General features: G+C 36.9%; 1 protein-coding gene across 14 annotated transcripts; it reads left to right on the top strand.

Moving 5' to 3' along the window:
• Window positions 1-23,883: 23,883 nt before the first annotated feature.
• ANKRD26 (ankyrin repeat domain containing 26) lies at window positions 23,884-112,483 on the top strand. Of its 14 annotated transcripts, XM_049881776.1 has the most exons (38): window positions 23,884-24,303; window positions 28,317-28,431; window positions 30,131-30,304; window positions 35,510-35,616; window positions 37,519-37,656; window positions 39,884-39,954; window positions 41,092-41,148; window positions 42,802-42,835; window positions 46,863-46,935; window positions 50,270-50,330; window positions 50,423-50,625; window positions 52,598-52,727; window positions 53,030-53,091; window positions 55,586-55,679; window positions 57,530-57,628; window positions 58,252-58,280; window positions 58,376-58,457; window positions 60,490-60,732; window positions 63,407-63,489; window positions 65,183-66,286; window positions 68,758-68,924; window positions 73,337-73,504; window positions 76,053-76,086; window positions 76,361-76,502; window positions 81,221-81,434; window positions 82,935-83,118; window positions 83,699-83,842; window positions 85,609-86,565; window positions 88,204-88,356; window positions 91,686-91,756; window positions 92,061-92,154; window positions 92,546-92,658; window positions 94,948-95,077; window positions 97,956-98,246; window positions 98,813-99,030; window positions 101,045-101,273; window positions 111,038-111,083; window positions 112,318-112,483. In XM_049881776.1, the coding sequence occupies exons 1-38, from the start codon at window positions 24,053-24,055 to the stop codon at window positions 112,452-112,454; spliced, it is 6,702 nt and encodes a 2,233-aa protein (XP_049737733.1). In that variant the 5' UTR covers window positions 23,884-24,052; the 3' UTR covers window positions 112,455-112,483. The 14 variants fall into 14 exon arrangements, with proteins under 14 accessions (XP_049737733.1, XP_049737720.1, XP_049737719.1 ...); XM_049881763.1 differs by lacking the exon at window positions 37,519-37,656 and having other exon boundaries at window positions 73,340-73,504; XM_049881762.1 differs by lacking the exon at window positions 37,519-37,656.
• Window positions 112,484-133,827: the final 21,344 nt, after the last annotated feature.

The following is a 133,827-nucleotide window of genomic DNA, read 5'->3' as shown; positions in this document are numbered from 1 at the left end:
ATTGTGTCTCTTTATTGAGATTCTTTATTCATTGACTCTTGTCATTATAGTTTTCTTTAAATATGATTTCCATTAGTTCTTTGAACATGTTTGTAATAGTTGCTTTGAAGTACTTGTTCTGCTATATCCAGCACCTGGGGACACTCAGAAATAGTTTCAATTGCATGCTTTACTTACTAAGGAAGGGTCACAATTTCTTGTATCTTTGCATGCCTGGTAATTTTTGTGTTGAATTTTAGATAATATAAGTAGCAACTACAGATTCTGATCTTTCCACCAGAGGCTCATTATTGTTTTTGTTTTTTTGGCACCTTGCCTGGACCGAATCCGTGATGACTGTCTCCATTGTATTGTGTAACCACTTGTATCTCTGCTCAGCTTTTGGGTTTCTTTGTTTTGTTTTCTTGTTTTTAAGTATGGCTTCCAAAGGGGTCACCGCTGAGTGTGCATAGCTTAGTGTTGAGCCAAAGATTGGTCAGAGGTTTTGCTCAAACCCTTCTAGTCAGTAAGGCCTCCACTGGTGGATCTCCTGACGGATCTGTGTATGAGTTGGCAAGCACATTCAAAGTTCAGGTTGTTTTTCAAGTCTGCTTTGGGTTTTTGGTTTCTGCTGGGCTTTATGGTTCTTCCTTGTGCACATGTACGAACTCTGTAAACTAGGGATGTGTGGGGGGCTTGGGCCATCTGCAGTTTCTGCTCTGCATGCACCAGGTCTCTTGTTGTTAGGTCTCGTCAGGTCAGTTCCGACTCATACCGACTCTGTGCACAACAGAACGAAACAATGCCCGGTCCTGTGCCATCTTCATAACTGCTGCTATGCTTGAGCCCATTGTTGCAGCCACCATGTCAGTCTTTCTCATTGAGGGCCTTCCTCTTTTTCGCTGACCCTCTACTTTACCAAGTGTGATGTCCTTCTCCAGGGACCGACCCCTTCTGTTAATGTGTTCAAAGTATGTGAGACAGACTGATGCAGTGCTGGAAGTGCTCGCTCGTCTATGCCAAGAAATTTGGAGGTCACGTGGCCAACCAACTGGAAGAAACCCATATTTATGCCTATTCCCAAGAAAGGTGATCCAACTGAATGCAGAAATTATCAAACTATTATCATTAATATCACATGCAAGCAAAATTTTGCTGAAGACCATTCAAAAGTGGCTGCAGCAGTATATTGATGGGGAACTGCCAGAAATTCAAGCCAGATTTAGACGAGGACGTGGAACCAGGCATATCATTGCTGATGTCAGATAGATCTCGGCTGAAAGTGGAGAATACCAGAAAGATGTTTACCTGTGTTTTATTGACTCTGCTAAGGCATTTGACTGCGGATCATAACAAATTATGGATAACATTATATAGAATGGGAATTCCAGAACACTTAATTGTGCTCATGAGGGATCTGTACGTGGATCAAGAGGCAGGTGTTCGAACAGGGGATACTGCATGGTTTAAAGTTAGGAAAGGTGTGTGTCAGGGTTGTATCCTTTCACTATCCATATGCAATCTGTGTGCTAAGCAAATAATCCAAGAAGCTGGACTGTATGAAGAAGATTGGAGCATCAGGATTGGAGGAGGACTCACTAACAACCTGTATTATGCAGATGACACAACCTTGCTTGCTGAAAGTGAAGAGGACTTGAAGCATTTACTGATGAAAATCAAAGACCACAGCCTTCAGTATGGATTTCACCTCAACATAAAGAAAACAAAAATCCTGACAACTGGATCAGTAAGCAACATCATGATAAATGGAAAGGAGGTTGAGGTTGTCAAGGATTTCATTTTACTTGGATCCATAATCAACACCCATGGAAGTAGCAGTCAAGAAATCAAAGCGTTGGAAAGCAAGGATGTCACCCTGAGGACTGAGGTACACTCGACCCAAGCCATGTTGTTTCCTGTCGACTCATATGCATGTGAAAGCTGGACAATGAATAAGGGAGACCAAAGAAGAATTGACGCCTTTGAATTGTGGTGTTCGCGAAGAATATCGAATATGCCATGGACTGCCAAAAGAGCAAACAAATCTGCCTTGGAAGAAGTACAACCAGAATGTTCATTGGAAGCAAGAATGCTGAGACTATGTCTCACATACCCAGCCTCTTGTGAACCCAAAATATGCGGAGTGCTATCAAGTCTCCTATGGTTGTCCCACCTTCCAGGTCTGCAACCTGGAGACTAGTGGACTCTCTGTGCTTATCACTAAGATCACTGCTTTAACTTACAGCGCATTAAACCAAGTGAGTCTCTTCTGGAAGTGGTAACAAAGCTGCTTGTTTTCATGGTGTTTCCTTTCCCTGGTTGACACTGCACTGACAGCTAGGTGAGATACTAGAGCATCCCCAGGCAAAAACAGAACATACTTAGTGCTTCTCACGAGTAAACCCAGACTTCAGTGGTTTTCATGAATCAACGCTTCTTAGTTTGTTGTATATCTTCGGTTGATTTCCAGAGTGCTGAAATTGTTGTTTTTGACATTTCAGTTCAGCTTTATGGTTGCTTTTTTAAAAAGTGAAAGGATTTGTCAATCTCCACTTCACTGAAAGTGAATTTATCTTGACTTACTTTTTAAAAATATTTTATTGGGTTTTAGTCAGGTTCCCTATCCTGGCTTACTTTTAAACCAAACTCCCAGCCAAAGCAGTTTAATAGAGAATGGTCTTAAAGTAGACTTTTAGACTTTATTTAAATACTGTGTTTGCATTCAAAGCTATCAAAATGTCAGTTTCACATGTAATATATACCTGTTAAGTTGATTACTTTCGGTAACTGATAACATGTTCTATTTTTAGATATTCTTTATATTTTCATATCCGTTTAAAAGTAAATACTTATTTTCATTCCAGCTAGTTATGAGTGTATTTCTTAATGCAAGTAAATAATATGTTAATAAAACATGTTGGAATATAAGCCTGATCTTGAAAAAAAATAACACCCAATAGTGGACTTGAAAATTTGGGTAATTGATGGATTTGAAATGAGAGTTTTATTTTTATACAAATTTTTCTCACCTTCCTCACAACAGAAACAGCCTATATGTAAGTCCTTTGTTGTTTTCTGAACAATCTCAGTCATTCATCAACGTGGTGATATAATGGGTAGCTAATCTGTTATGAATTTGTGAATAGTGGGAATCATTTCATGGAGGGAGAAAAAGAAAAATTTCAAAGCTGCCAAAGAGGGAAGGTAGGAGGGTACTTACTTCTCATATAAAACCTAGTTTGGAGAGCTTGATATGAGTCTCCTGTAGGTTTTGGAATCAGGTGATTGACTTATACCCAGGAAATCTGGAGCCTGATAGAGAAGTCCTGCTGAGGACAGGAGAAGAATTGCTGCTTTGTTGGGACCGGTGTGCACTTTGATCATTTGTTTTGGCAAAGAATGCTTGAATTAGTTTACAGAGGGCCAGATGATGTTGTTCAAGCACAAAAGGGTGAGTCAGCCATTGTTGGTAGGGCGGGCGGGGTGAGGGGAGGGCATCTATTTTAGATTCCATACAAAAGAGCCTCCTAGAGGAATGAATAGGCCCCAGAAGAGCATAATCCAATGTGGCTCTCTGGATTCTTTAGGAGCTAAGAACGCGACCACCAAAATGAAGTGCACTGACTCAGATCAAGGAAACTGCAGGTGAGAATAGCTATATGCACAGAAGTACTCATGAGAGAAAGCTGTAAAATACCTGTAGGTCCATATTGCTCAAAATTGTCTTACATTAGAGTCAGTCAGATAATGACTTGACCGCCTCTACCATTTTGACCTTGGCAGGATCAGAAACCATGATTAGCCAGCTGAGGGAGGACAGATAGAATTAGAGGCAGGAAAGAAAGAAAAGACCATGCCTGCCTGGGGCAGGAATATTTAAAAGAGATCGTGGGAGGTGATGTTACATTCTGATTACGTTCATAATTCCATTCATAAGTTTTTCAAAATCTGAAATATTTGATCCTGTAATTTCTGTCGTATTTGTATGTGTGTGAATGTCACCTTAATTATTTTAAACAAAAGTTCCATTATCTTGATCTGTATGTATTTTTGGCGTGATTTTTTATTGTACTGTATGGTTTAGTATCGGTCTTAGAAGAAATAAAACTGAAATGCTCCTTAAAAGTGAGGATGTTGAATCGTCATCTTGCTTACTTTGGACACGTCATTAGGAAAGAGCAATCTCTAGAAAAGGCAATCTTATTTGGTAAAGTAGATTAGCAAAAATGAATGAAACCTCAATGAGATGGACTGGCACAGTAGCCACAACAATGGACTCAAACATATCAAAGATCATGAAAATGGCTTCGGACCAGGCAATGTTTCATTCTGCAATATGCAGAAGGTCGCCATGAGCTGGAGCCAACTCAAGGGCAACTAACAGGATACCGTTTAGTAGTCTTTCCCTTAAAATTCTAGGCAGTATTGCCATTGTAATTTAGTTATTTTATTTTTCAATAATCATTATCAAAATTAATAGTGTTAACACTGAAGCTGTGGCACACGGACACTCTTTTAACAAAGTACTGCGGTTCATCTTTCAGCCAGAGATTAGACAGGCCCGTTAAACAAAACGAAACTAAATGGGCACACCAGCCCGGAGGCAAAGACGAGAAGACAGGAGGGGACATGAAAGCTGGTATTGGGGAACGCAAGGTTGAGAAGGGGAGAGTGTCGACATGGCGTGGGGTTGGCAATCAGTGTCACAAAAAAATATGTGTATTAATTCTTTAATGAGAAACTAATTTGCTTTGTAAATCTTCATCTAAAGTACAATAAAAAATTAATAATGTTAATACAAGGATTTAAAATTTTTGCATATTAATCAGCATGGTGTTATATACCCACTATACCAAAAAACCAAACTCACTGTCATTGAGTCAGTTCCAACTCATAGCGACCCTATAGGACAGAGTAAAACTGCCCCATAGGATTTCCAAGGAGCACCTACTCGATTCGAACTGCTGACCTTTTGGTTAGTAGCTGTAGTTCTTAACCACTACGACACCAAGGCTTCCTATACCACTATAGTTTAGGTGAAAATTAGGGAAAAAAACAGTAATTTCCATTTGTGATTTTGTTTCTTAACAGACTTTTTGTTAAACTAGTTACTAATTTTGCTCCATTTGCTAAGCACACATGCGTAGAATTTTAAAGTGCAAATAAGATCTGGAAGAGTGTGTAAGTGTAACACAGCTGTAAGCATTTTGGAATTGGAATCAGATGTGGTTACAGCTCAGATTTCAGATTACATCTCTCACTGGCCGTGGTTTTTTGTGTCAAGTGTAAACCCTGAGTGACTGAAATTTTCTTAGGAAATTACGGTAGGAAAAATTCCCTCACAAGGTTTTGTGAGAACTAAATGAGATTGTGTAAGGAAATTAAGTACCAGATCTGTGATCCATTGGCAGACAATTGGTTGATATCAGTTTGTTTAATTCCTATTGATATTTTTGGATTTACATTTTGTAATCCTATGTCATCTTTAATTACAATGATATCTGAATATTTAAAATCATTTTTCATCACTTCAAATGTGATTTTTCTTTAATGTTCTCTAAATATTCAAATCATAGACTACACAAGCGAGAAATGAGCAAAGAGATAGCCTAATTCAGCAGTCTTAACCTGGGTCTAAATTTGAATAGAAAATAATAACAGTAATAATATCTTCACCTTCACTAACCATTTAGAATTTCCTTCAAGTATGAATTATAGACAGCAAATCACAGTGGTATTAGCACTGCCTGTGATGACATCACCAATAGAAATCATAGATATTTTTATATGGTAAAATACATAGCAAATATCTTTAAATGTTGTTTACATTCATCACTACTTTGAAAATGTGATAATTATTAGAATCATCACTGCATCTTACTATCTATATTTAATACATTAATAAAGAACCATGTATATCACTGTCACAGATTTTTATTTGCAATATTTTGTTAACTTTCAACATAATGATTTACCCTAAAACTCCATGCATTTTATTGTATGCCATTTAACATTCTGAGATGAGTAGATTGAATAAATTGTGGTATATCCACATACAAAATTCTGTATAGCAGTGAAAACAAATTCTATCACAATATACATCAACATGGATAAATCTCACAAGAACAATATTGTTATGGATTGAATTGTGTCCCCAAAAAATGTGTGTCAACTTGGCTGGGCCATGATTCCCAGCACTGCATGACTGGCCACTATTTTGTCATATGATGTGATTTTTCTGTGTGTTGTAAATCGTATCTCTATGATGTTGATGAGGCAAGATGAGAAGCAGTTATGTTAATGAGGCAGAATTCAGTCTACCAAATCAGGCCGTGTCTTGAGTCAGTCTTTATAAAAGAGAAGTGAGCAGAGAGACAGGGGGACCTCATGCCACCAAGAAACAGCCAGGAGAACAGCATGTCCTTTGGACCCAGGGTCACTGCACTGAGAAGCTCCTAGACCAGGGGAAGATTGATGAAAAGGACCTTCCCCTAGAGCCTACAGAGAAAGCCTTCCCCTTGAGTTGGTGCCCTGAATTCGAACTTCAAGTTTCCTAGACTGTAAGAGAATGAACTTCTCTTTGTTGAAGTCATCCACTTGTGGTATTTATATTATAGCAGCACTGGATAACTAAGACAGTGAAAGACCCCAAAGGCAAAAGTGTACACACTGATTCTATTTATAAAGGTACATAAATAGAAAACTAATATATACTTGTTAGAAGTCAGTAGAGTATTACTCCTGGGAGATGGAGTAGGGACAGGAAGACCACAAAGTGGGGAACTCGTAAGGTCTTTATTCTTAACCCGGGTGCTGGTTACAGAGGTGTGATAAATTCATGAAAATTCATCAAGCTGAACACTTATGTGCCCTTTTCTGCATGTATATTAAACATTTTTATATATTCATTTTATATTGATATTTCAAGATTTTAATAAAAGACATTTGGACTAGCTAGCTCACCTCTGATATTTTTCCAACACTCATTCTGTGTTTCAGTGATTACTAGGGTTTGATATGTGTAAAAATTGAGATATTATGGACTAAAGGAACAATGGAATAGGAAATACAAGGATTCTGGACCTATTTTTAGTTTGGGTTGGCAGGGCCTAGATATTGCAGACTTAACCTGTTGCCAACTTAACAATAAGCGATGCTGACATATAAATGTGAAAGTTTCCTTTGATGTTTGTGATTAATGTGGATAGCAGTGGAACTGATAGTTTTATAATAAGCTGGATCCTATACAGTGTTATTTCCCCTAACCTTTAAAAGACATCTAGATGAGTGTCTCACTTGGAAACAGATGTATCTGGTGTCCTCTCTGTGGAGTTCATGAAAGGAATCACCTCACATGTGTAAAGGATGTTCTCTGATAAATACACTTTATTTTGTTCATTCCTACTGGTTACTACTGGCACCTAGGAAATAATGAATGAATATTTGTTTAAAATAAATAAATAATGGATTAACTCCACTCATATTTGAGGTAAAATCCAAATTCTAGGTTAAAAAATAGTTATCTGAGGGAAAGGAAATTTAAGGGCTACCGGTGATGATGACGATGACGATGATGTTGTAAATAGCATTACAAACAAAAAGGAGTGAGGCTGGAATGGGAATAAAATTTCTTTTAATTTTTAAAAAATTATTAGAGATATGTATAATTAATGTTTTCAGAGTTCCAACTAGTAACTCATGGTTGAAATAATTCATTGAGAGAATTTTTGTGATTATGACTATAAGGAAAATTTCTCTAAGATCATTGACGATTGCTAGTAGAGTTGGATGTATTTTATCCTTGTTCTCCAACTGGCATCCTTTCAGACTGTGTTTAGGTACTTTCTTCCCTTCTTTGACATGTGTTTTCAGATTCTCGATCTGTTAAGGAATTTCAGTGGGATGAATCCATGGCTCGTTGGGAACACCAAACTGTCCTTGGATCAGAACTTGTAATAACATGGGTCACCCTAAGAGAGGAGTCTGTTGGGAGGCAACTTCTGCAAATCTAGCTAGAGCTTGGTTCAATATTATTATAATTTTAGAAACCTGGATTCCAGTCTGAATCTTCTATAACTACATATCCTCCTAAGTTTCAATTTCTTAATTGCTGGGGATTTTATAATGGTCAGGCAACTTTAAAATATGTTTAAAAAAATGCTTTAAAAGGTACATGCATTGTATTTTTAACTCTACTCAGATCTGCATGAGCATCATTCTCCCAGGAAACCAGAAGCCATTGAAAAGCTAATGAGGTGAACCAGTGCATCTAATACGTGGCTGAAGTAATTGCCTACAGAGCCTATGTTCCTTTTCTTTTCTGCATAAACCCCAAATGGAAAGCTTAAGATTTGAAGGCACATTAAGATTCCTGAGCCCGTGTCAAGTGGGGGTGTTACATGCCCTGAGAAAGTCTTTGCTTTTAGGCTACAGGTTTGATGACACATTCTTAGTTTCCAAGAATCAATATGGGCATTTTTATTAATGCAAACAGTAGATGAAAAAAGAATTGTAAAAAATGAAATAATCTAAGTATTTTTTCTTAGGATTCAAACTCGAATGCCATTTTCCTTTAAAAAATTTTTTTCTAAGAATTACAAGCAATAAAACCAAACCAAAAACATGTTGCCCTCGAGTCTATTCCAACTCACAGCGTTTAGTAACTATAGGACAGAGTGGAAACCCTGATGGCGTAGTGGTTAAGAGCTACGGCTGCTAATCAAAAGGCTGGCAGTTAAAATCCACCATGCGCTCCTTGGAAACAATATGGGGCAGTTCTACTCTGTCCTGTAGGGTCACTATGAGTCAGAATCGACTCGACAGCAAGGGGTTTGGTTTTGAGGGCTGTAGGGCAGAGTAGAACCTCCCCTATAGGGTTTCCAAGGAGCAGCTGGTGGATTCCAACTGCCGACCTTTTGTGCCACCAGGGCTCCACAAACAATACGTAGCATAAGATGGTAGTAGTAGTAGCGTCAGAACCTGGCTAACTTAAAGGGGAACAACGCGAATCAAGATCAGCCCAACGCTGATCCCTGTGAGGTGGAGGTCAGACATACCTCCACCCTCCAACCTTTTTACCAATTCCTACGCCAGCCACCCCTCCCATGACACTCTGTCCATATCTTCTGTGTTCAATAATCCATTGCAGAGCCACACAGAACTCACAGACCATACTTAGTTAAGTGGTTTATTAAAGAAGTAACAGGGTACAACTCGAGATCAGAATCAACAGGATACAACGTGGGATCAGGATAGTTAAGTATATAGACAAAGTCTCCCTTCAGTGCAGGCCTCCTCTCAGCCCCGTCAGGGTCCCTCACCACCAACTCTGCAGCAGAGCCTCTTCCAAGCCTGTTCCCACCAGCTCTGTCGCTGGGCACCTTCTGAAACTCTCCCTGTCTTCAGCGTTACAGCCCTCGACCTGTGTTAAGCTTTTAGGAGGTTCCTTGCCTCCCCTCTCCCTACTTCTTTCTTCCTCTGCTTCTCTTTCTGCTGCTTTCCATCTCAAAAACCACTGTGGGATTGGCTGCATGTATATACAACTCCTTGTTGTCACGGATTGAATTATGTCCCCCCAAAAATGTATCAGCTTGGTTAGGCCATGTGTGGTTGTCTTCCATTTTGTAATTTTCCTATGTGTTGTAAGTCATAATCTTTGCCTGTGGTTAAAAGGATTAGGGTGGGATTGTAACACCATCCTTACCCAGTTCACCTCCCTGATCCAACATACAGGGAGTTTCCCTGGGGCACAGCCTGCGCCACCTGTTATCTCTAAAGAGATGAAAGGGAAGCTAGCAGAGAATTGGGGACCTCATACCACCAAGAAAGCAGTGCCGGGAGCAGAGCGCGTCCTTTGGACCTGGGGTCCCTGTGCCTGAGAAGCTCCTTGACCAGGGGAAGATTGAGGACAAGGATCTTCCTCCAGAGCCGACAGAGAAAGAAAGCCTTCCCCTGGAGCCAACGCCCTGAATTTGGACTTGTAACCTACTAGACTGTTAGAAAATAAATTTCTCTTTGTTAAACCCATCAAATTGTGGTATTTCTGTTGTGGCAGCACTAGATGACTAAGACGCTTATCAATTTCATGGCATGGCCCTTGCCAGGATGGGCCACAAACTGACCAATCATCTCTAGGTAGGCTACAGACACTTCATGTGCATAGTATGCTATAGTTACCTCGTTTGCATAGACCATAGCCACTTCATTTGCTTAGTATATTGACCAATCCCCGCAAAGTGCGTACAAATCACAGGGCAGGCTGCAGCCCAGAACCAGACAAAAAGTATCAAACCAAGTTGTTGATAGTTTACTCAGGAAATGTAACAAACCTTATGGGGTAGAAAACTAGGGCACAGTTAACTCCTCAGAGCTTAGGGAAAAAAATCTCTCAAGCTGTTTTTCCAAAGAACTAAGGCAAAAGGCAACATAAAGGAACTCATTTCACCACACATGCTGATTATAATAATTTAAACAGAAGTATATAAAAAACTACTGACTTCTCCCTCCTTCAATCTTAGTCACCTAAGTTAACCAATGTTAGTCTGGTGTTACCACTTCCATAACTTCTTCAATGATCATAAAAACACGTGCACACATACCTTCATTTAGGGGCATCATATCTGTTAGGTAAGTGCAATAGATGAGGCTCTGGTTGGCCCTCTGATGATTCCTTATGCAGAACAAGTTTCTCCATAAAATGTAAGTAACAGGTCAAAATGGTATCCTTTCAGCTGAAGCCCTTTCTTCCTAGCTATTCGAACATGTTCCTTTTGTATTTTTTAGTAGGCACATAACTTCTACATTTCCTTCCTCTGAATGCATATCTTCTAATTGCTATTGACTGAGACAACTTAGAGTGTGTACATTATTTTCTGACTTTCGATGTAGTTCAGGGCATATACTCTAGGCCATTTTTTGAAATTAAGTAAAAATTTTATTTGTAAACATAACAATTTGCTATAAAATATAATTTATTAAATATGTTCTGATAATTATTAGAACCCATTCACTTGTTGTTGTTAGGTGCCGTCGAGTTGGTTCTGACTCACAGCGACCCTGTGCACAACAACGAAACACTGCCCGGTCGTGCGCCATCCTTAAAATCGTTGTTATGCTTGAACTCATTGTTGCGGCCACTGTGTCAATCCACCTTGTTGAGGGTCTTCCTCTTTTCCACTGACCCTGTACTCTGCCAAGCATGATGTCCTTCTCCAGGGACTGATCCCTCCTGACAACATGTCCAAAGTATGTAACACTCAGTCTCGCCATCCTTGCCTCTAAGGAGCATTCTGGCCCCACTTCTTCCAAGACAGATTTGTTGGTTCTTTTGGCAGTCCATGGTATATTCAATATTCTTCGCCAACACCACAATTCAAAGGCATCAACTCTTCGGTCTTCTTTATTCATTGTCCAGCTTTCACATGCATATGATGTGATTGAAAATACCATGGCTTGGGTCAGGTGCACCTTAGTCTTCAAGGTGACATCTTTGCTCTTCAACACTTTGAAGCGGTACTTTGCAGCAGATTTACCCAATGCAATGTGTCTTTGGATTTCTTGACTGCTGCTTCCATGGCTGTTGATTGTGGATCCAAGTAAAATGAAATCCTTGACAACTTCAATCTTTTCTCCATTTATCATGATGTTGCTCACTGGTCCAGGTGTGAGGATTTTTGTTTTCTTTATGTTGAGGTGTAATCCATACTGAAGGCTGTGGTCTTTGATCTTCATTGGTGAGTGCTTCAAGCCCTCTTCACTTTCAGCAAGCAAGGTTGTGTCATCTGCATAACGCAGGTTGTTAATGAGTCTTCCTCCAATCCTGATGCCCCGTTCTTCTTCATATAGTCCAGCTTCTCGTATTATTTGTTCAGCATACAGATTAAATAGGTATGGTGAAAGAATACAACCCTGCTGCGCACTTTTCCTGACTTTAAACCAATCAGTATCCCCTTGTTCTGTCTGAACAACTGCCTCTTGATCTATGTAAAGGTTCCTCATGAGCACAATTAAGCGTTCTGGAATTCCCATTCTTCACAGTGTTATCCATAGTTTGTTATGATCCACACAGTCGAATGCCTTTGCATAGTCAATAAAACACAGGTAAACATCCTTCTGATATTCTTTGCTTTCAGCCTGAATTTCTGGCAGTTCCTTGTTGATATACTGCTGCATCCGTTTTTGAATGATCTTTAGCAAAATTTTGCTTGCGTGTGATATTAATGATATTGTTCTAAACCCATTCACTAGAGCTTAGTTATTGTCAGTCCAGGAAGAACCCTTATTGCAAAATCGTCTGTCCTATAAAATAAAGCTTCCATATCTAAGATGCATCAATTGGTCTCAACCAATCTGGAGCAAAGGAGAATGAAGAACACCAAAGATATAAGGTAATTATGAGCCCAGGAGACAGAAAGGGCCTCATAAACCAGAGACTACATCAGCCTGAGACCAGAAGAACTAGATGGTGCCCAGCTACAACTGATGTCTGCCCTGACTGGGAACACAACAGAGAACCCCTGAGGGAGCAGGAGAGCCGTGGGATGCAGACCTCAAATTCTCCTAAAAAAACCCAGACTTAATGGTCTGACTGAGAGTAGAAGGACCCCAGAGGTCATGGTCCCCAGAACTTCTGTTAGCCCAAGACAGGAACCATTCCCAAAACCAACTCTTCAGACAGGGATTGGACTGGACTATGGGATAGAAAATGATACTGGTGAGGATTGAGCCTCTTGGGTCAATTAGACACATGAGACTATGTGGGCAGCTCCTGTCTGGATGGGAGATGAGAAGGCAGAGCGGGGCAGAAGCTGGCTGAATGGACATGGAAATACAGGGTGGAGAGAAGGAGTGTGCTGTCTCATTAGGGGGAGAGCAGCTAGGAGTATATAGCCAGGTGTGTATAAATTTTTGTATGAGAGACTGACTTGATCTGTAAACTTTCATTTAAAACACACAAAAAAAATTTAAAAATCTTCAGACAGTGCTATAATACATTATTTTCATTTAATTGTCAACCCTAAAATCAGTTGATCTTGAAGTGGGCAGAGGGTTATTGACCATCCCATAATAGTTGTTTTTCAGAAAAGTCTACTCTTGTTACATTTTTGTTACAACTTTTATAACACCTCACCATGATTGGTTGATTCACTGGGTTTCCTCTCTTCTCCTGGCAGGAGGCCCAGGTGCACACCAACTCCAAATTTACCCACTATATGACCTCTCTGGGGTGGCAGTAGCCAGCTGTAACCATTTTTTTAGGGCTGTGTGCAGTATTTTTAGAGCCCTGGGCAAAAACTCATTCACAAAAGTTATGTGGGCTGTGCACCATCACAGGACTGAAGAGCCTCCCCTCACTGTTCATGAATATGTATAAATAAATAATATGTATGTCACTGCCTAAATAAGGAGCAAATCTGTCTTAGTTTGGAGAGCTGGCAGCCTTAGGTCGGGAGACCCTGCCTGCCTCTCAGTTTGCAAGCTGTGAATAAACCGTTTTGTTCTTCCAACCCTGTGTCTGCCTGACTTCAATTCACTGGTCTGCTGGGCAAGAACCTATTAGTTGTCGGCTTCAGTCTTACCTTTTGAAATAATTATTCTCTTTGGAAGAGATGTTAAGTATTGGAATACACCTCACTGTTCACTTACATAGGAATGACCAATGAATATAGATTACACAATATTCACAATTATTGTGCTGTAGCTGTCAAGTATTTAAAGAGTCTTGAGAATTTCCCAGAGAGATAACTCAGCATTTTGCTTCATTTTTAAAATCTTATCTATTTCATTGTTGTTGCAAATATACACAGCAAAACATATACCAACCCAACAGCTTCTATATGTACAATTAAGTGACACTGACTACATTCCTCAAGCTGTGCAACCATTCTTTCTCTCCTTTTCTGAGTTGTTCCTCCTCCGTTATCATAAACTCACTGCCCTCTAAGGTTTCTATCTTTGACTTGCTGTTGTCCGATTGGTCCCATATACATAGATCTTGTAAGAGCACAACACTCAAGGCAGTCGTTCTTTACTAAACCCAGTGCCGTCGAGTCGATTCCGACTCATAGCGACCCTATGGGACAGAATAGAACTGCCCCAAAGAGTTTCCAAGGAGTGCCTGGTGGATTTGAACTGCTGACCTCTTGGTTAGCAGCGGTAGCACTTAACTACTACACCACCAGGGTTTCCCAGTCTTTACTAGTTAGGTTAAACTATTGGTTTTTTGTTTGTGTTTGTTTTTTAAAGAGGACTTCAGAGAATATTTTGGGCTCAAGATTTAAAGTCCATCTCAGAAGAATAGTGTCAGGGGTTCATCAAGCCTTCATGGCTCCAGAAAGTCCATGAAAATTTGAAATTCTGTTCTGCATTTCCCCGTGTCCAATCAGGATTCTTCTATAGAATCTCTAATCAAAATGTTCAGTAACGGCAGCCGGGCACCAGCCAGCTCTTCTAGGTCTCTTGACAAAGGAGGCAGTTGTTTGTGGAGGCAATCAGCCATGTATTCCACATCCTCCTCCTATGGCTGATTATCCTTCTTCTTCTGTTGCTCCAGGCAAATAGAAACCCATTGTTGTGCCTTGGATGGCCGCCTGCAAGTTTCCAAAACCCCAGGCACTATGCAAGGAACTAAGAGGTAGAACAGAAGCCCCAAACACAGTATGAGGCTAACCAACTGGGATGTTACATGAAAATATGACCCCAAACTTCCAAACCAAGGAATCAAAACTTAAGATAACTTAGCATTTTAGTTATAGAAAATAGTCCTGAGTAAGTTCTCAAAAAACACATCCATATTTTGCTCTACATAGCTTTTTATTGGACTTAAGTTCAAATAGGTCTTCTTAGCTGATAAAGTATTAACTCATAATTCAAGAAACAAAGAATTTAACATGATAGGAAATGAGACTATGAACCATATAGGCAGAGTTTTAAAGGCTCTTTCTTCAATACAAAGCTTACTTGGTCCTGAACCTAAAGCTTGGTTATTCAGAATTATGCAACAATCTAACTGGCACAATTGAAAGGGATCCTAAGACTAAGTGGCTCACAAGCCTTTCTCTTTTCTCACCTACCTTGCTTGAAATACAATATCATTAGAGTCACTTACTGGGAATTTAAACCATGAAAGTGGGGGGGGCGGGGGTGAGCATGTTCAAGAGTCTTCAGATTCAGAGAAGCTACATGTATAAAAGGCAAGGACAAAGATGCATATACAGAACAAGTTTCCTGCAGATTCAGATAAGGCATATAAAAGAATTTTTTTTTTAATTCTAATTAGAATTTACAGAGAAATCTAGAAGACGCTGTGTCTGTAATACAAGATAGACATAAATCTAACAAGTCGTAACATGTAAGTTGAGGTGAAATCAGTGACTCTAAGATTGCATAATAAAAAACAATCCAATTATATGCTGTTTACAAAAGCTATCCTTAAAATGAGAAAATGATTAAAAATAAAATGAAAGATAAAAGAAGGCAGTTACTAACAATGGTATTAGCTTGATACCAAAACCAGACAAGAGCATACATTCAATACTTAAGGCCAATCTCCATCATAATTACAGATACAAAATCCTATCTAAAAATTAGATATCAGAGAATTACAAGGATAACTTTTCATAGGTAAGTAGAATTTATTCCAAAATACAAAGATAGTTCATTATCAGGAAAGCTATTAGTGAAATTGATTTATTAATTGTATAACCTCAATTAATTAAAAAGTATATGGTAGATTTTATACTATTACTTTTTTTTTTTTTTTTAATAGCTTTAGTAAGCCAGGAACATAAAGATACATACTTAACTTGATGAAGATTTTCTCCCATGAGGAGCCCCAGTAACCCGAAGGTTAAGTGCTTGGCTGTAATTTTGTAGCTAAAAATCATGCTTAATATTTATTAGTAAAACATTAAAGCAGACCTACTAAGTCTGGCAAAGTAAAAGACACTGACTTTCACCATTGTTTTCCAGTATTATTCTCCAGGATTATCCAAATCAATGAAAAGAAATAAGTTCAATAACCTCTACAGTTTATTTATTTATTTATTTATTGTGCTTTAGGTGAAAGTTTACAAATCAAGTCAGACGCTCATACAAAAAGCCATACACACCCTGCTGTGCACTCCCATAACCTCTAAAATTTAAACAGTACATGTATTTAAACAGAAACAGACAACTGAGTTTCCCTCAAAGACCCATGTAATTTAAGAGTTATTATAGAACATTTGAAATATGTGAAGAAAGTATGGATTATTCAGTAAATCAGTCTGGTACAAACGATGCTTTATTTGAAAAAAAAATCTCACACCATACACAAAAATAAATGCCAGATTATTTAAAGATCTAAATATAAGAATCAAACTATACAAATATTATAAGATATAATAAAAGACAATTCTTTTAATCTTCAGGTGAAGAAGGGAAACCCCAGTGGTGTAGCGGTTAGCAGTTGGAATCCGCCAGGCATTCCTTGGAAACTCTATGGGGCAGTTCTACTCTGTCCTATAGGGTCGCTATGAGTCGGAATCGACTCGACGGCACTGGGTTTGGGTGAAGGTCTTTAAAAAAAATTTTATTGTGGTAAAAATATATTTTAAAAACCAGTTGCCTTCAAGTCAATTATAACTCATAGCAACCCTATAGGACAGAGTAGAATGGCCCCATAGGGTTTTCAAGGTTGTAATCTGTATGGAAACAGACCGCCACATCTTCTTTCCACAGAGCGGCGGGTGTGTTGAATCACCGACTTTGTGATTAGCAGCCAGGTGCTTAATCACTGCGCAGCCAGAGCTCCCAAAAATATATAGAATACGGTATTTTTTCCATGTATCACTCAGTGACACTGATTACATTAATTATGTTGTACATCATCACCAGTATGGGTTTCCAAGTTTTCCATCACCATAAACTGATAATCAGGGTTTCCTAAACAGTGACTCTCCTGTTGCCCCTGCCTCCGGCCCCTGGTTGTTGTTGTGTGCTGCCAAGTTGATTCTCTGCCCCTGGTAACCACTGATAAACTTTGGTTTCCATGCGTTTGCCTATTCTAGATATTTCATTTAAGTGAGATCATACAGTATTTGTCCTTTTGTGACTGACTTAGTTCACTCAGTATATATCTTCAAGTTTCATCCATGTTGTCGCATGTATCCGTACTTAATTTCTCTTTATGGCTGAGTGATATTCCATCATATGTATATACAGGTTGTTGTTGTTTTTCTGTTCCGTCCACTTGGTTCATCCCCGACTTATGACGTGGTTACCTTCCCAGGACTCCCTTGTAAGTTGATTCTGATGTATGTCGAATACTTCTTTTTTTGTTTTTAATTTTCATTTTTATTGCCTTTTATTGTCAGTGTCTTTATAAATCCAATCTTTGAACATCTGCAAGTGAATATCTGAGAATGATAACATCAGCAAATATTACTAATGATAAGATGTACAAAAAAAAGTCACAAATGCTGTTTGTTGCAACTCAAATGCAATGTAAGTTGGAGACAACCTGTACCACATTTTGTTTATCCATTCATCTGTTGATGGACATTTATGTTGTTTCAACCTTTTGGATATTGTGAAATGAACATTGGTGTACATCGTTTCTGTTCGTGTTGCTGCTTTCAAGTTCCTTGGGTACATACCTAGGAGCAGAATTGCTGGGAGATATGGTAGTTCTATGTGTAATGTTTTGAGGAACTGCCAAGCTGGTTTCCATAGCAACTGTACCATTTCGCTTTCCCACCAGCAGTAGATGAGGGTTCCAATATCGCCACATCCTTGTCAACATTTGCCTTTTTCTGTTTAGTTGTTTTTTTTTTTAATCTTGATCATCCTACTGGGGGTGAAGAGGAATGGACTCAACAGCAATGAGTTTGGGTTTAATGGCTAATGAAGTGCCCTAGTGGTGCAGTGGTTAAGCACTCAGCTGCAAACTGAAAGATTGGCGGATGGAACCCACCAGCTGCTCTGTGGGGGAAAGATGTGGCAGTCAACGTCCCTAAAGATTATAGCCCTAGAAACCCTATGGGGGCAGTTCTAGTCTGTCTTATAGGGTCACTGTGAGCCAGAACCTACGTGACAGCAAAAAACCTGCTTTGTTTTTGATTGTTTTTTTTTGTTTAATGGCTAGTGGAAGGAGCCCTGGTGGTGAAACAGTTAAGCATTCGGCTGCTAACTGAAAAGTCTGCGGTTCTAATACACCAGTGGCTTCATGGGAGGAAAGACCTGGTGATGTGCTCCAGTAAAGATTAAGAAAACCAAAAACCCATTGCCATCGAGTTGATTTTGACTCATAGCAACCCTGTGGGACAGAGTAGAACTTCCCGGTAGGGTTGCCCAGGCTATAAATCTTCACAGGAGCAAATTGCCTCATCTTCCTCCCACTGAGTGGCTGGTGGGTTCGAACCACTGAACTTTTGGTTAGCAGCCGAGGGCTTAAACGCTGTGCCACCAGAGCTCCTATGGGGCAGTTCTACTCTGTCACATATGGCCACCATAAGGGGGGATCGACTTGATGGCACAGAGCAACAATGGATAATGTAGTCCTTGGGAGGTACAAGTGGTTAAGCACTTTATTGGTAAGCAAAAGATTGGCAGTTTGAGTCTACCCAGGGGCACATTGGAAGAAAGGCCTAGAGATCTATTTTTCAAAACTCAGCCATTGAGAACCCTAAGAAGCACAGTTCTACTCCGACAGGCGTGAGGTTGCCATTGTTTCGAGTTGACAGCAACTGGTTTTTAACGGCTAATAACATCAAGCATCTTTTCATGTGCTTGTGGGCCGTCAGTATATTTTCTTTGGTGAAATGTCTATTCAAATCCTTTGCCCACTTTTTAATTGGATAGTTCGTTTTGTTTTTGTTAAGCTGTAGGTGTTCTTTATATACTTTGGATATTACACCTTTATCACATATATGTTGTTGTTGTTTGCCATCAAGTTGATTGCTATTCATAATAACCCTATATAACAAAGTAGAGCTGCCTCATAGGGTTTTCCAGGCTGTGTTGTTAGCAGCTGCATCTCTTAATCACTGTGCCACCAGAGCTCCCAAAAGTTGCTCCCAGTCTGTACATTTTCTCTTCCCTTTAATGGTAAAGTCCTTTGATGAGCAAAAGTTTTTAATTTTGACGAAGTCCAGTTTATCTATTTTGTATTCTGTAGCTCATGCTTTTGGTGCCATATCTAAGAATCCATTGCCAAAAATCAGGTTCTGAAGCATTACCCGTATGTTTCGTTCTAAGAGCTTTTTTGGCTTTAGGGAAGAAGGTCTTTTAAAGAAGACATAAAACCCAGACATATAAAAAAAATAGACAGATTTAGTTATATAATTTTTTTAAGTAAATCACATTTTATACGGTGAAAGTTGCCCTAAACAGAAAGCAGTGTACAAAAAGAAAGTATCTAATTACATAAATGACATAAGGTTATAATATTGATAGAGTCATGGATTGAATTGTGTCCCCCCAAAATATGTGTCAGCTTGGTTAGGCCATGATTCCCAGTATTGTGTGGTTGTCCATTTTCTGATTTTACTATGTGCTATTTGTTTTTTTTAAGAAATCATAATGTCTGTCTGTGGTTAGAGGATTAGGGTGGGATGTAATACTCTGGCTCAAGCCACATCCCTGATCCAATGTAAAGGGAGCTTCCCTGGGGTGTGGCCTGCACCACCTTTTATGTTACAAGAGATGAAAGGAAAGGGAAGCAAGCAGAAAGTTGGGGACCTCCTACCACCAAGAAAGCAGCACCAGGACCAGAACGTGTCCTTTGGACCTGGGGTCCCTGCACCTGAAGAGCTCCTTGACCGGAGGAAGGCTAATGACAAGGAATCTTCCTCCACAGCCGACAGAGACAGAAAGCCTTCCCCCGAAGGTGACACCCTATATTTAGACTGGTAACCTAATAGGCTGTGAGAAAATAAATTTCGCTTTGTTAAAGCCATCCACTTGTGGTATTTCTGTTATAGCAGCACTAGATAACTATGACATGAGGGCATATGACACTCTCATACATTGCGATAATAATGTAAATTACTTTAGCCTTTCCAGATGGCAACTGCAGGAGAACGATGTGGTAGTCAGCTTCCTTAAAAATTTACAGACTTTGAAACCCTATGATAGGGTCGTGAGTCAGAATCAGCTTGATAGCAGTGGATTTTGGGTTTTTGGGTTTGGAGAGCAACTTTGCAGCATCCTACAAAATTTGAAAGGTACATGACCTCTGCATTTCCACAACTAGGACTCTACTAAATTCTTAAACATATCCATAAAGGTAATTGTTAAAGATGGTTTCTGCAGCATTTTTTAAAAAACATTTTGTTGTGCTTTATGGGAAAGTTTACACGTCAAATTAGTTTTCCATTCAATAGTTCATACACAAATTGTTCCGTGACATTGGCTGCAATCCTCACACTGTGTCAGCACTTTTTCCATTTCCACCCTGGGTTCCCCATTTCTCTTCAATCCAGTTTCCCTGCCCCTCCTTGCCTTCTGTCTTTGCTTTTGGGCAAATGTTGCTATTTTGGTCTCATATAGTTGATTGTTCTATGGAGCACATTCCTCACAGTGTTACTGTTTACTTTACAGGCCAGTCTATTATTTGGCTGAAAGGTGGGCTCCGGGAGTGGCTTCAGTTACAAGTTTGAAGGGTGTCTCTGCACAATAGTCTCGGGGGTTCCTCCAGTCTCTATCACACCAGTAAGTTTGGTCTTTTTTATGAATTTTAATCTTGTTCTACATTTTTCACCCATTTGAACTGAGAACTTCTATTGTGTTCCTGATTAGAGTGGTCAGTAGTGGTAGCTGGGCACCATCTATTCCTTCTGGTCTTAGGCTAGAGGAGGCTGTGGTTCATGTCGGCCATTAGTTGTGTGGACTAATTGTTTTCTTGAGTGTTTGGTTTTCTTCACTCTCCTTTGCTCCAGATGGGAAGAGAACAACAGCTGTTTCTGAGACATCCATTTACAAGCTTTCAATACCCTAGACACTACTCACCAGGCTAGGGTGTAGAATATTATCTTTATGAACTATGTTATGCCACTTGACCTAGAAGTCCCCTGAAACTATGGTCCTCAGCCTTCATGCACAGTAGCTCAGCCCCACAAAGTGTTTGGGCATGTCCAAGAAGTTTCCGTACCTGTTCCCCTCGTGTACACTATTATATATATGGATACACATACAGCACATATAAATAGGTATGTAGAAACATCCACAACCATACCTATATATAACCCCATCGGGCAGTTCTACCCTGTCCTATAGGGTTGCTATGAGTTGGAATCGACTTGATGGTAGAAGGTTTGTTTTATACTTATCCATGCACCCTGGTGTGCTCCTGTACAACCTCCCACACCTATTTAGCACACATATCTACCTATGCATCTACTCAAAAATTATTGTTATTATTGTAGCTGCAGAATTGTATATGTTATAGTATTTACCATTGTTGTTGTCGTTAGGTACCATCCAGTGAGTTTCCACTCATAGCGAGCGACCCTTTGTACAACTGAATGCAACATTGCCTAGTCCTGCACCATCCTCACAATCACTGGTATGCTTGAGCCCATTGTTGCAGCCGCTGTGTAAATCCATCTCACTGAGTGTTTTCCTCTTTTTTGCTGCCCTCTACTTTCCAGCATGATGTCTTTCTCCAGGGACTGGTCCCTCCTGATAACATGTCCGAAATATGTGAGACAAAGTCTTGCCATCCTTGCTTCTAAGCTGCTTTCTGGTTGTACTTCTTCCAAAAAAGATTTGTCCATTCTTCTGGCAGTCCACTGTATATTCCATATTCTTCACCAACACCATAATTCAAAGGTGTCAGTTATTCTTAAGTCTTCCTCATTCATTGTCCGACTTTTAGGTGCACATGAGATGACTGAAAATACCATGGCTTGAGACAGGCACGCCTTAGTCCTCCAAGTGAGATCTTTGCTTTTTAATGCTTTAAAGAGGTCTTTTGCAGCAGATCTGCCCAACGCAATACATTGATTTCTTGACTGCTGCTTCCATGGGTGTTGATTGTGGATTCAAGTAAAATGAAATCCTTGACAACTTCAATCTTTTCTCTGTTTAACACGATGTTGCTTACTGGTCCAGGTGTGAGGCTTTTTTGTTTCTTTATGTTAAGGTGCAATCCATGCTGAAAGGTGTAGTCTTTGATTTTCATCAGTATGTGTTTCAAGTCCTCTTCACTTTTAGCAAGCAAAGTTAAGTCACCTGCATATCACAGGCTGTTAATCAGTCTTCCTGCAATCTTGATGCCTCATTTTTCTCATACAGTCCAGCTTCTTGGAGTATTTGCTTAGCGTACAGATTGAATTAGTGAAACAATACAACCCTGACGTACACCTTTCTTGACTTTAAACCACTCAGTATCCCCTTGTTCTGTTTGAATGACTTCCTCTTGGTCTATGTACAGGTTCCTCATGAGCACAATGGAGTGTTCTGGAATTCCTGTTCTTTGCAATGTTATCCATAATTTGTTATGGTCCACACAGTCGAATGCCTTTGCATAGTCAATAAAACACAGGTAAACATCTTTCTGGTATTCTCTGCTTTCAGCCAAGATCCACCTGACATCAGCAATGATATCCCTCATTCCAGATTTTCTTCTGATTCTGGCTTGAATCTTCGGCAGTTCCCTGTCGAAGTACTGGTGCAACTGCTTTTGAATAATCCTCAAAAAAATTTTACTTATGTGTGATATAACATCTGAGTTCTGTTGTATCACCTTTCTTTGGAATGGGCACAAATATGGATCTCTTCCAGTTGGTTGGCCAGGTAGCTCTCTTCCAAATTTCTTGCCAAAGACAAGTAAACACTTCCAGCACTGCATCTATTTGCTGAAACATCTTAGTTGTATCAGTGCAGCTTGGACCTCTTCCTTCAGTATCATCGGTTCTTGATCATATGCTACCTGCTGAAATGGTTGGACATGGACCATTTGTTTTTGATACAGACTCTATGTGTATTCCTTCCATCTTCTTTTGATGCTTCCTGTGTTGTTCAATATTTTGCCCATAGAATCCTTCAGAATTGCAATTTGAGGCTTGAATTTTTTTCTTCAGAGAAATTCTTGAAAATGCCAAGCACGACCTTTCCTTTTTGTTTTCTAACTCAGGTCTTTGCATATTTCATTATAATACTTTATCTTCTCAGACTGCCCTTTGAAATCTTCTGTACAGCTCTTTTACTTCATTATTTATTCCATGTGCTTTAGCTACTCTAAGTTCAAGCTAAAGGAGGTGAGAAATGCTAAGCTGCTTGGCAGAATGGACCTTTTTTTTTTTTCTTTTTAAACTACTTACACGTTAGGTAATTCTCCAACATAAATCCTTGAGTGTCTAAAGATTTAAGCAGTGAAAAGAAAAAAAGTAATCAAAACGTAAACGTAAATTTGCGCCGACAGGGAGGGGTAGAAGGCATGTCTTGGACATGAGTTTTCATCTGGAGAATGTGCATTGCTTTTTCCTCATAAATTTGCACCCAGTAACACATATTGCCACAATCTATGAAACCACGAAACCGCCTGCTGTTACTCCATCTGCTAAATTCCCTTGGAAACTCTAGCTGGGGCCCAGAACGACGTGAAAGAGGAATAAGATTTAGAGATTCTTAGTGGAGTTTTTTAGGGACGAGGTCTCCAGAATCCTAAAGCTCCACGCCACTGTAGCCCCAATGTGCAAAGACTGCTTTCCACAAGCACGAGTCTTCCTCTCACAGTTCTCTCCGAATATTCGAACAAATTCCATCGACGACTTGGAAGAGATCGCTACCAGAAGATCAACCAGACCTGAGACGCTTGACTTTGCGCATGCGCACTGGGCACCGTAGCCCGCCGGACCTCTAAGCGCATGCGTGCGGAACGCCGTCTTCCGAGGTGCGCACGCGCACTTGTGTTTAGCGGCATTGCTTGGCTACGGTTATCCTGGACTGCAAGATTCGAAACCGCCGAGTTTTCCTGTTGGGATGTTGTGGCGAGATCGGGTTGGGTTATCTTTAGTGCTGCTTTTGGGCTCAGTTGGCGACAAAAAGCCGAGGGTGAGGTGAAGCGTTTTTGAAACTTGTCGCCTTTGCGATGAAGAAGATTTTTGGCTTCGGGAGTAAGAAGGGCGAGTCGCCCTTGGGCTCCTCCATCAGCCCGAGGAGAGACAGCGCGGGCGTCCGGCAAGAGAATAGTAAAAGCGTTAACTCACAGCCCGGGTACCACATCCGAGACAAAGATCTCGGAAAGATCCACAAAGCTGCCAGCGTGGGTAACGTAGCGAAGGTGCAGCAGATTCTTTTGCTCGGGAAAAATGGCTTGAATGATAGAGATAAAACGAACAGGTAATAGGGACTGCGTGGCAGGCTGGCGATGGGGCCAGCGGGAGGACGCAGGGGGTTCTGCTGGAAGCGCCCACGTCCCGGCTCAGCCGACGGTGAACGCTCCTGTCACCCAAGGGTGCTCGGCTGTCTTCCCTCCTGGTGGCGCAGTGGTTAAGCGTACTGCTACCAACTGAAAGGTCACAGGTTGGAACCCACCAGCTGCTCCAGGGAGAAAGATGTGGCAGTCTGCTTCCTAAAGATTTACAGCCTTGGAAACTCTATGGGCAGCTGTGCTCTGTGCTATAGGGTTGCTGGGTCGGAATTGCACTGGAAGGCAGTGGGTGTTCAGTAAGGTTCCTCAGCACCTAGGGCATGGAAACTACGTGGGGTTTAGGGCCCAGGAGGTCTTTATGAGCAGCGAGAGCAAAAACAAAATTTTAGCTGTTTTCCAGTCTATTTATAATATCCCTTATAGAGCACTTTATTGAGTTTTAAAGTGATTTAACTGAATGTTAATAATAATGGAAAGAAATAAGATGTAGTATATACAAATTTTATTTTTGATGTGCACATTTAAAACCATAATGCTATACGTTATAGAAAGTGCATAATGAGAGACATAATTGCCGTAATATATCAATTTATGGGCTAAAAATTCTTTTGATAAAATCCAGTTTCCGTTTGGATATTATCATTATCTACCTGTGTAGCTATGTACTCTTTACCAAGGGACCTTAGAAGGAAACTTCGAGGTGGGACGATGGTTCATGCTCTTGAAGAAGAAGACTAGCTTTTCTCAGAATAGGAGCCCCTTCTATATTTATCAATTTTACGTAAACCAAATAAAAATATCAGGGTTTTAAAAAAATTGAATTACATATGATGTCTGTCTTTTACTGTTGTGATAATAAGGTTTTGTAAAGAGGTAAACAAAGACTGGCCCTTCTGCATATCAGATATGCTATATATTTTCACAAATTGTTTACTAGCAACCGAATAGACAGATAAATGAGTGCAACAGAATAGAAAAGCCAGAAACATTCAAATGTATGTAAGGAGTTAGGACTTGATACTGGTGATATTTCATATTAGTACGGAAAAGATAAATTATTCATAAATGGTGGATAAATGCCTGCTATTTGGAGAAAACAAGCAGTTCCAGATGGAATGTAGATTAAGATTTTTTAAATATGAAAAATGAGAGAAGTACCAGAAGGCAGATCGGGCCTATTTATACATTTTTATGGTAACGGAGAGCTTTCTTGTCACCTCAAAAGCAATTATTCTTTTTTTAAAATAACATGCTTTCAGTGAAAGTTTACACAGCAAATTAAGTTCCCATTTGACAGTTTCTACAGATAGGTCAGTGACATTAGGTACATTTTTCACAATGAGTCAACATTCTCTCTTATTGCATTCTGTCAGTTTCCACTGCTCTTAGTTAAAAGCAAGTATTTTGAAGGTTAATTGAGAAATGCAAATTTTTTCAAATCCACAAGAAAAAAGCTACCCTTTTAATTGAAATTAGGCAAAGTAGTTTTTGCAGAAAATCTACAAGTGACCAACATAGGAAAAAATACATAGTGTCCCTGGTAAGAGAAGAAATTGAAGTTATAAGAGAAATGAAATACAATTTTCTACCCACAAAGCTTGTGAGGATGAGGTGTAATGAAAATTTACACTGCTGGAAGTTTAATTTGCTTATGACTGTTCAAATAGGCTATTTGGTGATAAGTATCGCATCTTAAAAATGTTTATACCCTTCCAGCCATCAATTCTATTTATATTAAAATATCTTTAGAAAATAAATAGGGAAATGTAATATACACTATTTTTCAAAGGGCTGCTTAAAATAGCAATATATTAAGGGGAACCCATATAATCTAATAGACTTCATAAATAAATTGCAGTGTACCCATAGGACGGAACATTATGTGCTCATTGAAGGTGGCATAGATACAATGTATGTTGACCTACAAAAATGTATTTTGGTACATCCTTAAGTGAGAATAAAATCAGTCTGACAATACATATACATTGACTATGATCTTATGTTAGCCAAAAGTTCTTATTAAAAAAAACCAAACCTGTTTTTGTCGAGCCAAATCAGACTCAGCGACACTGTAGGACAGCGTAGAACTGCCTCATAGGGTTTCCAAGGAGCTGCTGGTGGTTTAGGTGGTGGATTAGAACTGCCGACCATTTGGTTAGCAGCCAAACGCTTAACTGCTGCACCACCAGGGCTCCAAAGTATGTCTAAGATGTGATAAAACTTATTATTTCCAGGTGTTTATAAGTGAGTTTTTCTTATCTGTAATTTCTACAATGAATATACTTGCATAAAATTTTTTTATTTAAAGTTTATTAAGAATGAAATCATCCTTGGGAAGTAGGAATATGAATCTTGCACAGGTGAAAATAATCTATCAATTTTTCTTTGAGGATTGGTATCTTCTGACAATGTTTAGCTTCTTCAAAAGGAAATCTTTTTATTACTCTGTGCTTATATATATTATTATGCATGTTTTTTATTATATACATATATTTTTATTATGTATGGGTTTGTGTATGTTATATATAAATGATTATAGGTTAATCATTTTATTACTCTGGGTACTAAAGTACATATTCATATAGGAACATAATGATAGAAAATGAGAATTGTATTTTATCAGTCTTCTTGAAAAATATTGAACCCCTCAACTGAAAATATCTGTTCCTTCAGTCATCCTTGAATCTATTTATTCATCAAACAACCTGAACACCTATTAGCAGACATATTCTACTATATCTTAGATTCTTTTCATCCTAAAAATGATATGTTTACCTGCTCAGTCTGAACAAGTTGAGAAGGTGAGAATTGAAGTATTAGGACTTAATGTCAGGTGAAGCTTTTCTTCTCTCCTTTCAAACAAAGGCATTTCTGAAGGCAGGAAATTGTAAAAGATGACTTTTAACTGCCCTTGAAAAATTTACAACAGTATTAAATACTAATATTATTCATTGGAAATATCTGATTTACATAGATTATATATTTCTAAATATTGAATAAAATGAGCCATACCTATGCATATAATTCCTGAGTGTCCTTTGGCTGTGTTAAAGTTTCTTGAAAATCAAAGTAAGAATTACTTTATCTTTCTAATTTCCTTTTTTTAAATTTCAGCCCTCTTTTCCCATAACGCTTTTAAGAAGAATTGATTTCAATGTCCACTGTATGATTAGAACTGCAATAGACCTACCTATTGTGTATACCATATTTCACTTAATGTGAGGCATCATGGATTGTAAGATGTCCTATTTTATGTATCAATAAGAAATTTTAAAAACTGCCACCAGTTATAATTGTAAGATCAGTTATAAGTAGCATTCCAGTGTCAAAGTTGTTAAAATGTGAGAAAATGAGCACCTTAGAATAATAGAAATATAGTATTAACTCTAATTCTTGATAAAAACCCAACCCACTGCCGTCTAGTCGATTCCAACTCATAGCAACCCTATAGGACAGAGTAGAACCGCCCAAATTCTTGATACATATCTATAAACTAGAAACAAAATGTTACTGAATTGAAATGTCTTTGTTTAGTATGTAATAATAATAAAAATATTATTAGTTAACAATTACTGAGCGATGTTTGTGCTAGGAATTGTTCTAAACACTTTGCATAGGTTCTTATTTATGCATCACAGTGATGTTCTGTGAGGTAGCTACTTTTTTAACCTTCAGTTTATTGATGAGGATATTGAGGAACACAAAAACTAACTGATAGCTAATAAGCGACAGTTAAGTAGGATTCAAACCTAAAGTGGGCTGAATCCAAAGATTATGCCCTTTCTTTTTAAATAGGCTGCAGTTTCATTAATGTAGTGAGTAATTAGAGCTAACAAATGTTTAACTTTCTATGGAAGAAAATCAAGCACTTGTTTTGAAGTTACAGGAATAACATGCTGTTGAATGTTCGCTATTACATGAATAATTGTGTATTCTGAGATAGTGTACTGTAATTTTCTAAAATGTCTTTTTACTTTCATAGGACTGCTCTACATTTGGCCTGTGCCAATGGCCATCCAGAAGTGGTAACTCTCCTAGTAGAGAGAAAATGCCAGCTTAACCTCTGTGACAGTGAAAACAGGACAGCTCTGATTAAGGTATGTAGTAGCCAGCTATTTCAGTATGAAATGGATTTGATTTAAATACTTAGAATGAAATGAATTTATCTCATTTAAATATAACTAATTGGTAAAGTATTTGAAATGTTTACTTTTAAAACATTTATTGTAAATTTATAATGGAATTTAAATAAAACTTGCAGTTTTTAAGTGTACATTTTAGAGGCATTAATTGTATTCACAATGCTGTACAACCATTGCCATTATCTTTTTTTTTTTTTAACCATTGCCATTACCTATATCCAAAACTTTCTGGTCACCCCAAAGAGAAATTCTGCACCCATTAAGCAATAATTCCCCATTCGCTTTCCCCTATCCCTTTCTAAACTCTAATCTACTTTCTGTATCTATGAATTTGCTTTTTCTAGGTATTTCATATAAGGTCCTTTTGTGTCTGACTTATTTCACATAGTAAAATGTTTTCAAGGTTCATCGATGTTACAGCATGTAGCAGAGCTTTATTTCACCTTTTTTTTAAATTAACTTTTGTTGTGCTTTAAGTGAAAATTTACAAATCAGGTCAGTCTCTCATAGAAAAATTTACATACACCTTGCTGTACACTCCTAATTGCTCTCCCTCTAATGAGATTTAGCACAGTTCTTCTCTCTACCCTCTTTCCTCATGTTCATTCGGGTAGCTTCTGGCCCTCCCTGCCCGCTCATCTCCCCTCCAGACAGGAGATGCCAACATAGTCTCATGTGTCTACTTGATCCAAGAAGCTTGTTCTTCACCAGTATCATTTACCATCCTGTATTCCAGTCCAATCCCTGTCTGAAGAGTTGGCTTTGGGAATGATTCCTGTCTTCGGCTAACAAAAGGTCTGGGGACTCTGGCCTCCGGGGTCCTTCTAGTCCCAGTCTGACCATTAAGTCTGGTCTTTTTACGAGAATTTGGGGTCTGCATCCCACTGCTCTCCTGCTTCCTCAGGGGTTCTTTGTTGTGTTCCCTGTCAGGGCAGTCATCGGTTGTGGCTGGGCACCATCTAATTCTTCTGGTCTTAGCCTGATGTAGTCTCTGGTTTATGTGGTCCTTTCTGTCTCTTAGGCTTGTGATTACTTTGTGTCTTTGGTGTTCTTCATTCTTCCTTGCGCCAGGAGGGTTGAGAGCAATTGATACATCTTAGATGGCTGCTTGCTAGTGTTTAAGACCCCAGACGCCACTCTCCAAAGTAGGATGCAGAATGTTTCCTTAACGGATTTTATTATGCCAGTTGACTTACATGTCCCCTGAAACCATGGTGCTCAAACCCCCGCCCTTTATTTCAGTTTATGGCTGAATAATATTCCATTGTATGGAATATTTTATTTATCCATCCATCTGTGGATAGTCACTTGGGTGGTTTCTACCTGGCAGCTATTGTGAATAATGCTGTAACGAACACTGGCGTACAAGTATCTATTTGAGTCCCTGCTTTCAAGTCTTTTGGGTATATACATATCTAAGAGTGGAATATCTGGGTCATATGTTTAACTTTTTGGGGAATCATTGAACTGTTTTCCAACAGTGGCTGCAGCATTTTACATTCCCACCAGCAGTGCACGAGGGTTCCAGTTTCTCTACATTCTTGCCAATACTTTTTCTTTTCTTTTTTTGATAATAGCTATTCTGTTGGGTGCATGGAATGTTTACTGCTAATTCCTAGAATTTATACTCAGTTTCTCCTTATAATACTGACAGGCTGTACAGTGCCAGGAAGAGGAATGTGCAACTATTCTGCTAGAACATGGTGCCGACCCAAATCTTACGGACGTCAGTGGCAACACTGCTCTCCACTATGCTGCCTGTGGTCAGAATATATCAATAGCAGCAAAACTGCTTTCACACGGTGCAAATATTGAAGCAAGAAACAAGGTATGGATTAAACAACTTTATTTACAAAATATTTGAAATATATATATTTTTTAACATCGATGTAAGTAGGGTCAGTTTTACATATTTGAAGTTCAAGCATTCTCTGAATGAAAATATTTTGGAATAGCTTAATTGTTTAAGACTTCACTTTAAATGATACTTTCTAAAGGAAACACTAGAGGGTATAGTCATCTTTTATGCATTTGTGGCAAATATTTGTGAGAACAGTGAATTTAATTGTTAAAGATAAAGCTTTTTTGAAGTATCTCTTTCTACCAAAGCTTTTTTTTTTCCTAATTAGTATAAAACAACATAGGAAAACAGAATTTACTTTGGAAATAGGTTTATTACAAATTAAAACATAAGCATTTTACAATAAATAGAATTAGTGCTGCTGCTAACGAGTTCCTATTTTATTAAAAATGTGATTTCATATAAAAGTGATTTATCTCAATGGCCAAAGCTTAAAAGGAAAAAAGAAAACTAAAAAGAAGAAAGCAGTCAACAATTTGTGGCCAGTTTTGAAATTTGATAATTAAAGCAAAAATAAACACTAAGATTTTTTTCCCCCCCATTTTATGTTTAGGCAAGGTACTCTTCAATTTGGGGGATAATAATTCTCATTTTGGGAAAGAGTGAGTAAGTTGTAAAGTTACCTAGAGATCAATTTAAGGAGGACTGAGGGAACCAGATTGTCAGTGAGCAGTGGTGATTAAGTGAGAAACAAGAGGGAAGAATGGATAATTAACTGACATATTGTCCTGTTCTGGCAGAAACAGCCACTTAGATAAGAGACTAAACTCTGTTCTTAAATCTAGAATATCTCTTTGGGAAGGTGGGAGGTAAGGAGCTTATGAATAATGAAATCAAGTTGTAGCTTGAATTTTCCTAGTCCGTTTGACCTCAGTTCAGCAAAATTAAATACAGTTCTCAGCAAGTGAGTCTATCTCTCTTCCCTTTTTCGGCCAAATTCCCAAATGATAAAGGGATTTCAGTTACAGATGAGATTGAAATGATTGTCTGCTATATTCGTTTTCAGCTAGATTTGTGCATCACAGCCACCTGGGGAATTTAAAAAAAATTTCAAGCCTAGGTTGTACCCCTGAAGATTTTGATTCAGTAAATGTAAATTTCAGTAAATACTTCCTAGAGATTCTGATGCAACTCCTGGTTAACAACCACTTAATAGATGAGTGTAATATATAAACTCCCAGATCTCAAAAGCTTAAGAAGTTCCTAGAAGATTTGGTATTAATAGGAGTTACTTCCTTCAATTCTTTCCTTTCCAATATTAGCCTGAGTTACTGTAATCTAGGTGGGAGTAATAGTGTCAGAACCTGTCTAACTTCAGGGTAGATAATGATGAAGACCAGCCCAAAGCTGATTCTCATGAGGTGGAGGTCAGACATACCTTCACCCTCTAACCTTTTTACCGATTCTGACACCAGCCGTCCCTCCCACGGCACTCTGTACTCTTCTGGGTTTGATAATCCATTGCAGTGGCCACGTAGAACTCACAGACCATGCTTACAGTTAGGTGGTTAATAAAGGAAGTAACAGGCTACAACTCAGGATCAGAATCAGAAAGCATGTGGGCAAAATTTCCCTTCTTCAGTGCAGGACAGGTCTCTCAGCTTCTCTCAGTCATGCAGGCCTCTTCTCAGTCCCCTGAAGACAGGGTCCTGTAGGCCTCCTCAGAACAGGCTTCTCTTGGCCCTGCTGTTTGTCACCACCAGCTCTCCCACAGGGCCCCTTCTGGGCCTGTTGCTGCATACTCTGCCACTGGGCCCCATCAGGGCCTGTCGCCGCCTTCAGTGTTACAGACCTTGACCTGTGTTAAAGCTTTTAGGAGGTTTCTTGTCTCCTCTCTGCTTCTTCTGCTGCTTCCCGTGGCTTCTTTCTGTCTTAAAAATCTCTGTGGGGTTGGCTGCATATATAAATAACTACTTGTCAATGTCAAGGCATGGCCCCTCCCACCAGGTCCACAAACTGACCATTCCCCTCTTGGTAGGCCGCAGATACTTCATTTACATAGTAGGCTATATCACCTCATTTGCATAGTTCATTGACTAATTCCTGCAAGGTGGATACCAGTCACAGGACAGGCTGCAGCCCAGGACCAGACAAAAAGTAACAAACCACAGGTTGTTTACAGCTTACCCAGGAAGTGTCAGTCAACCTGGACAATTGTAACAAATCCTCAAGGTTTAGGAGAAAAAAACTCTCAAATGGTTTTTCCAAAGAACCAAGGCAAAAGGCCACATAGAGGAACTCATTTCACCACACTTATCTTTTTCTACCTTGATGGCTGGGAAGTTAAAAGGAATAATATTGGCAATATCTATTGGCTTGTAGAATCACATCTTTTTTTCCTTCTCGTTGTTGAGGCACGCTTTAGAAATTTGCTTATTGATAATCTTTTAATAAGTAAGAGGCTGACCCTTTAAGAAGTTTTCATCTCTTTGTTATCACTCAGGTCAACAAATGCTTATTACTAATGGGGTTATCCCTATTAGAATAGTGGCAAATCGTGGACCTTTTTTTTTTTTTTAGTTGAAACAGTTTTATAGAATATCTCAGTATGTCTGCTAAATTCATAGAACCCTTGTATAATCAGGATGACAGTTTTAAACATTTAAAACCATAAATTTCATAAGAAATAACACAGAGGGGAATTTTTTTAATACTTTAGTTTTCAGCAGTTCTCCGAATTAATTATCCATTTGATTAACAATTTGGGAGAGTCAAATTCAAATAGGCTGTAAATTAGTAAGCGTTGGAAATGTTCTTGAAGGGGGTATTATGAGTCTTAATAGCAATTTTTATTACACTTTGGAGCCTGACTTTTTGGCAAAATGTCATTAAAGAAAGGAAGGATTTTACATCCAAATATTTGCTTTATATGCAACCATTTGGAAACACATCCACAGCAAAGATGAAAACATAAGTGGCCTGCAGACTAAATGTGGCCCATAGGTGATTTGCCTCCATAGACTAAGCCAACTTTTAAAATTTAGGAAACTCACGTAGAAATCTAGAGACTGCTCCCTTTATACAGGGTATGTGTTCTCCAGTTTGCTACTCTTACCATCCAGACACTTCACTTACTCAGATTACCTAGCCCATCTTAGTAAACATTCAAGTTTACAACTCCTGTTTTATAGGATACTTTGATAAAGGTTAAAGTTTTCAAGAGAGCTTATTTTAACTTATAATATATAGTTTATATTTTTCAAGTTAGAATTTTGAAGTTGATTTTTAAGACTCTATATACTATTAATAGTTATATTGTCATTGGAATGTCTGTGAGTGTTATTAGATTAATCATGGTTATAGTTGGATGGGTTGTGGATATTACGGACAATATCTTTCTCCTCAGCATTGCCCCCTAAAAATGCAGTGGCTTGCATTATGCTAAAAATGATCTGTGTAGATCATTATTGGAATTTTTATTGGTTAGCCATTATATTTTAAATTCTGATGTATATTTTGCCTAAAATAAAAAATAATATAAAGTAGCAATTAAAATGGAAAGCAAAATAAAAATGAACTTAAAAAGAAAGTAGAAAATGATGCGTTAGGACCCCAGGAACTTATTATAATAGAAGAAAAAAAATTTGCACTGAGCTTTCCAGCAGCTAAAATAAAAAATCTTCCATCTTGTAGTAGGAGAAAACCCATGAAACAGTAATAAGCAGTGTAAGTTTGTTAGGAGCCTGTCTCTTGATTCTGAGCTCATTTATTCAGTGACCTATTTGGAGCATAAGCGCCTGACGTTGGCGCCTGGGATCCTGACACTATTGACAGAAGAGACTCTAACAAGTTTGCATAACATGAAGCCTCTGATAACTATATCCTTGGAATTCTTAATTCCTGAAATATTAATAAGGTTATCACAGAAAGTATTATCAAATATGGATCAAGCAAAGTTCAACAGACGTCTTTAGTACTCAGATTATCAAACATAGATGACCGTGGAATCTGTTATTGAGCCATAGAACTTACCTTCTGGTAAAATAAGTGTTCTTTGGAATATAGTCTAAGAAACACTGCTCTAAAGATAACCATTTAGATCATTGATTCAATAAGAATACTTTAAACATTTACTACTACAGTAAAACCTGAAAGCCAGACCCCATGTGTCGTAGTCATCTAGTGCTGCTATAACAAATACCATAAGTGGATGGCTTTAACAAAGAGAAGTTTATTCTCTCTCAGTCCGGGAGGCTAGAAGTCAGAATTTAGGGTGCCAGCTCCAGGGGAAGGTTTTCTCTCTCTGTCAGCTCCGGAGGAAGGTCCTTGTCATCAGTCTTCTCTTAGTCAGGGAGCATCTCAGCACAGGAACCTCGGGTCCAAAGGACGCGGTCTGCTCCTGGCGCAGCTTTCTTGGTGGTATGGGGTTCCCATGTCTCTCTGCTCACTTCTCTCTTTTATATCTCAAAAGAGATTGCCTTAAGACACTATCTAATCTTGTAGATATCATCAATATAACAGCCACTAATTCATCTCATTACATCATAGTGATAGAATTTACAACACAGAGGGAAATCACATCAGATGACAAAACTGTAGACAATCATACAATACTGGGGAATCATGACCTCGCCAAGTTGATAGATATTTTGGGGGGACACAGTTCAATCCATGACGCTGTGTAAGATGGAAACCTGTCAGAGAAGGAAAATACAAATATTTTCCACTAATAGAGAGCAATAGAAAAATAAACTGTACCCTGTCAAAGGTAGAAACTTGTGGGACCTGGAAAAACAAGGCAGTCCCATTGAGTTCTAGCTCTCACAGGTTTCCCTGTATATTCTAGGGTTTGGGGATAAAGAGGTAAAAGATACAGTCCCTGCTTTCAAGAAGTTCTTGGTTGAGGTAGGGACTGATAAAATAATTACAATATTTGTGATGTAATTATTGTAATTACAAATGCTGTGATGGAAGCAGAGATTCTTGGAACCGGTAAATGTTTAAAGTGAGTTTTGGAGAATGAATGTGGAGTTAATCTGGTGAAGAGGTAAGGGTGAGGGGGGCATTTCAAAGAAAAGGAACAGCACATGGGAAAGAGGGGGGGTGAGAGGAAGGGACTACTTTATCTTCCCATATTATATGCTTTAGTTTATAGTATCTTGTTTAAGGTTTTAAACAAGTTGAGAAATATGTAAATTTTCTAAGTCATAAATTGTTTTTCCTATTTTGCAGAATGACCTCACCCCACTTTTACTTGCTGTAAGTGAAAACAAACAGCAAATGGTGGAATTTTTAGTAAAGAAAGAAGCAAATATACATGCAGTTGATAAGGCAAAAAGGTGCAGTAGTTTTTTTTTTTTTGGTAATTTTAAAATCTTAGTGTTCTGGGGTAACAATCGTCAAGTCAGAAAGATTAAATTATATGAAGAGGATTAATTTATAATTATTTGCCTATAGTGAAAATGTCAGCACTAATCACCAGTTAGGTAGAAAAGCAATTATTCTGACTGCATAACATGAAGAACAGGATATAGTGGAATTCCTGTTCCTTTATATTTACTGATTTTTTTTGTCTTATGATCTTATATTAGCTAAAAGGGTTTCATATTAGTTTCATAAAGGACAGACTCTCAATTTTAGTTTATGATGCAGTATTGAACTTCTTAACCCTTAGTAGTATTTTTTAACCTCTGCTTCTTATATACTTTTCCTTAAAAGATGCTATATTAAACATAAATAGGAGTTGAATATCAGTTTATCTTTTGGATGACTCTGCTTAAAATTGCTTACTTTGACTAATGTTGACATTACATTGTTCTTTTGTGACTATTACTGTTACCAGACACTGTGGACTTGTCAGTTTTTATCTTTTTCTATTTCTAGTATATTTTGATGTTTTTATTTTTAATTGAGCAGAGGAAAGAAAGATAACCTTTAATGAAGACAAGTTGTAGGTGGGTAATGAAAAGAGATGGGCTTTAGATTTACAGAAGTCTGGCTTAATTCCTAGCTTTCGCATTTGCTAGGTATGTGACTTTGGATATATAAAATGGCCAACTATGTTTCCTGATGTGAAAACCAAAAAAAAACCCATTGCCATTCAGTCGATTCTGACTCAGTGACCCTATAGGACAGAGTAGAGCTGCTCCATAGGATTTCCAAGGAGCAGCTGGTAGATTCAAACTGCCAACCTTTTGTTTAGTAGCTGTAGCACACCGTAGCTTTTAACCACTGTGCCACCAGGGCTCCCTAATATGAAAAAGAGAGTAATAATATATCCTGCAGGGGTGATTGGGTGTCACAGCCTCATCTACCCTGAGGCCAGAAGAACTAGATGGTGCCTGGCTACTACTACAGACTGTTTTGACCAGGGTCACAATAGATGGACCCTGATAGAATGGGAGAAGAATGTAGAACAGAACTCAAATACCAATAAAGTCCAGACTTTTTGGACCAGTTTTGACTGGAGGACTACCTGAGACTATTGCCCTGAGATACCCTTTAAACCTTGAGCCCAAACTATCCCCTGAGGTCACGTTTTAGTGAAATAACACATTGGCACACAAAATAAAAGATACTAGCCGTGAGTATGGTGCTCCAGTAAAAAACCATCTTTATGAGACCAAAAGGTCAACCATCGCTCTAAAGCAAAGATGTCAAGATATGGGGGCAGGGAAACTAGAGTATGCAATTAAAGAGAATGTTGACACGTTGTGAAAAAGGTAACTAATGCCACTGAATAATTTGTGTGGAAATCGTCAAATAGGAACCTCATTTGCTGTGTAAACTTTTACTGTGTAAACTTTGACTTCTCTGGCCCCTAGCTGACTTTGAATTACAATGTTACATCAGAGTAGGGAAGAAATAAAGAATTCTTCATTAAAATCTTTACCTACTTCAGATAAGTGACCTCAGCAGAGTTTGTTGTCCACCAAAGGATTTTAAATTAGCAGCTTCTGCTGTATAATACACCAGTGAGTGGGAGAGGAGGCTTTCTTTTTGTCCCTTCCTTTAAAAAAAAAAAAAAAAAAATTTTTTTTTTTTTTTTTTTTTTAGCCTTGTAGTAAATTATGAAGATAACACATAAGCATCCAAGGCACCCAAGATGCTTATGTCTCTTAGTACTTGTAAACAGTGAATTTTACACAGACAGGCAAGATATTAGCTAGGTAAAATATATCACTTTAGCTGTGTAAGTAACTGAAGTTCCTAAGGATGAAGTTATCTCTCTGTTATTTTAGAACAGCTCTCATGCTTGCTGTAAATTATGACTCAACAAATATAGTCAGGCTTCTTCTTCAACAAGGTATTGATGTCTTCTCTGAAGATGTCTATGGATGGACTGCAGAAGAATATGCTCTTATTAGTGGTTTTAATATGTAAGTGTTTACAATAAAATGGTAGTTATTACTAAACAGTGAGATTTAAAATTATAACTTATTTCTTATACAACAAATGCTGTAGATTCATAATTTGGTTCAGATAGTTTTAGAATGGCCATGAGTTATTCTCTATGAGTTATTCTACATCATCAGCCAGAAACCAAGCAAAAGGCAAAGTCCACTGTAAGGCTAGATTACTCAGAAGTAGCAATTAATGCAGGGTTCTTAACGGGAAGAAGTGGGTGTTAAGACTTTTGAGACCTTTAACCTTAGGAATGCTAACATCAGTTTCATTCGAAGTATTACCTGTATGCATGTGGTACAAAAGGGTCACATATTTGATTTTTCTAATGAATTGTTTGATTCTTGAACTGTACTTAGGAGAAAATCCTGTATTTTCCCTGGGGACTATCTCCTGCACCCTCCCAATTGAATTTTCCAAGAACCTCAGGGGCTTGTTAAGTCTAAAGGGGACAATCCTTTTCTACAAGTCAGATGGGGGTGATGAGGGGAAGGTATTTTAATCATTTTGTTGTTTTCTGAGCTTCTCTTGTTGTAACATTGCTATTGAAAACTGACCCTGACATCTAGTTGTGATTGACCTTTGCTTACAAGAATGCCCTTGCTGACCTAGATTTCTTACAGTCTTTAGCGCTAACCCATGCTTAGATGTCAGAGTTATGTTTTCTTTTTGTTTTTAGTTCACATATGCTTATATGTTCAGCCATTGTTCCCAAAGCACCAGCATCCTGCTCAGGCAGCTGGACCTACTAGCTTTTGCCACATACATAGTGAGCAAACTAATCTATTACCCCAAACTCAAAACCTTGTGTGGAGCCCACATTTTAGGCCAGACCTTCATGGTGAATTACCCTTTGAGGCACTTGTTTGTCTTTTTGCCAGCAGTTGTTAGTAGAGACCATTCCTAGCTGTCAAAGAGGTTCAAATAATGTTGTAGGAAAAGATCACAGTTTTCTTCTTTGCTACCAAATCTGTATGCCAAAGCCCCTTTATATTCTGTGGAATACCTTGTCTTTCCTCAGTAGGAAAGGTCTCACATTGTCTTTCTCCAGAGTAGTGGGTACCAACTTGCCTTAGATTTCATAATTAAGGTTGGCCCCTCAAGTGGTCTGTCCCCTACTACTGAAAATCTCCCAAGTGACCTATATCACCACCTCAGGTTTTCAGAGAGGCTGGCATAATTTTTAAATTCTGACTCACAAGACAGCCATTCAGTAGAATTCTTGGAGTCTAAATTACGTTAGTTGGACTTAGAAAAGCTAAGTCGCATTTATGGTTTATTGGTATTCATGTATAAAAATAGGGTTACATCTTCTAAGTCATTTGGAGATGAACATGGAGATTAAGCATCATTCTAATAAAGATCTGCTAGTTCAAAGTTAGAGTGGGCTATGAAAGAACAGTAGTCTGAGCTAGGTCTTGACCTCTATTAATTTTCTGCCTTTGGCATAATTAGCTGCAACAATAGTGGATAATTATATTATCTAATTACATGAGGTTAATTAATATATTTATATTGTAAATAAATTTAGTTACAAGTTATGTAGTTGCTGAGATGCCGTGAAATTACAAACACAGACAACAGCTAATAACCAAAATTAGGATTTAGTAATATTTTCTGAAAGATGCAGCAGTTAAATATAAAAAATATATATATAGAGAGCCTATAAAAAAATCTACATACACACATGGATTTTGTTTGGGATTCCAAAATAGTTTCAGCAATGAAGTTCAAGAACAAATTCTTATTCCCTATTCACTATTTCTCTGAGCATTTTAAAAAATAATATCTCATTAAATCTTCATAACAACCTTATGAAACAGGGCAGTAAGTTCACTGTTTTACAGAACAGGACATTGAGCCCTAGAGCAGTGATGTGTCCAAAAACAAATAGCAGTTTGTTACAGAGCTAGGACTGCTTTTGAGTTCAGGATACTTTCCATTATGTCACGCTAACTCTAGTTCATTTACTGAGCTGTACTGCCCTCAATTCAGGACTGTACTTTTTTTTTTTTCTTTAATTAAATACCTCATAAGAAGTTTGTAGAGATTGCAGCTTTGAAGTATATGGGATAAAGTTCTGAGTTAGTGCTGATATTGTATGAAGTACTCTAAAGTACTCTAAGATTATTTAATATACTTGGTAGATGTTCCTCGCATCAATATTAAAATAGTAATATTTATCTCATTCTTTATATGTAGCAATCGCAAACTAATTTCTGAGTATAAAGAAGAAAAGAGACCTAAAAATTCTTCTCAAAATAACAACCTAGGTAAGACTTCTGGTAGTGCTGTTACTTTGGTGCTCCTATTGTAGCTAAAGAAAGTAAGAGTAAGGAAGTTTTGATAATGAAACACCAGTTAAGAAAAATTAGTGTGTAAATTGCATGTATACTTTTTTTTTTAATAGTCTAGAATTTAGAATTATTGAAGAAGTTAATTGTAGGCAGTTTATATTCTGAAACTGTATTGTCTCAAATGAAATTCATTTATTTAGTCATGGCCCTGAAACCCCATATGATATCTTTGTGTTCGCTTAGCAAATAACTGTGTTAGGTACTAAGCATTTTTCTAATGTCGTAGAATACAAACATTTTAAAAACACAGGCACTGACCTCAGGTTCTTCTTGTTATCATTTGTCATATTTATTCTACTTTATTAAGTGCTTACTATGTGCCAGATGCCCTCTAGGAGTTTATAAGTATCATTATTATTTATTTATTATAATATATTTGCAATTTACATACGTAAGATATGGATTGAAGGAAACCAAGTCAAGAGACTGGTGGACAAAGGAGGCATTTGCAGTAGTCAAAAAACCATAGCTTCCTCAGCGCCAATCCTTGGACTAGTATCAGTCCACTGTGAAGTTTTCACATATCCATATCAAATGAGTAAAATTTGGATGCTCAATTTACTCATTTTAAAATATTGGTCTTTTTCTTGGTATTTTGTCTTTCTCATTTGTCTTGCTTAAAATCTTTATTATTATTTAAAAAATAATAACTTTTTTTCCTTTTCTTTTTGACTTGCTCTGTCAACAACTGCCTTTAATAGGTAAGCAATGTTTTTAGTTTTATAAGAAATAAACAAAAATATTAGAAACAAAAGGAACTCTATGATCAGTAGTACATTATTATATATGATGGTTGTATGTGTTTTCCTACAATTATTCCAGTTACCTGATTGATAATAACTGTTAGAAAAAGGATTTAAACCCTGCTTAGTTGGAGAAAATTGACTGTGTAAGTATTCCATTTTCTTTGTAGAAACTTTCGTACCGTAGAACATATTAGCAATTCGCAGGATTCTGTATTTTCATTTTGGTTAGAATAGGATTGTTGCTTGTTTTGCATAATTTTTGAACATCATTGTTTCATTTATTCCTTTTATGCCTTTGTTCAAATAGATATAGAAATACAGGAATCTCCAAGGCAGATATCAAGAAAAACAGACTCAGTGAAAGGTATCCTGTGAAATAACGTTCTGATTGTAACCACATGTAATATAACACATCAACGCAAGTAATAAAAATTTCATATAACACAGTTATGTCAGAGTTTCCCAAGACTGCCCCCGAGGTCAGTGATTGATTAGGGGGCTCACAGGGCTCAGAATATAGTTGTATTCATGGCTGTGCTTTTTACAGTGAAAGAATACAAAGCAAAAGAAGCAAAGGAAAAAGGTGCATGGGTAAAGTCTGGAGGAAACCAGACACAGACTTCCAAGAGTCCTCCTGTGGGGTCACACGTCTGGAGGAAACCAGACACAGACTTCCAGGAGTCCTCCTGTGGGGTCACACAAGATGTGCTTAATTTCTCCAGCGCCAGATTACGAAAATACACGTGCAGTGTTGTCTGCCGATACGAGAGTCTCACCAGACACTTGATGCCCAGGGCTTTGGCTGGAGGCTGGCTGCGTAGGCACCCTTTGCCAAAATTCCAGATTCTCACAAGGAAAGCATAAACCACATTGTACAAACAGTTTGGGCACAGTGAAATATTATCATCAATTTGGGAATGGCGGGAACCCTTCTCAAATGCAAGTTTCCAAATACCAGCCAAAGGCCAACCTGGCAAGCAAACCTTTCCCAGAATAGCAGTCTCAGGCCTGCTAGGTGATCATGTTTCTGCACAGCAGTTATAGCCCACACTTAAATTTTAATGTTGTCCTAAAATTTTGCTTCAATAGCAAATAATATGGTGATATAACCTAACATGGTAATGTTTCAGTTGTATCATCCATGTTGAATAGCAGTGTTGGTTACTTTTTTGACTTTTGGTGAATATTTAACAAGTGTTTGTAGATAAATTGCTATGACCATATTATATTAAATAATTATAATCTATCCTATTTGATTAATCTTTTGGTAAAATTCTTAGATAAAATAAGCATAATGATTTATGATTTAAAATGAGATTAAAAAGTATCTTTTAATTATATGGATGGTCCAGACTTGATTTATATTATGCTAAATCCATTTATATATATAAAGCAAGATAAGGCATTCAGTCATTTTTATCTTTCTTAAATATTCAATTGAAATTACTTGCTTTGTATATTTCCATATACTTTAGTTTTGGGGATGAAAACCATATTTTGTTACTTGACCTTTATCTTCAGTTTTCACGGTGGCTAAGGCTAGCTGTATTGTATGGTAATAGTAGGTTCATCTTCCTGATAATAGGATGTTTCATCCTAAATTGAATATCTTGACGGAAGAGCTGGAGAAGCTGTGTTATGTCACAACAAAATAGGTGTAGTCTCTTTTAACTGCCGCTAGTCGCAGCATCTAGAAAAATCATGCTGTTTAACACTGTCAGTTTTAAGATACTGATTCTGCTAATGACACCATTTTTTGTCAGTCTGATAGCAGTTGACTTGTAGGTATGAAATTTTGATAAGTTACATTCTCATTTCCCTGCATTTGATGGACACAAAGGACAACAAGAGTTCCGAATGCATCAGTTGGCTCCCAGCAGTATAATTCCTATTTAGTATAGGCTCTAGGAGTGCTCCCAAGGGAATACTTCGTATTGGAGCATCAGAATATTATACTTGCAATAGTCTGTATTTTTCTATTGTTGATTTAAAATTATTTTACTTTTTTCTTTAATAGTGGATGAGAGTTCTGACGAGGACTCCTTAAGCAGGTAGGATTTTACAGATTTTTAAATCATCTGTTGACTTGGGGAATGCAGAGAGAAGAAGCTGACATTTGTTGAGTATTTTACTCTGGGCCAGACACTATAGTATGTGCTTAACATTTGTTATTTCATATAGTTGGCCCAACAACTCTGCAAAGTAGCTGTGCTATTACTTTAACAAAAAATTTTTTTTTATTTCTGTAAAATGTACATGACATAAAACTTGCCCTTTTAACTATTTTTAAGTGTATAATTTAGTGACGTTAGTTATATAATTATATAATCATCACTGCTGTATATTTCCAAAACTTTCAGATCATCCCAAACAGAAACTCAGTACTCAGTAAGCAGTAGCTTCACTTAGCCCCTGGTAGCCACTAATCTACTTTGTTCTCTGTGCGTTTGCCTATTCTAGTTATTTCATATGAGTGGGATCATATAATATTTGTCCTTTGTGTATGGTTTATTTTACTTAGCAGAATGTTTGCAGGGTTCATTTCTGTCATGGCGTGTGTCAGAACATCATTTCTTTTTATAGAGGAATCATGTTTCATTGTATGGGTAATACCACATTTTGTTTATCCATTCATGTATTGAGGGACACTTGGGTTATTTCTACTTTTGGCTGCTGTGAATAATGCTGCAGTGAAATTTGGTATACAAGTATTTGATTACCTGCTTTCAGTTCTTTTGGGCATGTACCCAGGAGTGGAACTGCTGGGTCACATGGTAATTCTGTTTAACTTTTTGAGGAACCCCCGAAGTGTTTTGCATAGTGGCTGTACCATTTTATATTGTTACCTACTTTTTAATAACTAGATGGCTGTGGTTCAGAGAGGTTAATCATTTGGCCCAAATCACGTGGTTAACATGTAGCTGAACAATGGACTTTCAGTCTGCCTGGCTCCTAGATCAACTCTCTTGTCACTCAGCATAGGCTGGTTGATAGGTACCTGTGCAGCACTGTGATTAAGATACAAGGTCAAAATGGGAACAATTCGGAATGTAAAATTTAGTTATGTGTTAACTTTGATTTAGGGTTTTCCTAAAAAGCCTTGTTAGTCCCCAAGAGTTTGTGCTAATTTATTTTTGACAATTAAAGTGGTAATCAGTACCTTGTTTTTACAACCAAAGGTACAGGTCTAATTTAGCTATGACCACAGGACCATAGGTTTTACATAAGTAGTACTTTATTCTGGTAAGACTTCAGACAAGTCTTAAGTATAGTGGGATCTACTCCTCTAGAGATTAATTACTTTATACAGTGAAGAATGTATAAATATGAACCATATATATGAACCAGGTTAATCATTATCAGCATCTGTTTAGGGGATATTTATTTCTAATTGATTTCTCTAATTAGGGCCTTACTGACTTCCCTACCTGGTTTTCCTTTCAGCTTGTCCCTTGCCTAGTTTTGTGAAGTTTTTTTCTTTTTCCTAGAGTGTTTTTTTTTTTTTCTCCCGCGACTTTTCTTGATTTTTTTACTTCACTGCTTTTCTAGGTATTTCTTTTCTTTTGGTATTTTTTCCATTTCTGACAGCTAAGTATTATTCCCCATTTTTCTATAGACAAAATAATAGGCACATAGACTTTCAGGGCTTCAGGGACTCTTAGAGCTTAATTAATCAAAACACCCTTTAGTACTTTAGCCTCTGTTCAACAGCCTTGCCAAGTAGTTGTTTAGATGGAAAACCTGAAATTCAAAAGAGATAAAAGCGACTTATCTGAATCATTTAGTAAGTGGCAGAAATGAGATTTGAACTCAGTTTATTAGGTCTAAGCCCAGTGCTTTTCTTCTTTATCATCCTATAGGTAAGTGTTTTAATAATACAAAGATGGGGAGTGGATCTAGTGACACAAGAGAAGAGGAAAAGAATGGAGTTAGCAGGGGAGGGTGAATTTGAAGAGGAACAACACTGGGTTGGATAGGAATTAGAGTTTTAGAAAAGATATCAGAATATTGGGTTTATGACAGGTTTGATAAAGGTAAGTTATAGGAGTGAAAGACATAGGATGTTGGGAGTTACCTAGAAAGGCATATTAAAATAGGGGGCTCAAGGGAGTCCTGAATAGGTGCTGTTTGTTTTGTTTTGTTTTGCTTTTAATTGGAAGAGCTAACCAGCTTCAGAGTTTCTATTGAAAGATGTTAAAATAACTTGAGCCACTTTACAGTTGATAAGAATGTAGTATCTGTACAGCAGATAGGAATATGGTATCATTTACTACCATCCCAACGTACAGAGGGTGACTTAGATCTCCTAGAGTACTAGGAGCCTGAAGGTTGCTGGGCTACACAGGTCTGTGGCCCAGGGCAGTTGCCTCTCACCTTCATCTCTTTTCCCAATTTGCTGATGTCCTTCCCATATATTTGTAAGGGTAGGGAAGAGGTAAGTTTAGCTGTCAAGTCAGTCATGAAGCTTCAGTTTGTAGTTGGTAACATGCTAATGTTGGGGATGGATGACTGGGATTCCATTTAGCTTGTTTCTCAGGAGCAGGGAAGTAGAGCTCCTACTCTTGGTCATTTGAGCACATCCTTGTTCCAGGAATCTGTGCCTTCATAGTTTGAAGATATAAAGATTAGAGACTGCCACCGATTCCTGGGAAGAGGGATCTGGGAGCGGGAGTCCATAGGAAGGAGGATATCTAGACAGTACTTAGGAAATAGAGGTACAACTACGAGGGCCCTGTTTTAACAATAGTCTCTTTTCTTGGATATCTCAGTTCCTGTGAAGGTTTTTATGGGCTTGCTAGTTTACGTAGGCTTGAATAAGGCAGGACCTGTATAGGAAAAAAAATTGGATTTTATGCTTTTTAATGTTTTAGTCTTCCTGGGGATAGTATTCCCAGTAACAACATGTAGATTTGTTCTTTGGCTTTTGTACATTAGTTTTCAAGTATTTCATATGTTTTTTAGGGGCTACCTGTACTGTTTTCGAGTAAAGGGTAAAAATGGGAGCAGTGTTTTGGCTTTTATAATAAGTGGTTTTTATGTTGGAGAGCCAAGACTGCCATTTTGACGGACATAGATTACTGTTTGAACTACAGACAATAGACAAGGGACAGTGTATCTTCCTTGTTTTAGGCCATCAGTTTTGTTTCAATTTAGATAGCAAAACTTAAATCAGCCATCAGTTGTTGATTTTCAGTTCAGGACTTTTGGTGAAAACATTATATTCTCAGGCTCTGCCAATATATTGGTAGTCACTCTTTATTATGGGGACTAAGAGTGAGTTGTCATTGACTGTTTTATACATTGGGAGAGGTTTCAGTCAGAAGTAGATAACTTAGTGTTTTTTTTTTTATTAACTTTTATTGAACTTCAAGTGAACGTTTACAAATCAAGTCAGACTGTCACATATAAGTTTATATACACCTTACTCCGTTCTCCCACTTGCTCTCCCCCTAATGAGTCAGCCCTTCCAGTCTCTCCTTTCGTGACAACTTTGCCAGCTTCCAACTCTCTATCCTCCCATCCCCCCTCCAGACAGGAGATGCCAACACAGTCTCAAGTGTCCGCCTGATATCATTAGCTCACTCTTTGTCAGGATCTCTCTCCTACCCACTGTCCAGTCCCTTTCATGTCTGCTGAGTTGTCTTCGGGAATGGTTCCTGTCCTGGGCCGACAGAAGGTTTGGGGACCATGACCGCCGGGATTCTTCTAGTCTCAGTCAGACCATTAAGTATGGTCTTTTTTAGTGTTTTTTTAAAAGAGAAGTAAAATTTTGCCAAAAAAAGTCATTGAATGTATACGTGTATTTTTAGACAACCCTTTAGGTTCTACAATTTTTGCCAACACCCCTCACCAGGTATTTTCGTAAGCACACTGTGCTAATTCTTTTATATAGCAGCATGTAAAGAAATTAGCATAGTGTGCTTATGGAAATTCCTGGGGTAGGGGAGTGCGAGGTTGGCAAAAAGCACGTGCATTATTTGTGTAAAAATATGGTAGATAGCTGACATTTCACCATGAATTTTTTTTTAAGAAATGAACTCACTCATTTTTGTTATATATTTTTGTTTTGCTCTAAAGGCTTTCCAACAAACCTGGCATTGATGATTCATGGCCTACCTCAGATGATGACGACTTGGATTTGGGTATCAAGGTAAAGTGCTCTATCGTGAAATTAATTTTCCTGCTCTGAATTTAGTTTTGTGTGGTATATAGTTTTAGAATTTAGCAGTGGTCTGCCCATTATTTTATATTTTTAATGGAAGGTTGTTCACAGAAAACCATTTGGTAGAAACACGACTAGTTGAATTTTTTTTTCACTTTGGTAAAAACTGAGAAAGGGGAAGCGGGGGCTGAAAAAAGAATGGACAGGAAAATACATAGTGACAAGAAAATGATATTGAGAAAAACTTCTTCACAACGCAGGAAATATGAAAAATGGTCAAGGATAAGGATTCTTTCTGTGACTCTTAAGTCATCCTGATATGACTTTTATAATACTCATGCCTCACTTATTGTAATAAGCCTGAAATCTCCTTGGTGTCTTCCAGTTCCAAAGCTGTACAGCATATATCATAAATATATGTATATGATGGCACTGGTGGGTTTTTGTTACGTATATGTATATATATATTTTTTCACTTGGATGCTTTTTATTTGATAGCTCATATTTTTTAGGAGAGAGCTTTTTCTCTGTTTCCATCCTTGGTTCTTCACTTAGACTAATGCAATATTAGAACTTGTGGAAATTTAGAAATTTATATTTTTGTTATCAAAATTCCTATTAGAAGGGGATTCCATTGTGCATTCTAGATCATTCCATTAAGAGTGTATTTAAAAGTCTTAACCTGATTGCAGAATGCATGTTTTGCCTAAAATAATAATAATCTCTAAAAGCAGAGACCATATGCTAAAAGCTTCCAATTTCAGAAATTTTTTGTATTATGTTTTTTAAAATAGCTACTTAAGGCCCTAAATTTCCAAATTTCTAAAATTCCAAATTAAAGAAGTTGTTATAGTTACAATTTAATTAACATAGCAGTGAATTGAAATAACTCATTTTAAGGCCATGCACATCGCTGTAAGCTACTGGAGGTTAGGAAACATATTTATTTATATCTTGGAGCACCTAGAATAAGGTCTTAAGTGTAAGATGCATTTTAATATATTTTGAATGTGAATAAATGAACGAACAAATGGACTTCTACATACTGGAGCTTTATAAGTAATATAATATGAATAATATATCTAATAATTACATCTATTTGGATTTCTAAAAATATGGCTTAAATTAATGTTCCCTTTTAATGTTTGGGATGTGTAAGTTCAGTTGAGTTATATTAAGAAAATATGTCATAAATAAGAAAGAAATAAGAAATACATCATAAATAAGAAAGAAGATCACAGTATATATTGTGTTATTCTCTAATCGTGAGCTTAGATTAAGTTTAGATTGTGAGCTTAAATTTTTCAACCTGTTTTAAGCCCCAGCCCATGTTCTATTAAATGTATCTTTTCAAGCCGTACATTACTCCTTAGAAGTTCTGATGACTAAGTAAAAAGTGGAGAGTTGATGTGTTAGGAACGTTCCTTTTCCATTTTTTTCTCTAGTAATAATTTACAGCTTTCAGTTAGCGGTAGATGACCAGATTCAACTAATTGAATGACTTACTCTGTAGGGATAAAATTAGACTTTATTACAGTTGTAGTTATAAACTGTATAGTAGTACAAATCAATGTTATTAGAAACATACTGTGAACAAAAACTTATATATATAGCTCTGTGACACACACACACACGTATGTGTGTACATTTCTACAGTATCTTATTGTACTTATGTTTTTCCCTTTCTTCCTGAACTTAAACTCATACTTTGATTGGCTTGTCATGTCTCATTTTTTCCTTCCTTCCTCCCTTCCCCGACCTTTTAAAAAATTATTTACCCCAAACCTGATTTTTCCCTTGCAGAAAACATTTCTTCAGTATCTGTTCTCTCTGCCCATCTCTGTCTTCATTGTCACCATATTTATTTACAACTTTCTGTTCAGTAGCTCTGTGTGTGTGTGTGTTGGTGTGTGCTTGTACGATCTCATTTATCATCATTGCTCCAGAAGGTTTATTCTTTTTTGAAAGGAGCTGAGTTTATACAATCACTTGTCTTAGCTTTTGACAAACAGAAGCAACATACACTGTTTGCAATTCCAGTCCATCTAGATAAGATACTACTAACAATTGAACTCTCACATTTTCCCCCACAAAAGATAATTTGGATCACCATATAAACCATGCAAACATGAAGCTAAACACATCTCAAAATATAAAAAGTAATTAACTTAATTTCCTATTGCTAGTATTTTAAAATAATAGTCTAAGCTACTTGGGTAAATTTTATTTATGTATTTATTTTTAATTTATTGTGCTTTAGGTAAAAGTTTACAAATGAAGTCAGTCTCTCATACAAAAACTTCTACACGCCTTGCTATGTACTCTTAGCTGCTCTCCCCCTAAGGAGACAGCACATGCCTCCTCTCCACCCTGTATTTCCTGTGTCTATTCAGCCAGCTCCCTATCCCCCTCTGCCTTCTCATCTTGCCTCCAGACAGGAGCTTCCCACATAGTCTCATGCGTCTACTTGAGCCGAGATGCTCTTTCCTCACCAGTATCATTTTCTGTCTTAATAGTCCAGTCTAATCCCTGTCTGAAGAGTTGGCTTCGGGAATGGTTCCAGTCTTGGGCTAACAGAGTGTCTAGGACCATGACCTCTGGGGTCCCTCTAGCCTCAGTTAGATCATTAAATCTGGTCTTATGACGAGAATTTGAGGTCTGCATCCCACTATTCTCCTGCTCCCTCAAGGATTCTCTGTTGTGTTCCCTGTCGGGGCAGTCATCGGTGGTAGCCGGGCACCATCTAGTTCTTCTGATTTCAGGCTGATGTAGTCTCTGGTTTATGTGGCCATTTCTGTCTCCTGGGGTCATATTTACCTTGTGTCTTTGGTGTTCTTCGTTCTCCTTTGCTGCAGGTGGGTTGAGACCAATTGATGCATTTTAGATGGCCACTTGGCTAGCTTTTAAGACCCCAGATGCCACTGACCAAAGTGGGATGCGGAATGTTTTCTTAATACATTTTGTTATGCCAGTTAACCTAGATGTCCCCCAGAAACCATGGTCCCCAGACCCCGGGGTAAATTTTTGTTTTATGTTATTTTGATGAAGAAAATAATCTAATGGCTACCCTGGTATTTATATAATAAACTAGATGGAAGAGGAGTCACATTTTGGTGAAGCCCATGGTAGCTCTCATAATCCTTACCCCATGAGAAGATGTAGGTTTATAAAATGGCAGAAATGGGATTTGAGTCCACATCTGAATGACTCCAAAGCCTGTGTTCTTTGTGTTAGATCATATACTAATGATAATGGTGAATATTATAGTTATTTTATCAATTTTGATACCTGTTATTTTTTAAAACTTTTTTTTTCCCCCTAGAATGTCCCAAGGCCGAATTTAACAAAGCTAATCACTGCTTCTCAGCAATCCAGGAAGACTAGTAAGCTATTTGAAGATTTCTCATTCTTGCATTATTCATTGATTTGAAATTACAGCTATTTGCATGTACTCTTTACTTCTCTTTTACTGTAGTGGAAGAAAAACCTAACATTGTGAGACCAGAAAAGAGAACCTTGTTTGAGGACAGCAATTCTGACAGTGAAGTTGCGGATGTAGTGGAAACTCTCCCTAAGCCATCATTCAAAGTCCAGGGCTTTTCTCATCCTGCCTTTCCATCACCTGACCCTCCTTTAAAACCTTCCTTGAATTTTTCAGCAATCCCTGGTGTCACAAAGGTAAGTCGTTTTTTGTTTTTTACCATGCTTTTGCACATACAGTACTCCCATCCTCATAATTGTACATCAGCTTAAAGATGACAGGGACCCTAGAAAGAACGGGGAGTCCTGAAGATCATTAACAGAAAACAAGTGTAATAACTCGTGGAGATAAATTTATAGGATTGAGATTTATAAAAAAGTTGGTGGAACTAAACAATTCTTAGGTATGCCATTGTGGAAGGACAGAATTAGAAAGCAACCCGCCCCTCTCCTCCCAGGAAACAGCTAGATAAATATGACAAGGAGGTGAAGGGGAAGATTCATTCGAGAAGACCAAGATGAATGTGGAAGTTGAATAAGAGAATCAAGATGAGACAGATTAGTGTAAAACACAGAAGAAATAGTAGGGTTGAACGAGAGCAGGAACTCTATATATTATAAAATATAATAGAAATTCTTTTAAATGGAAACTAAGAAAACCAGGTAATGAAAAAATACTCAGATTCGTCTGAGTGGCTTACAGCGTGATTTTTATGAGCACTGAAAGAAAATTTAATTCTCACTTTTAAGTTTGGTAATGATTTCTTTTAATCTAGCAAAAGTTGTGTTCATAGATCAAGCAAAGTGAAATCTGTTTTAGGCCTTATCAGATTTATTATAAATTATGAATTTTTGACCATTTTGTTTATAATTTCTAACTTAATTATTGTTTGATATATCCTTGGTAGCTGTTTTAGATTTTTTTTTTAGAATAAAGAAATAAATGTTCGTAGTCTTCTCCCTAACGGTTCAAAAATAAAATTTCTAATTATATTGATGAGTTTCTAAATTTATATCAGTTAAATGAGAATTAGTGTTTTAGAATTAAATCTTTTCATTAAACTTAAGAATGCATGTTACCATGATATTCTAGAATTGAATATTTGCATAAACTCATAAAGGAGTGTATTTTATATCCTTGATCCAAATGTTGAACCCAAAACTGTAGAGTTAAAAAATTGCATCTCTCTCTTTTTTTTTTTTTTTAACATTGTGTTTTAGGTAATAGTTTACAGAGCAGATTAGTTTCCCATTCAACAATTTATACACAGCTTGTTCCATGACATAGGTTGCAGTCTCCTCCATGTGTCAGTACTCTCCCCACTTCTTACCTGGATTCCTGTTGCTACTCGTCCAGCTTTCCTGCCTTCTAAACTTTGCTTTTGGGCAAATACCGCCCTTTTGGCCTTGTATGGTTGATCGTTCTGGTTCTGGAGAGTACATTCCTCAAATTCACTTCATAGGCTCCCTGCTCTTGTTTTAATTTTCACAATTTCAGAGTTGTTTTTCGCTTTGCATTATTTAATTATATCAGTTTAGTATATTTTACAAATATTTATCTTCTTCCAGCATAGGCTTTTCCTGAGTAATTCCGTCTACTCGTGTTCCCAATATGTTTATCTAAATTTTCCTTCTAAATCCCCTGGGTGCCTCAAATTTGTTATGTCCCAAACTGAAGACATTGTCCCTTATTTTTATCTTTACATTGCTGCTAAAATGACCTTTCTGAAATATATTTGGGACAGTGTAACTCCTCTGCATAAAAACTTTCAGTAGCTTCCTGTTCAATAAAGGGGAAAGTTTACTCCTAATACCTGTGTTCCAGTTTTACCACATTACTGTGGTCATTTACGATGTTGTTTCGTGCCTCATGCCTTTGCCTAGAATGACCTTTCAAGCCCCCTCTGCGCTTCTGTTCCTCTTGCGAGATATAGCCCCATCTTTGCAGCATTTCCTGAGCTTTCCAGGTAGAATTGACTGTTGACTCGTTTGTGCCCTAACTATACTTTATTCACTTAATTTGTAGCGTTAGTGAATGATACTTTTCTGTCCTTATTTGTTTTTGGGTATCTTATTTATGTTTCAGTGTTTGTTGCCTTACTGATTGAGTGAGTGAGTGAACGAATATAATGGCTTTCTAAAGTTTTTTTTCCTTTTTTTCCAATTGTAGGAAGGAGCAACAAAGCCAGCAATTGGAAAAAGAGAAAATAGTATTGATATTATTGAAAGTGCTCCAAGAGACGAAACAAATAATGACAACCTGACTTACGTTGATGGAGCACACAAAAATAATAGAAGCGGTAAGTTAGTGAATATCTGAAAATTTTTCTGTGCTTAAATGCTGCTGTAAAGAGCTTAAGTGAAAGCGTGTTGATGCAGATATATCTATTTCATTTAAATATTTTTCTTCAGCTAGCTCTTTTCACAAGTATCCCAGCTATTAGCAACAACTTTTTCCTAAAACCGTTTCAACCTGCTGAAATGATTTTCCATCACTTTTATGTCAGTGAAATGTTGATGAATGGAGATAGATTTGTATATATAATTTAATATTCACAGCAATAAATGTTCTTACTAATGTGTCTATAACTACATTTTATAGATATGATGTCAGCGTTAGGATTAGGAGAAGAGGAAGGTGTGGAATCACCTTGGGATTCTGAGGTACTGTCTTACTTTTTTAAAAATTAAACATAGAGTGATGTTAAAAGATAAGAGGGGATGCTTTGACTTTACTTTATATGCCCATAAGAAATATTTCCTTGTAGTTTTCAACCTATAATTTATTAAGTTACGTGCTGGGTACAATAATACTGCTGCATAGTACAATTCTGCTAATTTGCAGGATTCACTTACTGAAACCAATGTAGTATAATACAAAGTAAATTAAAAAAACACGGCTTAGAAGCTACAAGGGACCAATTTGGGTTCTGGAGTTAAGTTTACCTAAAAATTAGAGAATTACTCCAGATCAGCCTGTAACCAATACATGCTTTTATGTGTAAAAGACGTAGTGAGATTCAGAGGAAAACAGCTTGTACTGTAGTTGTTTTTTTTTTTTTTTTTTTTTAAGCTGCCTGAAAAGGTAATGTTTCGGACTTGAAAGTATTATTATATTTGGATTGTCACGTAGATCTGCAAGGAACATTTCAGGAGAAGGAAAAACATGAGAATAGTAATAACTTGGACTGTAATAAAAATAATTAGGTTTGGTGGTATTTTAATAACTGTTTTGGGTAGTTAAAATAGAATGCATTGAGCGCCTATGGCAGCTATGCTCAGTAACATAAGTGTAGTGTAATGATTACCTATACTAAGGTGACTACTATGGAAGGAGATAGGAAGGGTCTGATCTCCTAGATATAGACAGATGCTATGTAGTGGTACAAGCATTATATTTGAAGTTAAAAGACATGTTATCATCCTGTCACTAGCCATGGGATCTTGGAAAAAAAATTATTTAACCTGTTTGAATGTCAGTCACCTTATTCATAAAAATGGTACTAATACCTACCTCTCAGGTATGTGCAATGAATAAATATGGTAACAAATGTGAAAACATTTTATAAATCATAAAGGATGCTATACAGATGTGAGACGCAACGATCATGGTGGTATTTACTGTACTGACTTATTAAATATTGAGGACACTTTAAAACCTGAGGGACAATAAAATGGCAGTACTGTTGAGAAAAGAATGGAGAAGTTAGAATGAGCATGTGGATTTATAAATTGGGGTGTGTTAACTTTCAGTAGACTACTACTGGAGATATCCTATAGGTATATAATGATTTGACACTTGAGGCCCTCCTGATGAGATTTGGAATGCTATGACCTTGGATAAGTTTCTGTTACTGAATATCAGCTACGTGCCAGGCAGTGAGACACTGAATATAGAGAGGAGAGCTTATGCTGCAGTAGTAGGAACAGAAATACAAGTAAACAACAAACAATTACATGTCACTATAAGTATTCATATAAAGAAAATGGAGAATGTTAGGTTGGGGTGGGGATGGCAGTGACAGTGGGATTTAGGTAGGTAGAGAAGATCTGAGTATAACAATTAAGCTGCTAACTAAAGGATAAGAAGGAGCCGGTCATGTGAAGGTTTGGGAGAAAGAATAGTGTGGGTAGAGAGAACAGTGGATCACACCTGTCATGTCTGTCGTGTTCACCATTTTACTCTAATATTTGGAATAACCAGGAAGCAGGAAGTGGGGTAACCATCATCATAACCACTCTTCTTGTTGTTGTGTATAGAAAAGAAACTGTGCGTACTTAGTGCCTGGCACATTTCATTATGCTTAATTAATGTTCTTATTCTCCCCTTCTTGGTGGCTTAGTGGTTAAGTGTTATGGCTGCTAACCAAAAGGTTGGCAGTTCAAATCCTACATGCGCTCCTTGGAAACTCTATGGAGCAATTCTATTCTGTCCTATAGGGTTGGTATGAGTTGGAATGGACTCGACGGCAACGGGTTTGGGTTTTTTTTGGTTATTCTCCCCTTCTTATGAACACTTACTGCTCTTTTTTCAAATGTTTCTTAATTTGGAAGGAGTTGCATATAATATCTAATATTTGTTTGCTGTTATTTAAATATAACCTGAAGAAAAAAATTTCTTTATTATTTTACTCAACAATTTTTTCTATCAGTAAAAATTCCATCAAAAATTTTGTCATGAAGTGTTAGCCCTTATTTGTTACAGAAAATAGGTTCCTACAGGCCCTTGTTTACCTAAATTAAGAAGCTTCTAAGATGTTCTGTTTACATCCAATGTGACACACTATAAAGTTCTTATCATCCCAGAAATCTTATTTTAAACAATTCTGTCATCTAGAAGTATTTTAAGTGTACTTATTAAAGAATTTGTTTAAATGTTTTTTTAAATGGCCTTTTATTTTTGGTGAGAAATGCAAAATATAGTTAGCTGTTTTGAAGTCAGTTCGTTGTTGAAATAGATACATCAGTATTTTGTGTATGTGCTTAGTTTACAGGGTCAATAGCTAAATGAAGACTTGATCTAGACAGCATAGATGAGGTTCTCCATTTAAATGTTTTCAATACATGCTTCTCTTATTTTTAAGTCTAATTGTTCTTAAAATAGGAACTCTGAGAAAGTTAGTATCGTGCAGCTCATTGTTGACATTAATTTTAACAGAGTGTCTCTGAGAGTCTTCCACAGAAGTATGTTAGTCATTTATCTGGAGCTACAGATGAAAAAGGAGAAAATATATTAAATGGACAAATAGAAGGTAAAACTGTATTTTATAGAAAGTCATTCGATGGAATGTATATTTAAACATGAGTACTCATGTATTCCAATAGCCAAAAGAAGGCTTATAGTAAGGTGAAAGAAAAGCAAAACGGAGATAAGTTGTAGAAGATTAGAGAGGTGCCACTAAAGGAGCTAAATTAGTAATTTCAAAACACATTATAACCAAAGGGAAGTCAGTAAATCAGGAAGAAAAAAGGAGTAAAAGTAGAGGGAATGAGGAATGAGACAGACAGCACAGGGAGAAAATGAAGGTGAAAGAAGCCAGGGGTACATAGTGGAAGGTGGTAAAATGATTCTTCAGAAAAAGACAGAATAGGATATTAGAAATGTGGAAAGAATATAAAGTGAAACTCCAGTTTTAAAACTTATCAGAGAAGTAGAGTAATAAGTTTCTACTCTTCCTATCTTCCTCTGGAGCCCTGGTGGTTCAGTGGTTAAGAGCCCAACTGCTAACCAAAAGGTTGGCAGTTGGAGTCCATCAGCTGCTCCTTGGAAGAGGCATTAAGGGTTGAGGCACTGATCATGTGGAGCTATCTACTGTGGAAAAATACAAGCATATGTGGTCAGCTATAAAAAAAAAATATGTATAATTCCGTATTAAATCTTGCTGCTTCATAGCACAGCATCATATAGGCCAAAAGAAGAGAATTGTAAGAAGAATGCAGGGTCCAGTTTTGGAGAGAGAAAGGAAGCTAAAGCCTGATTAAAATGCCCATTAGAAATTTTATGATGTTTAATGCACTTTTAGTTTTGGGGAAGTGATTGGGAGGAATCTTGAGGCTACATTTGAAAAGGATAAGTTAAGGTAAAGGAATGTGGATGCTGATTCAGTATAGACCAGAGCTTGTCAAACATTAATGAATCACCTGGGACCTTGTTAAAAATTTAGATCCTGATCCAGTAAGTCTGAAATTCTTTATGTCTAATGAACTCCAAGGTGATGCTGATGCTGCTGGTCCCCAGACCACACTTTGGGTAGCAAGGGTGTAGATGTCCCTCTAGAGAAATCTGGAAGTAGAGTCATGGGATAATAGTTCAAGACAACAGGATCAAGGAAAGGCTTTGTTTCTGAGCATGTTTATGGGCAGAAAGGAAGGAGCAAAAGGGGTAGAAGTTATATATGAAGGATACTATTGCTAAACAAAGATGAAAGAAGTGGTAGGGATAATTCATAACAAGAATGGAAAAAAGGAGGAATCAAGACCCCAGATCTAGAGAGTACTTTAGAAGAGCAAGAATAGTGAGTGGGGGGAGGGAGGAAGGAAAGAAAGAAGTTAGCTAGATATTTTGGAGTTAATGATAAAGAAAATTCAGAGAACTCATTTTAGATGACCAGTGGGTTCTCCCTGAAACAGAAGATTAGATCACTGCTGCTGGAGAGAATAGTGCAAGTGGGAGGGCGTGCTGCAATTGGAGTAAACTGCAGCCACGCATATCTTTTCCCCATAACTGTTGGGCTTCAGAGACATGTGTTGCATTGGTGTTAATTATTCAGATGAGATTAATTTGAATATTGAAGCATTGGCTGTTTTTTCTTTGGTAAGATAGCTGATTTTTTTTAAGATAGCTTTTTCATAAAAATTCTTTTAGAAACTGGTGTGATGTACCAAGCCAAACTGGTTTTGGGAACAAAACAAATGAATTCATTCCCTGAATATCACAATGGTAATTTTCAGTAAATGTTGCACTGATTTTGAAATGTAAATGATTATTAATACCTAATAATTCTGTACTTAAATTTCTTTTTTCTTTTTTGATAATTTCAATATTTGATAATTCAATTTTTGATATTTCAATATTAAAAGTTTATTATACATTATTTCTTAGATGTGTTTTACATACCTTCTTGCATGAGTGAATCAAGAAACGTTAAGATGGCTAAACTAGAGGATACAAGAAATGTAGACATACCAGTAGCCCACATGGGTATGGAAAAATAATGAATTTTTATTAACTATTATTCTACAAGTATATATCCAAGCCGATCAATTTAGAACATTTTATTTCTTGGATGAGAAATGAATTATACATTCAACTGAACTGCCATCACAAGCATGTGCTTCCTAAATTGCAGGACAGATTGAAGAACATGATAAATACTTGTAGGATAATGGCGTAAATGATTCTGATGTATTGCACTAAAGATACGCCATTGCATTCTACCATCAGCTTCGACTTCTATCCTCTCAGGGCCATGATTTGCTCCTCTGATTGAAGTTTACTTTTTTCCCCATCAGTCAGCATGTTCACATTGGTATATGCACACTTTTTATTTTACTTACAGTCACTGGAAACATAATCTCACTTTTGAAATCTTAACTGCATGCCTTGCAATACCTATATTCCTCTTGTTTCTTCAGTATTTTTAAATGCATTCATATTTCTTTCATGTTTCTGTAGTAATCATAGAAACAAAAAAACCCGTATAAACTAAACATTTCTGAAGCCAAGCATGGAGATTCAGCTCTGTACTAATTCTGCACGATTGTGTATGGTTGGCTTTTGTCATATTTATGTGCAATTGATTATATGTCCCTTTTGCTTTTTAGATTCTCCTGAGAAATATCCCCACTTGAAGGTAATAACTTCTATATAACTTCCACGTTTTTATCTTTAGTTATTAACCACAGATGGTATGAAATATACCTTATTTGTTAATCATCTTGTTCAAAGCCCATTCAGCCTACCACTGAAATGAGAGATTCTGCTCCTGATAAAGCAGCAGGAACGAAGGATGTGCAAACACCCAAATCAGGTAAATTCTGCAATACAAACTTAACTCTGGACAAAAGTACACTAAGCTATTTGAAATGGTCACAGTAGTTTTGTTTCTAATTCATTTCATTCTTTTGCAAATTTAGCTGAAGGATTTGGCATAAATAATGCAGATATCATTGTTGTTACCCATGTTTGAAAAATGAAATATTTAGAAGCATAAGAAAAAGATTCTAAATCTGTAAGCTTTAACTGAGATGTTTCCATTTTTTGTGCCTTGTATACCCTCAAGTTCCCAGTTTGGAATGCCTATACTCCTTAGGAATTCACACAGGTTAACAATGGGACTCTCTTAAGATTTTTTCTGATGTTTTAAAATGCTTATTAGAATTCTGACCTTTACCAAAAGCAGAGCCTCATTTGCTCATGGGTCAGTTGTGTTTTAACTTTAATTATTTCATCTTAGTGTTGTTACATTGATGATCTTAAGCCAATCAGATGTTTGATTAGCAGACTGTGTGTGTGTGTGGTGTCTGGTATGTTTATTAAAATGGGAAAATCGTTAGTCATTCCTTAATATTTAGTAGATACAATCTTTTAAAACAGTGATTCTGAACCTTTCCAGCCTTAGGATTCCTTTATGCTACTAAATGTTACTGAGGATTCTGGAGAGCTTTTGTTTGAGTTATATCTATTGGCATTTACCATATTAGAAATTAAAATTGAAAAATTTTAAATGTAAGCTTATACAATCACACATTCCATTAGCTACTAGAGTATGATATTGTCACATATGATGTTTCTGGAAAACTCCATAGTTCACTTTTAAGAGAATGAGAATGAAAATGACAAATAACAGCTTAGCACTGTTATGAAAATTGTTTTGATCTCTTAGACCCACTAATGGATCTTGGGACTCCAGAGATTGTCAGATCACATTTTAGAGTCACCTTTTAAAACCTAAAGATCCCCCCTCCCCCCTCCAAAAATAAGAAAATAAAACCTAAAGGTCCCGGGGTGGCACAAATGGTTTTGGCTTTTCTACTAACTGAAAGGTTCGTGGTTCGAATCTACCCGGTGACACAGAAGAATGGCCTGATGATCTAATTCCATGAGATCACAGCCACTGAAAACCCCGGAGCACAGCTCTACTCTGACACGTGGGGTCTCCATGAGTCGGAATCAACTCAAAGGCAACTGGTTTTGTTTTCGTAAACTATATGTAGGGTTCATGAATGTAAAGAGATAAAGGTGCCCTTGGAAACGGCCTTTAAAGTTTCCGTCCTACATTTCTTGTTTTTTCTTGCTTAAATCTGACAATTTGGTTTAAAAAAAAAAAAAGGAAAAAATATTTTTGTTATATAGTAATTTCATGGCACGCTGAACTCTTTGGGTTTAGTGTTGACCTGGACTTATCCTACGTTTACATGGAAATGTTTAGGTCACTTAAGGCTATCATTTCTTATATAAATTTATGGTGTTTATCCGAGGCTTAAAACATGGATTCTGAAGATATTGGTATATGGAAGAGAGAACATCTTGTTGTAATGACAGTAGTTTTTTATTTAAAGCAGAACATTTACTAAAAGTTTTTTTTAAAAACTCATGTTTCTAGAACACACGCAACATGCTGTCATATATATTTAAGATTAAAATGGGTTAGACATAAATTTTGTTGTTAATGAGAAAATGTTTATATTCCTGAAGAATCTTAAGTATTAATAAACAAAGTTCTCATGGGATACAAAATAAATAATAAGACATTGCTGGGTAGATTAAAGTAATACTAAAAAATAAAAAAAGTAGAAAAAAATGAAAGACAATTGTTAATTAAGCTTATCTAAGTTAATGGCAAGTATGTTGTTAGTTGCCATTGAGTTGATATGACTTATGGCAACCACACGGAATTGCCATGGCAAGTGCAGGACGTATAAAATACAATAAGCCGTAAAGGAGTAGTGTTTGCAGGGGAGAGGAGGACATGGGACTGCTTCTCTGAAGAAAGACTTTGTGCAAGTTAGCCAAATTTGTATTATTATTTACTTTCTAATAAATGAACACTTCATTTTCAGATTTTTCAGATTGGGATTCTACTAATTTGACCCACAGTCTTTCCGGGAATTTGAAAGTTGATGATAAATGTCCACTTGTATCCCAATCAATGACCAAAAGTCAGTCAGCATCCACAGAATTTGGACCGATGACCTTAATAGATAAAGAAAAGATTAATATTGGAGCTGTGTTTCTGTTAGGGAATTATCCTCTCCATGACCTGTGTGAATCACAGCTATCAGAAACCAAAGAGAGCAAAGAAGGTAAATAAGTAGTATAGAGAATTCAATCATAGAGTACTTCTGCATGTCTTCACTCTAGTTCTGACTTTCAAAAATCATTTTCTGCAAAATTTACTTTCTGTTCACTCCCCTTATGCAACCTACAACCAAATAGTACTTTTAGCAAGGCATTTGCTTTCTTCTTCTAACCAAAGCAGCAAATAAATAGCGAAGAGAATTTGGAGGAGGAGTAATTGCCTTTAGGCTAGTATTTAGCATATACTTGAGAGTGAGTAACAGGATTAATTGTGGCACTTTGGTACTAGGTGGGCAAACTCGGCAGAGATCCAGAGATTGCCCACTCAAACCCAATGTGGTTTTTTTAACTTTATTTTTATAGGTCTGAATTTCTAAGTACTGGTTATAAATAGAACTGTGTTCAAATGTAACTTAAACAGCACCTCCCAAAAACAAATACTAAATTATTTGCTATCATTTTATATATTTTAGAAGTATTTTTTCCAGCTTTGGAGCCCTGGTGGTGCAGTGGTTAAGAGCTCGGCTGGTAACCAAAAGGTTGGAGGTTCGAGTCCACCAGCTGCTTCTTGGAAACCCTATGGGACAGTTCTACTTTGTCCTGTAGGGCCACTATGAATCAGAATTGACTCAATGGCAACAAGTTTCCAAGCATTAATGGGAATCATTGAGAATTTGCTGTATAGCACCTCCTTCTCAGCTGTGCCCTCGTAGTTTATCACCTTGTTTTGTTATTGTGTCTAATGAATAAAGAAGCCCTGATGGTGCAAAGGTTAAAAGTGCTCAGCTCCTAACTGAAAGGTCGGCGGTTTGAACCCACCAGCCACTCCATGGGAGAAAAATTAAAGCTTTAGAAACTCTATGGAGCAGCTCTGCTCTGTCCTACAGGGTTGCTATGAGTCGAACTTGACTTGATGGCACATAATAGCAACAACAATGAATAAATAGTTCACAAGGATTATTAATTTTAAGGAGTGCTATGACATTTAAAAATGAAATATGGAAGATCAATTTTAATTCTACTAGTACATCTAGTTTATTGATTTACTGCATCAAATGTGTTTTACCTTACGTGAATTACCTTAATTTAACTACTCATACAGTTAAGTCTATAGTAATCATGCAATTTTTTCACCTCTGTAGTTTAATCATCTTTTCTTTCCTTAACTGTAGATTAGCATAGTATTTTACTGAAGACTGTCTCCTAGAGTAGTGGCTACATGCCATAAATCCAGTGATTTACCTATACAAGTGACTTATTTACTCTTATTTCTTTGTAAACTTATTAGAAACAAAAAGCAGGACTTTAAACCCAAAACGCCAAAATGGCCTCCTTTAGCACAGGGAGATGTGAAAGAGAAGCTGCCAACTAAACACATGCAACTTATAACAGTTCATGTAGATCAGGTCTTCAGTTCTCAGACTGATACCTTTTGTAAAGTAATGAGCACAGTCTAATTCTCCAGGGACCCGGAATTTGTACATTTATTCATTTAATAAAGATTTGTTCTATGCTGGCCACTAATAACGTTATATCCTAAATGTTTTTGGAAACATCCCTTCAGTTCAGTCCTGTATCATCTTTATTTTGGATTATTGCCTTCTAATTAGACTCCCTCCATTTATTCTTATGCCCTTCAAATTTACTCTTCCCTCAGCTTTTAGAGTGATCTCTGACGTTACTGAACTCCTGGTGATGCCCTCGTCACCTACCTGTACATTTTACACATGTACATGGCCTGTTTCATGTTTCTTTCCCTGAGTTGCTGCTGCCTTGCATGCTGTCACCCTTCCCTGCCCTCTACCCGTTATAATCTGGCTAACCTCACTGTCTCAGCTCAGGTATTATCTCTAGAAAAGCCACCGCTGACACCCTTCGCCCACATTTTCCACTAGGTGGTTCCTTATTCTTTCATAAACCCTGGTGCCTTGCACTTAGCAGGAACTCAGTAAATAATTACTGAGTGAAATAAATAAAGACCGTTTTATACAAAGATGATTTAAAAGATTGTCCCCTACAATCTAGGAGTAAAAGGGACAGACATGTAAAGAAATAATTACAGTTCAGGGAGGTAAAGATACGGTAGAAAAACCTGTAAAGTATTAACGCAGCACCAAGGAAAGGAACACTTAATTTACCTGGGGAAAGATAGCCATGGCCAAGAAGACTTCACATAGCTGACTGAGTATTAAAAGGTGAACAGAAATTTGTCAGACAGAATGGTAGAGGAAAACATTTCATATAAAAAGAACAGGGTGTACACTAATGAGGTGTAAAAAGTAATGGTAATTTTGGAAGTTATAAATAATGTTGCAGTTGAGGCTTAGTGTGTTAAAAAAGTTCTATTGTGAGGTAAAGGATAGTGTACAGTGTGGCTTTGTATGTTCTTACTGTATTTTTAATTTTGTTTTTCATTGTTTTGCTTATGTTGGGCGGATGAATTTGTGAATGAATCTTTGAGATGTTTGTGTCTCTTGACCCTGGTAGCATCTAGTGTCTCCCTAAAAGATTTGTTGAGGTTTTGGTTAATTATAGTTACCTCTTAAAGAATTAAACATTCAACTTAAGCTTAAGCTTAATTTAAATTCCCATGTGGTAAAATGTTATTTTTGATCTATTTTTATAAAGATTAAGCTTTTATCTAACCATTCTAAGTATATATTTTAACTAAATATATAGATTTGTCAGCAGAAGTAGACTTAAAAATGACATCAGAGGAAGAGCAAGAAAGGCTTGATGAAAGTGAGAATAACCAGTTACAGGTATGTAAAACTTTAAATTTCTGGTTTAATATTATTTTCTATGCTATAATACCTAGCATAGTCTAAATGAAATTACCTTTTGGACTAGCCTTTTGGAGTCTATAGATCATAAAATTTAATATTTAATTTTTAAAAACATTAAAAAAGCTTAATGCTATAAAACTTAAAATATTCTAGAATCTTTAGTAGCTTATAGCTTTACTTGAAGTTTATCCTTGTAAATGAGGCAAAAATAAAAAAATTTTCTTGAATATTGTTTGATTCATCTTTTATAACCTCCTTTAATGATAAAGAATGTAAGTTCAAATATTGAATCAGATGATGAAGAAGCTGAAATTATGAACACTATAGCAGTGATGGAGTTCTGGTGTCATAGTGGTTAAGAGCTCAGCTGCTAACCAAAAGGTCAGCAGTTCGAATCCACCAGCTGATCCTTGGAAACCCTGTAGGGCAGTTCTTCTCCGTCCTATAGAGTTGCTATGAGTTGGAATCGACTCGACGGCAATGGATTTTATAGCAGTGGTAGCCACTGAGTTGGATTTGTGTAGAAGGAGTAATTGGTCGTTATCGGTGGTTCAGATTTTACAGTTTCATATTGCCAGCCACTAATGCCAAGGCTAGAGAGTTAGTCTGCCCGTGTTTTCTATGTAATTGACTTAAAACTCTACGTTCAGAAAGAGAGTGGGATCATAAAATCAACTCAACTGCCTTTTAAGAGAATCGTATCTTTCAGAATGGGACATTTCATGTTAGGGTACAAACAATGACTTTCTAACTTATTCACCACAGTGCTTTCCTTAGATTTCATTTTAGTATATGAAATCAAAACAAACCAAAAAAACCAAACCTGCTGCCATGGAGCCATTTCTGACTCATGGTGACCCTATATAGGACAGAGTAGAACTGCTTCATCGGGTTTCCAAGGAACAGCTGGTGTACTTGAACTGGTAGCCCTGGTGGTGCAGTGGTTAAGAGTTTGGCTGCTAGGCAAAAGGTTGGCAGCTCGAATTCACCACCTGCTCCTCAGAAACCCTATGGGACAGTTCTACTCTGTCTGATAGGATTGCTATGCCTGAACGGCAGTGGGTTTGGTTTTTTATATGAATTCAGTGACTACTATTTAAAAAAAATTTATCTACTCTCATTAATGGATATTAGAATGTATTGGAACTGGCCTCAAGTAGATAATCTGTATAGGTACATAACACTATCTTAGTGTATGATTTGAGCCAAAATTTACGAATTTGCTTTTCTTCCTGATTGATGTTAATTGAATGTGGGTCTTAATAATTTAAATTATACCTACCCTCTAGTTAATCTGTAAAAAAAGAAAAAACCCTTTAATGCACGTAGGGGCTCACTGTTTAAGGTCTGATGAGGTCAAACCTTTTTAAGTGAGGAAGCCTTTGCAACATTAAAAATCATCTCCAAATTCATTTTTGGTACATTTACTATATAATGAATTAAGTTTAGTCCAAACAGTGACAAAATTAGGTTTGCTGGCTCATGGTTTTTCTCATATTTTAGTTTAAGGCAAGTTATTTTTCAGTTCTTAATTACAAATTGGAAACCCTGGTGGTGTAGTGGTTAAGTCAGCGGTTTTAGAGTAGCTAAACATAGATTAAAAAGTTTTTAACAGTTAAATTTTAATTATCTTCTTTAATTTTTCTTTGTCCATACTTGATTACTTAAGGATAGAGTTATTTTAAAAACATGCACCCCGGCAGAAAAGACATCTGAAAATCAAATCAAGCAGATTAATCTTCCACTTCCACTTTTGCATCTGCCAAAAATGCCTCCAGAACCAGAAATGAGTAAAGAGTGTGATAGAGAGGACGTGCCTGTGTATTCAGGACTTCCCTGTGTGCAAAAGTATGAGGAAATGTGGATCAGACAAGGCAAAGTAGAGTTGAAAAATAATTTAAAACTCATCACAAATGAGTTAAAGCAGAAGTTTGGTGAAATTTGTGCAAAATACAAAATTACTGCTTGTCCCGAGGAAGAGCCACCACACGACAACTCTAAAGAAGGAGCAAACTTAAAGGAAATACCCTCTCATCTGACAGATAATATACTTGATTATGAGGAAAAAGATGCGTTTGGAGTGTCTGTCTCTGTAGTATTCCAAGCATTTCCTGAACAAAGAGAACCTAGTCTTGAAAATGCCTTTTCATCTCATTTACACTCTGGGTCCCAAGAGCATGCTTGCCAGTCATCTTCTAAGCTTTATTTAAATAATAATAAATTAGACTTTGAAAATGATAATAAACCAGACACTGAACAGGTTTTTAACAAAAACAAGGAGAGTCTCTGTAATGATGCAGAAAGTGAAGTAGTTACAGTTGAAGTGAAAGAAGACCAAGAGTTTGACATGCAAATGACAAAAAATATGAACCAAAATGCTACTAAATGGAAATTAGACGTCAAACATATGCCTCAGCACAGTGACCCAGAAAGCCTTTTTGATTTGTGGCTTACTCGCTCCAATGAAATGAAGCATATGATTCAAATAAAAAGCCACAATCTTTCTGCTGTCACAAACACTCACGAGAAAACAAAACCAATACAAGACTTGCTCCAGAAGCCATTTTATGGTAATTGCAGTGCTAATAAGTATAAAAACATGGAACCTGAATTAGAAAATGTGAGTTCTACTGCACCATGTAGTGACAAAACATCAAAAGTATATCTAAGTGAAGAATTACAGCAAGATATGCAAAGGTTTAAGAATGATATAGGCATGTTACAAGTAGAATTCCTGGCTCTGGAAAAAGAGAAAGTTCAACTTCAAAAAGAGGTAGACATTCATTTGCTGCTACCCTTTGTTTTCTCTCTTTATCAATTATCTATCTGATCCATTCTGATTTTCCACTTATGAAGAGAGTTGTATAGAAAGCGGTGTTGGCTAAATATGTAATTGTGATAGATTATTTCTGCCACCTAAATAAAAGGGGTTCAGTAAAACATTCTCATAATTTGTTTCTTAATCAAACTAAGTCTGTCAGTCTTCCAAGTGGCGTATGAACAGGCAAACTAATTTAGCCATATACCATATGGCTTTCTGAACCAGAATAAGCATAAAGGAAATTGATAAAAAATGTAGAAACTTCTGGGTTTTTTTCCTATTGGCTTAAAGAAAATTGCATTTTCTTAAAAATAAAATGTGAAGCAAGCAATAACTGAGAGAAGGGATGTGTAAAAATGTATCTAAGCTTGAGAAGTAACATACATTCCCAGGTAAACTGTTATTTAGTGTTTGTTCAAGTTAATCTCCTTTACCCTAACCCTTGAAACTTAGGATTCCAAAATGATCACACTGACAAATTTTTGACAATGAACATGTATCCTTCCACATATATTTTTAATCGCCATTCTCAAATGTTTCTATTGAGTCACACCTTTACGTTATGTTGTTGAATAAAGTATGGTAAATTTTTGACATGTTTAATTTTATAGGTAACATAAACACTCAGCAAAAAGTTCAGTACGTAGCTCCAAAGTAGAAAGCTGAGCTCTAAGGCGCATTGACTTTTTTTTTTTTTATTAACTTTTATTGAGCTTCAAGTGAACGTTTACAATTCAAGTCAGTCTGTCACATATAAGTTTACATACATCTTACTCCGTACTCCCACTTGCTCTCCCCCTAATGAGTCAGCCCTTCCAGTCTCTCCTTTGGTGACAATTTTGCCAGCTTCCCACTCTCTCTATCCTCCCACCCCCCCTCCAGACAGGAGATGCCAACACAGTCTCAAGTGTCCACCTGATACAATTAGCTCACTCTTCATCAGTATCTCTCTCCCACCCACTGTCCAGTCCCTTTCATGTCTGATGAATTGTCTTCGGGGATGGTTCCCGTCCTGTGGCAACAGAAGGTTTGGGGACCATGGCCGCCGGGATTCCTCTAGTCTCAGTCAGACCATTAAGTATGGTCTTTTTATGAGAATTTGGGGTCTGCATCCCACTGATCTCCTGCTCCCTCTGGGGTTCTCTGTTGTGCTCCCTGTCAGGGCAGTCATCGATTGTGGCCGGGCACCAACTAGTTCTTCTGGTCTCAGGATGATGTAGGTCTCTGGTTCATGGGGCCTTTTCTGTCTCTTGGGCTCTTAGTTGTCGTGTGACCTTGGTGTTCTTCATTTTCCTTTGTTCCAGGTGGGTTGAGACCAATTGATTCATCTTAGATGGCCGCTTGTTAGCATTTAAGACCCCAGATGCCACATTTCAAAGTGGGATGCAGAATGTTTTCATAATAGAATTATTTTGCCAATTGGCTTAGAAGTCCCCTTAAGTCATGGTCCCCAAACCCCTGGCGCATTGACGTTTAAAGCTAGAAGAAAACTTAGAACCATTCTCTTTTAAAATAAAAGGAAGATGAGGCTCCCATTAAGGCATTAAATTACTTTGCCAAAGTCATACTTTAAATTAATCAGATTCATTAATTTGATGAATTTATCAGATAATTTATCTGACTGATTTATCTAAGTCAGCATTATAGAATTGTATCCTCTGTTTTGGTGCCATAAAATGGTAGATAATGGCACTTTAGGCACATTGGACGGATCATTGAAGCTTTCTGGGTATTACTCCCATTATTAGTAGATAGTGGAAGTAGATTATTACTTTTACACCCCCAGCTACAAAGTTTTATGGTTATTGAATGTGAAACTTGGGAACCATTACTCATTTTCCAGAATTCTTCACTAACAATTCCATAGTTTCACACTCTGCTCCTCGTGGTAAACTTTGGTTCGTATGTTTCAGTGAGCATGTTCACTTTTTTAATATTCCCAGGATCCAAATGAAAAAAAGAATTGTGAAAAGGCTTTGAGGGGAAAGAATAGCTTAGTGCAGAAGGGGAAAGCTTCATTTCTGTAACTGAAACTCATGTCACACCTTCTGGATCAAGCTTCTTAATGTTTAAGTGGTAAAGGCAGAAGCGGACAAAGTTTCTGTCTTTGTCTTTTTCATTTTTTTATCTCTGCCAGGCAGATGGGGGTGAAAACGTTAGGTGATAAAGATTGTATCTGAATAAAAGCACAAAATTAAGAAAGTTCTTTTTGAAATTTTGGGAAATTCTGCTTTTTCAATTCAAACTAAAATGAAGAATTTACAGAAATTTCAATGGCCTGTAATGATAAAGTAAGCGCAAAAATATTTTTATTGACTAAAATCATGACAGTTAAACTAAGGATAACATTAATGAAAACATAAAAGTTCTTTTTATTGAATAGAGTAATGACAATTATCCTCAGTATCAAATTTTCATTAAAGGTTGAAGAAGAAAGGAAGAAGTTCAGAAGTAATGAATTGGAAGTCTCAGAAAACTTGGATGATACGGCTGCTGCTGCTAATGGTGCCGATGGATTAATTCAACAAGAGAAGAGTGGAGAGACTGGTCATCAGCAATTTTCTGTTAAGGAGAATGAAGATTCTGATAGGTAAGCCTGTGGAAATATTTAACAGTAAATACTGGTATTTTCCTATAAAACATTCTAATTTGGGTTAATATTTATGATAAATAAATTTCTACGTTTACTGGAGATGCTCAGCCTTGTTAGGGTTCTGCTTGACTGGAGATGTTCAGGAAAATGTAAAATAACATAACAGTGAAATGTTTTTTGCAATCATTTTATTAAAGTAATAAGTGATTAATAACCTCACATTGGCAAATGTGAGGAAAAAAACATTCTCTTATACTGTTGGTATATTGGTAAGTCTTTTTTGGCAGATAACGTAGTAGTAAATAAAAAATTTAAGTGTGACATTTCTTTAGGCCAACAGCTTTACTCCTGGGACTAGATCCTACAGAAAAATATGCACTCGTATAAACATGTATGTGTATAAACACACATAAGCATATATGTTAGGGCTATTTATTGTATATACAATATATAAGGAGCCGTGGCAGTACAGCCATTAAGCACGCAGCTGCTAACTGAAAGGCTGGCAGTTCAAACCTACCAGCTGCTCCTTGGAAGCTCTATGGGGCAATTCTTCTCTGTCCTATAGGGCTGCTATGAGTCAGAATTGACTCAGTGGCAACAGATTTTTAATTATGTTCACAGTGTCATGTAACCCATATTTGCTTCTAAAACTTTTTCGTCACCCAAAAGAAAAAACTCTGTTCCCATTCTGCACTAACTCTCCCCTGGTAACCACTAATCTATTTTCTATTATTAGGCCTTTGCCTATTCTAAGTAATTCATAAAGTGGGATCATACAGTGTTTATCCTTTTGTGTCTAGTGCATTTCACTCGGCATATCTTCAAGGCCCATTTCATAGTGTGTGTTAGAACCTCATTCCTTCTAATCACTGAATACATTTCATTGTATGGATATAACACATGTTGTTTATTCATTTTTCTGTTGCTGGACTTGTAGGTTGTTTCCACCTTTTGGCTATTGTGAATAATGCTGCAGTGAACATTGATGTACAAGTATCTGTCTCTGCTTTCTGGGGAATTGTGGAATAATTCTGTTTATTTCTGAGGAACCACCAAACAGTTTGCTGCAGCGACTGCACTGTTTTACCTTCCACTAGCAATTCACAGTTTCCAGGTTTTCCACATCCTCGTCAACACTTGTTATTTTCCATTTTTCTGATAATAGCCTAGTAGGTGTGAAGTAGTATCTCATTGTGGTTTTGAAATGCATTTCTCTGATAATGACTTTGAGCATCTTTTTATGTGCTTATTGGCCATTTGTATATCTTGAGAAATGTCTGTACAAGTGCTTTGCCCATTTTTTGACCAGGCTATTTTTGTGTTACTGAGTTGTAGGAGTTCTTTATATCTTCTGGATATTAAACACTTATAAATGGTTTACAGATATTTTTACTATATAATTTGTCTTGTTACTTTCTTGATAATCTCCTTTTTATTTTGATGAAGCCAGGTGTATCTATTTTTCCTTTTGCTCGTGGTTCTGAAGTCATGGCTAAGAATCCATTGCAGAATACAAGGCTCTGAAGCTTTACCCCAATGTTTTTTTCTAGGAGTTTTATGATTTTAGTTGTTACATTTAGGTCATTAACCATTTTTAGTTAATTTTCATATATGGTGTGAAGTAGGGGTCCAGCTTCATTCTTCTCTGCATGTGGAAATCCAGTTGTCCCAGCGCCATTGTTGAAAAGACTATTCTTTGATCATAATATGTATTTGGCACCCTTGTCGAAAATTAATTGGCCATGGACATGTGGGTTTATTTCTGGACGCTGTATTCTATTTGCCGTGTATCTGGCTTTATACTGGTACTACACTATTTTGGACACTGTAGTTTTATAGTGGAGTCTCTGGATGAAAGGTTGGAGGCACCTTGGAAGAAAGACTTGGCAATCTATTTCCAAAAAATCAGCCATTAAAAACCCTGTGAAGCACATTTGTACTCTGAAACACATGGAGTGAATCCTACTTGTTTCTTCTTTTTCAAGATTATTTTTGACTATTTGGGACTCCTTGAAATTCCCTTTAAGTTTATGGATCAGCTTTTCCATTTCTGCAAAACAGGCTGTTGGAATTTTGATAGCAATTGCGCTGATTGCTTTGAGTAATACTGTTGCCTTTACAATATTAAGTCTAACAATATATGAACACAGGGTATCCTTTTCATTTATTTTGGTTTCCTTTAATTTCTTTCAGCAATGTTTTATAGTTTTCAGTGTACAAGCATTTTACCTCCTTGGTTAAATTTGTACCTAGATATTTTATTGTTTTAGATGCTATCGTAAATGGAATTGTTTTCTTAATTTTGTTTTCATACTATTCATTGTTGGTGTATAGAAACATAGATGATTTTTGCATGTTGCGAATTTGCAGCTTTGCTGAATTCATTTATTAGCACTGGTAGCTTTCTTGTGGAATCTTTGAGCTATTCTGTACATAGGATCATATCATCTGCAAATGGAAATAGTTTTACTTCTGTTTTGATTTGGGTGTTTTTTTAGTTTCGTTTTCTTGCGTCATTGCTTTGGTTAGGATTTTCAGTACAATGTTGAATAGCAGTGGTGAAATTGGAAAGCGGTTGTCTTAGGGGGAAAACTTTTAGTCATTCACCATTGAGTGTGATGTTCGCTGTGGCTATTCTTTTACTGGTGTTTATGATAATTTTAATTATGGTAAAATGCATCAGAGGAATAGCAAACTTTGTATTTTATTAAGAAAAATAAAATACAATGGTAGTAAATTATCTTAGGACTTGCCATAATTTTTGCCAAAGGATAACTACCCCTCAGTATCTGAAATAAACAAGGTTAAATTCATCGATTAGGAGCAGAGAACAGTGCTAGTCAGGAACAGTCTCTTCTAACAGAGTGGACTGCTGATCTTATGTGTGGTTTTGGGAAGAGTGGAGTTCAAGGATTGGCAGATTTTCAGAGGCATAAGTAGGTTGACATCCTAGGTAACTGCACGGTTATTCGTGGTTACTCGAATGAGATTGATGTTGATTCCTGGGGACTCCAGGTCATGTTTGTTGGAGTGAGTTTGTCCCTGATTGTCTGTCTTTGAGAATCAAAGGGCTGACATTGATTGGTTGGTGAGGCCAGTGGTTGTTGATTGATAGAAGAGATTTAAAACTGGTCCTGGTGGCTACTTGTTACCATGGCTACAGAACAGTCAGTCTTCCTAAATGGAGATGAATTTTTAACTCTCATAACCAGATGTTTTCTGATTAAGATTCTTCAACTGGTTAAGATTCTTCTGAAGAACCATCAGCTATGTTCAAAATGAAAACTATTTCTAAGTCTATACTTGTGAACTTATTTTTGAAATTTGGATGAAGAGGAATTGTTTAATAATTTCTTTCAGAAGATCCCTTCCTGTTTTAGATGCTTAAACTAGTAGAATTGTCTACATAACTTGTTTTTTTATGATTGTTGGATTTTTTTTTGTTTTGCCTTTCCTTTTTTGGTATTATGGGCTTATGTTCAACTCCTAAAATTATTATCTCCCGTGAGAATTTTCAGTTTTCTTTTTAAATTTATGTAGGTATATGATAATATTCTTATGCATGCATTTACCCAGTAAAAAAGTGATTACAATTTTCTGTTGGTGAATCCAGCATTTTATATTAGGTTTAGATTCTAAGATAAAAGTTCAGAAAAGTTACTGAATCATTTTGTTTTCAAACAAAATCATTACTGATCAGGTGTTGCTATTTTAATCTATGTGTTATGACATATTGTTATTTTTAAACTAAGGCATTTTTTCTCCCAAGGTATTCCCTGATTCCTTCTTTCATATTGTATGTGGCTCATCCTATTTTAAAAATGTCATTTAGATTAAGCATTATCATATTTAAAAATCAAAACCAAAAATACAGCACAAATCTAATTATTACCCCTCTATCTGAATCCATTGCTTATAGACAGTGAGCTCCCGACTCTTAGTGTAGCAATCAGAATTTTTCAAGATTTCTTTCCTGACTTATCTCTCACTGCTTGCTTCCAAGTGTTTTACACTTTTCCTTTCAAGTTTTTGGAAATCTTGTACACACCCTGTCCCTAATGTTTGTGTTTATATTCTAATCTCTCAGTTGAATGGTTTTCTCAAACTGTTTTGCTTGGTGAGCTCCTCTGTTACATTTTACCTCTTCTGTAAAGCCTTCATTGTGCTCAAATATAAGCTCTAATATAGCCTCTCTTACCACATTGTATCATTATTGTATATTTACCTGTCTTTTGGAGCAGGGAATGTGTATTTGTTTGTATATAGTTTGTACTTCATAACGGTTTTTTTGCGTTAATGAATGAATCGAGGTGGGGAAGAGTGGGAATTTTACAAAAAAGATGTTTTGTTATTCTTTGTTAGTAGAGTTATTAGAAAACATTGGCTTTTTTATGGATTTTTCAAAGTAGTGGTCCTGCCTTGCTTATGAAGGAGGTAAAGAAATACGAAAGTAGAAACTGGAGCTCAAAAGAATCTGTGACTGCACCAGCGTTGCAGAAGGCTGCTTTGCTAACTGGAGTTTTACACGTGAATGATGACAGCAGTTTGAGCGAAGTAGACCAGGATGAAGGAAGGTAAACTGTTTAAGTTCTTTATTTCCCTGTGAAGGAATGTTAGTGGGATTACTTCTCTGGAAATAAAACAGGAGAATGTAGTGTCCAGGCCTAAGGCAAGAAAATAATGATGCTGCTGAAAGGCTGATTAAGAGGAGGACAAGTGACTTTGACAAGAAGCATGTTCAATAAATGGTGGATATGGAAGCCAGCTGCAGCGGGTAATTGTCGGCATTTTTGCTAAGAAAGGCAATAGAGAATTGGGATAATTGAAGAAGGCGGCAGGATTTAAAAGTTTTCTTTCCTTTTTAAGATGGGAGATTTTAGAATATGTTTGTGTGTTGATGAAAGTGATCCAGTAGAGGAGGACATGTTTGTTAAATTTAATTTTGTTTGCATTTCTAACTATTAGAAAGCTTGCTGATTGTATTGCATTATCTTTTAAGGATGTGTAGTAACAGTCCTTACTATTTCTGTTCATGTACAGTTGAGTTTTTTAATTTTTTTAATGCTTATAGTCTTTTTTAACACTTCCCCATTTTTTTTTGTTTTGTTTTGTTTTCATTTTATGTATATGGTTTTTTGGTAAGAGATTCATTCAGAGTGCTTCAGAGTGGGATATTCTCATATAATTGCATATGCACATGATGGCTTAAAATTATACTGTCATACATAGATTTTTTAAAATTATGTAATATTAAACATAAAACCACTTAGGCCATAGTGAATAGGATTTTTTCATTCCTTGATGATTCTTAGATATTGCAGTGCTTTGACAGTTTCATGAATGACTATGATTTTGTCAGGTACTCTAAAATATCAGGTTATATCAACATAATAATTATAACTATTAAGATTATAAATTCTTGTAACTATTTAGATTCTGGGGGCGAGGGGAAGATTTTATTGTATGTACAATAGAAAAATAAACTATTGACAATCTATTATAAATTAATACTTTTGGATTATAACATTCCAAAGTACAAAAACCAAGATTTTGACACATATTGTGTGCTCAGTAAATATTTGTTGAATGCACAAATAAATAAATGAATGAATGAATGTCTGTTAATGAGTTTCTTTTGAAAAAAGAAAGGATTATAGAAAATAGTTTTTCAGTTTTCCCTAATTATGAAGTCTTTTTATTAAAAAAATATTTGAAAGATTCAGAAATTATTATCTGCAAGTATAACCAGAAATGGAATGATAATATGGTTTCATTTGCTATCCTGTAACTTAAAAATAAATATTACTGTAACAGCATATTGTGAAATGCATACTTTGGAGCTAGAATTCCCGGATTTTAATTCTGGCTTTTGCTATCCTGTTACTTAAAAATAAATATTACCGTAACAGCATATTGTGAAATGCATACTTTGGAGCTAGAATTCCTGGATTTTAATTCTGGCTTTTCTGCTGACCAGTCATATGGCCTTGGGCAAGTTATTTAGCCTCTCTTTTGTAAAATATCTAATATATTACCTGCCTCATAGAATTGTTGGGAGGAATGAATGAGTTAAGACATGTAAAGTGCTTAGAATATAGTAAGTCCTCAAAAAGCTAACTAATGTCATCGTTATTAAGTAAAGATTTCCCTCATGTAACGACTTACGTTATAATTTCCAAATATTTAGTGCCAGTAAAAGCTTGTGTTTGTTGAAAAAACAAGAAAACAACCTGATATATTTCTTCCTATAAAATAATGCAAGTTACATTATGTTTTTCCTTTTGCTTTGACTGTCAGAAAGCTTGATCTAAATTTAATACAGTCATGGGTCACTTAACATCCACAATGCATTCTGTGAAATAGGAAGTTATATGATTTGGACTTTGTATACACCTGCTAACCAAAGGGTCGGCGGTTTGAATCTGCCAGGAGCTTCTTGGAAACTCTATGGGGCAATTCTACTCTGTCCTACAGAGTCGCTATGAGTCGAAATCGACTCGACGGCACTGGGTTTGGTTTTGGTTTTATACACCATATTTTATATACAGGCAGCCCTGGGTTACGAATGAGTTCTGTCCCTAAGTCTTTCTTTAAGTCAGATTTTTAGGCAACTCAGAACAGTTAGGCATGGTTTGTGTCTAACGTCAGTTGGTCAAATGGTTGTCTTAGTGTATAATGTACCTTTATATGCATAAAAAACAGTAAAGAGACACAAATACACTAAAACATCTTTAACATAATAATAATATTTTGATGCTAGTCGCAAAGTAGCGGCCGTTTGTTATTACGAATCCTTGTATGTACCTCGAATTTTTAATATAATAGAGTTTACAGGGGTTGGGAGCACAGACATGTATGGGTAGATGTTGTCTGAATGGATGGTATATACCACATGACTGTACTTCATGATATTAATATATTTTCTTTGTCCTTTAATACTGCTCTATTTATAGACTAATTTCTGTTGTAGAAAATGATTGTATTTTAAATTACCTGTAAACTTTCTTATGAATAGGAGAAATAAACTGTAAATGCAGAAATTTTATATAAAAAATAAGTTTTAGATATTCTTTGTGTTTTACATATTAAACGTTTGCCTAGAAGTAATTGTTTGTTTTATAGGCCTACAAAGAAAACATCTGATGAAAAAAGCAAGGTACCGTAAAAAAGAAATTATTAAAAATATTCTGTAGTTAAAAAAATACATTTATAAAAGGAAAAGTGAAAAAATAGAAATCTTTTGTTATAAGACATGTAATTTGAGAAAGTGATGTAGAGCCAGTAACCATTGATAAAGATATCTTTTGACAAAAAATATTTTAAAAAGTAAAAGAAGCTTGATTTTCCTTGTATAAAGAGATGGACATTTATTATGTCTGTAAAGTTAGTATATGTTATATTTTGGGGACTTAGTATTATTTATTTTATAGATTGAAAAGCAAATTAATTCTGCGGATGACCTTGATGACTTATCTCAGTCATCTGAAACAGCTTCAGAGGATTGTGCGTTGCCTAACTCTAATTATAAGAATTCTATGTTGCTGATTGAACAACTTGGAATGGATTGTAAAGGTAGGACCGCTGTATAGATATAAAGCCTTTTATGTCTGCTATAGTAACGTAGGAACACCTGGCTTAGTACTGCACCATAGAGCGGTGATGTGTTACAGTGCTGTTCATCTCAGAAATATGTTTTATATTAAAATGGAATGAGAGCTATTCTCCGCTAAAGAGCTGTAATAATTTCCACTGTATTTTTTTCAGTGTGAATGGCATTCCCAGTCCTTTTGTTGACTTTGCTTTTCTTCTTTGCCTGATATACTGCAACAACCTCAGAACGGTTTTCCCCATCTCCCCAAATCATGGTCTTTGCTGCAATCATGATTATTACATATTTTTTTAAATTCATATCTGAATTTTTTCCTTAAAAACCCAGCAGTCACTTTTGCTGTAAGGTTAAAGACCACAATCCTCTACTTTTATCATTTCATATCCTTTTTTCTGTCTCTGTCCTAGCCACTTCCTTAGATGTTTGTTCCTGCAATAGAGCTTTTTGTTTTCAACAGCGTTGTTGTTGTTGTTGTGTAAGGTGCTGTGGAGTCAGTTCCGACTCACAGTGACCCTATGCACAACAGAATGAAGCACTGCCTGGCCTTGTGCCATCCTCAGAGTCATTGTTACATTTGAGCCCATCGTTGCAGCCACTGTGTCAATTCATCTCATGGAGGGCCTCCCTCTTCTTCACTGACCCTCTGCTTTACCAAGCGTGATGTCCTTTTCCAGGGACTGGTCCCTCCTGATAACATGCCCAAAGTACGTGAGACGAAGTCTCGCCATACTTGCTTCTAAGGAGCATTCTGGCTGAACTTCTTCCAAGACAGATTTGTTCATTCTTCTGGCACTCCATGGTATATTCAGTATTCTTTGCCAACACCATAATTCAAATGCATCAATTCTTCTTCAGTCCTCCTTACTCATTGTCCATCTTTCGCATGCATGTGAGGCAGTTGAAATTACCATGGCTTGGATCAGGTGCACCTTAGTCCTCAAAGTGATATCTTTGCTTTATAACACTTTAAAGAGGTCTTTTTGCAGGAGATTTGTCCACTGCAGTGCATCATTTGATTTCTTGACTGCTGCTTCCATGGGCATTGATAGTGGATCCAAATAAAATGAGGTCCTTGACAACTTCAGTCTTGTTTCCGTTTATCATAGTGTTGCTTATTGGTCCAGTTGTGAGGATTTTTTAACACCTTTAGTGAGGTATAGTTGACATGATGAACTGCGTGTTTCTGACAAGAAATCTCAATCATCCTTATCTTTATTCCTCAGTATGTAAAATGACCTTTTCTGTCTGCTTTTAAGATTTTTTTTTTATTGCTGGTTTAGCAATTTGATTGTGATGTACCTTGCTATTTTCTTCAGTTTTTTTTTGTGTTTGGGTTTGTTGAGCTTCCTGGATCTATATGATGATAGTTTTCATTAAGTTCAGGAAGTTTTTGCCCATACTTTTTTCAGATTTTTTTCTGTCTCCCTCCCCACCTCATTGAGAACTTGTATATTAAAAAAATTAGCCACTTCAAGTTCTCCCACAGTTCAGCGATATCTCAAATTTAGTAATGTTTTCTTTTGTAAAGTCTAACCTGTTTTTATTCCCATCCAGTGTATTTTTCATCTCTGACATTGTAATTTGCATCTCTACTAGCTTGCCTTTGGTCTTTTAAAAATACGTTTTATGCCTCTACTTAACTTTTTGTACAGATGGAAGGTAGTTATAATAACTTTCAATAGCCTTCTCTGCTAGTTCTAACATCTGTGATAGTTCTGGGTCAGTTTCAACTGATTGATTATTCTCCTCCTTATGGGTTGGGTTTTTTCCCCTTTTCTTTTCTTCTGCCCGTTGGCATGCCTGATAATCTTTGATTGGGTGCCAGCCCTTGTGGATTTTGCCTTGTTAGGTGCTGGATATTTTTGTATTCCTATAAATAAGCTTTGCTTTAGGATACAGTTACTCATAAACAGTTGGGTTTATGAGTAAACCCATAAACAGTTGGGTTTAGGTTTCGCTTTTGTGGTTTGGTGGGTGGATCCAGGCAGTGCTCAGCCTAAGGCTAATTATTCCCCACTAATTTTACTGAGGCAAGATCTTTCTGAGTATCTACTTAATGCACTATGAGGTATGAGAGGTTTTCTAGTCTGGCTGGTGGAATAGACACTATTTCTGGCCCTTTATGAACACCAGAAACCATTTTCTCTCATTTTTAAAAATATTTTTGTTTTCCAACCTCGGATAGTTTCTTCATGCTCATGCACTGTCCATTATTCTACTTAATACCCAAGAAGGCCCCTCTAGGGTTTTCTTTCTCTAGTGGTTTCTCGTCTCCAGTGTTCTGACCTATGATCTCTGTCTGCCCTGGTTTCTACAGATGCTCAGCTTCATAACCTCAAACCCAGGGAGTCTATTGGACTCCACTGCAGTTCCTTCTTCCTGTGTCGTGGCCTGGAAACACTCTCAAGGCAGTGAGCTGGGCATTTGTAAGGCTTACTTTGTTTCCTATCTTTCAGGGATCATTGTCCTTCATTGCCTGAAGTTCATTGTCTTGAAAATCATTGTTTAATATATTTTGAAGAGAAAACATTCAAGCCTCGAGTTAAAATACTGAAGGATTCTACAGGGAAAATATTAAGCAATGTAGGAAGCATCAAAAGAAGATGAATGGAATGCACAGAGTTACTATACCAAACAGAATTGATTGATGTTCAGCCATTTTAAGAGGTAGCCTATCTTCCCTCAGGGACTGATGGTACTGAAGGAAGAGGTCCAAGGGGCACTGAAGGCATTTGCAAAAAACAAGGCCCCAGGAATTCACGGAATACCAATTGAGATGTTTCAACAAACGAATGCAGCGCTGTAAGTGCTCAGTTGTATATGTCAAGAAATTTGGAAGACAGTTATCTGGCCAACTGACTGGAAGAGATCCACATTTATGCCTATTCCCAAGAAAGGTGATCCAATACAATGCAGAAATTATCAAACAATATCAGTAATATCCCATGCAAGCAAAATTTTGCTGAAAATCGTTCAGAAGCAACTGCAGCAATACATTGACAGGGAACTTTTAGAAATTCATGCCGGATTCAGAAGAGGATATGGAACAAGGGATGTCTTTGCTGATGTCAGATGGATCCTGGTTGAAAGCAGAGAATACCAGAAAGATGTTTACCTGTGTTTTATTGACTATGCAAAGGCATTTGACTGTGTGGATCATAACAAATTACAGATGACATTGCAAAGAATGGGATTTGCAGAACACTTAATTGTGTTCATGAGGAACCTGTACACAGACGAAAAGGCAGTCATTCAAACAGAACAAGGGGTGGTTACTGCGTGGTCTAAAGTCAGGAAAGGCACACATTGGGGTTGTATCTTTTCACCATGCTTATTCAGTCTGTAGCAGATTATCTGAGAAGCTGAATTATATGAAGAAGACTGAGGCATCAGGATTAGAGGAAGACTCACTGTTACTAATGCAGATGACACAACCTTGCTTACTGAAAGTAAAGATGACTTGAAGCAGTCAGTGATGAAAATCAAAGACCACAGCCTTCGGTATGGATTACACCTCAACATAAGGAAGACAAAAATCCTCATAACTGGACCAATAAGCAACATAATGATAAACAAAGAAAAGATTGAAGTTGTCAAGGTTTTCATTTTACTTGGATCCACAGTCAACACTCATGGAAGCAGCAGTCAAGAAATCAAAAGTCGCATTGCATTGGGAGAATCTGCTACAAAAAACCTCTTTAAAGTGTTAAAATACAAAGATGTCACCTTGAAGACTGAGGTGTCCCTCACCCAAGCCATGGTGTTTTCAGTTGCCTCATGTGCATGTGAAAGCTGACAATGAATAAGGAGGACCAAAGAATTGATGCCTTTGAATTGTGGTATTAGTGAAGAATATTGAATATACCCTGGACTGCCAAAACAACAAACAAATCTGTCTTGGAAGAAGTACAACCAGAATGCTCCTCAGAAGTGGATGGCGAGACTATGTCTCACATACTTTGGACATGCTATCAGAAGGGATCAGTCCCTGGAGGAGGACATCATTCTTGGTAGAGGGTCAGCAAAAAAGAGGAAGACTCTCGATGAAATAGATTGATACAGTGGCTGCAACAGTGGGCTCAAGCATACAACGATTGTGAGGATGGTGCTAGACTGGGCAGTGTTCTGTACATAGGGTCACTATGAGTCAGAACTGACTGGATGGCACCCAACGACAATAGTGTATTTTGTGTTTTGTTTTTGGTCCTTTCAGGTAGGAAGGTAAATCAGTACCTGTTACACGTCTCGGCTGAAGGTGGATTGCAATAGAGCTTTGGCACATGCTGTGTAGAGTGTCTAGAATGTTCTTTTCCCCCTTTGATTATCTACTTCCTGCACATCGTCCAGTTCTCAGTGTAGTCATCTCTTGCTCAGGGAATCTTGCCTGTGCTGATTCTAAATCAAGTTTTCTTACGTGATCATAGCACTCTGTTTTCTAAGAGTATCCGTCTGAGTTTATAGTTATCATTTTATTTGTCTTTCTGCTCTAGTAGACTTTGAGCTAAACAAGAGCAGGGGTCTTGTCTGTTTTAACTGCAGAGCTTAGTATAATGTCTTCCACATTGTAGGCACTCAGTATATATTTGTTCAGTGTATGAATGAGATAATGTGAAAATGAATTCTTTGTATGCAAAAAGTACTCATATATATTATCTTCATCTTTATTTTCTCCCTGATATAGATTCTGTTAGTCTGTTGAAAATCCAGGATGCAATTCTTTCATACGAAAGATTAGTAGAACTTAAAAAAAAACACTGTGAACTACTTACAGGAAAAATTAAAAAAATGGAAAATAAGGTTAGTGGACTACAAAAGGAGCTATCAGAAACAAAAGAAATAAAATCACAGTTAGAGCATCAAAAAGTGGAATGGGAACGAGAACTCTGCAGTTTGAGGTATAAAATCTTGGTTTTACAGAAATGTTTGAACTTTTTTATGCTATAGACATGTAGTAGAATTTTTGTAATTGCTAACTTACCTTCTGGGATTTTATAGGGCAGAAAAATTCTTAGTCCTATGGAGTAGGAAATTCTTGGAAATAATACAGCAAGTGGTTAATAGTGAATATTTCTATGAATAACTAAATATATATTCTTTCAAATCATAATTTCTTTTTCCAAATCATAATTTTAATGGCTATATAGAACCTCACCATAGGTAAATCTCATTTTTCAACACACCAAATTATGGATTTTTTTCATTTTTCTCTACTATAATTAGTCCTATTAGGAACATCTTTTATATAAATCTTTTTCTACATTTCTGATTATTTACTTTGAAGAAATCCTTCAATACAAAATTATTTGGTTAATGTATAGGAACTTTTTAAACAGGTCTTTCGTCTATACTTCTAAATTGTTTTTGAGAAAGTTTCTATTAACTTGCAGTTCCACGAGCAGAGTTCAAAATGGCCGTTTTCCTCAAACCAGAATCATGTTCTAAAAGTGTATGCAGTTTTCTTCTTAACATATGCAAAGAAAAGTAAAATGGAAAATGATTACTGATTAGCTTATTCAACATCTTTTGCATCCGTAAACTAAACCCTTTGCTGTCAAGTCGATTCTGACTGAGAGGGACCCTATAGGACAGAGTAGAACTGCCCTATAAGCTTCTCTCATTAAAAAAAAAAAAAAAAAAAAAATTTTTTTTTTTTTTTTTACGTAAGTAAAATTAATTCAGAGTTCTATGTTGTAAGCACATATTGATCTCTAAAGTTTAATTAACTAATAATAATCTCCAAAGGAGATTTAGAGATGATTAATAAAATAGATGCTAATCAGTAAGATATAGGATAAGTTGAAGGTGTTATGAAAGAAGAAATAAAAAAGTATGGGGTAATAGGTATTAGACCACCTAGCCTAATGTTGGATTATATTATAATAAGCAGACATATGTTGTGTAAGAGGCACCTAAAGGTGCTTACATTGTAAATCATTTTTAGGGATAGCTATTATATTTCATCTTTATGAAATCCTTAAGTTTTTGTTTCTAGTGAATTTGTAAATTTTAAACAACATCTGTTGTTAACTCGTTAACTCTTAAATTATCTCTCCTAACGGAGGAGTAATTATACCTATGTGGTAAAAAAAGATAAATTTTAATCCTAACTTTCCTGAATAATTTCAAAATTCTTTTCCCATTATATTTACCAGAGTTATTTGTAACAAAACTTACCAGTTAACAGAATATCCTTTCATTGTAACCTTTTAAATATATATCCCTTTTGGAAGAGATCAAAATGAGAAATTAAAAATAGGAGAACTAGGAAGGAAAAAAATTCAAAAACAGAAATTTCATAAACTGGTCAATAAACCAATATATAAAGAGCCAGAGCACAAAATGACCTTTTTGTTTTCTAACAAGATCAATTTTAAGATAATCATGTCTGAATGCAGATTTACCTTAAAACAAGAAGAAGAGAAGAGAAGAAACGCTGATATGTTGTATGAAAAAATCAGGGATCAATTAAGAAGAAAAGAAGAGCAATATAGTAAAGAAGTTGAAATGAAACAGCAACTTGAACTCAGTCTTAGGACACTAGATGTGGAATTGAGGACTGTAAGAAATAATTTGAATCAGGTGAATTAATCTTTGGTAAAAATTTCTTATTTCCAGCTTTATTTCCTCAGTATTATTTATGATGGCCTTTTGAGTTAATGTGAATTGTTTAGGTTTAAGATAAACCAAAAATGTCTTCTCGTCCTAAATATGAACTATGACATTTGTAGCTAAAACCCTTAATTTATGCCAGTTCTTGGCATATAGTTAGTGCTCAGTATATGTTTTCTGAATGAAAGAATTGAAGGTAAATTGAGTGTAATCATTAACATAACTGTTAATTTTGGCATTTTTATGTTAAAATACAGGTTAAATAGCTATGAGACTGTGATAAAAGTAGTTCAGTGTTTTGTAAAGAAATTTCTCTTACAATACTACATCTGCCTGTATTTAGGAACTGCTTTTAGCTCTATGACAAGTTTAGCTGTCATTTATGCATTAAAAGTTGAATAATTTACGTGGCATAAAGAGTCTTGTGATTTAATAGGTTTCTTCCTTTTCCTTTTAATAGATTTTATTAAGGTTCTGCTCTTAATTAAGCTTTTAGACTTTTTTTTTAATGATGTGAGACCAAAATTTAACGAAACGTGTGTATCTTTAGGTTATAGAAGAACGAAATGATACACAGAGGCAACTTTCTCGAGAACAGAATGCCAGAATACTACAAGATGGAATTCTGACCAATCACCTTTGCAAACAGAAGGAGATAGAAATGGCTCAAAAGAAAACGATGCAGAATTCTGAGGTATTGTCTTTAATTATTTTCAAATATATGTCTGTATTTTAAAAAACCCAACTATATACATCATGAAAGTATAGAGGGTTTTTAGGTCATATATATATATTTTATATATATATATATTTTATATATATATATATTTTATATATATATATATTTTATATATATATATACACATATATATATACACACACACACATATATACATATGTATATATATATATATATATATATATATACCCTTTTTTTTTTTTGATAGGGGTGGGGCATTTTTGGCCCATTGGATAAAGTGACATTCTTAATTCAAATCCATCTGCAACAGTCAAGTAGTGACATTCACAATGGTCTCATCCAATGGAGAGGCTTTTAATATTTTCCGTGGGAATTGATGATCCTCCCAGAATCTCAAAACTGTGGCTACTAATAACAGATATTCTGCTTTTTTGGCAGTGACTTCATTCCCTTGATGTATTAATGGAGAACTTAGTTTATCAATTCCACCCATAGGTAAGGAGAGGAAAAGTATAGCCAGTTCAGAAGCCATGTTTTGGGTGTCATTCTTCTCACCCTGGAGAAGAGTAACAGTTTGCTCCAAGTGGTGTCCTATTTCAATACGAGGAGCTTTGAAGATGACGATATGCCATAACATATACTGAGTGATAATTTATTGATAAATATTTTATTCTTGGTAAAAGAATTCAGTGTATTTCCTCCCATTTCACATATATTGTTGCAAGTATTATAAAAATGAAATAAAAATTACTGCAGCAACAAATAAGCTCGTGATTTTCTAAGAAGAGGTCTATAGATTTTACCTTTTTAGTCTTTTAAAATATGGTGTTTCTTTTGTATTTATGTATTTGCTCTAGCAAATAACTGGTTTAGTGGAAGAACACTAGTAATAAGGCCAGAACACCTGAGGAAAATCCTGCAACGTTCTTATATTTTTGAACCGCTGCTTTACAGAGTTGTGATAGTTAAATGAGTTAATTGATGTGTTTAAGTGGTTAATACAGTGCCTAGTTTTATCAGTTATCAATGAATGTAATTTTATAACTGACTGTAAAAGTGTTTGAGAAGTAGAATACCTGTGGAATATTTTCAAGAAAAAGGAACTTAAAGAACTTTAGGAAATTTAACCTGTGCAATATATGCAAAGCTAAGGCTCTTAATGTGGAGCAGCTGTATAGATTACATAGCAAACCATAAACCCATCTGGAAATAATTTAGATTAGGAAGAATGTGGTATTATTTTGGGAAGTTCAGACAGATTGCTTAAAATTATAGGATTTGTGAAATGTATTTTATATTTTAATGATTGCATGTGTGTTTGAGGGGGTATATACTTAATATTTTTAATCTGAACAAATATATGCAGAGTGAAGGCTCTTAATGTAGGGTAGCTGTGTAACTTAGCTGTCACACTGATTTTTTAATGTACTCAAATATATTAATCTTTTTTATCTCCTGGATTTGTTGTAATTCAGAGAAAGATCTTTCTAAGACTGAGATTCTTTTAAAAAAATTGTCTTGTTTCTTTTTTACTTTCTTGGATTCTTTTTTCCAATTAAGTTTTTGAACTTTTGGGAATTTATGCTTTTGTAATTTTTTTTTTTTAAGATGTGAGGTTTGGTTTCAGCTTTTCCAGTTGAATATCTACTTATTATAACCTTTTTATTGTAAATACATTTAGCTTATTCTTTATTTTCAAAGGAAATTATGGTATGTCATTTTATTGAGTGCCAACTAAAAGGCTCCTTTGTTTTACTTAGGTTTCTAATAGTCACGAAAAAGAAAAAGATCTATTGCATAAAAACCACATGTTGCAGGATGAAATTGCTATGCTAACACTGGAAATAGACACATTAAAAAATCAGAACCAAGAAAAAGAAAAGAAATATTCTGATGACATTGAAATTGTAAAAGAAAAAAATGATGATCTTCAAAAGACATTAAAGCAAAATGAGGAAACACTAACAAAAACAATATTTCAGTATAGTGGACAGCTTAATGTTCTGACAGCTGAGAACACAATGTTAAATTCTAAATGGGAGAACGAAAAACAAAACAAGGAGAGACTGGAAACAGAAGTTGAATCATATCGTTCTAGACTGGCTGCTGCTATACATGATCATGATCAAAGCCAGACATCAAAAAGAGACTTAGAACTTGCCTTCCAGAGAGCAAGAGACGAGTGGTTTCGTTTACAGGACAAAATGAATTTTGATTTGTCTAACCTAAAAGATAACAATGAGACTCTTTCCCAACAACTTTCTAAAGCTGAAAGTAAATTCAATAGTCTAGAAATTGAGCTCCATCACACAAAAGATGCTCTCAGAGAAAAGACTTTGGTTTTGGAACGTGTACAAAGAGACCTAAGCCAAACACGGTGTCAGTTGAAGGAAATTGAACACATGTATCAAAACGAACAAGGTAAAGTGAACAAATACATCGGAAAACAGGAGTCGATGGAGGAAAGATTATCCCAACTGCAAAGTGAAAATATGCTGCTTCGACAGCAGCTGGATGATGCCCACAACAAAGTGGACAATAAAGAAAAGACGGTAATTAATATCCAAGACCAATTTCATGATATTGTAAAGAAACTTCAAGTGGAAAGTGAAAAACAAAGTCTTATGCTTGGAGAGAGAAATAAGGAGCTAATCAATGAATGTAACCATTTAAAAGAGCAGATGTATCAGTATGAAAATGAGAAAGCAGAAAGAGAAGTAAGTATTGAGAAACAAATGTTCAAATTTCATGAAAGAAAATTCAAAATAATACTTGATTATGGCTAAATGTTGAATCTAATTGATTATGAAACTGTATAGACTGTAAATGTATTTGCTATGGCACCTTAGATACATACCTTGTATCCAGCAAATAAAAATTAGACTTGAGAGGTACTTTATTGTGAGTAAGGACATTTTGTTACCTATGAAATTCTAAGAGATTAAGTTCTAAATTGTTAACGGGTAGAGACTGGTACTAATAATTTAGTCTTATGTAGACGAAATAATAGTTTTAATGTTTGTTTATATCACAACACTTTTAGACTGTGACGAAGTAGATAATGGAAATGTTCATACCTAAAATGAGTATTTTGAAACTAGGATTCAGTTGAGTGGGTCGCCTTTGTCAACAGTCAGTTCTAGATTTCCCAGATGAGCTCGAGTTTAGATGCTGTTTCTCGTAATAGTTTTCCTTCAGTAGCTTTTTATGCATTTTTAATTAATGTGGTTTTATTTTTATTTATGTCAATTTGAATTAAATCTGGAAATCGTTTAGTTCCAAATCATATATTCTGATGACCTCTCAACTCTTGAAAGTATATACTTTTTATTAGATCATAATGGGGGACAAATGTGGCAGAGTTTAACAAAACCATATTTGATTTAATCTTCCCATTGCTATTTATAGTTTACTTCGAATATTCTTACAAATACAGTCAATTCTTGTTATTTGCAACAGTTCTGTTCTATAAAGTTCCTGTAGTTCAGAACCAGCCTTGTACATTTGACTCAGGTGTTTTGCTGTTCAGTGCATGTGATGCCTGCCAAAGCACTGGGAGTATTGATTTTAGAAATTACAAATAAATTTCAACAAGTAGGTGAGTTTTCAGATACAGAATCCATGACTAATAAGGATTGACTGTAACTTGCTAATAATCACTACTCATATCAAGGCTCAATTACTATCCTTTGGACATAAATTTGCCCAATGCCAAGATAATTGTAACTCTCTGTGATTTATTATAGTGATTTATTATATTGTCATTGGATCCCTCTTTTCAGACTAATGTTGGTGGCGGGGTTTACAGTGTAGCAAAATGGAACGAGTAGGGGAGAGAGTTGCAGGAGATGAGGTCAGGAAGTAAGGTGGAGGCAGGGTAATGTAGGGCCCTGAAGCCTATTGTAATGACTTTTATTCTGCATGAGATTGGAACCCATTAGAAGGATTTGAGCAGAGGATTAAATATGTGAGGAACTCTGAAGTTAATTTGAGCTTCTAATAAAAAAGAGGGAAAACATTCCACAGTGTAGAATTTACTACCACCAGTCCCACCCACACAACCCCCCTTTTTTTTTGAGCCTTCAGTAGTTTTGTTGTTAAGGTTTGCAAATTCATCAAGGGAAATGGATAATGGGCTGAATCTGTGGTCTACTAAATATAATTCTATTTAGGCAGGGAGATAACACCTTCGATATCCTGAACTGAATTCAGTGATAAACAGGAATATATGTACCTGTGAGGGAAAGAAGACGAATGATGTATGTTGTGATATGTTTCAAAGTATGTATATTAGAGTTACACATAATTTATTAATAAACTGATTTATAAAATCAGTAACAGAAGTATCTTATCAGACAGTTGTGAGACAACTTCAACAAGAACTGGCTGATACCCTAAAAAAGCAATCTATGTCAGAGGCTTCGCTGGAGGTTACATCACGTTACCGCATTAATTTAGAAGAGGAGACACAGGATTTAAAGAAGAAATTAGGTCAAATCAGATGTCAGGTATGTATGAAATTTAACATGTCAACAGTTAATCTGTAGCTGGTTAAGTAATCTAAAGTGTTCTATAACATAAATTTCATTAGACAGCTTTCTTTTGTATTTTCATTATAATTAATTTTATTACAATTTTACTGTCTTCATAATACATTTATATCTTGAACTCTGGCCTTCATTCTGCCATTTGTCAATTTTTCTTGTAATATTTACCCTTAGGAAGATTGAAAATTATACATAATTCTTCATAGAAGTTGAGAGGTTTTTTTTTGTTTGTTTTTTTTGCTGGTAAATAGTATTTTTTGGTGATACCTCTATTGTGATGGTGAGGCAAGCCAGGTTAAATTACAGAATACTGTTTAATGAAGTGTTCCAGAAAATCGGTGTATTCCTCAGTGTCACCTTTGTGAATACAGAGTCTATGTACACTTCATGGATTTCTGGCTAATTTGTCATAGAAAGTCTATTATACTATTCCCCCAAACGCAAAATTTTATAAAACCATTTGGAAATTTATGCATTCCTTTCATTTTTGATATATTGTAAAAGCATAGAAATATTCAGATTATGTATAGTACGTATACCCAAAATAGAGAATTAGGAAAATTATCTAGATCCCACCATTGGATTTTTTGAACAACTTAATTGAGATATAATTCACATACCATATAATTCACCCATTTAAAGTGTATGATGTAATGGCTTTTAGTATATTCATAGAGTTGTGCAACCATTATCAGTCAATTTTAGAATATTTTCATCACCCCACATCCCTTAGCTGTCACCCCACCCCCACCTCCCCATGCCCCTAGGCAACCACGAGTCTACCTGTTCTAGACATGTCGTATGAATGAAATCATACAATATGTGGTCTTTTACGACTGGCTTCTTTGACTTAGCACAGTGTTTTCAAGGTTCGTCAGTGTTACAGCGCGTACGAATACTTCATTTCTTTCTATCGCTGGATAATATTACACTGTATGAACATAGCACATTTGTGTATGATTCATCAGTGGATGAACGTTTGGATTGTTTTCACTTTTTACCTGTTAATGAAAGTGCTGCTGTGAACATTTGCGTATAGGCTTTGTGTGGATGTGTTTTCTTGCCATTGGATTTTATCCTAAATTGTCGGGGCTTGTTTCACCATCTCTGTGCCTTTACTCGGAAACGCTGGTAGCATAGTGGTTAAGAGCTACGGCTGCTAACCAAAAGGTCGGCAGTTCGAATCCACCAGGCGCCCCTTGGAAACCGTATGGGGCGGTTCTCCTCTGTCCTATAGGGTCGCTATGAGTCGGAATCGACTTGACGGCAATGGGTTGGGTTTGGTTTCTTGGTGCCTTTACACATGCTGTTGTCTCCAGTCCTTTCAGCTTGTTTTCAGGTAGCCTAACCCTTGACGGCAGTGGGTGGGTAACCCTGCATTTATTCACACGTACCTCACAATCTCCCTTCTTTTCAGCACCTGTCAGCTAGTCTCTGCAGAACAATTTGGCCCTTAATTTTCTATTGCTTTTATTTTTTTTTCATGAGAGATAATCTTGTCTTTTTAACTATGACTTTGTCTAAAGAGGGAATAATATCTAATATGCATGTCCCCTGTCCTTGTGTAGTTGAAAATATTTTAGCTTAACAGATGTTAGGATAATTTTAAGTACTTTACACCATACCAATAATTTCTTTAAAAGATTGACCTAATTAAGTTTGTATTCTAACTTTTCTTAAGCAATTAAATATAAAATTCAAAGCAGTTAATCTAATAGAGAATTGTTTAGTCAAATGCTCATTGTTTTTTCTCACTATTAAAAAAATCTAAGTTTGCCTGCCTTCATCATGCAGCCAGAACTGGGACTTAGAGATTCGAAGCACTTTACCAACTGTAAAGCTCTGGGAACTAGCTTTTCTGAGAATGCCATAGCACATTACCTTAATGTACTCACCAGCATACTTACCCAACATAAACACTTGCTGGGAATGAATTGATTTGGGAACCTGGATTTAGCAATAGACTTCTATATTTTTAGGTTAATGGCTTTAGCATGTCTCCAGTGGTCATGTATGTTGTATACTGCTCAGCTCTGGCGGTGCTGTTTGCATTTAGTCTATGACCATTCCCACTGAGTAGTACAAAGAGAAAATAAGTTATCAATTATGTAAGGACAAAGAGCTGTTAGCTCGTGGGATTGGTGAAGGGTTTATGAAGTAAACCCTTATGAGAATATTCTTTGCTCAAAAGGGTTTACTTCATATTCTTTTGAGCATATTCTTTATGAGCATATTCTGGGCCTCACAGTCCTCATTTGTTGTCACTTTTCAGTTGTATCAACAATGATGCAGTATAACTTACATAGGAGACCATTTGTATTAGCAGACTCCTGGAATAAAACACCAAATTTTATTAGAATATAAAATATGGTAAAAGTAATAATTCTAGTTGCTACCACTAGCTCACTTTGGAGCCCTGGTGGTGCAGTGGTTAAGAACTTACTTTTAACCAAAAGGTTGGCAGTTCGAATCCACCAGCTGCTCCTTGGAAACCTTATGGGGGCAGTTTTACTGTGTCCCATAGGGTCACTATGAGTTGGAACCGACTTGACAGCACATGACAACAACAACAATATATGACAGCCAGGTACTTTTCTAAGTACTTTACAAAAATATCCTAATTTAATCTTGCCAACATCCCAATGAAATAGATATTATTTTTATCTCCATTGTACAGATGTAGAAACAGAATGTTTAAGAATCTGGTGAAGGTCACACAGCTAGTAACTGGTGGAGCTGGGATTTCAGACCCAGGCATTCTAGCACCTGTATTGATACTGCTTCTCAAACTGTACTATGGAACATCTGGTCACCTACAGCAGCATGTTAGCTTTAATAATCACTGACATAGTCATGGTCATTCACATATGTGAAAATTTTAAATTATAGTTCATGTGGTGGTACTTGGAATACAAAAATATAAATGTTTAAGATAAGGTAATTTCCTGTCTCTCCCAATTTCACCAATTCTGTAAATTTGAGTATTCATCTTTTAAATATAATTTAAAAGCAAGAATAATACCATGTTTTAGGACTAGCACAGGGGTTGGTGAACTTTTTTGAAAAGACCGGGATAGTGATTATTTTAGGCTTTGCAGGCCATAAGATCCCTGTTGAACACGAAAGTCTGCCATTAGAACACGAAAGTAACCATAAACAGTATGGAAAGGAGTGGACATGACCATGTTCCAATAAAATTTTACTTACAAAAACAGGTGTTGAGTGGATTTGTAGCGGACTATCAGGAAAGTTTTTTATCAGTAAAGTATTTTCTTTATTCTTTGTTTTAGTTGGAAGAAGTACAGGATCGACACGCAGAGGCAGTACGATGTGCTGAGAAGACACAGGAGCACTTGGAAAAGTATAATTTAAAGCTGTACAGAAAATAACTTGTGTGTTTATAAAACAAATAAGCAATGTAGTATGAGAATCATAACAGTTACGATAATAAGCACATGTGTAAGCCAGGGGAAAATTTCAACTTTAAACTATTTTGAAATGTATTACTTTTGCATATTATCCTTATTATACAAAATACATCTAGAAAAATGACTACTTTTCAAATTTTTAATTTATGTAATTATACCTTTAGATGCCTGCTCAGAAATTACATGGTATTTTAAAATCTATGTGTGGGAATAACTGTTTTAAAATATACATTTTAGGATTGAAATTGAAAATACCAAGTTAAAAATTACAATCAAAAAGCAAACGGGGAAAATTGAACACCTTCAGAAAAACCTGTTATGTACAAGTTCGGTGAGTCAATCTCTTGATTTTTGTCATACTAAAAATACATTTTTGTCTATTACTGGTATTTAAGAAGTTTTAGCTTGTTATGGTTAGTTGCCGTCAAATTGATTCCTACTCATGGCAGCCGCATGTGTGCAGAGTACAACTGCTCCATAGGATTTTGAAGACCCTGAACTTCGGAAGCGGATCGCCAGGACTGTCTTCCAAGGTGTCTCTGGGCGGGTTTGAATCATCAACCTTTCAGCTAGTAGTTGAGCTTGTAACCATTTGAAACTACCCAGGAACTCCTGTCTAAACATATATGACTTATGGATTTGTGAAAAATACTTTTGTTAAAAAAAATAAGAGTGTGTTTATATATTTTTAAAAATATTTGTTTTTATTTTTTTTTTTTAAGTCTGAAGATGAAAAGGGACAATTAAAGAAACTTATTGAGTTAAAACAATCTCTGGAATATCGTTTGGACCAAGAAATGAAGAAAAATAGTGAATTAGAAAAAGAGATTACTGGGTAAAGATTTTAATACTTCAGATCATTTCTGTTATATATATTAAATTACTCATTTAGCTCTGATACTACTTTATTAAAAAATATGAAATTTGTTTTATATCTACATTTTTATAATTAAACCAGTTATTCTCTTTTAAAATATACTTCAGAAACTCACATCACAATCAAACTTTTTTTTGAATGCCTTTTGCATATAATGTCAACTGCACTCTTTATCATCAACTTTGAATTTTTATTCCTGCAAGATATCTTTGCTCTCCTTGGTAATCTTTCTTTCTTTTAGTAGTGCTCTGCCCTTCAGCATTCAGATACTTTACTATCTAAAAACTCATCTGTGTCATTCCGTAACAGCATCAAAGATACCTTGATTTGACTTGTATTTCCTTTCTGCTTCTTTTTTTTAATCTACAAAATACATCAGTCATACAAAAATTTAAGTATGACCTACAGAAGAAGAGAAAAATGAACAATCACGTTTCTACCACCCAGATAAAACAAATGGAATATTCTTAATGTCTTTGAAGCATCCAACATGGCTTCCTTCTTTTATAAGAATCAGCACAGAACTGGTTCTTATGAGGCAAGAGGTTAAAGATGTCCCAAATGTCCAACTTTTCCAAGCTTCTGTACCACTCCATCGTCTCTCACATCGACTACTCTCTCTCCCCTCGGTCCTCTCACTCCCGATTCACAGCAGTGTTTTGTAGAACTCATGAACTGTGTAAAAGAAATGGCTCACGCAGTTGTGGAGGCAGGCAAGTCCCATATTTGTAGGTCAGGCATAGACTTCTCCCTGGCCCTCAGTCTCTGCCCAAAGGCACTCAGCTTTCTTGCTCTGTGGACCAGGAAACCCACTGCACTGTCTCCTTCAGGTGTCTCCTGCCAGTTTCTCTTTCCTTGGTGTGGTGGGCTCTTGGCTTTGCTCTGGAATTGGCTATCTTTTAAGGCAAAACTGATCAGTCCCCTTGGTGGACCACATTACCTTTTGTGCACAGCCTTGCGCGATCATCTGGGTGGGAGTTACAAGACCACAGCAAGAATGGCCATACTAAGTAATTCATCATACCATTCTTCCTCTCTGTTTATTTCTTGAGTCCTTAAATTTGTTCTCAGATCTGAACAATATTTTTCTCTCATTTCATTCATTCTCTTCATTGCTTTGCAACTCTTTCATTTTGTTAACATTGTACTAGCAAAGATCCCTATACCTCTTAAGACAGTTTTGAAGAAACTGTCACACATTACCTCTCTGCTGATTTCCTTTCTTCTAAAGCTATTTCCTTTTCTCCTCACTCAGTCTTCAATGATTTTTCTTTCTTTTTTCATTTTCTAATCTCAATAATTTCGACATTTTTTTGCGTGGATGTTCTCCTCCTCTTGTAGGCTGTGGTTAACATGTTAATTGTATTTTTATGTTTTTTCAAAACATATATGCTTTTCTTCTTAAACTTGGATACTGATCTCTGTATAATAAATAAAACCAAACAAAACCAAACCCATTGCCTTTAAGTTGATTCCGACTTATAGTGACCCTATAGGACAGAGTAGAACTGCCCCATAGGTTTTCCAAGGAACAGCTGGTAGATTCGAACTGCCAACCTTTTGGTTAGCAGCCGAGCTCTTAACCACTGCTCCATCAGAGCTCCTCTCTGTGTAATAGCTCCTATTTAATAATAGCTTAATGTTTTATATTAACATACTAAAATGGATATTCATAATTTATTTATAGAAGCTCTTTGTAATTTATGTTATTAACCCTTTATCTGCCATATATGTCATAAAAGTTATCTTCATAGTTTTATTTATCATGAGTTTAATTTAGTTGGACCCCTGGTGGTGCAGTGGTTAAGAACTTGGCTGCCAACCAAAAGATAAGCAGTTCAGATGCGTCAGCTGCTCCTTGGAAACTCTATGGAGGAGTTCTACTCTGTTCTGTAGAGTCGCTGTGAGTCAGAGTCGACTCAATGGCAGTGGGTTTGGGTTTTGGTTTTTAGTTTAGTTAGTATGCTTTCAAATAATGTTAGCTCAAAACAAATGAGAGGCCATAATTTATAGATTGTTTTTCTTATATGATAGAACAGAATCTGTTTAAATAATTATTAAGTATTAACTTTAAAAAAAATTTTTATTGCGGTTTAAGTGAAAGTTTACAAAGCAAGTCAGTCTCTCATTCAAAAACTTATATACACCTAGGTATATACTCCTGGTTGCTCTCCCTCTAATGAGACAGCACACTCTAAATATTAACTCTTAAAGAACTTGACTTATTCGTTATGTACATTCCTGCAGATTTAAGAAACTGTTAAAAATGACACGAAAGAAGTTAAATGAATATGAAAATGGAGAGCTTAGTTTCCATGGAGATTTGAAAACTAATCAAATTGAAATGGATATTCAGATGGCTATGCTAAAACATAAGGTAATCTTTAATCTGTTTTGGGATCAAAATCACTTAATTTTGGGAAATATAAATCTCTCAATAGTTTGAGCAGTGTAATAAAGTTTTTTCTACCAATTTTATGTACTCAATACCAATGGAAACAACAGCTTTTTGATATATCATTTTTTTATAAAAAGGGCATACATAATGTTGATTCTTTTATGTCTTGACTGTGGCTAGTAATCTAAAGTCAAGCAATACAAGACTCCAGATCACTAGCACCAAATCAGTTTTTTTTTTTTTTGGTAACAGGTTTATCAAGATGTAGTTAACATATCATACAATTCACCAATTTAAAGTGTACAATTCAGTGGCTTTTGGTATACTAACAAAGTTGTACAGTTGTACAGTCATTACCACAATCACTTCTAGAACATTAGAACATTAATTCTTCTATATGTGGATATACAGTTCTCCCAGCACTATTTGTTGAAAACACTATTCTTTTCACATTTAATTATTTTGACACCCTTGTTGGCAATCAGTTGTCCATAAATATGAAGACTTATTTCTGGACTGTTAATTCTTTTCCATTGACCTTTATGCCTGTTCTTATGCTAGTTCACATCAAATTTTATGAGAACTCTTTCCCAGTCATCCTGCATATTACCAGTTCTCTGATGTAATAATAAAAAGTTAGTGTGGTGGAACGTCTTTAACTTTACTCCTGTGGAAATTTTTGCTTTTTGAAGGAGCCTATCGCCAGCATAAGCCCTGTTGACTCTCTGTTGATGGAAAGTCACATTTATGTACAATACAAGGATAGACCCCGTTCCCTTTCTTTTCCCCATTCAAACCTTTAGTGTTTCCCTCTGGGCCTTCCTCTTCACTTTCATTTCCGTCACATCTTGGTCACAGGATCTGCTGACTCATCTGCTAATTACTTCATTATGTTTATTATTAAGTCATTATAATTTATAGAATCCACAGATTTCACCATTGATGAAGGAGAAAATTAAATCTGGGCTGTCAGCTTTCCTCTTTGGAAATGTAGCTAATCCATCATCTCGCAGTTCACAGTTAGTTGCTTTTTTGACCTGGTTCTTGTGTGTAACACTGGTACCAATCCTCTTGGTACAGACCCAACATTCTCGAATATCACACTTCCCTATATCCGTCTTTACTTAAACAAGTAGAAAGAAATACCTAACTATATATCTCAGTATAGAATTCATGGGAGAGATATTTTAGTCCATTCAAAGAAAATTTTCAAGAGCGCAACGCTTAAAAATCAGATAGTATGCAAGCAATTTATTTGAGACAAATTAGTAATTTGAATTTCAGAATTTCAAAGCCAATCTGTATGATATGTAGAAGTATTGTGATACAACATAAAGACGAAATGGTCTTACCTCTTCATACAAACAAGGCTGAAGCACTGTGAATGAGAAATTGTATATAATTTCTTAACATTCAGAGGACATTAGTATTGGCCTTATTACCGAGAAGATTAACAATTGTAGCACCGTAGAAATTCCGAAATACAGGTGCGTGTGCCAATTCTTTAACTGTTACTTACCCCAAATCATGAGCATGAATCTTCATGGCTCTTTGCTATTTGATCTATATGCTGTTTGTTCTACGCTCCTTTTCAGAAGAAATGACCTGTCTGCACCTGAATAGTTTTCTCAGCTTGCTTTCTCCCCTGTAGAACTTGTAAAGTCTAAGGCCTCTTTCTAATTTGTACTGTCTTGATTGATCTCTTTTAGTCCAAGCTAAAAAGTAGTGTTTCTGCTATAACAGTTCCCTTTAAAACTTTGTGAATTTTCCTATGAATTTTATTGGAGTTCACTCCATTAGGAAAGCCACCCTCCCATATTTTTTGAGATAAATTCTTCTCTACCTTGGGCTTCCTATGCTGCTGTAAGAGAATGCCCTTAAGATCTCTAAAGAATTTGGGCTTCACCATGTTTTCCTGACAGCACCCTGGTTTTGATCTTAGCCAGAAGCCATTTCTTCATTTTAACATGATTTGACATGTAGAGAAGCTATGAATGAGAAACAGATAATTTGAACTCAGTAAGTCCTGGTTCCTTTATATTTAACAATCTTTCTTTAGCTTATTTCTCTCCTCTGATACTTTATTTTCAGCTGCTACTTAGCAAGAGCCTGCTTTCTTCCAGATTTTAATTTTTTTTTTTTTAACTTGCCTTTAAGCCCTTCCTGTCAGCCTCTTCAAGGGCTTCCACTAGCAGCCTCTTTGAGGCTCTTTTGGCTTTCAGTCATATTCTTTTCTAGGTCCTCTCAGCTTCTGTCTGCCTCCTGGTCCTAAAGCTGTTTCTACATTGTTTTAGGGTTTTGTTTTCTGGTCCTAAAGCTATTCCTACATGTTTTAGGATTTTGTTTTATTTTTTCATTTTAATGGCAGCATACTACCCTTTGCCAGTTATTTATTGCTACATAATAAGCCACCACAAAACTTAGTATCTCAAAACAATATTTGTTTGGCTCATGAAGCTGCAGTTTAAGCAAGGCTTGGTGGGCCCAGCCCATTTCTTTTCCTACATTAAAATCAGGGTGGGAGGAAAGAGGAAGACTTTCTGCTTAAAGTAACTTACAGACATTTTAAGGAGGAAAGACGACATATGAGACGATCATAGAAAAATGAAAGTATAAAATCAGGTGCAAAAGTTGTGTAGCAAAGATGGTGGCAGTAAATATTTTTTGTGACTTCTTGTGGTTTTAATTTTTTTCTTGATTTTCTGATTAATTCAAGTGTTCATGTTCTAAGACTCTACTATAATACAGAGTACATTTTATTGTGATTAATTTATTTTAAAATTTGATACTGGCTTTGAGTTAGGCAGTTCTCAGCCTACTTCCTTTACTACCAAACCGTATTGTTTTATTCATGCAGATTGATGATCTTACAGCAAAACTAGAAACTTCGTCTTCAAAATGTCTACATCTGGATGCAAAAAATCAAGCTCTTCGACAGGAGTTATTAGCTATGAAAGCAGTACAAAAGAAATGTGAAAAACTAGAGAAGAATAAAAAGAAGTTGGAACAAGAAGTAGTAAACCTCAGAAGTCATCTAGAAATAAATATGATAGACCATGGTCAAATAGAACAGTATAAATGGGAGATTGAAGAAAGAGCAAGGCAGGACGTAGTAGAAAAACTAAAAGAAGTCAATCTGTTTTTACAGGTTAATTTATTTATCTGTAATGTGTTTTAATTCATTGTATTGCATATTGTATGTTGGACATATACGTTGTATGTTTCCCTTACTTCCCTGTCAGCAATTTGTTTTGTAGATTTTTAGAAGGAAAGTGGCATTTTCTTTCCCTTTAAATATGTCAGCTTCCATCACTATTGATCTTTGAGAATAATGATTCTTATTAGGGAATCAACTTGATTATTAAGAGTAGTTGGTGTAAAACAAGACTATTAGGAGGAAAAGAAAAAAGATTTAAAAAATGTACCATACTCTTGGATTATTCTTAAATTATATTGTCCCATTTAAAAAAATTTGAATTGATTCTGTTGTTCTTTGAGTTACCAGACTGCATGAGTAATAGCTTAAGAACTATTCAGCGTTTTTTATAATTCAGATATAACTCAGTTGACACTGATGATAAATATTTTAAACTTCAGCTTTTTTTAACCTATTTAGACTTTTCTCTGAATCACTAAGAACTAAAGGAAAAAAATACATTATAATTTCAAGTTATATAATTATTTAAAAAAATGTATCCTTTTAATTTGTTTTAGACTCAAGCAGCTTCTCAAGAAAACTTAGAGCAGTTAAGAGAGAATAATAATGCTTCAATAAGAAGTCAAATGGAACTCAGAATTAAAGATCTAGAATCTGAAATCTCTAAAATGAAAACTTCCCAAGAAGACTCTAATAAAACAGAATTGGAAAAATACAAGCAACTCTATCTAGAAGAATTAAAAGTTAGAAAAGCATTATCAAATAAACTAAACAAGTAAGTCAAAACAAAGAATCATAGGAAATAAATTTAGCTCATTCATATGCCTCTAAGGCATAACTTTTAGTGAGCCGGTTTCAACAGTTTAGTAAGAAGTGAAAGCTAACTAAACAAGCAAAAAAACCCGTTGCTGTTGAGTGGATTCCAACCTATAGTGACCCCACAGGACAGAGTAGAACTGTCCTGTGGGGTTTCCAAGGAGTGGCTGGTAGATTCTAACTACGGACTTTTTGATTAGCAGCCAAATGCTTAACCTCTGCACCACCAGGGCCCCAGAAAGCTAACTAAAAAAGACAATGTAATTTTGGGAAATAATGTTAGTAAATGAACTTAGTTTTAAAATGTTAGTCCAGGACAGTTTGCATCTCTCCTCTTTTTTACTTAATGTGACTTTATCATTATTTTTTCCTTAATCTCATATAGTAAACCTGATCTGCTAGTTCAAAGCTAATTGTTTTTGAACCTTTATAATTTAAACAAGCTTTATATTATTATAAAATTGCTTGTCACCATTCCTGTAAATAAAAATATTAATGAATTGAACTGTTTTTTGGAAAGATGAGCCCTGGTGGTGCAAACACAGCTTGGATACTAACCGAAAGGTTGGCGGTTCGAACCCACCCAACAGCTCCACAGAGGAAAGATCTGGCAGTCTTCTTCAATAAATATTACAGCCAAGAAAACTCTAGGGGGGCAGTTCTACTGTGTCGGATAGGGTTGCTGTGAGTCTGAATTGACTCGAAGGCACCTAATAACAACCAAACCAGAAACCAAACTCATTGCTGTCAAGCCAGCCTATAGGACAGAGGAGAACCACCTAATAGGGGTTCTGAGGCTGTAATCTTTGTGGAAGCAGATTGCTACATCTTTCTCCCGCAGAGTGGCTAGTGGGTTCAAACTGCCAACCTTCCAGTTAGCAGCCAAGCACTCAACCACTGTGCCACCAGGGCTCCTTCCTAAAAATAATGTGATGTAAATCCAAAAGGTAAAGTACTACAACTCTCAGCACTTTCTGGCACTTTGTAAATGAGCTTTTTGATCTTTGATATCATCACTAGAGGGCCCTTTGAGACAAAGCATCCTTTATTGTTTTTCCAGTCTACATTATGTAAAGGCATACACGTGACAGATTAACATAAACACGAAATCAAATAACAACCAAACCCGTTGCCGTCAAGTTGATTCCGACTCATAGCGACCCTACAGAACAGAGTAGAACTGTCCCATAGAGTTTCCAGGGAGCCCTTGGTGGATTTGGACTGCTGACCTTTTGTTTAGCAGCTCTTAACCACTAGGCCACCGGGGTTTCCAACATAGACATGGAAAGGGAAGTATAATTCACAAAGTGGGTAAAATGATACCTTGATCTGTCTGAGGGGATGTGTGGAAGACAGAAAGGGCAGGTCCCATCTCAGATGCCTTGGTAGCAGTGTTTTGAGCTAATTGCCTTTTTGGAGCTCTTTGAGTTCTTTTTGATTACCAGTTTACGTTATCTTACTCTCCCTTAGCGGTTGTTTCTCTGAATTATTCTTCAACGTAGAGTGCTTAATTTCTCTTGAGTTAATGGAGAAATGTACAAGCGTGATGCAAGCAAATGCTTGAAAATGTGTATTCAAGGGGTGATTTTCCTGATTTCTAAACTGGCTTACTAAGTACAAATATTTCTAATGGCATCTTAAAAAATCTTGTAAGTAAAGCCATTCCAGAAGATAGCAAGTGTTACCTTTTAAACCATGTGTGACACTACAAGCTGTTTCTTTCCGTTTCCTACTTAGTTTGAATTACTTGTTAGTTAGGAATCCTCTTGGAAATAAATGTACATACGTCTCTAGACCAATTTTAAACCTGTAATTGTATGCACGAGATACGTTCTGACACATTTTCAGTGTTAAAACGCTGTTTAATGGGAAATTCCATTTATTATTATGGCAACATTTAAAAATACTGTATGTCATTTAGGAACCACTCAGGGAACAATGAAATACTAATTTGTCTTTTGTAATTGTCACAGGACTAATGAGAGGCTAGCAGAGATCAGTACCAAACTTCTTGTGGAGAAACAACAGAACAGGTCTTTACTTAGCACTCTTACGACCAGACCCGTCCTGGAGCCACCTTGTGTTGGAAATGTTAACAGTAGTTTAGTGCTCAATAGAAATCTTATTCCCAGAGAAAATTTAGCGATTCCTACCTCAAGCCCACGGCCTTCAAATAACAGCATGGAGACCTACTTGACTAAGGTTTGTTACGTTATATTTTTTCTTACATTTTTTGATTTGGTGAAGTACTGAGCTGTTTAATTGATTTATGCATTTTAAGTAAAGGTCATAATTACCTGTGTAAGAAGGAGACTGAAATTTCACTTTTTTCTTTTTTTTTTGTCTAAGTTCCTGGATTTCTCTTACTTTAAGGAAACCAGTTATAATAAATTATTTCTCCAGTGTCTGATTCAGTTGTATTGGTTGTTGAAGTGAGCTTTCTCCACATTCATAACATTTAGCATTTATCACATCTTCCACCATTTCATGGAGTTTAACCTTGCCACTTGCCACCATTGTAGTGCTGATGTGTAGTGCTGTTAGCTATGTGCTGTTAATCTGTGAAGCATCTCAGAACATGGATGAATCTGGGGGGCATTGTGCTGAATGAAATCAGTCAGTCACAAAAGGACAAATACTGTATGAGACCACCGTTATAAAAACTCATGAAAATGTTTACATACAAAAACAATCTTTTTTTTTAATAATTTTTATGGTGCTTTAAGTGAAAGTTTACAAATCAAGTCAGTCTCTCAAACATAAACTTACATACACCTTACTACATACTCCCAGTTACTCTCCCCACAGTGAGACAGCCCGCTCCCTCCTACCACTCTCTGTTTTCGTGTCCATTTTGCCAGCTTAAGAAACAATCTTTGATGGTTACGATGGTTTGCTAATTTTTAGTTTCAGATTTCATGTTCTAGTGGGAAGTTTTGCCCTATATATCAGAAGTAATTTTACAGTTTTATTGGTTTCTAATTCAGTGATATATTATTATAAAATATAGAAGTTAACATTAGCCTGAACAGATAGATCACTGGTAGATTTTATAGCACATAGAACTCTTTTCTCAGAAGAATTCTTTTCTAATAAGTCAAACTTAAAAATTCATTCCAATTTTATAAAAGCTGTGATGTCACTGGTTTAAAAAATGTTTATGTTCAAGGCTTTCCTAGTACTTGTGTTCATACCCAATGCCTGACAGCATGCATGGTGAGTACCCCTCAGTAAATGCTTTTAAATCTGTGCCAAATAGGAAGATTCATTTTACATGGATTTTGGATTTTTGCTACATTACTGACACTTTTAAAACTTTTTAATGATTTATTTAAGAAATGTTTCCATTTCTCAGATGTCCATTTAATTTAGCAATAAAACTCTTTTCCTAAATGTTGTTATATACATATGTCAAAACTAAAACAATATTCATAAGACTTTAACTTTTTATATGACAGAACATTGTGTCCTGACAGAATATTGAGTCACATTTCTTCCTAACTAAAAACAGACTCTCTGTTTACATCACCAAGGCAAAGCCTCTCTATTCTGAATTTGAACTCTGGCTTCTATATATTTGCTTATTTCATATAAATGAGATCATACGGTATTTGTCCTTTTGCAGCTGACGTATTTTGCTCAGCATAATGCTTTCAGGGTTCACCCACGTTGTGGCATGTATCAGGACTTTATTTCTCTTTATGGCTGAGTAATATTCCATTGTATGTATGTACCACATTTTGTTTATCCATTCATGTGTTGATGGACATTTTGGTTGTTTCCATCTTTAGCCGTTGTGATAAGTGCTGCAGTGGACAGTGGTGTGCAGGTTTCTGTTTGCGTTCTTGCTTTAGCTTCTTCTGAGTATGTAGATAAGATTGGGATTGCTGCGTCATATAGTGCTGTTATAACAGAAATACCACAAGTGGATGGCTTTAACAAAGAGAAATTTATTTCCTAACAGTATAAAAAAAAAACAGTATAGTAGGCTAAAAGTCCAAATTCAGGGTGTCAACTCCAGGGGAAGGCTTTCTGTCTCTGGCAGCCTTCTCATCAATCTTCTCCCGGACTAGGAGCTTCTCTGCACAGGGACCTCAGGTCCAAAGGATGCACTCTGCTCCTGGTACTGCTTTCTTGGTGGTATCAGGGTCCCCCCTTTTCTGCTCGCTTCCCTTTCCCTTTTATCTTTTGAGAGATAAAAGGTGGTGCAGGCCATAGCCCAGGGAGACTCCTCTGACATTGGATCGGGGATATGACCTGGGTAACGGTGTTTGTTAAAATCCCACCCTAATCCTCTCTAACATAACATCACAGTCACGAAGTGGAGGACAACCACACACTACTGGGAACCATGGGCTAACCAAATTGACACATGTTTTTGGGGGACACAGTTCAGTCCATGACAATATGGTAGTTCTGTGTTCAGCTTTTTGAGGAACTGCAAAAGTGTTTTCCACAGCAGCTGTATCATTTTACATTCCCACCAGCAATGAATGAGGGTTCCAGTTTCTCCACAGCTTTGTCAACATCTTTAGTTTCCTATTTTTTTGATCATTCTAATGGAGGTGAAGTTGGTATCTCATTGTGGTTTTGATTTCCATATCTCTAGTGGCAAATGACATTGAGCATCTATTCACGTACTTGTTGGCCATTTGAACATCCTCTTTGGTGAAATGTCTATTCACGTCTTATGCCCATTTTTTAAATTGGGTTGTTTGTCTTTTTTGTTGTTAAGTTGTAGAAGTTTTTCTTACGTGTTTTGGATATTAGACCCAGATATATGATTTCAAAAATCTTCTCCCAATCTGTAGGTTGTCTTTTCACTTTGTTAGTAAAGTCCTTTGATGAACAAAAGTATTTAATAGTAATTTATGAGGTCCCATTGGTCTGTTTTGTCTTTTGCTACTCCTGGTTTTGTTGACATATCAGATAATGTATCATTAAAAACTAGGTCCAGTAGCCATGCCCCTATATTTTCTTCTAAGAATTTTATGGGTTTAATTTTAATAATTAGGTACATGATCCATTTTGAATTGGTTTTTGTATATGGAGTGAGGTATGATTCCTGATTCATTCTTTTGCATGTCTGAATTTTAACTCTAATCAAACTACTATAATAGTCGTGCTAATTACTCATAAGGCAATGGCAGACTTATAATAAAATATTTTGTAATATCAGTTATATGCTGTGTATAATTCCTCATGTCTCCACTTCATTTTACCTACTTAGATACCCAGTAGTTTTTTTATGAAAGATTCAGATAATTTCTCATTTTCTTCCACTTCTTTTTGTTTCCTTCATTTTTTCACTTCATTACAAGGTTCTTAAATGTCTGTATGGCTGTGTACTTAATTCTGCAGCTCCTTGATCAAAAAAAAAAAAACAAAAAAAAAAACCCTCAGTTAGTTTCTCTGTAGCAAAATACATATATTAGATATGTGTGTTTAATATTTACAAACTGAAAGTATAATTTTACTTATTAATTTATTTGCCGTTGGATATTCATTTGTGAAGAATGGGAATTCCCAAACACTTAATTGTATTCAGGAGGAACCTGTACGTAGATCAAGAGGCAATTGTTCAGACAGAACAAGGGGATACTGCGTAGTTTAAAGTCAGGAATGGTGTGCATCAGGGTTGTATCCTTTCACCATACCTATTCAGTCTGTAGGCTGAGCAAATAATCCCAGAAGCTGGACTATATGAAGAAGAACCGGGCATCAGGATTGGAGGAAGACTCATTAACAGCCTTTGATATGCAGATGACACAACCTTACTTTCTGAAAGTGAAGAGGACTTAAAGCACTTACTGGTGAAGATCAAAGACCACAGCCTTCAGTATGGATTACACCTCAACAAAAAAAAACAAAAGTTCTCACAACTGGACCAATAAGCAACATCATGATAAACAGAGAAAAGATTGAAGTTGTCAAGGATTTCCTTTTATTTGGATCCATAATCAACAGCCATGGAAGCAGCAGTCAAGAAATCAAAAGATACATTGCATTGGGCGCATCCGCTGCAAAGAACCTCTTTAAAATGTTGAAAAGCAAAGATTTCACCTTGAAGACTAAGGCGTGCCTGACCCAAGCCATGGTATTTTCAATCACGTCATACGCATGTGAAAGCTGGACGATGGATAAGAAAGATCAAAGAAGAATTGACACTTTTGACTTATGGTGTTGTCAAAGAATATTGAATATACTGGGGGCTGCCAAAAGAATGAACAAATCTGTCTTGGAAGAAGTACAACCAGAATGCTTCTTAGAAGCAAGGATGGTGAGACAGCGTTTTTCGTACTTTGAACATGTCAGGAGGAATCAGTCCCTGGAGAAGGACTTCACACTTGGTAAAGTACAGGGTCAGCGGAAAAAAGGAAGTCCCTCAATAAGAGGGATTGGTAGAGTGGCTGCAGAAATGGGCTCAAGCATAACAATGATTGTGAGCATGGTGCAGAACCTGGCAGTGTTTCATTCTGTGGTACATAGGGTCGCTATGAGTTGGAGCCGACTCGATGGCACCTAAAAACAACAGCAAATTGTGATGGCCTAAATGGATAAAATTACCTTGGTTTCATTATGTTTGAGTGAATCATATTTATTTTTATAACTTTTGAGTACTTCCTTAAGTTAGAGAAGGATACCAAATTTTAATTTAAAAGTATCAATATTTAAAAATTTGTTATGGGAAATGTATTAACTGAAAGTGTGTGTGTGTATGTGTGTGTGTTGGGGGAATGTATGTATGTCTTTATCAAACTGGTCCCGAAAAAAGAATGCAACATTGTTTTCCAGCCTGTAATCTCAACTTTAATGTTAGCCTGTGAATAAATTATTGTTGAATGAATGAACATATATGTGTATTCATTGTGTCTTGCCATTCTTATTGATTTCACTATATTTCCCTTTATAAAACATCCCTTTCAACTCCCCCTCTTTAAAGTGAGGGTTGTTTTGAAGAGTATGCATTTAAGATTATAGAGTCAGGGAAGAAGAAAGCATTTCTATAAGGGTTGCGTAGTCATCTTTCTTGTCAGAGTAGGCAGCAGATGGCACTCATCTTCCCCTTCTGAGTTCAGAACAGAGGAATCAGACAGATGGAGAGCAATATATTAGCTTTATCACTAACATACAATAACTGAGTGGAGGGTATGGCTTAGATGAGCAGCCATGGTAGGCTTCCAAATACCTCATACTGAATTAGACACTTACAGAATTGTGAGCAGAGGAAACAACTGCTTGACACCTCCACCAAAGACAGATTGGTTACTACACAGATGAGAGCAGACCTGAATTTATGTTACTGTGGGCAGGCTCATCTTTTTAAAGAAGAGAATTCAGAAAATACAAAGCCAAGCAAGCAGTCTCAGTTCCTTCCTCCAAACTCACCCATTAAGTAAGTCTCTCCATCTCTCGTGAGGAGATGATTAATGCTCTCAGATGCTAACCAAGCCTGGAGGTTCAAGTCCACCCAGAGGTGCCTTGGAAGAAAGACCTGGTGATCTATTTCTGAAAAATCAGCCACTGAAAATCCTATGAAAAAAAAAGGAAGGAAACCCTATGGAGCACAGTTCTATTCTGAAACACATGGGGTCTCCATGAGTTGTAATTGACTCTACAGCAGCCAGCTCATGGGGAAGTTAGGGGGAACTTGAGGGCAGAGAAATGAAGGTTGTCCTGTAACATTCCTGACTGGATATAAATTGTAATTGAGATTAAGCCCATTTTTTTTTTTTTTTTGTACATAGCTAATGATGACAGGTTGGACAGAAATATGGTAGCTGGTAAAGGAAAATTTGCTTTGTGTTTTAAATTTTGCTATAAAGACCCACAACTTGGACAATTCACTTGTCAATGGATTTTGGTAAATCAGGTTTTATTTGGAGAATGTTAGTTGTTTTAAGAAAGAATCTTCTCAGTTTTTTAGCTCTCTTTTTTCAACTGAAGATTTTCTTATTCAGGTTCCCATCCTGTGGTTTAAAAAACATGTACTTGATAAAAAGAGTATATTGATTGCGACTAGCAGAGGTTGTGTTGTTGGTCTTTGTTCATTTATTTTTATTCATAGCTTTAGAATTTACAATTTAGAGCTGCTCTTTTATGTCTCATGCTTGTATGTTATTGAGCTACATGACAAAGTTTTACGTGTTTATTTCTCTAAGTTATATTTAACTATGTATTTTTCCTGAATATGAGGAAATAGCTAGCGTAGTAGAACTCGGGGCTTAGTTATAAGACGTAAAACCCATTCCTGGCCTACAGCTAATTGGCTTTATGACCTCAGACAAACTATAATCTCTCTGAGGCTATATATCCTCTTATGTAAAATTAAGGACTTTGACTAAATCGGTGGTTTTCATACTTAAAAAAAAAAATAGACCTTTTTTTTTTTAAAGGAAATTTCATGAAACCATATTAAATAAAACAGATAAAAGTAGATCTGTTCTGGCTGAAGCAGGGATGGAGGCTCTGAAGCGATAACTTCCTTATTCCATAATCCTGCGGTGACTCCTATAGAACCTTAGATTTCTGTGGGACATAGTTTGAAAACTAGGTATCAGAGAATCCTTCCAGTTAGCTAAAATTCATTGATACAGTATTCTGCTGTGTTATAATTTTGTCATCTTATATTTTTGAAAATATACCTGACCTCCCTTACCCAAAGACAGTTATTCATAGCTGTCTTTCATGTTGTATTTTGTGCTGTTGTCACAAAAATGTTATGGAAAATACTCTCTCAAAATATTGGGAAACATGTTAGCCAAAAAACTTGCCTGTCTTCACACCTAAAATTTCTAAGGGCATTGGATATCACACTATCATTATCACTGCAAAGTGTTTATTATATTCACTATACTATTTTAGATACTGTTTTGGGCAGTTAGTGAAAGCATATCATTTATAAGAAAAATTTAAATAAGAACAATGTATATTTTCTATGAATTTGTCTGCCTTTTCCATGAATTTGTCTATTTTTTCCTTATTTTTGTCTGCTTTTTGTATCAACTCTTGTATGGCTCTGAATATTAGAGATTTGAATTTCCTGTCAGGTAGTTCTGATGCCTTTTCTTCTGGAAAATCATTTGGTGTTTTATTTTGGATGCCTACTAGAACCGTCCTGTCTTTTTAAAAATATGTTTTGATATGGTTTGCTGTCTTTGGGACATTCAGTAGTTATTTTCATTTATTGATGGTAGATCTGTTTGTTTCATCCTGGTTTTTTTATTTGGTTATGTCTGAGCAGGTGGGCTGTGCATTCTTTGTTGTTTGCTCATCTGTGGTCATGCTACTTTTCACCTCCATGTCCAATGGGCAGGGCCAGTCGCTCAGCAATCGTGCGACAGGGCAGGTCCAGCTGAAGGGGAGAGGCTGGGATGGGTTGTTTGTGGTACATACTGGGGCTGACAGGGTGAGCTGGGGGTCATTGCAGGGTAGTGCCTGTGCTGCTTGGGGATGCCGTGCTCAGTACGTGTTGCAGATGGGCACTAGGGAGGGGGAGGAGGGAAGTTGTGATGTTTGGAGCTGTGTTTGTTATGGGAAAGAAGAGAGAGAGGAGAGAGAAACAGGAGCAAAAAATAAAATAAGAAGCACTGAGGGAGCCTGCCGTTGGAGTGGAGAGATGAGAAACCAAGAAATGAAGAAAAAAAGAAAATAAATAAAAGTAAAAATTAAAAAATGCCCACAGAGATTCCACCGTTGTGGCTGCTCAGACTGGGGAAGCGGCTTCCAAGCTGCGCAGTACGGCCCGGCTAGAAGGGGTGGAGAAGGCACATAGCACCAGGTATTCAGGAGATAGAAGAAGGTAAGTATAAAGAGACGAGAAACTGAGAAATGAAGAAAAATAAAAGGGAAAAAAGAAAGAAAACAAGCAAAAAAAAAAAAAAAAAGCCCGCAAGGATCCCACCAGTGTGGCAGTGTGGACCGTGGACTGGGAAGGCAGTTCCCCAGCCAAGTGGTGCTTCACAGCCTGTCAAGAAAAAGCAAAGCTGGCACACAGAGTCAGGTGTTAAAGAGAAAGGAGGGGGAAGAAGTGAGGGGCTGGGAAGAAACCAAAAGAAGTAAAAAAAAAAGCAACACCAGCAACAAAGAAATGGCACTGAAGTAGCTGACTGGTGTGGGTGGGTTGAATCTGCATGGCACAGAGCCAGCGCCTCCCAGGCAGTGGTTAGTAGCCCTGCAGAGAAGTGGTGGAGGTTGAGCAGGGGGAGGAGGGCTAGGGGATGGGAAAGCATGTATCACTGGTTACCGAGTGCTCTGTCTCCTGCTGGGAACTCCGTGAATCTGCTCTCCCAAACTCCCTGTCTGCCAGTTTCCGACAGGATTCCAAGATGGCGAATCTGTGCTGCATTAGCTGATAGGGGACCTCTGCATGTATCCCTCTTCGCTCTCTGTTCTCTGTCAGTTTCTTATTCCATTTGGTGCTTGGTGGAGCTCTTTGTCCCTTCATTTGACGCAGAGGGTTCCAGAATTGACGTTTGTCTCCGTTTACTTCGGTTTTCGAGTCTTTGCTGTGGAGGAATGGCGTAATGCTTTTGCCTATAGTCCCATGTGGGCTCTGCCTCAAATAAGAACACTCTAGATGGAGATGCTTGCATGATAGTTTGAAATAGTCCCACACATTTCATAATTAAGTAGATAAATATAACTATATAAATATAAATGTTTAAAAAGAAAACTGGCCCTAATTTCTGAAAAGGAAAAGTTACAATTAAAGAATTGTATGTATTTTTTGTTCCTAATTCTAGAAAGTCATGAATCAAAGAAACTAAATTTGAAAACTGATTTTCTGTATCTTTGTGTTCAGATGAATTAAGTGTTACGGCCATGATACAGATGTCATAATATTTTTGCTCTATCTTTTGCCAGTAGAATTTTCACTTGACATTAAAACAGTACCGCTTTCTTCATCTTATGTACTTAAGACCCTGTGCTGAAATATTAATATTACAGAATGTAGTTTAAGATTTTAATTTCTAAAGGTACCAAATGGAAAGTTCATTTCATTTTTAAAGAAAAATCTGTTAAAATAAAAACTGATTTAACTTTTATAAAAGCTAATGTTTTGCTAAGAATTGCAAAGTAATGCATTCAGTGTAAAATGTGACTTGAATTAATCTTTGTACCAGTAAGCTCAAACACTGCTCTTCTGAAATGATGTACAATCATTAGGCCAATATTTGCATTTTTGTTAGATTAATTTAAGCAACATTTTATATATTTTTCTCTGTTACCTAAAATTAAAATAAGCAGGAAATTTATTTAATTTGTGATTAATACTCTTAGTTGGAATCGTCTCGGCAGCAACATGTTTTTATTGTTCTATCAATTCTCAAGTTCTATTCTCTCAAGTATTTTTTAAATAAAAAAAAAAAAATTGTCATTCAGTTGATTCCGACTCATTGCGACCCTATAAACCAAAAAAACCAAACCCACTGCCGTCGAGTTGATTCCGACTCATAGCAACCCTATAGGACAAAGTAGAACTGCCCCATAGAGTTTTCAAGGAGTGCCTGGCGGATTTGAACTGCCAACCTCTTGGTTAGCAGCAGACCTCTTGGTTAGCAGCCATAGTACTTAATCACTACACCACCAGGGTTTCCTGCGACCCTATAGGACAGAGTAAGACTGCCCCATAGGGTTTCCAAGGAGTGGCTGGTGGATTCAAGCTGCTGACCTTTTGATCAGCAGCCAAACCCTTAACTGCTATACCGTCAGGGATCCGTTATTTAAATTACAAAGCCCTAGTGGCTCCTTCGTTAAGAGCTTGTCTGCTGACCAAAAGGTCTGCAGTTTTGAATCTACCAGCCGCTCCTTGGAAACCCCGTGGGGCAGTCCTGCTCTGGTCTGTAGGGTCTCTGTGAGTCGGAATAGACTCAACGGCAACAGGTTTGGTTTTTTGGTGTTATCCCTACCATATTGTCTCTTATTTAATGTAAACGTTATAAATAATCTTTGACTTATTTCAGATGCAGCAGGAGTTGGAAAAAAATATAACTAGAGAACTAGAAGAAGGTATGTTGACAAAATTTATGAATTTAGATGCTGATTTCTGAAATAAACTGTAGATAGTAATAGCATCCTTTCATTGTTTGGGTAATAGAAACTATGTTAAATATTTCTTTATACGCATCTAATGAAAGACAATAAAGCATAATCACTCGTAATGAAGAATTATTCCCAATACGTTCATCATGTTCCATATCTTTAAAAAACCTTAAAAAGCCTGAGTCCCTTTTTATTTCTTGCCCCACCCTTCCTTGTCTTCTGCCCTTCCTGTGACCTGTCAGCCTGCCCTTCCTGAGACCTGTCTGCCTGCACACTGAAATTCCTCTCAGGGAATATAGGCACCAGCAAGCTCTGACGTTTCTGGTAGCAATAAAAGGCCCAAAAGATAGACTAATTTAGTACTAGTCACGCAATTACAATTCAAACAGGCCTCACTTGACAGGTGACATTTAAAATCTGATCATTCGCTTTGTCGTTGGTTTCCTTTTGCCCTCAGAATAAATTGCAGATTCCTTATCGTGGATTAAAGACACTCAGATCAGTTTGGTTCTTGCCAAGTTATTCAGGCTTATCTCTTGCCACTTACCCTTACTCTCCCACTTTGGTCTAGCATCTAGCCAAACTAGACTCTTTATAGTTCCACAGTGTTCTTCTCACCTCTAGCTCTGCGTATGCCTCTTCCCTCTATCTGGCATAACTTTTACTTGTCTTTCAGGTGTCAACTTACATATCACCTCTGTATTATTGACATAAACCTGGGATAGATGTCCCTGCTGTGTGTTCCAGTAGTACCCCCCCCCTTTTTTTTTTTTTTTACCTATCTTAAGTCAGAATTGACTCCATGGCAATGAAGTTTGGTTTTTGGTTTTCCATAACATATATGACCCTTTCTGCAAATTGCCTGTTCATCTGTATTTTTTTCAGGTTATAGTATACAGTTGTGTCATTTTTATCATGTAATTCCGGCACTTGTCATACAGAGTACCTTAGCACATGGTTATTGAATAAATGAATGAAGATTAAGAAAACTAGAAGTCCTGATACTTAACCACAATGACAATTCAGTGTGCAAATATGGATAATTATATTTAATAGTAATCTCATCTTTTGTACTGTAGTCATGTGTACATATTTTTCAGTTTTACTAACACTGATAAAGTTCTCAACTTTTTCTTCACTGGCTCATACTTAGTTAACTATGAAGTATTTTAGAAAATATAATCTTTCTTTTTCTTTCTAGCTGCTGCTGAATTTGAATCTGGATCCTGTAGAGCTTCTCCTCTAGGATCTACCGATGAGTCAAATCTAAATCAAGATCTAGTTTTGAAAACGTCACAAGAATATGTACAAATTTTGAAGAAAAATTATATGATCTGAAAGATAAATAATAAAAATTTATTTATTGGGCTGTTTACATAACATTTTAATGGTTTGCCATTCAATATATGACATGTTGTAAATCTTTATTAAAGGAAACTATTTTTGTACCACGTGTGGTTATAAAAATTTATGTCGTATTTTAAACTGTATTTCTTGGCATCTGTAACTTCAAAAATGATTATGCAAATGAAAACCAGCATTATTGAGTTTTATGTACTGAAAATCAATTATCAAAAGTCAGTTGGCCGTTGAGTCAGTTTTGACTCAGGGCAGCCCCATGTGTCAGCGCAGAGCTGTGTCCACAGGGCTTTCAGTAGCTGGCTTTCTGGATGTGGATTGCCAATACTTTCTTCTGAGGCATCTCTGCATGGACCAGAACCTCCAGCCTTTCAGTTAGTAGCCAAGCACATTAACTGTTAGCATCATCCAGGGACTTTACGTGCTCAAGCTGCCCAAAATGCCAGCTGTTTATATAGCACTCAAACGACGAAATTGTCATTAATTCTTCAGTGAAGTTAGCTGATCACTTCTTTGTATTTTCCAATTTTCATCGCTATATCTGGACCTAAAGATTTAGACAGACAACATTTTGATATATTGCAGCTATGTCCATTTCAATGCTTGGAGGTATTAGAGTTGTTATAGCGCTATCAAACTTATGTCTAATTTTAATTTTAAACACTGATTTGTAGATCTCTGTCCTGTAGGATTGCTGAGTCGGAATCGACTAGATGGCAACGGGTTTGGTTTTTGGGTTCTTATGGAGAATTAAGGTTTGCCCAGAATTTTCACCTTTTCAAGTTATAATTTTTTTTATTACCTCTTTGAAAAAATTTGTAAAATTAGAGAAAAGTTGCAAGTTTTAGTACAAAGAGCTTTTTCCCCCTGAACCATTTTTTGAGAGTAAATTGCTGACGTTTCCCATCACCCGTGGTTACTTTAGTATGTATTTCCTACCAATAGGGATAGCCTGCATGACTACAATACAACCAGAAAATTACCATTAATTCAACCTATCATTTAATTCTTGGATTCTTTTTAAGTTTTGCCACTTGTCTACCGTGCCATTTATAGGAGAAGGATTCAGTTCAGAATCATGGATTGTATTTAGTTATCGGTCTCTTTAGTTGTCTTCAATCTGGAATAGGCCCTCAGTCTTTCCTTGACTTTCCAGAATGTCCTTGACTTTGCCAAGACTTTCCTTGACTTCAATCTTAAATTAAAGCCGGTAATGTAGACTGTTCCTCAATGTTTATTTTTCTGATATTTCCTTCTGATTTGATTCAGATTATATGTTTTTGGTAAGAATAATTGCAGAAATGATTCTGTAATCTTCTCATCGCATCCTGTCATTCATTCAACCCACAATTTTAATTTGTCCTGTTACTGGTGATATTAACATTGATCACTTCAGGTGGTATCTGCCTAGCTTCTCCCTAGTGTTACTTTTTCACTTTGTAATTAGTAAGCGTTTTGTGGGAGCTCATGTGACACAATGCGGATATCTCTGTTCCTCCTCAAACTTGCCATTTGTTTGTTTAGTTCTAGCAATATGGATTCGTGGTTTAGTTTATTCAGTGGTTTATAACTTTAAGATAAACTTTTCTTTTATAACTGGTCAGTTTTGAAAATTTCAGACTTAAAGAAAAGTTGCATGAATAGTACAAAGAATTCCTGGATACCATTTCCCAAATGTGAGCATTTTACATTTGCTTTATCCTTTCTCCTCCTTCTCCCCTTCTCTTTCTAGATAAATATAAATACAGATATATAATATAGGTGTTTTTTTCTGAACTGTTTGTAAGTTACAGACATAAAGCCTCTTTACTACTAAATACTTCAATGTGTATTTCCTAAACAAGGAATATCTTATATAACTACAGTATAATTATCAAAATCAGGAAATTAAAATTGGTTCATTATTACCTCAATAATGTATTCAGTTGTCCTGTTTCTTCACTTTTATTTAATTTGGGACAGTTTCTGAGTCATTTGATTTTCATGACTGGTACTTTTTTTTTGTGCTTTATTGAAAGTTTACAGCACAAATTAGTTTCTCATTCAAAAATTTATACACAAATTGTTTTGTGACATTGGTTGCAATCCCTGCAGTGTGTCAGCACTCTCTCCCTTTCCCTTTCTACTCTGGGTGCTCAGTGTCCATCCAATTTTCCTGTCCACCTTACCTCATCTTGGCAGGTGTTGCCCATTTGGTCTTGTATACTTGATTGAACTAAGAAGCATGTTCCTCATGTGTTATTGTTTTAGAGGCCTGTCTAATCTTTGGCTAGAAGGTAGACTTCGGGAGTAGCTTCACTTCTGAGTTAGCAGGGTGTCAGGTGGCCATAGTCTCAGAGGTTCCTCCAGTCACCATGAGAGCAATAAAGTCTGGACTTTTTTTTGTGAATTTGAATTTTCTATATTTTTCTCCCACTCTGTCCGGATGACCTGTATACTTTTGAAGAGTATATACGTCAGTCATTTTGTAGGCTCTCTTGTAGTTTGGGTTCATATGATGCTTCCCTCTGACTAGATTCACATTATGCCATTTGGGCAGGAATACCACAGAAGTGATGCTGAGTTCTTCTCACGCTTCATATCTGGACTCACATATTGCCGTTAGTATCATTACTGGCAATGCCAACGTTGGTCACTTGGTTAAGGAGTATCTATAGGTTTGTCCACTGTAAAGTTACTATTTACCCTTTGTATTTCATAAGCATCTTGTGTGTGGAGATACTTTGAAACTCAGTATCTGCTTATTGTTAGTTGCCTTTGAGTCGATTCAGACTCGGTGGCAACCTCATGTGTGCAAAGTAGAAATGCACAGGCCTGTCTTCCAGTGTACCTCTAGGTGAGTTTGAACTGCCACCCTTATGGCTAGTAGTCCAGAGCTTAACTGTGCCATGTAGGGACATTGATATCTGCTTATTCGTCAAATTTTCACCCACTAGGTTTAGCATCCGTTGATTCTTGCTTGAATGATTATTATATTGATTGCCAAGTAGTGATCTTCTTACTCCATCATTCCTTCTACATTGATAGATAAATAAAAGAAAAGACAAGCAAACAAATAAATGAGGGAGAAGAGAAAGCTTTTTATTTTGGTGTTCAAATTGGCCCAGATTAGGCCAATGCTGTGCATTTTAATCTGCTTCCATGTCTTTTTGACCTGTCCACATTATTCTCTGAGCTTTTCCTTACTTTGTGGCACGAGAAGATGCTCCAGGCTCATCTTGTATATTTTCTCTGCTCCAGCCCTAGAATCAGCCATTTTTCCTAGAAGCCCTGATTCCTTTTAGGATATAATATTTACTGAGAACATGCTTATAGGAAGAAATAAGGGTGTAACCCAGAACCCAGTGCCGTTGAGTCGATTCCAACTCGTAGCGACTCTATAGGACAGAGTAGAACTGCCCCATAGAGTTTCCAAGGAGCGCCTGGTGGATTTGAACTGCCGACCCTTTGGTTAGCAGCCATAGCACTTAACCACTACGCCACCAGGGTTTCCAAATAAGGGTGTAGTGACCGTTAATCAGAAAACGGAAACTACTACACTTAAGTTCTTAGTACGTGAACTTTATATGTTTTCTCTTTTTTGGGTAAAGTAAAAGATTCTACCCTCTTCCAGGAATAATTAAGTAATCCACAAAGAAGGGAGGACTTTGAAAGGCTCGTACGTGCATGTTGTAGTGGAATTATTCATAATAGTAAAAAAGTGGAAACAACCGAAATCTACAACTAGTAATTGGATAAACAAAATACAGTATACAGTGGAGTACAGAATATGGTATATAATGCAGTACATGCCACAACACAGATGACCTTTGGAGACATTATACTGAGTGAAAGAAGCCAGACATACAAGACAATGTATGTGATTTCATTTACATGAAATTTCCAAAAAAGGAAATCTATAAAGACAAAGTAGATCACGAGAGTTGTGGGATTTCAGTGGAATTTGATCACCAGCTTGCATATGGAAACTTTTTGGGGTGAAGGGAATGTTTTAAAACAGAATTGTGGTGATGGTTGTACAGTTCTATAAACTTACTCAAAATCATTCAACTGTACTCTTAACAATGGGTGACTTTTTTTGTTATAAATCATCTCAAGTTTCTAAGGGCAAAAAGGTTATTTGAAAGGGAAAATGAATAGTATGCATTTGAGAAGAGATATATACTTCAAAAAGATGTCAAATATGAATTTGAAAATAAAGTCATAGTATTTGTTCAGTAGATCCAAAGGTAAAATGACAGATCTTTAAAAGGTCATGACATTAAATCTTTCATTATTTTGAGTTTTTAACAATAAACCAAACTCATTGTGGTTGACAGAATGGGACATTAAGTATCCTTTTCTTTGAGTTTTTAACTGAGTAAAACAAACTAGTTGAGGTCCAGTCGATTCTGACTCATAGCAATCCTACAGGACAAAGTAGACCTGCCCCACAGGGTTTCTAAGGGTGTAATCTATGGAAGCTGACTGGTACATCTCTGGCCTGCAGAGGCTGGTGGGTTTGAACCTCTGCCATTTTGGTTAGCAGGCAAGTGCTTATCCAATGTGTCACCAGGGCTCTTTTTCAAACTGAATATATGACATAGATTCTTTTGATTATGGCAGGGCTAAGTTACTTCTTAAAAGGAGCCCTTGTGGCACAGTGGTTAAGTGCTCAGCTGCTAACTTGAAGGTCCAGAGGTTGGAGAGCTTTGCAGGAGAAAGATGTGACATTTTGCTTCCCTGATGATTACAGCCTTGGAAACCCTATAGAGCAATTCTACTCTATCCTATATAGTCGCTATGAGTTGGAATTGACTCTACGGCAGTGGGTTTTAAGTTACTCCTTATGATCTCTCTGTAGTTACGGAAATCCACACATTTATTCTCATGCATTCATTAGGCTACAGGTATCACTTTTCCAAGGGTTGACGTTAGTCTCCACCGCTATAAGAAATACTTGAAAGAGGTGGACTTAATGATTGATGGGAAAGGAGGACTTCACTGGCAGTCTGCAGGGAATTAAAACCATGGTTTAGGAACCTTGCAGCTGATATTAGCCCAGAGGTTTCTCAGGTGGTTAAACTGTACTTTTTCCATGCGGTGACTTGGAGCTTCATTGTGGTTTTCCTCAGTTAATCATAGATGCCACCGGGTCACTGCCTTTATCCTTTAGGCTGTGGGTGCTCCAGGGTTCTGAAATCAAGTTTTCTATGCTTTAGGTTTAAGTGGTTACTTGGAAATTTTCAAGCGTATTGTTTATGTTTAAACAGTTAAAAAACCAAACCAAAACTGTTGCCACTGAGTTGATTCCCACTCATAGCGACCCATATACGACAGAGCAGAACTGCCCCATAGGGTTTCCACGGAGTGCCTGGTGGATTTGAACTGCCGACCTTTTTGGTTAGCAGCCGTATTTCTTAACCACTATGTCAACAGGGTTTCAATTTTAAGCAGTAGGCACAGTTATTTCAAAATCTGAGAATTCTATTATCTGAAGTATGTTTGGGTCTATTATCTGAAGTATGTTTGGGTCTATTTTGATGGTGTATTGTTTCTCTTGATTCTGTTAGTGCATTGTTTCCTAGTGTATTTGGTTAGTTTTAACTGTGTACTGCTTATTGTCCTTAAAAATTCTTTCTGGTCATGTGCAAGTCCTGGAACAAAGATACCTTCCTTTAGAGAGGATTTGCATTTACTTCTGCCAGGTGACTTAAGCCAAATGCAGAACTTGAGGTTCAATGGGCCACTTACCCATCCCCCTTTGTCCTGGTGGCACAGTGGTTAAGAGCTCAGCTGCTAACCAAAAGGTGGGCAGTTTTAATCCACCAACTGCTCCTTGGAAACCCTATGGGGCAGTTCTACTCTCTCCTATAGGGTCACTATAAGTCAAAATGTATTTGACAGCAACAGGTTTTGTTTTGGGGTTGGTTTACCCCCTCCCAGGCTGCAAAGCAGGGTGCGGACTGATCTTTTTGTTCCCCCCTTTCTGTCTTCTGCTCAACTCAGTGCCAAGACTACCTTCTCTAATAACCTAGGGGTTGGGGTGGGGCAGATTTTGTTTTCATTAACCTTTGCTCTGAGGATGTAGCCCTTTGATGTTCCACTTTAGTGTGAGGGAAGGCTTTCAATAATACTTCACACCTTGGTTGGGCCCAGGGTCTTGACTTAGGTCCTCCTATTACACCAGCTTATAAAACCAAAACTCACGTTTGTTACTTTCAACAAACGTCCTCAGAAACAAAGCTGCTTTGATGTGCATGCGTTCTGTTTATCTCTTTGACTTTACTCTGAAATTTCAATTGGCAATTTCCCACTGTCTTATTAGCTTCTTGTTTTATCATGATTAGAAAATATATTGTTACTCAGATTTTTTAGCTATATTCAGGGAAACATTGGCCCTAATAATCTAGTTTACCATTTCCAGAAAAGGATGTCCTAGATTTATTTCATTCTGTTGTTGCAAAATATTTTATTTCTTATTCTATTTGGAATCTAGTGTCCAAGTAAATAAATGAACTTTGCCTTAGGAAAAAACCATCCTTCCCCTTCCCCATACAATGTGAAACTTTACCTGAACCTTGTGCTTCTAGAAAACAGCAATGGTAAGAAATCCCTACACTCTTTTGTACTCTGGGAAATGATTTACAGCCAAGAACCACCCTTTCCCATACGACTCAAATAAGACTGCTTACATAGAGAAAGACTTAAATGTGACTCTTTTTCCTGACACCCATGAGACTTGTGGATGACTCCCTTGTTTACCTGTGACAAGGTCAAACATAGGTTTTTCTCTTTTTGTCTGAAATCTGATGACAAGGCCAGACACAGACCCTCCAACTCCTTGTTCTCTGCCTCATGGGCACCATGGTCCCCGGCCCTCAGCCCAGGCAGATGTTTATTCTTTCGGATCAAAGCAAGTAACTAGAAAAACGACTGCAGATACGATGATTAGTTTTTGTGCCCCAGAAATGAGCTAGAGATAAACATTTTCTCTGAGCTGACTGAGACTTAATTACAAAACAATTCTACCTGCATCACCTCCCTATAACTTGTCTACTCCTCCCTACAAAAGCATAAGGAAAACCACCTGGCTGAGTCACTGTGATCTTTAGATCTGGGGTGCTCTGACTATTGCAATAGACTGAATAAAATCTATTTCCTTCCTTGTTTGGTTTTTCTCTTTGATACCAACCATATACACTAAGGGTGTCAATTAGCGGCATACTAGCTTCAATATTTACTAGCTTCAGTCAATATTCACGAGCCATATTTAAAACAAAACATTTATGTGATTAATGGAAACAAAGATGCAACAAAACACAAATGTAGGGTTCATAGCCTACATGAAAAAAATGGAGACCTCTATATGTATCATGTCCCAAAGTCTGGAAGGATAGAAAACTTTATATGTAAAAAACATGTAGTTACATTTCAAATAAGTTTTTTTCAAGTCCCAGTTGAAAGTAGTAGACCTAACTCAAAGTTATGAATCTAATGATTACTTTGTAAAAATGGTGAAATATTTTTCTGTTTACAGAATTTTTGATACCTGCATGTCTTTACCATATAGTTCTCTGAGCATTCATCTCTTAGCAGAAACTGGAAATAAACCTTAAAGACAGCATTTCCCGCAGAGTCTTAACGAATGGAGACTATGTATTTTCACACAGTCAGAGGCAATGCCGGGTCCAGAAGAAGTGCCCATGTCCTTTTCGCTTTCTGTCTTTATTTTCATCTTCTTTCTGCTTAGATTCCAAGGTCTGAGATTTTAATTCTTCTGCTTATGCCCTATATTCCCTTTTCTTTTTGTCCTTTTAAGACAGGGAACAGAGGCCCCCCCAAATCTGCAATTCACATAGACAAAGTAACAAAAGTATAGGAAATGGGCCAGAACACAGAAACAAAGCCATTCCCTGGAACAGTGGGGCAGGGTATCAGAAAATAGCCCGCAAACTTCTTTAAAGTTGTCTTACAGAAGCAGCTGGATAAAACCAGTGACAGGGACGTGCGCAGGACATCCACCTGTGACGCTGTGTGACCTTCTGCCAGGGGCAGTGAGGGGCAGCAGCAGCAGCCGGGAATCGAACTTGGGGAGTGAGAGACTGAGCAGGCGCGACACCCCATAATAAGTCCTGCTATGAATCCCAGAGGCCTCCGGGACAGGAGCCATCTTAGGAAGCTGCTGCACGTGCACCTTAGTTAACCTATCCCTGCCCAAAATGGGCTAGTTGCCCGAAAACCCCACCTATGTCTGTGAATAAATCCATGAATCTTTTCCAGCCCAAGAACTTTTAAAAGCCCGGGTGGGTCTTTTGTTCTGTGAGACTGGGGTAAGCATTGCTTTAGGCCCTCCTCATCTCTGCTTGCAAGCCTCTTCCATAGAGCTTTGCTCGTGGAAATCCGTGCATGCCTTACCTGTTCAGCCTTGGCCGGTAACACTTCCAGTGTACTTACATGGCAAAACCCCAGCTATACACAGGACTAATATCACCCTTCTCCTTCCCTTCACCCAGGCATCTAAGCACTGCTGAAGGAAATCACGCAGTGCCCAACAATTCTACTAAGGTTCTTTAGTTAATTTACACTCCCTTTCTTCTCAACAGTGAGTTCAAATCTCTCTCTATAAACCTCTCACCCCTATTTCTTCCCTCTCATTTGCATCAGGTGATCTTATTTCTTATAATAAACTTCTTGAAAGATTTGCCTGTTTCTCTCATCAGTTTATTCTCTAACCCACTCCAGTCCGTCCACATCCACAGCTCCCCAAAACTACTCCAGGTCCGCGATGACTTCTGTGGTGCCAAATTGAAGTCCCACATTTCAATATTTATGTAACTTCTCATTTCTCATGGCATTCAATACAACTGACCTTCTTGAAACGCTCTCTCCATTTGGCCTGTGTTGGGTTTTTAATGTTCATCTCTATTAATTGTATCCTGACTGCACATATGAGGTGTTCTGATGAGAGAGAGATCTCTTATTAAATACCTCACAGTAAATACTGAGTGCGTCACCCCCCGCTAGCCCAGTCTTAATTCTAGGATGATGTAATGATAGCCAGGTCAATTGTCCTACACAAGTGGGCAAGGGACGAGGAAAAAATGATTTTCTCTTGTTGCTTATAAAGGGACAGAAGGCAGCTGTCCTCTCAAAAAGGGTCTTCTCCTTACTCCAACCATTTGGTATATAAATAACATTTTTCCAGGAGCCATATGGTTCCTAGTGTTTTGGCTTTTACAGCCTTGAGACCTCCCAAATACTAGGGCCTCATGCCTCCTTGAGATGTAAACATCTAGGGACAGAACAGTCCCGTCGTCCTGGCACCTTGGGAACTTAACTTTGGAACCTACTTGTTCTTAACTCTTTGGTCATCTGGAGATAACAAAAGCTTTTATTCTTTCAGATCAGAGCAATTAACTAGACAAATGACTAAAGATCTAATACTCATACTATGTAAAGAGTTTTAGAAGACTAGGGCTTTTTCCAGGACTACTGAGAAATCCAGGAAAGTTTTATTTCCTCATAATTCCTCTCCTTGTTCCAAAAAAAGGTTTAGCCCCTGGGGAATTTTACTAAAGGTATGCCATGCCACCAGCCACTGTAACCAGCTGAAATGAAACTGGCACTGACAGGGACCAATCCTTTTGTCTTACCCACTGCTGTGGAGTCAATTCTGACTCATCACAACCCCATAGGTTTTCCAAGGCTATAAATCTCTATGGAAGCAGACTGCCACATCTTTCTCCTGCAGAACCATTGGTGGTTTCGAACTGCTGACCTTTCCAGGAGCCAAGAGGAGGGGGACATTATTTGGTGGATGGTAAGAGTCTTACATCCATTTGTCCACGTTTCCCTGTCAGTGAGGTAAATATATAAATAAGCATGATACCACTTTTTCTCTTGGACTCTGCACTGGAGAGATATAAGGCAAGTGAAGAGCCTCTATACATCAGCTGGTTAGGTGTCTATTCTGTGGACCAACTTTCTTTATGTTCAGGTTCCAGAGTCAAGATGAGGAGAAAATATTTAAAAAGTATTTTGGCCAAAGGGTTCAGCCATATTTTCCAAATCAGCTGTATCTGCAACAAAGCTGATCTTTGGATATGGATCAGACTTCTTTGTTTATTTCTAAATTGGTTTAGAACTCAAGGGGAGAGGTGTGTCATCAATTCATACCCCTAGAACTCCAGCACCCATGAATACCTTTTAACAGGATCTGCACCTCTGAGAAAGAGATGTAAAATGTTTATCACTGTCTAGGGGTGATTACTGGATTGCAAACTCCATTGGTGATGATAAGCAGAATCCACGTGCATGTGGCCAGGGCCAGGGGTCCAGAACATTACACTTCCATCAGGGTATGGATGTCAAGGAAGGCAGAGAGCAGTCTGGCAGAGGACGGAACAGGCAATGGTTTTCAGATCACTCAGGTAGGAAGTTGAGATACATGTCCTGGCCAATGTTTGTAAACCCCAGAAGGTAAATGACCAGATATAGAAACCCGAAACATGGATCACAACAAATGTCTACAAGTCAAACATTTCGAACTCTTCCTTACCTTACCCAAACTATTCTGGGTTTAGTCTTCAGAAGAGTTTGTAGAGAATAGCAGTGTAGAAAAGGGATGGCTAATTAAATAACAGCTCTGCTCTGTCATATAGGGTTGCTGTGAGTCAGAATTGACTTGAGAACAATGGGTACTGATTAACGGTATTCCAAAGTACACAGAGCTGCAGAGATAGCTTTGCAAAGCCAAAGGAAACATTTACAAGCCTTGTTCTTGGGGAATTTTTGTGCAGTTTCTTTTTTTTTTCTCTTCTCATTTAGTCAGAATATCTACTTATGCAACATGGGATTAGTGTTAGAGTATTCAGAAGTGGGCACGTGAACATTTTCCTGCGTTGTAGGGCTAGCTTTGTGCCTTTGTCCTAATGGTCCACCCACCCTACTTTGCCAAGATCTTTCTTTAACCAGGAGAAGAAAGTAATGTCCTGTCTCTGAATGAAGGGAGTCCCATATCAAACCAGAAACCAGTATTTAAACGGAGCTGCTAATAAGCCTACCCAACTTTTCCCCAGAGGAAGCCATTATCTTTATTACTCTGAATAGCAAACAAATCTACCCTCTGCCCTAGGCGTAGACAGTATTCCTATCTGCTATCCACCAAAAAAAAAAAAAAAAAAAAAAACCCATTGCTGTCAAGTCGATTCTGACTCATAGCAACCCTATAGGACAGAGTAAAACCGCCCATAGAATTTCCAAGGTTGTAAATCTTTACAGAAGCAGACTCCCACATCTTTCTTCCATGGAGCTGCTGGTGTGTTTGAACCAATGACTTTTTCGGTTAGCAGCTGAGTACTTACCCACTGTGCCACCAGAGCTCCTTTGGTAAACAAACATCCTTGGAAAGACACCCAATGTGCTGATAAACAACATGCTGATACAAGATGTGCTGATACAAGATGTGCTGATACAACATGTATGAAGTTATGAGACCCACAGAGAATTGTTAGTTCCAAGAGGAATGTGATGTGTAAATTGAGTAATTTACCCAGGCCTCCACTGAGTTTTTAATCTGAGAAAAATGATTTCATTTTATTTTCCTGATTTTTAATTCTTTGTTTTTTTAAGTTGCCAATCAAATGGATAAAACAATGGAAAAAAATTATGAGGTTGCAATTGTGGGAACAGGATGCAATTTTTCAGGAGGTAAGAATGATAATAATAAAACAATAATGATAATAATAATAATAATGATGATGACCTATTAAAGCTTAATACCTAAAACATGAACCTATATAATGCCTCAATAACTAAAGTAACCCTTGTTATAGGTAAGTTATACCACTTATCATAAAAGGAGGAAGAATTCACATTTGTGGACCTACTCTATGTCAGGGCCATGCTTTGAACTGAACCCTTTGCATTGAACCCCAGCAGTAACAACTATCATGTCTCCATTTTAGATGGAAGGCACTGAAGTGCAGAGGATGAGTAAGTTGTCCAACGTCATGGTGTTGTTGTTGTTTGGTGACATTGAGTCAATTCTGACTCATGGCAACCCCATGTGAAAGAGTAGAGAACTGCGACCATAAGATTTTTTAATGTTTATGGGAGCAGATCGTCAGGTCTTTCTCCCTCAGAGCCACTAGGTGGCTTTGAACCACCAACCTTCAGTTGGTAGCCAAGGGCTTAATTATTTGTACCACCAGGGTTTCTTGCCATGGTGGAATGGATCACTTTTATATGGGCTTTCTTGCCGAAGTCTTGTAACTCCCATCCAAGTGGTTGGGTGGGACTATACAAATAAGATAATTGTGGTGCACCAAGGGGATCGGATAGCTTGCTAATAATGCAAATAAAGTTCATGACACCTCTGCGGGAGTGACACCATGCAAATAAGGTCTTTGGAGTCCTAAGGAAGGGATTGGTCAGCTTTGCCATCCCACTAGGCTTAAAGTGAGCCGAGAGGTGGCAGGAGAGATCTTACCAACACCAAGGAAGAGGAGCCAGGAGCGGAGTGCGTCCTTTGAATCCAGGATCCCTGTACTGAGGAGCTCCTGGAATCAGGAGAATGAGAGAGAGGGCTGTAACACTGAAGACTCCGAGAAGCTGTGGCAGAGGAATGGCAGCCGCAGAACCAGGAGACCAGCAGGAGACAGAGTAGCCCACAGAATGAGAAAGCTGAGCGCCTTTGGGCAGGAGGCTTGCTGGAGGAGTAGGGTTCCTCAGGGCACTTGATGGATCTGGGTTTGCTGACCCACAGAGCTAGAGCGGAGCGCCTTTGGGCCAAGGCTTACCAGTAGAGCGGGGTGCCTTGGGGCACTCATTGATAGAGCTAAACCAGCAGGGCAGAGGCTGAGGGAACAGAGAGAGGTGTGCCTGTGGGCACAGCTGAGAAGACGCTGTCCTGATTGAAGAACTGTATCCTAAGTGTTCCTGAACCTGAACTGTAACCTGTTACTTCCTTAATAAACCCCATAATAGTGATTATTATCTGTGAGTTCCGTGTGGCCATTGCAATGAATTATTGAATTCAGTAGAGAAGTAGGGAGTACCATGGGAGGGACAGCTGGTGTCAGAATTGGTAAAGACAGAGACAAGAGGCATGTCTGACCTCCACCTCATAGGAATCAACCTTAGGCTGTTGATCTTGATTCTCTCTCCTCCTTCTGAAGTTAGAGGAGGTCAGATGCCTCTGCCGCACACTTTTTCACCTGTCCAGTGCCTTAAGAGCCAGTAATCAGAAACAAGCAGTCTGCCAAGTTATGCTCCCTATGAAATACTGCCTTTCAGTTAAGGTATATGAGTAATTTTGAAAAGAAAAAAAGTTCTGGAAAGTATTTATGCAAGGACAAGTCTTTCTTTCAAACTTCTCAATACTCAAAATACTCTGGGACACTAACTTCTTATTCCAAGGATAATATTCAAAATATCTGTAGTTGTCATCTTTAGAAACTGTGAGTAGAAATACAATTTATCAAAAACTTACTAAATTTCTGCCATCATTTGGAGAAATCATTTTGGCTATAGGGCCAAGCAGTTTCCCTAATCTGAGTTCCAGTTTAAGAGGAAGCCATGTCCTAGCTAAGGAAACATTTTAAAGACAAGTTTCCTGGGCCCCCTTTTATTTCACCTGGAATCTAGTGATACAAAAGCATACTGATTACCAAAAAACATAAATAAGAAGAAATCCAAATCCAGACATATTGCAATGAAACCGCAGATACCGAAGACAAAGAGATTCTAATAAGTAGTCAGAAAGAAAAGACTGATCACTAACAAAGGCACAACAATTATCTGCCAGCACTTTTCTAAATGCAACAAGCGAATCCAGAAGAAGTTGGAATAAATGCCTTTAAAATGCTGAAAGAAAATAAGTCTCAACCTTGAAATGTTCATCATCATGAGTTCAACTTTATGATAAATGGAGAAAAGAATGAAGTCGTCAAGGATTTCATTTTACTTGAATCCACAATCAATGCCTATGGAAGAAGCAGTCAACAAATCAAACGACAATATTGCATTGGGCAAATCTGCTGCAAAAGACTTCTTTGAAGTGTTAAAAAGCAAACATGTCACTTTGAGGACTCAGGTATGCCTGACCGAAGACATGGTATTTTCAATCACTTCATATGCATGTGAAAGCTGGACTAAGGAAGACCGAAGAAGAATTAAGACCTTTGAATTATGGTGTTGGCGAAGAATATTGAATATACCATGAACTTCCAGAAGAAAGAACAATCTGTCTAGGAAGAAGTTCGGCCAGGATGCTCCTTGGAAGCAAAGATAGTGAGACTTGGTCTCACATACTTTGGACATGTTATCAGGAGGGACCAGTCCCTGAAGAAGGACGTCATGTTTGGTAAAGTAGAGGATCAGCGAAAAAGAAGACCCTCAATGAGATGGGTTGACACCATGGCTGCAACAATGGGCTCAAGCATAACTCTGATTGTGAAGATGGTGCAGGACCAGGCAGTGTTTCGTTCTCTTGTACATAGGACCACTATGAATCAGAACTGACTCAATGGCACCTAAGCACAACAGAAGTGTTCCAGAAAATCTATCTTCTCTGAATGCAGATAAGCTAAAGACCTTTTCAGATAAACAAATGTTAGAGTGTTTGCTACCAACAGACAAAAGTAATTTTTAAAAGACATATTCAGGAAGTAGAAAAAAGATGCAGAGAACATGTACGAAGAGAAAATTTTTTAAATGAGGTAATGAGTCATTAAGAGCATGGAATCAGAAGCCAGACTTTGTGTCTGAATTCCAGTTCCACTACTTACCCATGTTGAGATGAGACCTCTTGCAAAACATTTCAGCTCTATCAGTTTCGGTTTCACCACCTGTAAAATAATGATACTTCATTTGAGGACGGTATGGTAGGATCCTAGTGCCAAGAATGTAACAAGTGTTCTGTAAACATTACCTATTTAAGCAGCATTATTATTATTAATATGAATAAATGAATAAACAATGCCTAATTTTTTTTTTTTTTTTAATTAGAGCAAGGAAACCCTGGTAGCATAGTGATTAAGAGCTACGGGTGCAAACCAAAACGTCGGCAGTTCCAATCCACCAGGTGCTCCTTGGTAACCCTATGGGGCAGTTCTACTCTGTCCTATAGGGTCACCATGAGTCGGAATCGACTGGACAGGAAGAGGTTTTGGGTTTTTGGAATTAGAGCAAAAGATAGAAGGCAGTCCTCAAAACAGGCTTTGGGTGGTGAATTCAGACATTTTTCTTTTGCATATCTATACTTGTATCTCAAAGAGCGTCTTTTTCTTTTGCTTGTAAACTTTTTTCTTTAATTTTTATTGTGCTTTAAGTGAAAGTTTACAAATCAAGTCAGTCTCTCACACAAAAACTTATATACACTTTGCTACATACTCCCGATTACTCTCCCCCTAGTGAGACAACCTGCTCCCTCCCTCCACTCTCTCTTTTCGTGTCCATTTCACCAGCTTCTAACCCCCTCTACACTCTCATCTCCCCTCCAGGGAGGAGATACCAACATAGTCACAAGTGTCCACCTGATCCAAGAAGCTCACTCCTCACCAACATCCCTCTCCAACCCATTGTCCAGTCCAATCCATGTCTAAAGAGTTGGCTTTGGGAATGGTTCCTGTCCTGGGCCAACCGAAGCTCTGGGGGCCATGACCACCAGGGTCCTTCTAGCCTCAGTCAGACCATTAAGTCTGGTCTTTTTATGAGAATTTGGGGTCTGCATCCCACTGCTCTCCTGCTCCCTCAGGGGTTCTTTGTAGTGTTCCCTGTCAGGGCAGTCATCAGTTGTAGCCGGGCACCATCTAGCTCTTCTGGTCTCATTCTGATATAGTCTCTAGTTTAATGCGGCCCTTTCTGTCTCTTGGGCTGGTAATTACCTTGCATCCTTGGTGTTCTTCATTCTCCTTTGATCCAGGTAGGTTGAGACCAATTGATGCATCTGAGATGGCCACTTGCAAGATTAAACACTCCATATGCCCCTCTCCCAGGTGGGATGCAGAATGTTTTCTTAATAGATTTCATTATGCCAATTGACTTAGATGTCCCCCGAAACCATGGTCTCCAGACCCCTGCTCTGGCTACGCTGGCCTTCAAAGCATTCAGTTTATTCAGGAAACTGCTTTAGGTTTAGTCCAGTTGTGCTGACCTCCCCTGTATTGTGTGTTCCCTTTCCCTTCACCTAAAGTAGTTCTTATCTACTACCTATTTAGTGAATACCCTTCTCCCACCCACCCTTCCTCCCTCCTTCCCCCCCCTCATAACCATCAAAGAATATTTTCTTCTCTGTTTAAACTATTTCTTAAATTCTTATAATAGTGGTCTTATATAATATTTGTCCTCCTGAAACTGACTAATTTCACTCAGCATAATGCCTTCCAGGTTCCTCCATGTTGTGAAATGTTTCAGATTCATCACTGTTCTTTATCGATAAGGAGTATTCCATTGTGTGAATATGCCATAATTTATTTATCCATTCATCCATTGACGGGCACCTTGGTTGCTTCCATCTTTTTGCTACCGTGAACAGTGCTGCAGTGAACATGGGTGTACATATATCTGTTCGTGTAAAGGCTCTTATTTCTCTAGGATATATTCCAGGGAGTGGGATTGCTGGATCGTATGGTAGTTCTGTTTCTAGCTTTTTAAGGAAGCACCAAATCGATTTCCAAAGTGGTTGTACCATTTCACATTCCCACCAGCAGTGTATAAGTGTTCCAATCTCTCCACAGCCTCTGCAACATTTATTGTTTTGTGTTTTTTGGATTAATGCCAGATTTTTTAATTTTTTTTTTGTTGCCGTGAGATGGAATCTCATTGTAGTTTTGATTTGCATTTCTCTAATGGCTAATGATCATGAGCATTTCCTCATGTATCTGTTAGCTACCTGAATGTCTTCTTTAGTGAAGTGTCTGTTCATATCCTTTGCCCATTTTTTAATTGGGTTATTTGTCTTTTCGCAGTTGAGTTTTTGCAGTATCACATAGATTTTAGAGATCAGGCACCATTCGGAAATGTCACAGCTAAAAACTTTCTCCCAGTCTATAGGTAATCTTTTTACTCTTTTGGTGAAGTCTTTGGATGAGCATAGGTGTTTGATTTTCAGGAGCTCCCAGTTATCTAGTTTTTCTTCTGCATTCTTAATAATGTTTTGTATACTGTTTATACCATGTAGTAGGGTTCCTAACGTTGTCCCCTTTTTTTTCTTCCATGATCTTTACCATTTTAGATTTTATGTTTAGGCCTTTGATCCATTTTGAGCTCGTTTTTGTGCATGGAGTGAGGTATGGATCTTGTTTCTTTTTTTTGCAGATGGATATCCAGTTATGCCAGCACCATTTGTTAAAAAGACTGTCTTTTCCCCATTTAACTGTTTTGGGTCCTTTGTCAAATATCAACTGCTCATATGTGGAAGGATTTATATCTGGGTTCTCAATTCTGTTCCATTGGTCCATGTATCTGTTGTACCAGTAGAAGGGTGTTCTGACTACTGTGGAGGTATAATAGGTTCTAAAATCAGGTAGAGTAAGGTTTCCCACTTTGTTCTTATTTTTCAGTAATGCCTTACTTATCCAGGGCCTCTTTCCCTTCTATATGAAGTTGGTGAGTTGTTTCTCTATCTCATTAAAGAATGTCATTGGAATTTGGATCAGAATTGCATTAAATGTATAGATCACTTTTGGTAGAATAGACATTTTTGTAATGTTAAGTTTTCCTATCCATGAGCAAGGTATGTTTTTCCACTCATGTAGGTCTCTTTTGGTTTGTTGCAGAAGTGTATTGTAGTTTTCTTTGCATAAGTCTTTTACATCTCTGGTAAGATTTATTCCTAAGTATTTTATCTTCTTGGGGGCTACTGTAAATGGAATTGATTTGGTGATTTCCTCTTCAAAGCTCTTTTTGTTGGTGTAGAGGAATCCAACTGATTTTTGTATGTTTATCTTGTACCCCAATACTCTGCTGAACTCTTCTATTAGTTTCAATAGTTTTCTTGAGGATTCCTTAGGGTTTTCTGTGTATAAGATCATGTCATCTGCAAATAGAGATAATTTTACTTCTTCCTTGCCGATCTGGATGCCCATTATTTCTTTGTCTAGCCTAATTGCTCTGGCTAGTACATCCAGCACAATGTTGAATAAGAGCGGTGATAAAGGGCATCCTTGTCTGGTTTTCATTCTCATGAGGAATGCTTTCAGGCTCTTTCAATTTAGGATGATGTTGGCTGTTGGCTTTGTATAAATGCCCTTTATTACGCTGAGGAATTTTCCTTCTATTCCTATTTTGCCAAGAATTTTTGTCATGAATGGGTGTTGAACTTTGTCAAATGCCTATCCTACATCAATTGATAAAATCATGTGATTCTTGTCTTTTTTATTTATGTGATGGATTACATTAATTGTTTTTCTAATGTTGAACCATCCCTGCATACCTGGTATGAATCCCACTTGGTCATGGTGAATTATTTTTTTCATATGTTGTTGAATTCTATTGGCTAGAACTTTGTTGAGGATTTTTGCATCTAAGTTCCTGAGGGATATAGGTCTGTAATTTTCTATTTTTGTGGTGTCTTTACCTGGTTTTGGTATCAGGGATATAATCGCTTCATAGAATGAGTTTTGTAGTATTCCATCATTTTCTATGCTCTGAAATACCTTTAGTAGTAGTGGTGTTAACTCTTCTCTGAAAGTTTGGTAGAACTCTGCAGTGAAGCCATTGGGACCAGGGCTTTTTTTTTGTTGGGAGTTTTTGATTACCTTTTCAATCTCTTCTTTTGTTTCGGGTCTATTTAGTTGTTCTACCTCTGTGTTAGTTTAGGTAGGTAGTGTGTTTCTAGGAAATCATCCATTTCTTCTAGGTTTTCAAATTTGTTAGAGTACAATTTTTCATAGTAATCTGATATGATTCTTTTAATTTCATTTCTGTTGTAATATCACCCATCTCATTTCTTATCTGGGTTATTTGCTTCCTCTCCTGTTTTTCTTTTGCCAGTTTGGCCAATAGTTTATCAATTTTGTTGATTTTTTCAAAGAACCGGCTTTTGGTCTTGTTAATTCTTTCAATTGTTTTTCTGTTTTCTATTTAGTTTAGTTCTGCTGTAAGTTTTATTATTTATTTCCTTCTGATACCTGAGGGTTTCTTTTGTTGCTCTCATTCTATTTATTCAAGTTGTAGGAATAATTCTTTGATTTTGTCCCTTTCTTCTTTTTGTATATGTGCATTTATTGATATAAATTGGTCTCTGAGCACCGCTTTTGCTGTGTCTCAAAGGTTCTGATAGGAAATGTTTTCATTCTCATTGGATTCTCTGAATTTCTTTATTCCATCCTTAATGTCTTCTATAGTCCAGTTTTTTTTTGAGCAGGGTATTGTTTAGTCTCCAAGTGTTTGGTTTCTTTTCCCTGCTTTTTCTGTTATCGATTTCCACTTCTATGGCCTTATAGTCAGAGAAGATGCTTTGTAATATTTCAACGTTTTGGATTCAGCTAAGGCTTGCTTTATGACCTAATATGTGGTCTATTCTAGAGAATGTTCCACGTTCATTGGAAAAGAAAGTACACTTGGCTGCTGTTAGGTGGAGTGTTCTGTATATATCTATGAGGTCAAGTTGGTTGATTGTGGCATTTAGATCTTCCGTGTCTTTATTGAGCTTCTTTCTGGATGTCCTGCCCTTCACTGAAAGTGGTGTGTTGAAGTCTCCTACTATTTTTGTGGAGCTGTCTGTCTCACTTTTCAATGCTGTTAGAGTTTGTTTTATGTATTTTGCAGCCCTGTCATTGGGTGCATAAATATTTAATGTGGTTATATCTTCTTGGTGTATTGTCCCTTTAATCATTATATAGTGTCCTTCCTTGGATTTAACTTTAAAGTCTTTCGTCAGAAATTAATATTGCCACTCCTGCTTTTTGCTTGATGTATTTTTTTCCATCCTTTGAGTTTTAGTTTGTTTGTGTTTCTAAGTCTAAGGTGTGTCTCTTGTAGGCAGCATATAGACGGATCGTGTTTTTTAATCCATTTTTTCACTCTCTGTGTCTTTTTTGGCGCATTTAGTCCATTTACATTCAGCGCAATTATGGATAGGTACGAATTTAGTGGTATTGTTTTGATGTGTTTTTTTTGTGTGTTGTTGACAGTTTCTTTTTCTCACTTAATTTTATGTGCCGAGTAGATTATCTTTGTATATTGTCCATTCCTTATATTCGTTGTTGATTTTGTTTCCGCTGAGTCTCTATTTTTTTCTTGTATTTTATTTTGATGATTGGGATAGTTTGTCTCCTTTGTGGTTACCTTATTATTTACCCCTATTTTTCTAAATTTAAACCTAACTTGTATTTCTTTGTATTGCCATATCTTCCTCTCCATATGGAAGGTCTATGATTACATTTCTTAGTCCCTCTTTATAGTTTTAATGTTGTCTTCTCGTATATAATAACATCGTTGTTATCCTGTTTTGAGCTTTTCATTTTTTTTTCAATCTTGCTTCGTTTTTTTGATTTCCCTGTCTGGGTTGACTTCTGATTGCTCTGCCCAGTGTTCTAGTCTTGGGGTGATACCTGATATTATTGATTTTCTAACCAAAGAACTCCCTTTAGTATTTCTTGTAGTTTTGGTTTGTTTTTTTATGAATTGCCTAAACTTCTGTTTATCTGGAAATGTCCTAATTTCACCTTCATATTTCAGAGAGAATTTTCCTGGATATATGATTCTTGGCAGTCAATTTTTTTCCTTCAATTATTTAAATATGTCATCCCATTGCCTTCTTGCCTGCCTGGTTTCTGCCGAGTAGTCCGAGCTTATTCTTCTTGGCTCTCCTTTGTAGGTGACTTTTCGTTTATCCTTAGCTGCTCTTAAAATTCTGTCTTTATCTTTGGTTTTGGCAAGTTTGATTATAATATGTCTTGGTGACTTTCTTTTAACATGTACCTTATGTGGAGTTTGATGAGCATCTTGGATAGATTTCTTCTCATCTTTCATGACATCAGGGAAGTTTTCTGCCAACAATTCTCTCTGTATTTTCTGTTATCCCTCCCTGTTCTGGCACTCCAATCACTCTTAGGTTATTTCTCTTTATAGAGTCCCACATGATTCTTAAGTTTTCTTCATTTTTTAAAATTCTTTTATCTGATTTTTCTTCAAATATATTAGTGCCAAATGATTTATCTTCAAGTTCAGAAATCCTGGCTTCTACTTGCTCAATTCTCCTCCTCTGACTTTCTATTGAGTTTTCTACTTCTGTAATTTTATGTTAATCTTCTGAGTTTCTGATTGCTGTCTGTCTATGGATTTTTTCCAGCTTATTAAATGTTTCATTGTGTTCCTGAATAATCTTTCTAATTTCTTCAATTGCTTTATCTGTGTGTTCCTT

Source organism: Elephas maximus, chromosome 4 (assembly GCF_024166365.1).
Source record: "Elephas maximus indicus isolate mEleMax1 chromosome 4, mEleMax1 primary haplotype, whole genome shotgun sequence".
In the NCBI taxonomy this organism is placed as follows: domain Eukaryota; kingdom Metazoa; phylum Chordata; class Mammalia; order Proboscidea; family Elephantidae; genus Elephas; species Elephas maximus.
Note: the sequence above shows the minus strand (reverse complement) of the source record. Positions and strands in the feature narration are given on the sequence as shown.

Excerpts from the sequence above, each read along its gene's own strand:
- ANKRD26 (XM_049881776.1), top strand. The coding sequence starts at position 24,053 with ATGAAGAAGATTTTTGGCTTCGGGAGTAAGAAGGGCGAGTCGCCCTTG. Across the intron at positions 28,432-30,130 it reads ACAGGACAGCTCTGATTAAG|GCTGTACAGTGCCAGGAAGA; the intron begins GTATGTAGTAGC and ends TAATACTGACAG. Across the intron at positions 66,287-68,757 it reads AAGTTCAACTTCAAAAAGAG|GTTGAAGAAGAAAGGAAGAA; the intron begins GTAGACATTCAT and ends TTTTCATTAAAG.